This window comes from Sciurus vulgaris (genome assembly GCF_902686455.1).
Source record: "Sciurus vulgaris genome assembly, chromosome: 19".
NCBI lineage: Eukaryota > Metazoa > Chordata > Mammalia > Rodentia > Sciuridae > Sciurus > Sciurus vulgaris.
In genome coordinates, this window is record NC_136480.1 from 30,479,677 (window position 1) to 30,623,855 (window position 144,179).

At 36.6% G+C, this 144,179-nt stretch overlaps 5 pseudogenes across 5 annotated transcripts; 2 read left to right on the forward strand and 3 right to left on the reverse strand.

Moving 5' to 3' along the window:
- Window positions 1-18,116: 18,116 nt before the first annotated feature.
- Window positions 18,117-19,063, reverse strand: LOC306650223 (vomeronasal type-1 receptor 90-like; annotated as a pseudogene). The gene has a single exon. The product of its transcript is annotated as a vomeronasal type-1 receptor 90-like (transcript).
- Window positions 19,064-46,658: 27,595 nt separating this feature from the next.
- Window positions 46,659-48,445, reverse strand: LOC306650509 (WD repeat-containing protein 70-like; annotated as a pseudogene). Its single transcript has one exon. The product of its transcript is annotated as a WD repeat-containing protein 70-like (transcript).
- Window positions 48,446-50,217: 1,772 nt separating this feature from the next.
- LOC306650214 (transmembrane protein 230-like) lies at window positions 50,218-50,926 on the forward strand (annotated as a pseudogene). The gene has a single exon. The product of its transcript is annotated as a transmembrane protein 230-like (transcript).
- Window positions 50,927-57,234: 6,308 nt separating this feature from the next.
- Window positions 57,235-57,995, forward strand: LOC306650224 (vomeronasal type-1 receptor 90-like; annotated as a pseudogene). Its single transcript has one exon. The product of its transcript is annotated as a vomeronasal type-1 receptor 90-like (transcript).
- Window positions 57,996-65,664: 7,669 nt separating this feature from the next.
- LOC306650225 (vomeronasal type-1 receptor 90-like) lies at window positions 65,665-66,698 on the reverse strand (annotated as a pseudogene). The gene has a single exon. The product of its transcript is annotated as a vomeronasal type-1 receptor 90-like (transcript).
- Window positions 66,699-144,179: the final 77,481 nt, after the last annotated feature.

The following is a 144,179-nucleotide window of genomic DNA, read 5'->3' on the forward strand; positions in this document are numbered from 1 at the left end:
TAGAAGGGCCTGGAACAACATTTTTCACGCCGTGAACGAAAATGGATGCCAACCAAGAATTTTATACCCAGCAAAACTTACCTTCAAATTTGACGATGAAATAAAATCCTTCCATGATAAACAAAAGCTAAAAGAATTTACACAAAAAAGCCAGCATTACAGAACATTCTCAGCAAAATATTCCATGAGGAAGAGATGAAAAAGAAAGAAGCAAGTCAGCAAAGGGAGGAATTATCCTAAAGGAATTGTCAAATAAAGGAGGAACCGAGTTAGTGTCAAACAAATAAATGAATGAAATTTTAAAAATGAACCAAATGACCGGGAAACTAAATCATATCTCAATAATAACCCTGAATGTTAATGGCCTGAATTCATCAATCAAAAACATAGACTGGCAGATTGGATTAAAAAGAAAGATCCAACATTATGTTGCCTACAAGAGACTCACCTCATAGAAAAAGATACCCATAGACTAAAGGTGAAAGGATGGGGCAAATCATATCATGCACATGGACTCAGCAAAAAAGCTGGAGTATCCATCCTCATTTAAGATAATGTGGACTTCAAGCCAAAACTAGTCAAAAGGGATAAAGAAGATCATTTCATACTGCTTAAGGGAAGCATAAGTCAGCAAGATATAACAATCATAAACATCTATGCCCCAAACAGTGGCTCATCCTTTTATGTCAAGCAAATCCTTCTCAATTTCAGAAACCAAATAGACCATAACACAATAATACTAGGTGATTTTAACATGCCTCTCTCACCACTGGATAGATCTTCCAGACAAAAATTGAACAAAGAAACCATAGATCTCAATAACACAATCAATAATTTAGACTTATCGGAGATTTATAGAATACACCATCAAACCAAGAGTGAATACACTTTCTTCTCAGCAGCCCAAGGATCCTTTTCTAAAATAGACCATATATTATACCACAAAGCTAATGTTAGCAAATACAAGAAGATAGAGATACTACCATGTATTCTATCAGATCATAATGGATTGAAGTTATAAATAAATGAAAGTGTAAAAAACAGAAACTATTCCAATATCTGGAGAATAAACAATACGCTATTATATGATCAATGGATAACAGAAGATATTAGAAAGGAAATTAAAAAATTCTTAGAGGTAAATGAGAACAAAGAAACATCATATCAAAATTTCTGGGACACTATGAAAGGAGTACTTAGAGGGAAATTTATTTCATGGTGCGCATTTAATAAAGGAAATAAAACTCAACAAATAAACGAGCTAACACTACAGCTTAAAGCCCTAGAAAAGGAGAAACAGACCAGCACCAAAAGTAGTAGAAGACAGGAAATAGTTAAACTCAAGCTGAAATCAATGAAATTGAAACAAAAGAAAAAATACAAAATATTGACAAAATAAAGAGTTGGTTCTTCAAAAAAATAAACAAAATTGATAAAGCTTTAACCACATTAACAAAGAGAAGGCGAGAGAAAACCCCCATCACTAATATTCGGGATGAACAAGGAAATATCACAACAGACAGGATTGAAATAGAAAACATAATTAGAAGCTATTTTGAATATCTATACTCCAAAAAAATAGAAAATTTCGAAGACATCAACAGGTTTCTAGAGACATATGAATTGCCTAAACTGAACGAGGAGGACATACACAATTTAAATAGACCAATTTGAAGTACTGAAATAGAAGAAGTCATCAAAAGCCTATCAACAAAGAAAAGTCCGGGACCAGATGGATTCTCAGTCGAGATCTACAAAACCTTTAAGAAAGAGTTCATTCCAATATTTTTCAAAGTATTCCATAAAATAGAAGAGGAGGGAACCCTCCCAAACTCATTCTATGAAGCCAATATCACACTGATACCTAAACCACACTGAGATTCATCAAGGAAAGAAAATTTCAGACCAATATCCTTAATGAATATCAACGCAAAAATTCTCAACAAAATTTTAGCAAATCGCATACAAGAACATATTAAAAAGATAGTGCACCATGATCAAGTGGGTTTCATCCCAGGGATGCAAGGTTGGTTCAACATCAGGAAATCAATAAATGTAATTCACCATATCAATAGACTTAAAGTCAAGAATCACATGATTATTTCAATAGATGCAGAAAAAGAATTTGATAAAATACAGCACCTCTTCATGCTCAAAACACTAGAAAATATAGGGATAGTGGGAACATTCCTCAACATTGTAAAGGCCATCTACACTAAGCCCATGGCTAATATCATTCTAAATGGTGAAAAACTGAAAGCATTCCCCCTAAAAACTGGAACAGGACTGGGATGCCCTCTTTCAACCCTTCTATTCAAAATCCTTCTTGAGACTCTAGCCAGAGCAATTAGACAAACCAAAGAAATTAAAGGGATACGAATTGGAAAAGAAGAACTCAAACTATCCCTGTTCACTGATGACATGATATATTTAGAGGAACCTGGAAATTCCACCAGAAAACTCTTAGAACTCATAAGTGAATTCAGTAAAGTAGCAGGTTATAAGATCAATGCCCATAAATTCAATGCATTTTTATACATAAGTGATGAATCTTCAGAAACAGAAATTAGGAAAACTACCCCATTCACAATAGCCTGGAAAAAAATAAAATACTTGGGAATCAATTTCACAAAAGATGTGAAAGACCTCTACAATGAGAACTACAGAACACTAAAGAAAGAAATTAAAGAACACTTTAGAAGTTGGAAAGATCTTCCATGTTCTTGGATAGGAAGAATTAATATTGTCAAAATGGCCATACTACCAAAAGTGCTATATAGATTCAATGCAATTCCAATTAAAATCCCAATGATGTACCTTACAGAAATAGAGGAAGCAATTATGAAATTCATCTGGAAGAATAAGAAACCCAGAATTGCTAAAGAATTCCTTAGCTGGAGGAGTGAAACAGGGGATATTGCAATACCAGATCTTCAACTCTACTACAAAGCAATAGTAACAAAAACGGCATGGTATTGGTACCAAAATAGAAAGGTAGATCAATGGTACAGAATAGAGGACACAGACACAAACCCAAAAAATTCAATTTTCTCATACTAGACAAAGGGGCCAAAAATATGCAATGGAGAAAAGATAACCTCTTCAACAAATGGTGCTGGGAGAATTGGAAATCCATATGCAACAGAATGAAACTAAACCCATATCTCTCACCATGCACTAAACTAAACTCAAAATGGATTAAGGACCTCGGAATCAGACCAGAGACCCTGCAGATTATAGAAGAAAAAGTAGGTCCAGATCTTCAACATGTCGGCTTAGGACCAGACTTCCTTAATAGTACTCCCATAGCACAAGAAATAAAAGCAAGAATCAATTACTGGGATAGATTCAAACTAAAAAGCTTTCTCTCAGCAATGGAAACTATCAGCAATGCGAGGAGAGAGCCTACAGAGTGGGAGAATATCTTTGCCAATCATACTTCAGATAGAGCACTAATCTCCAGAATCTATAAAGAACTCAAAAAACTCTACTCCAAGAATTCAAATAATCCAGTCGACAAATGGTCTAAGGAAATGAATAGACACTTCACAGAAGAAGATCTACAAGCAATCAACAAACATATGGAAAACTGTTCAACATCTAGTAATAAGAGAAATGCAAATCAAAACCACCCTAAAATTCCATCTCACCCCAATTAGAATGGCGATTATCAAGAATACGAGCAACAACAGGTGTTGGCGAGGATGTGGGGAGAAAGGTACACTCATCCATTGCTGGTGGGGCTGCAAATTAGTGCAGCCACTCTGGAAAGCAGTGTGGAGATTCCTTAGAAAACTTGGAATGGACCCTGCATTTGATCCAGCTGTCCCACTCCTTGGCCTATACCCAAAGCACTTAAAATCAGCATACTACAGAGATGCAGCCACATCAATGTTCATAGCTGCTCAATTCACAATAGCCAGACTGTGGAACCAACCTAGATGCCCCTCAATTGATGAATGGTTAAGGAAACTGTGGTATATATATACAATGGAATATTACTCAGCCATAAAGAATGCTAAAATTATGGCATTTGTAGGCAAATGGATGAAATTGGAGAATATCATGCTAAGTGAGATAAGCCAATCTCAAAAAGCCCAAGGACGAATGATATCACTAATAAGTGGATGATGACACACAATGGGTGGAGGGAAGGGTTAGTGTTAGGGTTAGAGTTAGGGTTAGGGAGGGGGGCAAGTATGGAGGAAGGAAGCACTGTATAGAGGGAAAAGAGTGGTGGCAGGGGTGGGGGGAAGGGAAAAAATAACAGAATCAATCAAACAACATTACTCTATGTAAATTTATGATTACACAAATGGTATGCCTTTATGCCATGTACAAACAGAGAAACAATATGTATCCCATTTGTTTACAATAAAATAAAAAAAAATAGAAATAACAAGGATATTGGTCTGAAATTTTCTTTCCTCGATGTATCTCTGTCTGGTGTAGGTATCAGGGTGATATTGGCTTCATAGAATGAGTTTTGGAGGGTTCCCTCCTCTTCTATTCTATGGAATACTTTGAGAAGTATTGGAATGAGCTCTTCTTTGAAGGTTTTGTAGAACTCGGCTGAGAACTCATCTGGTCCTGGACTTTTCTTTGTTGGTTGGCTTTTGATGACCCCTTCTATTTCATTGCTTGAAATTGATTTATTTAAGTTGTGTATGTCCTCCTCATTCAGTTTAGGTAATTCATATGTCTCTAGAAACTTGTTGATGTCTTCGAGGATTTCTGTTTTGTTGGAGTATATATTTTCAAAATAGCTTCTAATTATGTTTTGTATTTCAATCGTGTCTGTTGTGATATTTCCTTGTTCATTCCGAATTTTAGTAATTTGAGTTTTCTCCCTCTTTCTCTTTGTTAGCGTGGCTAAGGGTTTATCAATTTTGTTTATTTTTTCAAAGAACCAACTATTTATTTTGTTAATTTTTCTGATTGTTTCTTTTGTTTCAATTTCATTGATTTTGGCTCTGATTTTAACTATTCCCTGTCTTCTACTACTTTTGGTGTTGGTCTGCTGTTCTTTTTCTAGGGCTTTGAGCTGTAATGTTAAGTCGTTTATTTGTTGATTTCTACTTCTTTTGTTGAATGCACCCCATGAAATATATCTTCCTCTAAGTACTGCTTTCATAGTGTCCCAGAGATTTTGATAGGATGTGTCTTTGTTCTCGTTTACTTCTAAAAATTTTTTTATTTCACTCCTGATGTCTACTGTTATCCATTCATCATATAATAGTGTATTATTTAATCTCCAGGTATTGGAGAAGTTTCTGTTTTTTTATTCTGTCATTTATTTCTAATTTCAATGCCTTATGATCTGATAGAGCACAAGGTAGTATCTCTATCTTCTTGTATTTGCTAGCAGTAGCTTTGTGGCATAAGACATGGTCTATTTTAGAGAAGGATCCTTGTGCTGCTGAGAAGAAAGTATATTTGTTCTTTGTTGGATGATATAGTCTATATAAGTTGGTTAAGTCTAAATTGTTGATTGTGATTTTGAGATCTATGGTTTCTTTATTCAATTTTTGTTTGGATGATCTATCCAGCGGTGAGAGAGGTGTGTTAAAATCACCTAGTATTATTGTGTTGTGGTCTATTTGATTTCTGGAATTGAGAAGGATTTGTTTGATGTACATGGATGAGCCAATGTTCGGGGCATAGATATTTATGATTGTTATGTCTTGTTGATTTATGCTTCCCTTAAGCAATATGTAATGTCCTTCTTTATCCCTTTTGAGTAGTTTAGGCTTGAAGACCACATTATCTGAAATGAGGATGGATACTCCAGCTTTTTTGCTGTGTTCGTGTGCATGGTATGTTATTTCCCATCCTTTCACCTTTAGTTTGTGGGTATCTCTTTCTATGAGATGAATCTCTTGCAGGCAGCAAATTGTTGGATTTTTCTTTTTAATCCATTCTGCCTCTCTATGTCTTTTGATTGGTGAGTTCAGGCCATTAACATTCAGGGTTATTATGGTGATATGACTTGTATTTCCAGTCATTTGACTCATTTTTGTTTTTTGTCATGATTTGGTTTCCCCTTTATTTGGCTATTCCTTTAGGCTAGTTCCTCCCATTGCTGATTTGCATCATTGATTTTCATCTCTTCCTCATGGAATATTTTGCTGAGAATGTTCTGTAATGCTTGCTTTCTTTTTGTGAATTCCCTTAGCTTTTATTTATCATGGAAGGATCTTATCTCATCATCAAATCTGAAAGTAAGTTTTGCTGGGTATAAAATTCTTGGTTGACTTCCATTTTCTTTCAGGGCTTGGTAAATGTTGTTCCAGGCCCTTCTAGCTTTTAGGGTCTGGATTGAAAAATCTGCTGATATTATTATTGGTTTCCCCCTGAATGTAATCTCATTGTTTTCTCTCGCGGCCTTAAAATTCTGTCTTTATTTTGAATGTTAGGTATTTTCATAATAATGTGCCTTAGTGTAGGTCTGTGTAATTTTGTATATATGGAGTCCTATAAGCCTCTTGTACTTGGTTTTCCATTTCATTCTTCAGATTTTGAAAATTTTCTGATATTATTTCATTGAATAGATTGTTCATTCCTTTGGTTTTTTTCTCTAAGCCTTCTTCAATCCCAATAATTCTTAAATTTGGCCTCTTCATGATATCCCATAATTCTTGTAGATTCTGTTCATGATTTCTTACCATCTTTTCTGTTTGGTCAACCTTGTTTTCAAGATTAAATATTTTGTCTTCAATATCTGAGGTTCTGTCTTCCAGGGGATCTATCCTATTGGTTATGCTTTCTATGGCATTTTTTTAATTTTTTTATTTTATTGTAAACAAATGGGATACATGTTGCCTCTGTGTTTGTACATGGCGCAAAGGCATACCATTTGTGTAATCATAAATCCACATACAATAATGTTGTTTGATTCATTCTGTTATTTTTTCCCCTTCCCCCCACCCCTCCCATCCCTCTTTACCCTCTATACAGTACTTTCTTCCTCCATACTTGCCCCCCTCCCTAACCCTAACTCTAACCCTAACACTAACCCATCCCTTCCCCCCATTATGTGTCATCCTCCACTTATTAGTGATATCATTCGTCCCTTGTCTTTTTGAGATTGGCTTATCTCACTTAGCATGATATTCTCCAATTTCATCCATTTGCCTGCAAATGCCATAATTTTGTCATTCTTTATGGCTGAGTAATATTCCATCGTGTATATATACCACAGTTTCTTTATCCACTCGTCAATTGAAGGGCATCTAGGTTGGTTCCATAGTCTGGCTATTGTGAATTGAGCAGCTATGAACATTGATGTGGCTGTATCTCTGTAGTATGCTGATTTTAGATCCTTTGGGTATAGGCCAAGGAGTGGGATAGCTGGGTCAAATGTAGGGTCCATTCCAAGTTTTCTAAGGAATCTCCACACTGCTTTCCAGAGTGACTGCACTAATTTGCAGCCCCACCAGCAATGTATGAGTGTACCTTTCTCCCCACATCCTCACCAACACCTGTTTTTCTATGGCATTTTTAACTTGGTTTATTGTTTCCTTCATTTCAAGGATTTGTGTTTGGTTTTTTTTTTTTCAGTATCTCTAACTCTTTATTGAAATGTTCTTTTGCTTCCCTTATTTGCTCTTTTAACTGTTGATTGGTGTGTTCATTTAATGCCTGCATTTGTTCTTTCATCTCCTCGTTTGCTTCCATGATTGTTTTAATTATGTACATTCTGAACTCTCTTTTGGACATTTCTTCTGCTGTGCTGTCATTGGGTTTTATTGATATAGTATCTAGGTTTTTTTTCGGACATTTTCTTCCCTTGTTTTCTCATTTTGGTCAGATGTCAGTGGGACTCTGTGATATTGTAGATTTCCTCTATTGGCTTATAGTGTCCCTGTAGACTTCCAGTGTATCACCTACCAGCCTTCAGTAGCCAAAAGTCTTGGATTAATTTGATAATGCAGTGCTTCCGAAGAACGCTGCCCCTAGCCCACTACTGGTTCCAGGGAGAGAGACCTGGAGATGTCTCTTGCTGCCCAGTCCTGGTCCCAGAGGCTGGTTGCAGGTCGGAGGTCTCCACTGTCTTGGGGACTTGTGGTTGGCTCTGTGTAGACAGGCTCTCACTGGGCGGTTTGCCCCGGGAAGCTAGCCTAGAGAGGCGCTTCCCACCGAGGGGCCTGGGCTGCTTGGGGAAGTCCCTGGAACCCTGTGCTGGTCATTGAAGCAACCTGTGGGCGGGCCGGAGCTGGCAGTGGGGCGTGCCGGAGTTGGCCGGGGCGGGCCTGAGTTGGCTGCGCTGCTTCTGTGCAGAAGGGCTCTCTCTTGTGGGCCTGCTCTGTGAGGCTGGAGGATCTGTCCCTGTGGGAGGAGCCCACTGCCAGACTGCACAGAGTTTCCTGGGGGAGACTCTATCTGCCCTGTCCTACTCTAATTAGCCACTCGAATCCAGGCCTGCCACCCAGCTGAGCTTCGCTGGGTGGGGGAGACTTACCCTGAGGTTCTTTTTTAGTCCGAGTCTCTCAATGCCTCCCCTTCTTGAATCCTGGGTTCTGGAGTGACTGGAGGTGCAGTTGCCCTCTAGTCCACCATCTTGGATCGCCCTGTGGAAAAAGCCTGCAGCTGGAGGGGGACAAGGCTGCCTGAAGAGGTCTCTGACTGCCCAGCCCTGGTCCCAGAAGCTGCTTGCATGTCGAAGGTCTCTGCTGGCTTGGGGACTTGTGGCTGGCTCTGCGTCCAGAGGCTCTCACTGGGCGGTCTGCCCTGGGAAGCTAGCCTAGAGAGGTGCTTCCTGCCAGAGGGGGCTGGGCTGCTTGGGGGAGTTCCTGGCGCCCTGTGCTGGTCTCTGAATCAACCTGTGGGCGGGCCAGACCTGGCAGCAGGGCGGGATGGAGCTGGCCATGCTGCTTCTGTGCAGAAGGGCTCTCACTTGGGGGCCTGCTCCGTGAGGCTGGAGGATCTGTCCCTGTGGGAGGAGCCCACTGCCAGACTGCACAGAGCTGCCTGGGGGAGACTCTATCTCTCTGTAGATCTTTAATTTTAACATCTGTAAGAGGGTGACAAGATCCCACTGGAGAAAACAGAACTGTGGCTTCCCCATGGAACATGTCACCTGTCTCTTACTTTTATTTTATTCTCTGATGAATAATAGCAACCTGGGGAGAGTCAAATCAAAACTTTTCTCAACTCACTGGATACACCTGTGTGAGGGATCTGAAGACTCCCAATCATGTAGATTACACTCAATATCACATTTTCTTAACTTAAATTCAAGTTAGTTCAAATCCATTCAGTATATTGCAATGCATCTACTCTGGGGTTAGAGTTATCTCACATGGGTTTCCAGTGGCTCTGAGGGTCCTCTCCCTAAAATGCAAGACTATCTTCCCTGTCCACTCTCACACTGACCATGTGGTTTGGAGTATTACTCCTTCTAGGATTTCCAAACTCACCTTGAGGTTTGCATTTCTGTTCAGGTTAAATAAAATATTAAATTATAAGAAGCCATAATTATAAGAGGTAAAAAATATTTTAAGACAATTGCTTTTTTTCTCCAGGAAGTTCTAGTGCCACTTAATGCACTATAAATGTACAGCCCCTGCTGTGTGATGACCAATGACTCCTGAGATTGAACAACACACCTCTTCTAAGAATCAGAAAACTTTTCACACTTTGAGTGAGGAATAACCATCCACAAGATGAAAAGAGAGAGCAACTAATATTCATGGTCCAGTGTGATGTAACCAGAGGGTTTTTGGAAGTAGAGGAGCATCAGGCTTCAAATTGGAAATGTCCATGAAAACAGTGATATTAGATGGTTTGAACAACATTCAACCATTTTTATATTTTATTAAATTGACTGATGTATCTGTTTATTGAAAGACTCTTTTCAAGAGGAAAGTTACACACTCAGGGAATTCATTTTTAAAGACTCAGGTTGGCTAAACATAGAACATTGAGTTTATTGTCTTAATAAAGAATGCCATACAAGTGCAGGTATCCATAGTGTGGAGATCACCAGGATATGACACATGTAATCCATTCTCCAGGTCTTGCCTCATGTTCCTTAAGCAGGAATGTGGCATGATTTTTTCTGGTTGCAAATCAGACATAAACATCAAAGATAAGGACACATTTTGTGGTAGCTCACAAACTATGACCAGCATAGTTAGTTTTTTTCACAGCATCCAAGAGCAAATCTGTCAGACAAGGCAGTCGGGTAAGTTTGGTTTCCCCTCAAGAAGCTACCTTTCCTGTCATCAAAATTACTCTTACTGGGGATTAGCTACTGCTGTCTTTCCTACCCTCACTGTGGGTTTATCTTTCACATTAACATAAAATAATATTGACAAAAATTAAAATGCAAAAATGCGAGTGAAAAGAAATACATGGAGAATAAAAGGTACAAATATGATTTGAAAAGCTTCTGGAGTTAACATGCAGAAAATTTCATTATCATGTTTTCTGGTCTAATAAAAGAAATGAATCATAGCACTAATTACATCATGCACATGAAAAGAGTTGTACTTAAAGAAGAGTTTTCTCTTGCTATGAGTAAAGAGAATAATTCATTCCAAATGCATTTTTCCATCCGAGGTTGAAAATGCTTTGTAAACTTTTAGAAAGTGAAAGTCATCTGCTTTAGGCATGACCAGTAACAAAACAGCGCATTTGGGGGCTCAGAAAACGAACAGACACTTCACAGAAGAAGATCTACAAGCAAAGAACAGATATATAAAATACTGTTCAACATCTTTAGTAATAAGAGAAATGCAAATCAAAACTACCCTAAGATTCCATCTCATCCCAATTAGAATGGTGATTATCAAGAATACAAGCAACAATAGGTGTTGGCAAAGATGTGGGGGAAAAGGTGTTATGGGGCGCAACTTAAGAACAGACCGATCACCACTGAGAAGTCCAAATTTGAGAGTCTTTATTAAGCTGGCCAGCTGTCTCACACAATGCCTAAAAAAATGGCTATTGGGTGAACAGCCCCAACCACAGGGTTGTAGGTGTTCTTATACCAAAAATCACATCAATCATAAGTGTTTGTTGCTATGATTCAAAATTACAAACTAACATCATGAGATCATTGACAGAGGGGAAGTGGGTCAAACTGACCCTTACCTAGGCACAAATGAAAAATGGTTGCTAACATCTACACAATTACTGTTTACATGGTACATTGGTTAAGAGCAACAGAGGTCAAAGGAGAGCAATATTTACTACATAGGAGTTGCCATTGTACATTATTAAACATGTCACACTAAGTAACTGATGATGGGTACAGAGGCAGGTGTTTCCGTGGGAGAAACTTATTTCCTACATAACATAGAGTCTCAGAGCAAAATGGAGTCTGTTTAGTCATTTCCCTTAGAGTCTGGCCTATAACATTCTCATGGAGCCAGATCTGTGAGCCCATCACATTCCCCACTGGTTTTTTGTACATAATCAAACCATTGATTCATTAGTATTGTATAGGTGATTGTAGTGGTCCTTATTGCTGTTATATTTATTTCCAGTAGGAGGGGAACTAAGACAAGGGCCACTCACTTAGATATTAGCCCCATATGTTGTTTTTTTTTTTTTTTTTACTATCCTTCCCCATCATAATAGTATACAGAATTTAATATACTATTACGGTATACTACATTTGGTAATCTCAAAAAGTTGAATGGTTAAACATGGAGTTATTCCTGACATAGTCCCAGCAAGAGAAAAAACACAATTACCATTTTTTCAGTCTTATCTTTAGATGGTGGTTGGGGTCTCTGAGAGCTGTCCATTTTCATGTTGTCTTGACTCAGATGTGATGAGTCCATGTTGTGAATAAGTTCCCTTTCATTTAAGCTTGGTGATAGTCCTTTCTGGAACAATTTGATGTAGACATAGTCTCCTGACTGAAATGGGTTTTGGAAATCAGTGGTCTCTTGGGGCTGGTTCTCTCATAAGTTGAACCTATTAGAGAGACTTAACAACAGGTTAAAACAGGAGCAAGTTCTTGGTAAGGGTGGAGGAAGGGCTCTGGAAGCATTAATATTTTAATCTCTCAGAGGTCATTTGTTTCCAAGTTTCTGGACACAAACTGGCCCTTATTTTTGTGATATAACCCAATTTACCTACCTACATTGACTGTTTTAAAATTTTTATTACCCCTCGAAATTTAGGGACTTTTTACCAGTGTAAGGAAAAAAGAGCAATGACCGCTCTCACTGCTTCGAGCTGAGAGGGGGTGATGTGGGGTGGGGCAAGTAGTAAAAAGTTCCTTTTTAGAAATTGGATATTTCTAGGGGTAAAAGTCTTGTTCTATGAAAGAAACAAAAAACCATGAGTACAAAATAAATAGCATCTGGAACATGTCAATGAATATCATGAAGCTGATAGAAATTGATAATCTCTTACCAGGAGGTGGAAGTGCTGAGACGTTGTTTACATAAAAGTCCTAACAAGGTTGTAGAGGATAAGGCCTTAATTATAAATCTTAACACTGTTGGAGTTATCAGGAATATTAATACAACATTTAGTTAAGTTACTCAATGTCATCTCATTTTTGTAAATTATCTCTTTACTGGTATGATCTTTTTGTTTAGTGGAGATCCCTTTAGTTTTGTTTCTCAGGGCTAGAGAATCATACCAGCACACATGGATTAAATCTACCTGTACTGGAGGTTAGGAGGATCTGTAGGCCTTAAACTGACTAAAAACATATAATTCTAACAGTTTCTCTTGATAGTTATCAGGCATTTTTGTCTAAGAATATTTTTTGTTACCTCCAGTTTTATTTATTTTGGGGGCTAACACAAGTGTACATCTTAAGTTACATGAAAATAACTATTGTTTTGTTTTTAAAATGTCCAGGAATGACTGTGTTTTGGTTTTAACTGTTTTGCTAGGTGTTTAAGGTCAAGCTTGTCAAATTGACCTTGTTTCTATCTGCTGTTAAGAGTCAGCTGAGTTTCCACAGGGGTCACTCTTGGGGAACTTGAGAGCAGCTTCTTAGCTCCTTTAGGGCCATTCACCTGGTAGGGTCTCCATGATGAGGTGGCTTTCTTTGGAAACATTAGGGATGGCTCCTTTTCCCAAGGATCCTCCTCTGTAGCAGGTGTACTGATTGGCTTTTCATCCTCTAGTGGTCTTATCAATCTCCCTGATCAGAAGCTTGTGTGGCCCACAGTTGCAAAGCTCCTTAGAGAAGTTCTCTTGTTCCCTGTGTTCAGGCTGACTCTGAGGGCAAGAACCAAATACTTATTCTCTTGACCCTTTTGTTTTAATCTTAATCTTTAAGTCTTGATCTTAAACATAGAGCAAGTCAGTTTCACCAGTCATACAGTAAGAGTATGGGGCTTTAACTTTAATGTCTATGACTTTACAGTCATTTACTAAATTTTAATATATTGGGGACTATATTATCTGTCCCATAGGTGATGGCTTATTATCTCAAATTAATTTAGATTGTTCTTGAAACAGTACCTCTGTAAAACATTAATCAGTCAACAGTCACAGAGTTTACAAGGAAAATACAAAATGGAATTAAGAACAGTAAAAACATATTTAGTTGTGTAATAGCTATCTTAAATTTTGGCTGAGCTATATATTATATTCCCTCTTTGAAATCACAGTGATTTTATAACAAAAAATCAATCTTTAGAGTATAGAAAGCAGAGCCTTATCTCAGGTAAGGTAGGGCTCTTCATAAATCTTAGGTACATATATTGTTTCCTAAGTTTATATAAATATTACTTAACATAGTATAATATTACACCTAAAATATGAATCAAAGAAAGCTGAGAGTGCTTTTAGCTTTCTTTTTGTGTAGTAAAGTGGCAAAAAGTTTTTCTGTTTCATGATATTAACTTTTGAAAATATCAGATTCTCATTTTCTTTTAGAAATACATTTACATTTTTATCCCAGTGCAGAAGGTAACATAAGGTTCAGGTCCAGTTACAGACTAAATGATATAAATAAATCCCCAATAAAATTTCTTATTTTAATAAGTTTAAATTTACCATTACAACTTTAGGTTGAAGAACACCAGCTTGATAAAATGTTCTTTTAAACATTTTAAAGACTTGTATACCTGGAAGATATGAACACATTTAATATATATATGAGTGTTAGAATTATAATTACTTTGATGCTTTTATATTAACCATGTTTAACTTTTAAAGAAAATTTAGATTTTGTAATGTAGTACAATACTTTAAAATAACAGTTGCTGTTTAACCAGAATTATACAAACCCTTAACTTTAAGACTAGTTGTTCTAGGGAATAAAACTTAACAGATACAATGTTAAGAGTAAATTAATGTTTTAAGAATTGTTGTTCATTTTAGTATATAGACTGAAATTTGGTTTATATCAATACATTAATATTTGACCTTAGGAAAAAACCTTGAATAGTTTTAACTGTTGTGTTACTTATATATACACATAAACCTTTTAAAATTTACCCTTAATTAACACTTTTTAATCCCTTAATTAGACACTCTTGTTGTTTACTTAGATGTATTACAGCCTTATTTTATCACATAAAGACTTTTTTAACTAGAAATATTTTATTAAAAATATTTTTATATCTAAAACCTTATAATGTTTTAATCTGTTGATCCCTTTTTAAAATTTATATTTTGAAACAACTTTTATAAATTTATGAATTCAGATAAATCACTTCATTTTAATCCAATGAAATACTTTGTTACTTATAGAACTCTATTTAAATACAGTTGAAATTTTGGACCCTGTATATAGAATAATACCTGTTAAGAATTTTACTAATCATGTTTTTAGTGACAACAAAAAGTTTATTTAAACCCTTCTTTTATTTAACAATTTATGAAAACACCAAAAATGTTTTAAGCATGTTACCCTGTGGAATTTAAGGAGTTAAGAGTACTTGATGTTATATTTAACAGTTAGCATATTAACTTTTTAAACCAATTAGATGTCTCTAACAAACACATCCATGATCAATCCGTATATGTAAATCTAAATAAGTTATTTTTTAAAAGCCAAGGTATCAGAGAATTGCATTGAGCCATATCAGTCACTTCTTTCCTGTTGAAGAAAAACCTAGAAACAATGGATATTAGATATTTTATAAAACTAACATTTTATTTATTTTTTTGACCACCTGGAAACAAAACTGTGTTAGTAACTTGAAAGCCATATTTTTGTTTACCCAATTTAAATACCTTTTAAATTATGTAAATAAAAAGCATTTGGATCCATTTTTTTAAATTTTAATTTATGATCTCATATGTCAATTTTGGTACCAAATATATGTAGACATGACAATAAATTGGTGTACATATACATAAAATAAACAGAAGATCAAAGGCCTTATAGGTAATTTTTAAAAACCCATTAGATTGAGAGTTAACCCTTGTAAACTGGCCTCTGAATGAAGCAGAGCATTAAGAAAACCTTACAGTTGGATAAAATAGGTCTGATAAAAAATTAACTTAGGTGCACCAGATCAAAATTATGAACTCAAAAAAATAGAACTTTCAAAGTCTTTAGCCTCCATACTGATGTGGTCCTTCTCATCAGAGATGCAAAGGAATTAAGAGAATATAGACAAAGGTTATGCCCTATCCCTTCCTGAAGGAGTTTCCCAAAGAGACAACAAGGGAGCTGCTCCCATTGATCTCCTTGGGAGAGCCCCCTCAGGTTGGGGTCTTGCTCTAAACTGGTTTTTCTGGTCTCCTGGATAGCAGCCAACAAAATTTTAGCCTGGCATTTTGATGGACCAACTGCAATAGTTGGAAGTTCCAATTGGCAGCAGTTTATATTTTAATGTAAGCTTTAGTGAACATGGTTAAAAATCATTTTAACCATTTTTTTTCCAAATTTGACATAAAACATTTGATCAGATTGTTCAGGCTGCCCAAAGACAATTTGGTGGTCCCCTGAGTGGGCCATCTGACCTCAAAATTTGGTCATTCTCTCTCACAGAATTTAGAGAGAGAAAAGACATTGTAGTGGGTTCTGTAGTCACTGACTCTCTTATGGAATTCCTGGAAATTAGTTAACATGCACTGGAGCAGAGTACATGACTGACATGAGGGAGACTGACCCATGCTTACACTTAAAGGCAAAAAAACAAAACAAAACAAAACAAAAAAAAACAGAAAAGGACAAACAAACACAGAACACATAAAACACCAAAGACACAGACAAGTGACCACTCCAGATTCCAGGCCAGAGGGACTGAGCAACGTCTTGCCAGTCCCTGACTTGGGAAGAAATGCTGCGTCCAGCCTTCCTCAGAGCCCACAGATGCAGGTCCATCAGAAACAGACTTACCAGTCCCCCAGGGGTGCAGAAACAGGTGACACCCTCAAAAAATTTAGCTCAGTCCTGGGGCGAGGCACCACATACCATGCAGCCTGGGGCTGAGGAACGTCTCTCAGAGGCCTTCCAATAGCAGCAAGGTTGTGGCCTCTCCCCTCCACAGGAGTTTCCAGGTCAGCGGTGAGTGGTGGTTGCCCACCAGGCAGTGAGAATCTCACTGGGGCCTCCAAATGTTATGGGGTGCAACTTAAGAACAGACTGATCACCACTGAGGAGTCCAAATTTGAGAGTCTTTATTAAGCTGTCCAGCTGACTGTCTCACACAATTCCCAAAAAAATGGCTAATGGGAGAACAGCCCTGACCACAGGGTTGTAGGGGTTTTATACCAAATATCACATCAAACATAAGTGTCTGTTGCTATGATTCAAAATTACAAACTAACATCATGAGATTGTTGACAGAGGGGGAAGTGGGTCAAACTGACCCTTATCTAGGCACAAACTAAAGAATGGTTGCTAACATCCACACAATTACTGTTTACAAAGTACATTGGTTAACAGCAATAGAGGTCAAAGGAGAGAAATTTTTACTACATAGGAGTTGCCATTGTACATTATTAAACATGTCACGCTAAGTAACTGTTGATGGGTACAGAGGTAGGGTGCTCCCATGGGAGAAACTTATTTCCTACATAACATGGAGTCTCAGAGCAAAATGGAGTCTGTTTAGTCATTTTCCTTAGATCTGGTCTATAACATTCTAATGGAGTCAGATCTGTCAGCCCATCACAAAGGTACACTCATACACTGCTGGTGGGGTTGCAAATTAGTGCAGCCACTCTGGAAAGCAGTGTGGAGATTCCTCAGAAATCTTGAAATGGACCCACCATTTGACCCAGCTATCCCACACCTTGGCTTATAATAAAAAGGACTTAAAATCAGCATACTACAGAGATACAGCCACATCAACGTTCATACCTGCTCAATTCACCATAGCCAGATAGTGGAACCAACGTAGATGCCCTTCAGTTGATGAATGGATAAATAAACTCTGATATATATATATATATATATATATAATTTTATATATATATATGATTTTATATATATGATATCATATATATATACACACACAATGGAATACTACTCAGCTATAAAGAATAATAAAATTATGGCATTTGCAGGCAAATGGATGAAATTGTAGAATATCATGCTAAGTGAGATAAGCCAATCTCAAAGAACCAAAGGACGAATGATCTCACTGATAAGCAGATGCTGACACATAATGAGGGATAGGAGGGGGGCAAAAATGGAGGAAGGAGGGACTGTATAGAGGGAAAAGATGGTGGGAGGGGTGGGGGTAAGGAAAAATAGCAGAATGAATCAAACATCATTACCCTAGTAAAAGTATGATTATACAAATGGTATGCCTTTACTTCACATACAAATAGAAACAGCATGTATCACATTTGTTTACAATACAAATAAATTTAAAAACAAAACAGCCCATTTGGAAGAAAGGATCATTTTGAGGGATGGGAAATAGGGATTGAGCCAAGAGGCACTTCAACACTGAGCCACATCCAAGCCATTTGTATACTTTATTTTGAGACAGGGTGTTGCTAAGTTGTTCACAGTCTCAGTTGCCAAGGCTGGCCTTCAATTTGTGATCCTCCCACCTCAACCTCAAGAGTCACTGGGATGACAAGTGTGTACATCTGTACCTGGTGTATTTTAGCATCTCCACAAAGAATAAATATTGAAGTTCAACCTCTATCATACATGTTTTTTTCAACTTCAACACATTTTTGGAAATTCCAAAATAAACAACGTGGGATGCAAAAAGGAGGGTTTACCCAGCACAGCACAAACATTTCCTCTCCTTTCCCAATGTGGATTGGAAGAACTTGATTATCTGGTTTTCAGTGCTGATCAGCATGAATGCACTGATGGTGGCATAGCCATTGCCCACCAGCATCTGAACCCCAGGCGAGCTGGATCATTCTTCTGAAGCTCTTCAGCAGATGTGGAGATACTGCAGTCCATGAAGTACATGATCACAAAGAAACCCATGAGCAGCAGGATGGTCCTGGTGGCCCTCAGCTCTGGGGATGCCCTTGGAGACAGGCTGGTGCTGTGAAGGTGCTGGCACTGCCTCTTATGCCTGCATAAGAGGGTCACCATGTACATACTTGAAAGGGCCATGAGCCCTATGAGGAAAATATCTCAGAGTATTCCCAACAGGGAAAAGAAGGTCTTGAAGTAGTGACCTGTGGGGGAAATAGAGCAGGATTCAGAGGCAAAGTAAAAACCTGAGGTTGCATTGTTGGGGACTTCTACGGAGACTAAAACACGAACATTAATGAACATGTTGAACACCCAGAGAATGAGAAAGCAACACAGACTCTGTTGTGAAGATGTCAGTTTGAACTTTTCCAGAAAGGAGCTTCTGGGGCTGAGGGTGATGGCCTGAAGAACACTCAGCAGGCAGGTGGTGCTAACAGACAGGCTCCTCATCAACCTGTACAAGTAGATAACTGCTTTACATGTGATGTCATTCCAAATGTCTTGAATCTCCAATATGTCCATATCCAGGAATGCCCTGGTTATTAACATCAGCAGATGAATGAGGGCCAGGTGAGCGATGGTCAGATCAGTGGGCTTGGGCCTGTGCTGGAGAAGGTATGCTAGGATGTGGAAGAGAAGCAGGAAGACGTTGGCTGTGATCCCCATGACAATTTGGGATAAAAAGGCATTTCTTACAGCAAAAAAAGTGTAAAGTATGCTGCTTTTTGTCATTTTTTTTTCTGGTGGGAAGAAGTATAAAATTAATGTCTAGGAGAAAAGGAAGATAAGCTCTCTACATCTCAATTATTACCAGCTTCAACATTCTCAACCAACAGGAGAGCCCACATCAAAATATATGGGTACCTTTTTAATGCACACTTTTCAAACTTTCTCAATATTCAAGTATAGCAACTTCTGTTTACCTCTGTTTAACTTCACATAAGTGGGGCACTATTAATTTTTCATAGTGTGTGCAGCAACCTGATATAAAGCTCAGTGTATCAAATTTGAAGTGAATTCAAGTGAGAGTGATTGAAGGAATGTCCAAATAGAACTCTCAAGGAAAGGGTGTCCATGAGGTGGCCTGGTGCTGTTCCATACTTTTTGACCTTTATTCTGCTTTTTTCATCACCAGTTTACAGACAAATATCAAAATGTTGACTCTGAAATCAGTTTTTGATATTAATAATTAATATATATCTTGATATTGGATATTGAGCCCAGGTTTCTTAACCACTTATACTATTTTACATTCACTTGATTATGCCAGGAAAACTATATTTAAGAGGGATGGACCATCACTTGTTAGCAGGATATTGTTAGAAAATTTCTCTACTGTTGACTTTTGGTATATGGACAAAGGGTGAAATGTAATCACATTTTATGTTTTTCTCTAACCACAGCTTTTACCCAAACACAATTACACACTGAGTCATTCCCTAGTCATTCCCTGTACTTTTTTATTGTGAGGAAGGGTCACACTAAGTTGCTTAGTGCCTCAGTAAGTTTTTGAGTTTTGTCTTGAACCCACAATCATCCTGCATCAGCTTCCCATGCCACTGAGATGACTGGCATGCACCTTGAAGCCAGCACAATTCATGGGGTCACACATTTTAGTGTTTTCATTTGGATAAAGAAATCCAACTTTGCCCTGAGAAGGGAGTTTATATAAGGGAGAAAGCTTTCATATTTTCTTTTAGTAAGGAAATGATAATGTGATGATGACATTCTCATGAAATATCTCCCTACAGAATAAATGTACAATCTTTATTTCAATTTTAATTATGCTGTATATCAATGAAGCAGGTAACATTTACAATGAGACTAGTAACATGTTTCCACATTTTATCATCTGTAAAACAGTGGGTAAGACTGTTCTTTAAACAGCTTTCTAGAAAATTATTATTATAACATAACTTACTAAGGGTGATGAACAATGACAAGAAGTCAAGAACTTGTGTTTCAAGCCTAGTTAAATAAATCCTTCGAAATACTTAAGGAAGTCTTGGTCTAAAATTGAAAATAATTAGTGACATTATAAAATTTTAAACTCATAAAGTTAGTAAGAAAAAAGGTTTTCTCTATTCATACCTTCAGAAAAAGATTTGCTGCCTTGTTGTGCTCAAGAAAAACAGAAGAAAAATACTAATATAATGGTCTAGAAGTCTCTGCATTATAAGTCACACATTGTTATAAGTAGGCAGGACACTACATGGTTTCTGGGTCTTCCATGTAGCTATGAATAAATTGGGACTATTCCTATGTGAATACTTTAAACAAGTTATAAGGTATATCCTGACATTTTGGTCCCCAAATCCTTCAAAACAATATGAACTCAACATGTAACATTTGAAGATTCCCCTTAAAAGTTACAGAAAATGAAATAATTATTACCCCTTCTATTATGTTATGAAATACAGACTTGTGTGAATTCAGTTTCAATCAGTTAAGATCATAAACTGTACAGTACTGAAAAATTAGAGAAATGCTCTGATTTAGCTATTTACTGAAGGCACAGGGCTTTGGTTTTGGCATTGCCAGGGAGATTGCGTCTCGCCTGCATCATCATGGGAGGGAGGGGCTGAACAAATTGTTGTATGTAATTTCAAGCACAGGAAAGGAATTGTGTTTTCCATGGAGCATTACCTGAAAATGAGTGGAAATATTTCATTTTTTTCTGTAGGAGAAATTTCCTAGTTAGACCTGGAAAACTATATCATTTTTTCCACATTGCTGATCAAAGAAAGTGGCAGAGTCCAATGCTCTCAGGAGCCCCCCACATGCACTAATTCCACTGGAGTACCAGGAGGCAGCAAGCAAGGAAGTATCTCACTGTTTCTACATGGTGCAGAACACACATGTGTGTTAGTGAGACCTACAGTGCACTCCCATACATTTTACATATAGTTGTATTAAAAAGAATGTAATGCTTCTAATTCTGACCTGATTTATCAGTTTTATTAGAAAACTTCCTGAAACATGATTATTTCAGAAAAGCAAGATAATAGGACTCCTCTTAACCTGTGCTCTCCCTGTGCCTCACCCCATTCACATCTGCCAGTACTACTCACTCTAGGAGACCAAGGTACAGCTCGCTAGGCCTGTCCATCATCAGGATGATCCAGGATTTCCTCCTCAATCTGAGATCTAGGGAGAGGATGCTGAAGTAGCGCCTGGCTCACCTAATGTGCCAAGTATCAAATCATGATTTTAACACTGGAGAAAATAACCCATCGTTACAAGGGAGGTTCTGAATATGGTGACATGAGTCACAGAAAAATAATATGGAAAGAAATTTCAGAAACAGTTCACATTCACAGAGGTCACAATGAGGAAACAAGGAAAGACTAAGTGGGCATATTCATGAATGAACAAGTGGAGAAAAATGTAAAAAGACATCTGCTTCTCTAAAATATCACCCCCATGATCCCTTAGAGCTGACACTATGAGGTTCCCACAAGGGAAAGATAACTCTGTGCAAACTCCCTCTCCTGCCCTCACTAAGGATATCTTCATTTAAACATTGTGCATGCTGCCATTGTCCAAATCATGGACAACCATAACATATGTGCTATCATCAGATGGGCCAGAAGCTAGTAAGCAATGCCAAAATCAGTGCACCCCATCCAGGGTGAGGACAGCAGTAGATCTGGAGGATGGCTCTCAGCAGAGCTGAATACCAACTTGTGCTACTGTGTCCTGGGTGTGAACAGTTACAGGCTGGAAGAGATACAGGGAGAAGGACACAACTGTTTTCTTGGGTGCAATATGGACACAACAAAGCATGTCATGTAAATACTAAGTTATAAGTTTTCATTCAGTGTTGTGCATTAGATACATGAAAGGGCATTTTGGATTACTGTTATACAGGTCCAGTTCACCATCCATTCTCTACTAATGTCCCTATTCTGCTTCACATATTGGAGAGAGGACACCTATGGCTTTTAGAAACCAGGTGTGATCACAACTCTTGCAACTTGGTTGTATCTCTTAAGCAGTTGTGGAACCTGGCCATTGATCCAGCTTGAAACCTCCCGGCCACCAACACACCATTGGTTTATATTTGTGAGATCAAAACTAAGACAAAATATATCTGCATGAGAAAATGCTACTTGATAGTTTGTAGGAATGTGAGTTTAAATGCTGTAAGTGAATGATTTGAACAAAAAATATTATTTCTTCCAATTAATCCAAAAGTATTTTGATGTATAATTATTTCTCATTATCTCAGACATAGAAGAAAATATGTAAATAGTGTTTAGAATTGACTAATGGAAATGAGAAGGAAAATGAAGAATCTGTAATAAAATTCAGGGGATAAAACTTATTTTTCCTTGCTGAATATGAATATGAATATGAATTTGTAATGCTAAAATACCAAATAACCAGACAATATAATACTACATACTTTGGGAACTGATATAGCAAAAGATTAAACTAACAGCAGTCCTAAAAATAGAGGGGAACCAAAAAATTATTTACTTTAAATCATCATTTCTTATGAGAAAAATTTAGAAATGTTCACAAGTCAACAAATTAAAATATTAAAATAAAAATTTACCTTTACATTCTAAGGAAAACAAGCCTTTGAAATTTGAGTATGTGTGCAGCAAGATAGAAAATTAGGGGTTTCCAAAGAATGTAGCATATATTTTGGCTTTTGATTATTCATCTAAATCACATAAGTCTACTCATCTACTGATTCTGCACTGAGGAATAGAAAGGCTCTTACCTTGCAGGTTGCATGGAGAATCATGGGACCTGAGCTGATTTTGCAGTTTTAAGGAAAGGAAGTCTTTAACTCACTTCTCTGTAGGCCTTTAATTTTAGCATCTATAAGAGGGTGACAAGATTCCACTGGAGAAAACAGAACATTGACTTCCCCAGTGAAATATGTCACATGTCTCTTACTTTTATTTTATTCTCTGATGGATACTAGCAACCTGGTGAGAATCAAACTCAAAACTTTTGTCTCAACTCACTGGATAGGCCTGTTTGAGGGATCTGAATGCTCCCAATTAGGTAGATTACACTCATTTTTTTCATTTCTTAACCTAAGTTTGAGTTAGTTTAAATTCATTCCATATATTGTAATTATTCTAGTCTGGGGTTTGTGTTACCCACTGGGAAATGGGTTCCCAGTGGTTCCAAAGGTCCTCTCCCTAAAATGCAAGACAATTGTTCCTGGTTCACTCTCACACTGACTATGTGTCTTGATGTATTACTTCTTCTAGGATATCAAAGCTCAGCTTTAGTTTTGCACTTCTGTTCAGGTTAAATAAGATATTAAATTATCCATTCTGGCCATAATTATAAGGAGTAATAATATTTTAATATAATTTCTTTTTATTCTCCAGGAACTTCTAGTGTCACTAAGTGCATTATACATGTATTTCATGACCACCATCTCCCTACATGGAACAATACATCTCTTGTAAGAATCAGGAAAAATTTTATTCTGTAATTGAGGAATGAGGATTCACAAAACAAAAACAGACAGAAATTCATATTAACATCCAGGGTAATGTGAACAGAGGGCTCTTGAAAGTAGAGGATCCTCAGTCCTCAAATTAGAAAGCCTATGATAGAAATTATATTAGACAATTTAAACAGCACTCAACTTTTTATTTATTATTAAATTGATAAGGAAATAAATAGAAACATGACTAAAGTATCTGTCTATTCAAAGATGCTTTTAAAGAGGAAAGATACACACTCAGGAAAATCATTTTTAAAGATGCAGGTAGGCTAAATGGAGAACATGGAGTTTGTTGGCTTAATACAGAATGTCATACAACTGCAGGTATCCATAGTGTGGTGGTCGTCAGGCGATGATATTCTTCACCAGGTCTTTCCTCATATTCCTTAACGAGGAATATGGCATAAATTTTCGTGGTTGCTAATCAGACAGATTGAGCACCAAACAGGAGGACACATCATGTGGTAGCTCATAATCAATGTCCAGCAAAAATCTGTCTTTTCACCACATCAAAGAGGCAAGTCTGTCAGACAAGGTAGCTGGGGAAGTTTGGTTTTTCCTCAAGCAGCTACCTGTTTTATCACCAGAATTATGTCAGCAAAATGCAGGTTTATGAGCTTTAAGGTATTTTTCCCAGAAGAAGCACTGAAATTGTGAGGCCGTAGGGTCTGTGAATGGAGCTCTGTGGCACAGTACTTGGCTAGCATGCATGAGGACCTGGGGGTGTTCCAAATGCTGCATTAAAAAGAAGAAATCAACACAAGACAGAGTTGGTTTTTGAAAAGGAAATTGAGATTGATTGATGAGCAAGATTTTAGAGCGGAGTGAGGCAGCATTTGTCCTAGCTCTGCTACCCAGAACTCAAGCAGTGGAAATATCAGAAATATAGTTTTTCCCTGAGACTGAGAGTGAAAACTCCTGAATCTGGAAGGGTGGTTTGCCCTAGCTAAATCAATAATTCTTCATCTCATGAAATGGATCTAAAAAGAAGTCTCAATGAGTTTATCAATCATCCATGGTGAACCAATCTTGGAGCCATCTTGGACCTCCATGTGGTGGAGCTAGTGGGAACTGGAAACCCAGTTCCATGAGTTCAGAGCAAGGTCCATGTAAACCTACATGAGCCTAGCAAAGACTTAGCTTGCAACTAACAAACCTGTGGAAAATCAGAAACCAAGAGCATTTGACCTAAGAGAAGACAGGTCAGAGAGGCTTGAGAGAACACAACTCTGCCTGTGGGTCCTGAGAATCAGAAGAATTAACAAAGCCAACAACAGCAGGTCAGGAAGTTGTAAGGTAAGTGTGAGTTCACTGGAAATCAACATGCCTGACCAACCAATCTCAGTGACATCCCAGCCAACACCATCTGGGAGGCTGAGGCAGGAGGATTGTGAGTTCAAAGGCAGCATCAGTAAATTAGCAAGCCCTAAGCAACATGGAAAGACCCTGTCTCTAAATTTATAAAAGGGCAGGAGAACACTGGGTCTGTGATATAGTGCTTGAGTGCCCCTGGGGTTCAATCCCCAGGGGAAAAGAAAGAAAAAACATTGGAGCATATCTGGAAAAAAATCTAGAAATTTGTGATCTCTCCTGGTTAAGCAGTTATTATTATTATTATTTAATAGCGTTCACTCACTCTCATTTACAAACTGGAAAAAGGATATTCGGAGATTTTTTTTTTTTTTTTTTTTTTGGCTACTCATGTGAAATTTCGCCTGCAGAGAAAGTATAATCTTCAGTCATTTTGAAGCAACAATAAACAGTGGACTCCATTTCTAAATATTGTTGCAAATTCATGACTTCTTCTCATCCCTTTTCCAAAACATTTAGGTTTGCATTATTGCATTCTATGAAGTAACACTGAAAATAATTTATTCAAATGCTCTGATATATAGGTGATGAAAACATGTTAGTGAAAGTTCTATAATGCTATTAACAACACTTGAAAGGTTTAAGTTTTAAAATGAATTAAGCACAATGAAAGCAATGTCCCTATTAAAACAAATGGCATGAGAACACAATTTTAGAAGTATCCTTTTAATTTTTATTTTATAATGTTGTACATAAAGGATAATATGCATGTAGATATGTATACATTAATTTTGTAAAGATTCCTCTAATTTTCTAACCTCAAATTAAAAGGGATATGAGAACAGATGTATGTCATTTTTATGTATAAAGTTATAGAGAATAACCAGATTGTGTGCCTGTGATCATGGGTGATGCATATAACATAAAACAAAGGTGGTTCATGTAAGATCTTTCTAGTGCCTTTCCTGTGCTTGTCATGGGTACCAAACCAAATATGCTGAATCAATGAAAGTATACATTTGTCATTCTGCCTGATCATCACATGTTGGAAAACATGAACATTTTTTGGTGATGTATATAATTTTCTTTTTACACAAATACAGTATGTTCTCACTCATGTGTGGAAACCAAAATCATTGACCACCAAAAAGTGCATCTTAGCAGAGGCTAGAAGGGTCAGTGGAAGGTTAAGTGAGAGGTGGGGTGAGGGGCAGCTGTCCTCAACTGCAGGGCTGTAGTAAGCAGTTCTCATGCTCTGTAGCTCAACATGGTCAGAACAATCTACACCAAGTAATTACATACAACCACATAAGTAGAGGAGAAGAGTTTTGAGACTCCTCACACTTCAAAATAATAAAATTGAGGAAATGAGAAAGTTACTTCCCATATTGTGATCATCAAACAAGGCAAACATATTTTGATTTATAATATTGTACCCCAAGTCTCAACTCAAATGTTATGTAAATCAAAGAGAAAACAGATGTCTTTGCAAGTATTCAGTTAGGAATCTTGTTTTTCCCTAAATTTAAATGCATTTTATACTATATCATTCAAATAATGAAATAGAAGAGGTCATCAAAAGCCTACCAACAAAGAAAAGTCCAGGACTAGATGCGTTCTCAGCCAAATTATACAAAACCTTTAATGAAGAGATCATTCCAAAATACTCCTCAAAGTATTCCATGTAATAGAAGAGGAGGGAACCCATCCGACCTCATTCAATGAAGCCAATATTACCCTGATACCTAAACCAGACAGAGAAATATCAAGGAAAGAAAATTTCAGACCAATATCCTTAATGAACATTGATGCAAAAATTCTTAACAAAATTTTAGCAAATCACATACAAAAATATATTAAAAAGATAGTGCACCACGATCAAGTGGGTTTTATACCAGGGATACAAGGTTGGTTCAACATCCAGAAATCAATAAATGTAATTCACCATATCAACAGACTTGAAGTCAAGAATCACATGATTATTTTGATAGATGCAAAAAAAGCATTTGATAAAATACAGCACCACTTCATACGCAAAACACTACAAAAAATAGGGATAGTGGGAACATTCCCTAACATTGTAAAGGCCATCTATGCTAAGCCCATGGACAAACTCATTCTAAGTGGTGAAAAACTGAAAGCATTCACCCTAAAATTTGGAAGAAGGCAGGGATGCTCTCTTTTGCCACTTCTATTCAACATTGTCCTTGAAATTCTAGTTAAAGCAATTAGACAGAACAAAGAAATTAAAGCAATATGAATAGGAAAATGAGAACTTAGACTATTTCTGTTTGCTGATGACATGATTATATATTTACAGAAACCAGAAAATTCCACTAGAAAACATTTAGAACTCATAAGTGAATTCAGTAAAGTAGCAGGATTTAAGATTAATGCTCATAAATCTAACACATTTCTATACATAAGTGATGAATCCTTGAAAGGGAAGTTAGAAAAACTTCCCCACACACAATACCCTCAAAAAAATAAAATACTTGGGAATCAATCCAACAAAAGATGTGAAATACCTCTACAATGAGAACAACAGAACACTAAAAAAAAATTTAAGACAACCTTAGAAGATGGAAAGATCTCCCATGTTCTTGTATAGGCAGAATTAATACTGTCAAAATGGCTATACTACCAAAAGTGCTATACAGATTTAATGCAATTTCAATTAAAATCCCAATGACGTACCTCATAGAAATAGCACAAGCAATCATGAAATTCATCTGGAAGAATAAGAAACCCAGAAGAGTTAAAGCAATCCTTAGTGGGAAGAGTGAATCAGGGGGTACTGCAATACCAGAACTTCAACTATAATACAAAGCAATACTAACAAAAATGGCATGGTATTGGCACCAAAATACACAGGTAGATCAGTAGTACCAATAGAGGACACAGACAAAAACCAAAATAAATACAGTTTTCTCATACTAGACAAAGGTGCCAAAAACATGCAATGGAGAAAAGATATCCTCTTCAACAAATGGTGCTGTGAATACTGGAAATCCATATGCAACAGAATGAAACTAAACCCTTATCTCTCACCCTGCATAAAATTCAACTCAAAATTGATCAAGTGCCTTGGAATTAGACCAGAGACCCTGCATCTTATACATGAAAAAGTAGGTCCAAATCTTCAACACGTTTGCTTAGGATCAGACTTCCTTAACAGGATTCCCATAGCAAAAGAAATAAAAGCAAGAATCCATAACTGAAATAGATTCAAACTAAAAAGTTTTCTCTCAGCAAAGGATACTATCAGCAATGTGAAGAGAGAGCCTACAGAGTGGGAGAAAAATTTTGCCACTCATACTTGAGATAGAGCACTATTTTCCAGAATATGTAAAGAACAAAAAAAAAAAAAAAAAAAAAAAAACTGTACACCAAGAATTCAAATAACTGATTCAACAAACAGGCCAAGAAAATTTACAGACGCTTCACAGAAGAAGATCTACAAACAATCAGAAGACATATGAAAAAATGTTCAACATCTCTAGTAATAAGAAATGCAAATCAAAACTACCCTAAAATTCCATCTCAGCTCAATTAGAATGGTGATTATCAAGAACACAGCAACAATAGGTGTTGGTGAGGATGTGGGGAAAAGGTACTCTCATACATTGCTGGTGGGGTTGCAAATTAGTGCAGCCACTCTGGAAAGCAGTGTGGAGACTCCTTAGAAAATTTGAAATGGCACCACCAGTTGACCCAGCTATGCCACTCCTTGAACTATACCCAAAGAAGTTAAAATCAGCATGCTGCAGTGACACAGCCACATCAATGTTCATAGCTGCTCAATTCACAATAGTCAGATTGTGGAACCAACCTAGATGCCCCTCAATTGATGAATGAATAAAGAAACTGTGATATATATATATATATATATGTATATATATATATATATACATATATATATATAATGGAATATTACTCAGCCATAAAGAATAATAAAATTATGGCATTTGCAGGCAAATGGATGAAATTGGAGAATATCTTGCTAAGTGAGATTAGCCAATCTCAAAAAAACAAAGGATGAATGATCTCTCTGATAAGTGGATGATGACACATAATGGGAGGTGAGGGGAGCATGAATGGATGAAGGAGGGACTGTAGAGAGGGAAAAGAGGGATGGGAGTGGTGGGGGAAGGACAAAATAACAGAATAAATCAAACACCATTACCCTATGTAAATGTATGATTACATAAATGGTATTCCTCTACTTCATGTACAGAGACAAAAGTTATACCCCATTTGTTTACAATAAAAAAGAAAGGAAGAAAGAAAGAAAAAAAAGAAAGAAAGAGAAAAGGAAAGAAAAAATTCAACTGTAGGATAATGAAGAAAAAAATTAAAGGGTACCTCAGAATATGGAAAGACCTCCTGTGTTCTTGAATAAGCAGAATTTATTTCAGTCAAAAAGCCATATGCACTTTCAATGAAACCTCTATCAAAATACTTATGACATTCTCCATAGAATTAGTAAAAATAGGAAAAAAAAGCAATGAAGTTTAACTACTCTTATAGCTTACACTCCTGTATAAGACAATGCAATAACTTTGGAGAAGAAATGTTGTGGGTGAGGCAGGACATCATGGAAGAAGCTTGTGTGGAGGAAACTAGCTCAGCACACACCCATCAAGAAGTGGACTGGAGAAACTCCTCACCATGACAAAAAAAAAAAAAAAAAAAAAAAAAAAAACCTCCAAAGTCAGGCCCTTAGTGACACCTTAGTCACACCCTACCTGACCAGGGTTACCACCCAGTTAATCCCTATGAGTGGCTTAATTCACTGAGTTAGGGCTTTTATAACCAAATTATTTCACCTCTAATCCTTCTTGTATTGTCTCACACACAGGCAGTAGGGGAACACCTCATATCTAAACTACATCAGTACTTTCTCTACAATGTGTCTAGCTGTCATGGGCTTGTGTTTTCTCTTAGGATTCATTGAGATTTTTACTTGATATGTCTCATTACATTTTGAAAAAGTTACTCAATGATTTTGTCTTAGTGTTTCCCTTTATTTCCTTTTCTTTTCCAAATTCTAATTTTACTTAAAGTTAGAATGCTTACTTACATACTTCAGATAACCTCTTGTACTAAATAAATTTAAATACATTTAAAAGCTGAGGATTGAACCTAGGTCTTCACCATGTTAAGCATGGACTTTCCCAATAACTACATCCCCAGCCCTAAGTCTTTATTTTAGCTATCTCTCAATAACTTTGGACAATTATTATTCAGTTTTTCAGGTTCATGATGCTCACTTCTGCAATTTCCAATATGGCCTGCCCCATCCATGGGAAATTTTACATTGTAAATACTATATTTATAGTTCTTGAGTATCCATTAGATATTAATTATCCAATTCTCTCAGAAATAACTAATCTTTTCTTCTCTTATATTATCATTAACTATGAAAAATTTGATTATCATCATTTTAGAGTATTACATTCTAATAGTGAACCATCACTGGGTCTACTTAAAATAATCATGTTTATTTTAGACTTATACATCATGGGATTTTTGTTTCTGTCCCAGACCTTATGAATGTTTATAAAATTTTGTATACTTAGGAATCAAATAGACATTTATTATTGTTCCTGTCAGAGGAAGTAGGAGCCTGTTTTAATCTCCACTCATGAAGATGCAGGATGACCACTCAAGGACCCAACAGAGTGGAACCCAGCTCAGACTCTGCCTTAGCTTCAAGTGTGTTCCCTCTGCCTGCCATCACCCCAACCACAGCCTCCAGCTCTGCCTCTGGTTTTGTATTTGGCTTCAAGTGCTCTTTCATGTGATTCACAGTTTGAGTCCCAAAATCTTCAGTATGGAAATTATGGTGTGAATGAATGGTAATGTCAGAAATCCAGGTGATCACTCTGAGAATGGAGTGGGGAAGAGGGTACCATTCAGGCATCATAGAGAGAGTAGCTTCAGTGTCACAGGAGAAAATAGAAATCTCTCACTCTGGAATCCGGTCATCAGAATATGTGGAATGGGTATGTGCTAGTTTGAACTTTGCATCAAAATGAGAATTTGGATTGTCTACACGATTGGGAAATACATTTCTGTCAAGGAAACTCATGGGACAATTTGAACACCACTCTCACCAGAACAGAATTATCAAGAACAGAATTCAATCAAGGGGCAAGTGAAATGTTCCATCAGGCAATCTACAGTTCTGTGCTCACCAGTGGGATCTCGTCACCTTACTAGAGACACTAAAATTACAGGCTGCAAAGAGATGACCTCACAGCACTGGGTCCTTAAAACTCTGAAGGTTATTCTCAGATACACCCAGTACCCCACATCCATTCAGATAATGGCATCTCTGTCTCAGATGCAGTGAGTAAGAACATGGGGAATGTAGGAGGAGGTTTGAAATGGCAAATTGGACCTCTTCTTTTTTTAATTTTTTTATGGTAAACAAATGGGATACATGTTGCTTCTATTTGTACATGGAGTAACAGCATAACGTTTGCATAATCATACATTTACATAGGGTAATGATGTTTGATTCGTTCTGCTATTTTTCCTTCCCACCACTCCTCCCGCCCCTCTTTTACCTCTATACAGTCCTTCCTTCCTCCATTCTTGCCCCCTCCCACTCCCCATTCTGTGTCATCATCCGCTTATCAGTGAGATCATTTGCCCTTTGGATTTTTGAGATTGGCTTATCTCACTTAGCATGATACTCTCCAATTTCATCCAATTGCCTGCAAATGCCATCATTTTATCATTCTTTATAGCTGAGTAATATTCCATTTTATATATATATCACAGTATCTTTATCCATTCATCAATTGAAGGACGTCTAGGTTGGTTCCACAATCTGGCTATTGTGATTTGAGCAGCTATGAGCATTGTTGTGGCTGTACCTCTGTACTATGCTGATTTTAAGTCCTTTGGGTAGAGGCTGAGGAGTGGGATAGCTGGGTCAAATGGTGGGTCCATTCCAAGTTTTCTAAGGAATGTCCACACTGCTTTCCAGAGTGGCTGCACTAATTTGCAGCCCCACCAGCAATGTATGAGTGTACCTTTTTCCCCACATCCTCTCCAACACCTGTTGTTGCTTGTATTCTTCATAATCACCATTCTAATTGGGGTGAGATGGAATCTTAGGGTAGTTTTGATTTGCATTTCTCTTATTACTAAAGATGGTGAACATTTTTTCATATATCTGTTGATTGCTTGTAGATCTTCTGTGAAGTGTCTGTTCATATCCTTAGCCCATTTGTTGATTGGGTTATTTGTATTCTTGGTGTAGAGTTTTTTGAGTTCTTTATATATTTTGGAAATTAGTGCTCTATCTGGAGTATGAGTGGCAAGGATTTTTCTCCCACTCTGTAGGCTCTCTCCTCCCATTAATGATAGTTTCCTTTGCTGAGAGAAAGCTATTTAGTTTGAATCTATCCCAGTTCAAATTGGACCTCTTAATGAGGTTTTTTTTAGCTTTATAAGAGACATTTATATCTAACCACTATATTTCACCAGGCAACTGTGAACCACAAAGTGCAATGAAGAAAATTTTCCTACAATATGTCATCCTTTAATTTTTGAGGTCTAAAATATTAGTCACTGTTTTCTATAAAATGTCCATTTTTTAAGGTTTCTATTTAATTTTAATCAAACTTTACACAGCTTACATATATGTATGATGTATATGCTATCTCTTTTATATGTAATTTACTTCTGTAAAAATGAGGGAAGTAATAAGTGTCCCATCAATTTTTTATTAAAAATGCTCAAATTTGCTTCAATCATCTTACTGAATACATAGAACTATTATTGTCTTTTTGCTTCTATAATATGAGGAATTAAAAATATACTTTAACATATTCAGAAGGCAATGAGAGTAATCTCATATCGCTACAAGCATCATTGTAGTTTCCCATAAAATCTTTCTTATCCTACATTTAATAACACAAAGTAGAAATTAATAATTTTATTCCACAGCATGTGCTCTGCCCATTAATAAATTGAGTGAGAATACAGTAGTCCTGATGTTGCCTTCACATGAAGTATTAAAAAGTAAAGTGAAACTGATAGTTTTTCTTTATTTTTTTACACCATTCAAGTCGCAAAGGATTTATTTTACTGACACAACAAATCTGAGAATCATACAATATAAAATTAAGTCAATTTGAAAACAAAAATTGAGAATTTCTGTTCATCAAAAGATAATACTTAGAGTGAAAAGTTAAGCCACCTAACTGGAAGAACATATTTGAAATATATACAGCCAACATAGAACCCATATTACATAAAGAATTCCTACAAAGTCATTTTAAAAAGTTAATCAAATTAATAGAATAGGAATAGACAGATAGGCAGTGTTATGGACAATGCTGATGCTCACAAAGATCATATCCATTAGACTACCTCAGAAAACTTAGGCAAGATCTACTGAAGCTGACAAAGCAATTTCACTCCTTGGAGTATACTCAACAGAAACATATACACATGATCACCAAAAAACATTTATAAGAATGTTTGTGACCTCGGTATTTGCAAAAGACAAAATAGGATGCAACCCAAATGCCCATCAACAGGAAAATGTGTAAATACATTGTGTTATGGTCACATAAAAGAATAACTTTCAACATCCAGTGCAGATAAATCATCAGCAGTCCACTTGAACAGCATAACAATAATATATAGAGCTCAGAAAGAGTATCATATATATAGAGAGAATTTATACTTGCATATAAATAAATGGAAATTAGCAGTACATAAAAATGAATACCTAAATCATAACATACTCAGGTAATTACAGATATGTTGAAAATTAAATGAAACCAGGCAAAATGTTAAAACATTGGAAAGAAAATATTAAAACTATCCTTGTAATTTCAGAGTAGGGATGGACTCTGGGGCCATTGACTGGCCGAACAACATGATTTACTCTCTGTTCTTTATTTCCCATAAATAGTTTCCTTTTCTGTACTCCAAATCCCCCTGGTAAACAAATTCCAGTATCTGGGTAAAAAAAGTTATGCCTATTAATCTTGTCTCTTTTCTTACTTCATTTTAATATTCACCTTCCCATTTTCCTAATAATAAATGTATCTGAAAGGCATTTTGGTAGGAAGAATATTTAGAGAGCTTGAACTTCATCCTGTCCTGGTCTCTATGCTCAGAGCTCGTTTTACAAGTACATCATTTCATGCACATGCATTTACAAAAAAAAAAAAAAAAAAAAAGTGAACCTATCTACTTTTCTTATTCCTTTTAAAGGAAATCGAACTTGACTTCTCATTATTGAGTTCATCAGGGAAACAGATTCTCCTGTAGGTATGTTTGGGTTTCCAAGTAATGAGAGTTTAGTGTCTGTGATGAAGCTCCTTTGGAAGTTCCTGATTCTTCATTGTTACAATAATATTTTTTCTTCTAATATTTCTGATGACAAACTTTAAAATGTTGTTAGAGTCTAGCATAAATTGTGAATGCTGAGTTGTTCTTAAATCCTCACAATTTACAGAAACGAAGTATTATTTTCAGCCTTATATTCCACAAATAGCTGCCATTCATTTGACCACATAGTCTCCAGGTTTCTCTCCATATTCCTGTAGCTCACATCTTTCACATGGGCTCTGTAAACATTCCCTCATGTGCAAGCTGTTTCTCCATTGTACTCTTCATAGTTTCCCAACTACAAATGTGCTACAAAATAGAGCTTGCTGCCCAATATTCTCTGAGTCCCAAACCCACATGAAAAAACCAGTCCCACAACACAGATCACATTTGTCCCTCATACCTTAGCATTCAGAAGGTAACAGGAGCAGTGGTGAGTTGAATTATATGGCAAAGACAAACCAAACCATCCTGTTCTGCTATCATTATTATTATTACTATTACTATTACTATCATTACTATTACCATTATTATTATATCAGGGATTGAACCCAGGGGTGCTTAACCACTGATATACATCCCCAGCCCTCTTTGTATTTTATTTAGCAATAGGCTATCACTAATTTGCTTAGGGACTTACTAGGTTGCTATGGCTATTCATGAATATGTGATCCTCCTACCTCAGCCTCCCAAGCTGCTGAAAATACAGCACACCCAATGTATGAGGAAGTCCTCCAGCAAACCCCAAGATAGTGAGTACCAGTCACCACCAATATTCAGCACCACTGAAGCCTCCTGCTATTCCCAAATGTCATGGTTGGCTGCCTAGATCCAGTATCTCTAAAAATACTAAACCCCACATGGTGCTCCAGCCATAGCCTAGGAGGGTGATGGGACACCCTCCTCAAAGACAGACCTGATGATTTGTTGCAACAGCCTCAGATTGGGGGCAAAAACCTGCAATTCCTGAGGTCAATCAGACCCAAACACAAAAATGATGTAGAAGGCAGGAAAAGGGCCCAAGTTAATAAAGGACAGGTACCTCCAGGTAACCTAATGCACAGATCAATGTGGGAAAAACTTCAGAAAAAAGTGCTTCTTCAGTGGTCAGGGAATCCCAGAGGTTATATGAGTGTGACTGAGACAGGAGTGCAAGAAACCTCCAAAAATGGGGGTTAAGCCTCCAAACAAAATACTCTGGTCTATAGAAAGAGGATGCCAGCATGGGAAAAGACAGCCAGATCCCCCAGAATTCTCCTGGGCCTTAAGTTTAAAGAGCAAAATGTAGTCCAGGACAAAAGTGAAAAAGAATCCAAAAGGATAAAATACTATTTTATTTGGACACATTGAGCACACAGGGAAATTTGGGTGTCCAAGGAATCTCCAGGAAAACACTAGGCCTAGGGACAGGGAAGAGAAATTGAAAGCACAAGTTCTTCCTATATCTGAGTCACACTGTGACAGAACTGTGTGTCAGCACTGTGACAGAGTCTATGTTAATTTCTAAAGGGGCAAATCTAATAGTTCTTTTGCCTCCAACCTCTAAAGATTCACTACCTGATAAAAATCTATAAAATTCTTACTTCCTTTTCTATGTGTATCTGTGCATCTGAATGTATTTTGTGTTGTGTCTACCTATGTACTTGTGTCTGTATTTTATATGGTACCAAAATGAGCATTTAGGGAAAGGAGCACTCAAAAATATTTTTAAAAAGCAAAGTAATCCAAATGACTTTCAGTTCATGTGACTTACATTGGCTCAATAGATATGAGTGAAGGTGTATTCAAACTTTGTAATCCACAGATATTTTAGGTATCTGGCCAATCAAGAGAGTTCAGATTTCTCTAAATACTTAACGTACAATGTCCTTTGTTCTGAAGGGTTTACCTTTAAAAGCAATAACTGACTTAAAGTGCTAATTATATTTGTCTGATACCTTTGTTTTCATGGGGAACCCTAGTTGAAATGGAGCAAGTTTTAACATAAATGGGACTAATCTACATAAATGTGTTTTTATAAGCTGCTGGTATATGGAAAAACAGTTTAAGATTGTGTCATTTCTGGTTCTTTACTGAATGCAAGGTTACTGAGTGTTAAAATTTTAGTAGGTGTGATCCTAAATGCAAAGAGCACAAAAGTATCAGTAGTGTCTTAAATACGTGAAACAAAGTATTTCATCATATTATAGAGCAGTAACCAGTTTAAATAGAGAAGTTTCATAAGATTGTTTTATAATATAAATTAAAGAAAATTTCAGAATGGAAAATTTAGATCTGACACTAGAAACATAATATAAAAAGTTATAGGTATGAAAGTATATTTATGTATGGAAAATAAGAAGGAATTGTAAAGTAATAGGATTATGATTAAGTCCAAGATGAAAGAGAGGACAAAGCTAAGGATGTCAACAAGTTGTAGAATGTCTAAAGAAGTTGTAAAATATATGTAAAAAGTAAATCTCAAAGTTCATGTAAATTGGCTTTAATCAGCAAAGTCAATGTTATTCAAGTGTTTTGGTTAAACTTTAAATAAAAATTGTCTGCATTTAGAAAAAAAAAAAAGTGTTCCTGAAAACATTCATCTACTCTTATCTATCAAGATAATTTCTTGCATTTTTTAGGTTTTATAACTTAGGGATACCAAGTCTTTAAGGGGTTAACTTCTGTTTCTATTCTAAAGTCTTTTAAATAATTGCTTTGTAGCTGGTTAAATAAATGACTCAGTATATATCTGAGAAGTGGTTGAGCCTTGTCTAAGATTTAATATAAAATTTTAAATATATTTTTAAACTTTAAAAATAGTTAATAAACTTAGTCGGGAATTCTGTGTAAATGTGACCCTATCCATTACTGGTTCTCTGTATATTAGATGTATTCATGTTCTTCAATTAAATAAGCATTTTTAGAACAACATTTTACAAAGTTGGTGTTTTCCAAATTAAAATTTTCTGTAGCAAAAATTCTTTCAGATTTATACTAAAATAATCAATTTGTTTGGTATTTATATCATTTAATATTTGGAAAATGGATAAAGATAATCTGTTATCAATGAGATAATGATTCTGTGTTAACTGTTTACATGTGAATGGGAATTTAAAGACATTTTTGGAAGGTAACAAAGAGAGTCTGATTTGTTATAGTTTAGAGCTCGCTTAGCCCTTCTGTTTAATTCACTTTTCTTGACTTATGTTACCTGATATTCTGATAGATTTAGGAAATAAAATATGAGAATTATGTAAAATGATATGTAGGACAGTGGCAAAGATCAGCATCAGAATAAAGCATTTTACCTTTAATTTGTCATGAGCTCCACCTCATCTGATCTTACACCAAGATATGATGTCTCCAAAGTAGACCAGAGTTAAGCACAATTAATATTATGTTCCAAATATACAGTTTTTGTTGTAAAGATAACTGTGATCTTGCTGGGTACAGTGCCACATGTCTATATTCTCAGTGGTTCAGGAGGCTGAGGAAGGAGGATGGAGAGTTCAAAGCCAGTCTCAGCAAAAGTGAGACCATAAGCAACTCAGTGAGACCCTGTCTCTAAGTAAAATACAAAATAGAGCTGGAGCTGAGGTTTAGTGTTCATGTGCCCCTGTGTTCAATCCCTGATAATAAATTAATAAATTAATTATAAAATTAAAAATTACTGTGATCTCAAAAACCAAAAAGGTCTATAGTACTTAATGAAGTAAAGGATTTGAATAAAACTTATTTTTTTAGTTCATAGCTATTACACAAAGTGAATGTGTCTTGCTCTCTTTAACTTCATTTTATATTTTCTTTGTAAACCCTTGTAATTCTTGCCTGTTTGATGTTTTGCAGAAACACTGGTTCTAATAGAACAATGTTTGAGACAATAAGCCACCACCAATGAGACAAATATAATATGAAACAGATTTCCAGCACTAATAATGACCCCAATTAAATTGAAGGGGTCAATATAAATGTATATACATTGAGGATAAAACCCAGTACTCCTACTTCAAGACTGGTGAAACTGATATGCTAGATGTTTAAAACCAAACCTGGAGATCAAATTTAAGGAAGTAAAAGGGTCAAGGACAAAGAAGCCAATATTTGGACCCTTGCTCTGTAGGGTCAGCCTGAACCCAGAGAACAATGGTACCACTCTAAAGTCCCTACAACTCTGGTGGGTCACCCATCTGTCCACAGGGATTGAAAATACACAAGAGAGCTGGGGAGAGAGCTCAGCTGGTAGAGTGCCTTGCAAGCACAAGGGCCTGAGTTCGATCCCCCCCCCCAAAAAAAAAAGAAAGAAAATACACAAGAAACCAGGACTCTGAGCAGAAGACATTCTGCAAAGGGGAAGGTCCCTGTACAGGAAAACAGTTTTCATACATCCAGAAGAAGACACATTTACTCAGCAAGACCCTGACACATCCTGTCAAATAGCATAACTGGTAGAGGAGAAACTACATAAGCCCAGAAGCTTCTCAGAAGATCCCAACAGTAAACTCTGACAAATCTCAGCTGACCCTAACAGTACATATAAAAATGATCAATTTTGATGAACTTGGTCTTAGACACATAGCAGCAGAGTATAATGAAAGCAAAAGCATACATGGATATTTAATGGATAAGACAATAGTTCTTTTATTGTTACTTGAATGGTACATTTGTGCCAGTCCATCTGAAAATAAGTGAAACTGGTAGATTAAAAAGGAAGGGATTATGTATGGGAGAACCTGATAAATATGACAAAAACTTCAATCAGAGTCACAAGTCTATTCTGAGACACTTCGAGAACTATACATTTTTCTGACCTCCTGCATAGGCAGACTTGATCTGTGTATGTTTTCTGATTGTTTTCTATCATGTTTATTTAAAAACTTCTGCTCTAAACCATCCTTTGGAGTTCACGATTCATCACCTTCAGTCTGACAGCATACTTTTAATCAAGACATATACAGATGACAATCTTCAACTGACATGGAAAGCACCACTCCTAATGCTGTTAATCACCAGGATGGCATCCAAATTGCTAAAAAGAAAAGAAATCTTACCACTGGGCAATTTTCACCTCAAAATCTTAATATATCTAGAATTCCTAGCAATAAGAAGGGTACAAAAACAAATATGACAACAAGAAAAAAAGGTATAAAAATAAAAAGGAAGGACTTCTTAAAAATTGAAAGTACTGTAGTCCATTTTCAGAATACAGTATTTTCATTGGAAATGAAAAGCATGTCATGTGAATTCAAATAAGGCATGTTGCAGGAATGTCCAAATAGAACTCTCGAGGAAACACTGTCAACAGGACAGTCATGGACAGCTCTATACTTTCAGTATTCTGTATTCTGCATTTTTCATCATCAAATTACAGACAAAATATCAGTAAATGTGGGTTCTGAAGTCAAACTATTTAAACTTATTTGTGTACTTATTTATTTTTGGTAGTGAGTAGTGAACCCAGGGGCACTTAATCATTAAGCCACTTCCCAAACATTTTCCATATTATATTTAGATGCAGGGTCTGACTGTTGTTTAGGGACTCACAAAGTTGCTGACACTGGCTTTGAAAATCATGATCCCTCTGCCTCAGCTTCCCAAGCTGATAGCTTTACACACATGTGCCACCATGCCCAGTTAGACTGCTTAAATATCACTTCATGGTATATTGTGTTGAATAAGTGACACCATTTGTAATCACACCTGTGTTGCCTCTATTTTCCAGAAGATCATGCTTTTGTGAAGCATTACCTTAAAACCAGGGGAAAATTACACTTTTCTGTAGGAGAAATATCTTCTTCCAGCTGAAAAACCTTCTCTCTTTTCCCATGGTGCTGATCAAAGAAAGTGGCAGAGTCCGTTGATCTCAGAAATCTCCCACATGCACTAATTCCCCTGGAGCATCAGGTGGCAGCAGGCAAGGAAGCAGCTGGGTGTCTCCACACTGCACACATCACATACACTTGTATTAGTGAGACCTACAGTGCTCTTTCATACATTTTACATATATTTGAATTATAAAGAATGTTATATTTCTACTTCTGTGTTAATTTATCAGCTTTACTAGAGAACTTCCTAAAATATGTGAACATTTCTTAAAAGCAAATTAAAAGAACTCCTTTTAGCCTATCTTCTGCCAGCTGTGACTACCCCACACACACCTGCCAGTACTACTCCACTTAGGAGAGCAGGACTCAGAAGAGAAGGCCTGTCCATCATCAGGATTATCCAGAAATCTCTCCTCAAACAGAGCTCTTTGGAGACATTATGCTGAAGCAGTACCTTGAAATCCAAATGTGTCAAGTGCCAAATCATGATTTCAACATTGGAGGAACAAAACTGTCCTTAGACTGGAGGTTTCAAATAAGATGAAATGAATCACACACTCATACACACACACATACACAAACAATATGCAAAAGAATTTCAGAAACAGGACACAGGGTACAGTAAGTATAAGTGGGCAGATTAGGTAGTAAAACATAAGGAAAGAGTAAATGTGAATGTAAATCTGCTTCTTTAAAATTTCATCTCCAGGACTCTTAGAGCAGACAGAGTGATAACCCCTCAAGGGAAAGGTAACACAGTGGAGATTACCTTTCCTGCCCTGACCAAAGAAGTCTTCACTTAAACACTTTGAACTCTGCTGTTGTCCAAATCATGAACAACCTGATATATATGCTATCATAAAATGTACCAGAATATAGTGAACAATGCTAAAACTGGTGCACCACAGTCAGTGGTGAGGACAGCAGTGGATAGGGAGAATGGCTCTCAGCAGAGCCCCACCAAACTTGGGCTACCATGGCTTGTGTGTGGAGAGACTCAGGCTTGAGGAAGAGAGAAGGACATATCTGTTTCCTCAGGTGCAACATGGACAGAGTCAAGCATGTCCTATAAACACAGATTTATGTCCTCATTTAGTGATGTGCAATAGATACGTGGAAGGGCATGTTTGTTTTATTGTTATCACACAGGATAAGTTCCCCATCAATTCTTCACTAATGTTCCCTTTATCCTTGCTATACCAGAGAAATTACACCACTGGAAATTTGGAAGCCTGAAAAGAGTGACCACTAATCTCCCCATTTGGTTGTATTTCTTAAACAATTGCAGCCCCTGGTCCCTGCTGCAGCTTGAAACCTCCTGGCTGCCAAAACACCATCAGCTTACTTTTGGATGATCAAAACTGAGACAAAATACATCTTCATAAGTAAGTGGTATTTGATATTTTGTAGAAATGTGAGGTTAAACTCTCTTCATAAGTAAATTTGTACAAAGAACATCATTTACTGCTTATTGATTTAAACTTATTTCAGTATATAGAATTAATTTTCATTATTTCCAATACAGAAGTAAATGCTTAAACAATATTTTGAATAAAATTATGGCATTTGCAGGTAAACAGATGGACTTGGAGAACATCATGCTAAGAGAAATAAGCCAATCCCCAAAAACCAAAGGCGGAGTGATTTCTCTGATAAGTGGATGATGATACATAATGGAGGAAGGCAAGAATGGAGGAAGAATGGATTGTGTAGCAGAAAATGAGTGGTAGGGAAAGGGGTGGGGGAAAGGAAAGATAATAGAATGAGACATATTACCCTATATACATACATGAATGCAATATGACATTTCTCATATTACCCTATGTACATATGTGATTGCACAAATGGTGTGACTCCACTTTGTGTACAAGCAGAGAAATAAAAGTACCCCATTTGTGTAGAATGAATCAAAATAATAAAAATGAACAATAAATAAAAACCAAACAATAATTTGAATTGGTTTATGGAAAGAAGAGAAGGAAAACCTAGTGAGTGTGCATAATAAAATTCTGGAATTAAAACTTAGCTCTTCCTTCATGAATATAAATATGAATTAGTAATTTTGAAATAGAAAGTCACAGGACAACATAATAATATGTACTTTGAAAACTGAAATGGCAGTAATTAAACTCACTTCAGTCTGACAAATAGATGGGAATCTAAAATGAATTACTGGAAATAATTATTTCTTCTAAAAAAAGAAAAACTAATTTTATTGAGTCAAATAAACAGAAAACTTTCCTTTGCATTCTAGTGAAAAAATCCTTTGAGCTGTTGACTATGGGTATAACTGGCTAAGTCATTTAGCGCTATGAAAAATAAGACACAATATAGCTATTTTGGTTATTCATCAAAATCACAGAAGCCTATTCACATATTGATGCTGCATCTGAGGAATTGAAAGGCACTTACCTAGGCTGATTATATGTGGAATTAGGGGACTGAGCTGATCCTGTAGTTTTAAGGAAAGGACAACTTTGATTCACCCCTTGATAGCCTTTAATTTTAGCATCTGTAAGAAGGTGACAAGATCCCACTGGGCAATGCAGAACAGTGGTTTCCCCAGTGGAACCTGTCACCTGTCTCTTACTTTTACTTTATTCTCTGCTGAATAGCAGCAACCTGAGGAGAGTCAAATTCAAAACTTTTCTCTCAATTCCCTGAACACATCTGCGTGAGGGATCTGAGGGCTCCCAAGCATACAGACTACACACATTCTTCTCATTTTGTGACTTAAGTTCAAATTAGTTCAAACCCATTTCAAATATTGTAATGCTTCTACTCTTGGGTGCTCGGTTCCTGGCACCTTTCATGGGTTTTAGATCTTCTCCCTAAAATGTGGGACCGTCTTCCTCAATCCCCTCTCATACTGGCCATATGGATTGGTACACTATTGGCCATGTTTTCAAGGATTTTCAAACTCAGATTCAGGTTTGGAGTATCATTTAACGTTAAGAAATATATTCAAATATCTCTTCTGACCATTAGGAGAAGAAGCAAAAACTATTTATTTATTTTGAAAACAATCCAGGAGCACTCAATCACTGAACAACATCCTCTTCCAGTTTTACATTTTATTTAGAATCAGGGTCTTGCTGAGTTGCTTAGGGCCTCATCCAGTTGCTGAGAATGATTCTGCACTCATGATTCTCCTGCCTCTGCCTCCTGAATCACTGTGATTACAAGTATGTGCCACTGCACCAAGCTAAAAGCAAAACACTTTGAGACAATTTCTTTTCATCCTCTAGGAATGTCTAGATGTCCTTAAATGTACTATAAACATACAACCCCTCCTATTTGATGACCCCACACTACTGAGATGAAACACACATCTACGAATCTGGAAAATTTTCATTCTGTGAATGAAAAATAGGAATCTTCATGGCAAAAAAAAAGAAAAAAAGAGAAATTAATCTTCATTTGCCAGTGTGATATAATCAAAAGACTCTGTGTAAGTAGAGGAAACTCAGGCTTCAATTCTGCACATCCTATGAAAACAGTGATATTGGAGAATATGAACAACACTCAACTTTCTATGTTTTATTAAACTGATTGGGAAGGAATCAGAAAAATGACACAAGTTTCAGTCTATTCAAAGAAACTTTTAAAGAACAAAATTACATACTCAGGAAAATACATTGTTATGAACTTACCTAGACTACATATAAACATTGAATTTAGTGACTTCATAAAGAATGACATGAACGTTTTATGTATCCATAGTGTGGGGCTCACCCAGGCCTGGCACATATAATCCTCTACCCAGGTTTTTCCCCATTTTTCTTAACCAGGAATTTGGCATAATTTGTTAATGGTGCAAATCAGACAGAATAAACAGCAAATGGGAGGACACATTGGGTGGTAGCTAACAATCACCAGGAGAATTCTATTCTTTCACATCATCAGAAAGGTATATCTCTTATGAACAGCAGCCATCTAGTTTGTCTTATCCTCAAGCAGCTATATGCTAACAAGGTTTAATGTCACCAAAATTATGCCATAATAGGTAGGCTTACAAGCTCAATGTATTTTTCTCAGAAGAAACACTGGAAGTGTGAAGCAGTAGGCACAGGGGATGGAGCTCTGTGTTACAGCATGAGGTCCTGGGGGTAATCCAAGACAAAATAAGAAGAGGTCATCACAAAAAAGATTTGGTTTATTTACAATAAATAACTTTGATACAAGCTTTTTCAAATAACAAAAGAAAGAGAAAGTAGACACAAATTAACAAGATCAGAAATGAAATGTGAGCTATTACTGCAGATATTTCTGAAATCCAAAGGATCATCAGAAACATTTCTGAAAATTTATACTCTAACAAACGGCAAATTCTAGAGGACATGGACTGATTTCTAGACACATAAAACCTTCCCTAACCGAACCAGAAATACATAAGCAGCCAAAACAGATCAATATTGAGAAATGAAATCTAAACAGTAATTAAAAGCATATCAGCAAGGAAAACTCCAGGACCAGAGGATTCTAAAGCGAGCTCTACAAGACCTCTAAAGAAGAAATAACACCAGTCTTCCCCAAATTGTTTAATAAATTTCAAAGAGAAAAAGAATCTCAAACACATTCTATAAATCCAGTATAACCCTGATAGCAAAATCAGACAAAGAAAGCTCTAGTGAGGAAAACTACAGATCAACATCCCTGAAAACAGAGATGAACAATCCTTTAAAAGTATTAAAGTGCTAGGGAGATAGCTCAGTCAGTAGAGTGCTTGCCTTGCAAGCACAAGGCCCTGGGCTCGACCCTTAGCACCACACACACACAAAAAAGTATTATTCAAAAATCTTATTCAAAAATATATTAAAAAGAGAATACATGATGATCAAGTAGGCTTGATCTCAGGGATGCAAGTCTATTTCAACATACAGAAATTAATAAATATAAATCACCACTTTATTAAAATTTCAGCACTTTCCTTTTGCATTAGGTTCATTTTTTTTTTCCTGATCCAATCCACTTCCTTCTAATTCATAATAGTTTCAAACTCATTTCTTATTTGTTTCTTTGGACTTTTTATTTTTTTTTTATTTTTTATTTTTTGCTACAAGGGAATGAACCCAGGGGTGCTTAACCACTAACTATTATCTCCAGCACTTTTTATTTTTTATTTAAAGTCAGGGTCCCACTAAGTTGCTGAGGGCCTTGGTAAGTTGTTGAGGTTGACCTCCATCTTGTGATTCTCCCACCTCAGACTCTCAAGTCACTAGGATTACAGGAATGCACCACAGCACCTGACTGGCATTCTTTTTAATGAACACATTCTTCTTCACAAAAATAAAAAAAGAATAGGATGGTGCATTTTAAACAGGAAATTAAAAGTTTAAAAATCTCAATGTTAAAAAATTTATTTGCACTGTACATAACTCTAGGGGATGAAAGTTTCTTTTTTTTAACACTAAATCAAGAAAGTTTAATATAATTAACTTGTTCATAAGTATCTAAGAATGGTCTTGAGACAATTTTTCAGAAATGTAAAAAGCTAATGACTCTGAAATTTCTCTTAGGTAGAGTGCATACTTACTTTTTTTTAAATATACTTTTTAGATGTTGATAGAACTTTATTCATTTATTTATATGTGGTGCCAAGAATTGAACCCAGTGCCTCACACATGCTAGGCAAGCACTCTACCACTGAGCCACAACCCCAGCCCACATACATGATTTATGAAGAAAAATAATAGGAATTAAAAATGATATGTAAAAGGTATACTCTACTATTTACAAGACACTATGCCCAACACATTAATCCCTTCAAGAACCTTCTAAGATAGATCTGATCTTATCCACCTAACAAGGAATTTAAGGATCAGACATCAGATAACCCATCCAGCTTTATTTGTCTAGTAGACTGTGGGGCTGAACTTCAAACCCAGATTCTTCAACTCCATATGCCAAGTTCTTTCCAATGGATTGTGTCACCTTAAAATAGTCTCTGGATAGGAAGGTTTTTTTTTTTTTTTTTTTTTTTAAGGGTAGTATTACAGTTCTGAATCCAATTCAATTTCTCAAATATATACCAAGAACCTATTTTGTGGGGACTACAAAACTTATATGGCTAAATAACATGTATCCCTGTTCAGAGCATTTTGTATGACATTCATGAAGAACTAAATACAATATACCAAAATTGTGACAGCATAAGTACTCATGAAAATTTTTATAAATGCTTGAAATGGTTGTAAATATACCTCAGAGAACATTCTTTTATCTCGTCTGATATTAAAACTTTGATTTTTTTTAGATGTGATAATAGCACTGTAATATATAATGTGAAATATATTTGATCTTTGTCCCCCTACTACAGAGCCCTTAAAACATTTGGAATTTTCTGAGTGATAGGAACTGTCTTTTGTTATTCATTAGGAGCCCCTTTTGATTACACCAGTTTATGCTGAGGTAAATTAGGGTAGGTCCCCTAGATAGCCTCAGGACAGAACTACTCGGAAAAAAGGGGGGTTGGCTAGAGATTAAGTTCTATTAAAATTTCTTGAAAACTGCAGTTGAACTTCAGGGTTACTGAATATGTGGAGGAGCTTAGGGATTGGTGTACCTTGCATCTACCCAAACCCCATAACTTGCCCACTACATCACTTCACCTGGCTGTTCATCTCTATCCTTTAGAATATCCTTTATAAACCAGTAAAATGTTAAGTGTTTCCCTGAGCTCTGTGTTGTCCTCACAGAGGACAGTTAGAGGAGGCAGGGGTCATGAGAACCCCAATTTATAGTCAGTGAATCAGAGACACAGGTCACAATCTGGGACCTGCAATTAATAGGTGAAGTGGTGGCAGTATTGTGGAGGTCTCCAGGTAAGTAGCTTCAGAAATGAATTGAGTTGCTGAAAGCCCAGTTGGTGTTCATATAAGAACTGCTTGATGTTTAAGGAAAAACTTCCACACATTTGGTTTTTAAGATGTGAAGTGAGAAAAGGAAAAACAGTTTGTTTTTTCCTATCTTTTAGAAAGTATTCTGGTTAAGTTTTTATAAGGATCCTTATTGCTTTATGATACATACTAAAATATTTACAGATAAGACAGTATGTCTAGGATTTGCCTCAAAGTAATCAGAGACAGGAAGTAAATGGAACAGCTCTTTTTTTTTTTTCTGTTTCTTTTTTTTCCTTTTTGGACTGGGAATTAAACCCAGGCGTGCTTTACCACTAAGCTACATTCCCAGACATTTTCTATTTTTATTTTGAGTCAGGATCTTGCTAAGTTGCTGAGGGTCTTGTTGAGTTTGGCATTGAATTTGTGATCCCTCTTTCTTAGTCTCCCAAACCACTAAGATTATAGGCCTGTGCCACCAAGCCTGGCTATGAATTGTCACAGCAGTTAAAATCTGAGTGATAGGTAAATAGTAGTTAAAAACTGTACATATGGATTTGAAATCGCACATAATGAAGGTTAAAAACAAAACCAAAATAGTCTATGTACATAGCTGCCTTTTTACCACACACACAGTTTTGTTCCAGAGACCAAAAATATTTTGTTTCAAGCTCACAGCTTAAATGTTAGATATTGCTACTAAACCACTTATCATTTTTAAACCAACAATGGCAAGTATGATAACAATATTCATTTAAATTAAATTTTTCCAGGAGTCCTGTCTGTCTGATTGATAGCCCCTTCTCTAGCATAAGAATGAGAGGAATCAGATCCAAAGAAAGCAGAGGAGTCAGTCTTCTCCAAAGACCCGGAGGTGGTACCCAGAACTGCCAACCATATGGTATCAAACCAGTCTGGAAATTAAGGCCTTCATTAAATGTCTGATACAACTCATTAAAGCTGGGATTCAACAGCAGCAGCCACATTCACTGTATGTCTCAATTTTCTATACTGTCTGGGTCAACAGTCAGTGGTGTATACAGCTCTGAGAGCCACCTCTGGCCCAGCCTTCCAAATACTGGTTCTGCCAGTGTTTTCCGACTTCTTTCCACAGCTGTTCTTCCAGTTTGCTCAAACATAGCTTCCAAGTCAAATGTGCGGGCTTTTTTTCTGAACCCTGTGAAGCCCATGGTAACCGCCAGCTCTGGGTCGGGTCCCGAAGCGTCTGAAGCCTGTCACTTCGCTGGGCCCCGAGCGCTCCATGGCCGGCACACCGGGAAACGTCCTGCAGCTGCAGCCCACACCGGTGCCGCACACAGCCTGCCTGAAAGTTTCTTTGATTGTGTTTTCACTTATCATATCTGCTCTTACAGTCTTCTGGGTTGCTCTTTGCCTGACAGCAAACTGCCTTTGTTTATCCTCATCTTGAATCTATGGTAATCTATGTTTGGGAGGGGTTTTATTGCTTTTAAGATATTTCTCTTTGTCAGTGTGTTTCAGTCACTTTTCAATTGCATAACAAAAATACCTAGTAAGAACAAGTTATGGTTTCAGAAGTCTCAGTCCATAGTGGGTCAACCTTGGAACTCTGGGCCTGAGGTAAAGTAGAACATCATGGTTGAATGGTATGGTAGAGGAAAGCAGCTCATGACAAAACAGTCAGGAAGCACAGAGAGAGAGAGAGAGAGACATGCCAGAAACAAAGCATAAACCTGGAAGGCAAACCTTAAGTGACCTACTTCCGCCAGTCATGACCTACCTGTCTCCAGTTACTTCCAAATTAATCCATGTCAGTGGATTAATCCATGGATTAAGTTACAATCCCATAATCTCATCAATTCATTCCTGAACATTCTTTCATTGTCGCACTTATGAGCTTCAGGGGAAAACATGTAACTAAACAATAAGAGCCCTCTTACTGCAATGAGTCTAGCTGTCATTTGTTTGTATTTTGTCTTAGGATTTGTTGAAAATTTTAGTTGATATATCTCATCAGGTTTGAAAATACATAGGCCATAATTGTCTGCTTATAATCTTCTCTCTTTTTCACTCTCCTTTACAGGGTTCTAATTTTACATAAGTTAGAATGCTTACTCATATATTTCAGATCACATCATGTTCTAAATCTTTTTTATATCCACTTTTACATGCTGGGTATTGAACCCAAGACCTCATCATGCTAAGAATTGGCTTTACCATCAAGCTCCATCTCCGGTCCTAAACCTTTGCTGTGGGCCTGTATATTACCCTGTTTTGCAGTTCTGATGCTTTCTTGGAGATTTGTGCTGTGTCTTAAGTGTGTGTGGAAAAGATTTTATCCCACTCTTTAGGCTCTCTTCACATTATTTTTTCATTTGCTGAGAAAAAGGCTTTTAGTTTGAATCCAACCCATTAATTGATTCTTGCTTTTATGTCCTGTGCTTGGGGGGGGGGGGTCTTGATAAAGAAGTCTGATCCTAAACCAGTGTGATGAAGATTCAGGCCCACTGTTTCTTCTATTTGGTGAAAGATCTCAGGTCTAAATCCTAAATTCTTGATTCAGTTGAGTTGAGTCTTGTACAGGATGAGAGGGGTTTAATTTCATTGTACTGCATATAAATGAGGAAAACCACTATGCTCACAATAGTCTCAAAAAACACTTGGTAATCAATCTAACAAAATTGGTGGCAGACCTCTGCAATAAAAATTACAGAACATTAAAAAAGAAATTCAGGAAGATCTTAGAAGATGGAAAGATCTCACTTGTTCTTGGATAGGCAGAATTAATATTACCAAAACGGCCATACTTCCAAAGGCACCATACAGATTTAATGCAATTCCAATTAAAAAATCTCAATGACATTCCTCATAGAAATAGAGAAGGCAATCATGAAATTCATCTGGAAGAACAAAAGACCCAGAATATCCAAAGCAATTCTGGGCAGGAAGAATGATGCAGGAGGTAGCAGAATACCAGCCCTTAAACTCTACTATAGAGGTGCTATGTGGCCTGGGACATGGCTGGTAGCCTAGGGCGAGTTTCCTGTTAGTCCCAGGTTTGGCGGGGTGCTCGGGTAAGACCTGTGTGGGGCAGAGCAGGAGCATTGCGCCCTCCTCGCTATGAGCCAGCGTTCCCACTGGAAGCAAGCCGGAGGCCTCAGTGTGAAGCTTTCGCTTGCTTTGCACAGTTGGCCTTTTTCCATAAACTGTTCTTGTTTGATTTTGGTGTAAATTCGGGTCGTTTCTTTTTCTGCGTGGCTATGTCCGGAGACTGGCAGGAAAATAAGTACTCTAGCTGTATCAGCGTGTTATGATGCCGTCTTGTACTATTCCGACTACTGGAATCCCCAGTAGTAAAGTATTCAAGGCTCTCCAGCACAGATGATGGCTACGTTGACCTTCAGTTTAAGAAAAGCCCTCCTAAAATCCCTTACAAGGCCATTACACTTGCCACTGTGCTGTTTTTGATTGGTGCCTTTCTCATTATCATAGGCTCCCTCCTGGTATCAGGCTACATCAGTAAAGGGGGGACAGACCAGCCTTTCCTGTCCTTATCATAGGCATTCTGGTGTTCCTGCCAGGATTTTAGCATCTACACATTGCCAATTATGCATCTAAAGGCTACCGGGGTTACTCCTATGATGACATTCCAGACTTTGATGACTAACACTCACTTCAGCCCTGAGACAAGTTACACTGGGACTGAACCCACCTTTAAGATATTGAACAGAAACTATGGCGAAGGGCTGAGGAATTACGCGGTTTGAAGATGTTTGATAAAACAATGGCCAGAGTTTATGGGTCCATCAAAAAATGTTCACTGAGCTTAATTAGCAAATTAGGAAATGCTCTGTTTTTCATCTGGCCCTGGCAAAACTCAACAAGTATTTCCACATGAATGTGTATCATGGAAGAACAGCATTACTAATTGTCTGGGAAAGCAGAAGGTTATTCTGTAGTGGAAAGTGTTACCATTCCCTTCCTTCTTAGAGTGAGCATTTCTTTCAAATAGTCTTCATTGTCAATTTGTTATTGTAGCAAATGGAAGAGTGTGGTAGTCTAATTTCTTAGACTAATTTATTTTTATTAAAATATCAAAATATCTTATCCCCTATCTTCACATTCTTTTGAAAGACCTATGTACAATCACATATTAATGTGGATCCATCTAAAATATTTTTTTACTGTTTTGTTACTGACAGGAACCAGGAATGTTTTAAGCCACAGAGTAAGTTTTCAAAGTATAAGCACAGTCTCTGATAACCAATCCTTGGCCACCTCTGATCTTATTTCCCAGTAGATTGACCTGCATATAATTTGGGTCATTCTATCCTTTGGAGATCAAGATGTTCTATATGTCATGCATTTGACTGGACTTTTGGCTGTTCCCTGATGAAAAATGAAGATAAAGATAAGTGGTTGCTGTTTAGAGTGTATAACTATTGCTAGTGCTTGGTACTATAGAGTCATTCTACTGAAGATCTCAAGACTTGGCCTGGATCTCTGAAGGACCACATCCTTAGGTTGATTTTGTTTCTTTGCTTGAAAAAATGACTTATATTCAAAAGAAATTATAATGTCAGAATTCAAAAAAAAAAAAAAAAACTACTATAGAGCAATAGTAACAAAATGGCATGGTATTGGCACCAAAACAGACATATAGATGAATGGTACAGAATAGAAGACACAGAGAAAAACCCACATAAGTGCATAAGTACAGATAAAGGTGCCAAAAACATATAATGGAGAAAAGATAGCTTCTTCAACAAGTGGTACAGTATCTTTATTCTCTGATCTCTCCAGACCTCATATCAGATAACATTGATTTCAAGCCAGAGCTCACCAGAAGGGACCAAGAAGGACATATCATAGTGCTTAAAGGAATTATACATTAACCACACATAACAATCATAAATATTTATGCCCTAAACTATAAAGCATCTATGTAAATCAAACAAATCCTTCTCAAATTCAAGAATGAAAATGACCACAATAAAAAAATACTGGGTGATTTTAACACAACTCTCTAGCCATTGGATAGACTCTCCAAACAAGAACTAAAGAAAGAAAGTATAGAACTGAATAATGCAATTAATAAATTTGAATTAATAGACATATATAGAGTGTTTTATCCATCAATGATTGAGCATACGTCCTTCTCAGGAACATACAGATCTTTCTCTAAAATAAACCATATCTTAGGCCGTGAAGTAAATTTCAGCAAATACAAATATATAGGGATAATACCACGCATTCTGTCAGATCATAGAGGAATGAAATTAGAAAACAACAATAAAATAAAAATAGAAGTTACTCTAAAGCCTGGAGACTAATATACTATTAAATGACCAATGAATATCAGAAGAAATCAGAGATGAATTAAAAAACTCTCAGAGACAAATGAGAATATAGATACAACATATGAAAATCTCCATGACACTATGAAGGCAGTTCTAAGGTGAAAGTTCATTGCACTGAGCTCCTTTAAAAAGAATAGAAAATCATCAAAGAAATAATCTAACATTGCATCTCAAAGGCTTGTAGTTCATGGGCTTCCATATTGTACCAGGTCTCATAAATTCTTATATAAATATGTAAAAATTGCTAAGGAAACCAATATTCTTTTTTATTGTTCCTTTCAAAGAAAATGTATGTCTTTAAATTCTCCATTAATGAGGATGAATGATGATCACTCGTGTTCCCCACATAGTGGTGTCTAGTTCAGATTCTGCCTGAGATTCAAGTGTGCTCTATCTGCCTGCTATTATCTCATCCAAGCCTCCAGATCTGCCTCTGTTTTTCCACTTTTTAGTGTTCACTTTCATGTGATATGGAACTTGAATCCAGAAATTTTCAGAATGGAATCATGGAGTACATGAGTAGTATCATCAGGAAACAAGGTGATTCACATGAGAATGGAGTGGGAAAGAGGACATTGTATTGGGAAGAACATCAGAGCCACAGGAGGTATGGGACACTCTCACCTCAGAATTCAGGCATCACAACATGTGGAATGGGTATGAGATCATTTGAACTTCAGATCAAATGAGAAGTTGTATAAATGATTGGCTCAAACTTTCTTTGTCAAGGGAACTTGGAGGAAATCTTGAGCTCCACTCTCCCCAGGAGGCTATTATCCCGAATAGAATCCAATCTAGTGTCAGATGAAATGTTCCATTGGGGACTCCACAGTCCTGTGCTCACCAGTGGGATTTGTCACCTTACTAGAGACACTAAAATTACAAGTTGTAGACAGATGAGCTCACAGTACCCTTTCCTTAAAACTTGCAGGTTATTCTCAGGCTCACCTAGTGTCCTCATCCAGCAGGTAAGAGTCTCAGTTCCACAGATGTAATGAGGGATTGTGTGGGGCTTCTAGGATGGAAGGGGGCAAACTGGGTCTTTTAGTTATGTTTTTCATGGCTTGAGAAGAGACATCCAGCTCTAACCACTCTACTCAGCCCAGACAACAGTGCTCTTTAAAAATGCCATTTGGGAAGTTTTCCAAAATTATGTCATCCACTAAATTAGAGACAGAAAATTAGTCAGTATTTTTCCCTGGGAAATGTCAATTATTTCATATTTCTGTTTAATTTTCATCAGACAACTATAGCAGTATTCAAGTTATGTATGCTTTCTATGCTCTCATCTTTCCCTGCACCTTTTTATTAAAAATAATCTGTTGCTTCCCATATCTTCTTGAAAAAACAGAACTGTTATTGATATTGAGGAATTTAAAATAATTTGACATACTCCAAAAGCTAATAAGGGTAACCTCATATTGCTGCAAGCATCTATTTTAGATTCTTATAAAATCTTTCTTGTCCTACTTATAACAAATTGAATTTCATGCTTCTAGTGCAATGTATGTGCACTTCCAACTACCAAATTTCAAGGGAGAAGGCAGTGATCCTGATGAAATCTTCACATAAAATATTATAAAGTTACTGAACCTGATGGTGGATACCTTTTCCTTATTCCAAAAGACCCTGAAATATAATTTGCAATAGCTCAGTGGGAAGAACATTTAACTCCATTAATCGTTTCAGTTTTCTTATTCATTTAAAATTTTTTCTTCACAATTCCATAATAATGAATGTTTCTGAAAAGCATTTTGTTAGGAAGAATACTTGGAGAAGTTGGACCTCACCTGTTCAGGTCTGTGTGCTCCAGTTATATTTTTTTAAGTACATCTTCTTATGCACATGCATTTACAGAAAAAAACACATAAAACTATCTCATTTTCTTCTTTCCAAAGCAATTTGGACTTGACTGCTGTCATTATCCAGTTGATCATGGAAACAGATACTGATGAAGGTATGTTTTGGTTTCCCATTAAGTAAAGTTTAGTGTCTGTGATGAAGGTGCTTTGGAGTTTCCTGTTGATGTTAGAAAAGTAATCTTTCTTCTCATGTTTCTGAATACAGGCTTTAAATTATTGTTAGTATCTTACTGGCAGTGTGAACGCTGAGCTGTCATTAGATTTCCAATTTAAAGAACAAATGGATTATTTTCAGGCAGATTTATCAGGAATACTTGTCATTTGTTTGCTGATACCTTCTCCAGGTTTTTCCTCCTCCATATTCCTAGCACTTGTATATTTCCCGAGGCTCTGCACAGAGAATGGTACTGGTTGGTGATGACTGTGACCTCTCAGATGTAGAGGCAGCTTATCCCTAGTGCTCTTCATAGTTTCCCAGCTAGAACTGTGCCACAAAATAAGAGCTTGCTGCCAGAACTCATTTGTCCATTTTACCTTAGCAGACAGAAGGCCATATAAGCAGTAGTGAGGTTTAACTATGGGCCATGAGAAAACAAAGTATGCTCCTTTGTTGTTGTTGTTGTTATCATTATTATTTTAGTACCCAGGAATTGAACCCAGAGGTGCTTATACACTGAACCCCATCTTTAACCTTTTTATGTTGTATTTAGAGACAGGTTCTTGCTACATTACTTAGAGTCTTGCTAAGTTGTGGAGGCTGGCCTTCAATTTGAGATCCTGCTGCCTCATCCTCCCAAATCAGTGGGAATTTCCTACTATCTATTTTTCACATCTATATGCTCCTGAACTACTTAAATCTTAAGACTTTGCTTTTCATATGATATTATGTTTCAATACATGAAAACACAAATCAAATCTTAATTATTACATATCTGAGTAAATACATACATTGCCCAGTAAAACATTCTGCCAGTAAGTTAATACAAAATTTTCTAGACTGTAGGGTGAGGGCACAGCTCAGTTGTACAGAACATACCTAGAATATGTCAGGTCCTGGGCTTGATCCTCAGCATTGCAAGGAAACAGAATCCAGTATCAAATTTATACACAGACATCTTGAGTCTGGAGAAATAACAGTACATTCTGAAAGGAGGGAAGAAACCCTGGCATCCTAGAAGATTCATATTTCAAGGTTAGGTTGACTATTTATCCTTTAATTAACACTTTAAAATGGAGTGAACCTGAAACTATTTTAATTATTCTGTTTACCAAAATGGTTTCACATATTTAACTAAAATATCCAAGTGTATTCCTGCTGTTATTTAATAAATGAAATTGGCTCACATAGGACAGATTCTGACCTGATTAAAAAATAATTAAAAATATAACTGTATTGGTGGATTCAAATAGTCCCACAGTTCCATCACTTTTCTCTGAACAGGAATTGTCAACAGATTCTAATATTCTGGTAATTGTTAACCTCTGTGAAATAGGGATAGAGTTGACCAGATAATAAGAGAACTCTATGAAGTTTATCAACTTATATCAATAAGAATCTGCACAATTTTGAAAATAGAACAATTCCATAGTGCCCATTCTTTAGGAAGACATTCATGTTTGGCACATATGCTTCATCCTGTTTAAACCACTGTGTCTCCAGCACATACATAATGAGACTCCTGACTATGTAGATGTGATGAATCCAGAGCTCATGTCATGGGCTTCTCAAGGTTGCAAGCTTATCCTTTACATGGAAGATCATATAGGTACATTCAAGCCATCTGACTTCAGAGACTGCAATTCCTTTTTATTTATTTATTTATTTTTATTGTAAACAAACGGGATACATGTTTTTCCTCTGTTTGTACATGGAGTAAAGGCATACCATTTGTGTAATCATAAATTTACATACGGTAATGTTTGATTCATTTTATTTTTCCCTTCCCCCAACCCCTCCCACCTCTCCCACCCCTCTTTTCCCTCTATACAGTCCTTTCTTCCTCCATTCTTGTCCCCCTCCCTAACACTAACCCTAACCCTAACACTAACCCCACCCACCCCCCATTATGTGTCATCATCTGCTTATCAGTGAGATCATTCGTCCTTTGGTTTTTTGAGATTGGCTTACAGAGATTGCAATGCTTAGCATTTTCTCTGTGAATAGATTAACAAAAGTACATGTGTTCATGAACAAAAGAGAATAAAGGTAACACAAAACTAATGTAAAGATGCATTGTCTAAAACATTGATTCTTTTTGGAGGATTTTATTTCCAATGAAATCCCAATGATTTTAATTTACCAAAAAATACACAGTCCTTACTATATTCCTGGAATGTAATCAATATAATGGTCAGCATGAAAACAAGAAATCACTCTTGCAGTAAGACCTCACCATGAGAAATGCAAGGTCATAATGGAAAAATTTCTATACAATATGGAATTTTTTATTTACAGTGGAAAGTTTTATACATTTTATCAAGGATAATCCAGCCATGATTGGGAAATGATGGGAAAAGTGTGAGAGAGGGATGGCTTCTAAAGGGTGCCAGGGAAACTTGAGTATTGGTGTGGGAAGTGGGGCATTGGGACAGGTCCACAAGTTAACCTCATGGACTACTATTGACTGAGTTGGGTGAAACTTAATATTTATGATAATGAATTTCCTTACTTTTCTTCTCAAATGTGTATTCCATGATTCTTTACTCCGAAAGATGGGAAAATACAAAAACTACATGACATTATTAATGTAAGAAATGCCTTTTACTCTGAAGTTGGAATTGGGATCTTGGCCAACACCATCCTTTTTCTGTTTTGTCTCATCAAGTTTCTCTTTGACAGAAGGCTCAAGAATACTGATGTGATCACTGGTCTCTTGGCTCTAACCCACCTGCTGATGCTGCTCACCATGGGGTTCATAGCTACAGACACTTTTACATCTCAGCAGAGACTTTGGGATGACATCACATGTAAATCACTGATCTACTTGTACAGGTTTTTGAGGGGCTTCTCCATGTGTGCCACCTGCCTGCTGAGTGTCTTCCAGGCCATCACCCTCAGCCCCAGAAGCTCTTGTTTGGCAAAGATCAAACATAAATCCCCACCTGAAAGCTTGAGTTCCTTTTGTTTTCCTGTGGCTTTTTTTATATGTCCTTTAGTGCTCACTTCTCAATATCTGTGGTTGAAAATTCCAATGTGACCTCATACAGCCTGATATTTCTCAGTGATTCCTGCACTATATTACCCATGAGTTACTTGCTCAGGCATGTATTTTCCATACTGGGTGTGTTTCAGGATGTCTTTCTTTTACGGTTCATGTTGCTCTCAAGTTCGTACATGGTGACCCTCTTGTGCAGGCACAGGAGGAAGTGCCAGCACCTCCACAGCACCAACCTGCCTCCAAAAGCCTCCCCAGAACAGAGGGCCACCAGGAACATCCTGCTGCTAATGGGATTCTTTGTGCTCATGTACTGTTTGGACTGCATTGTCTCCTCCTCTAGAACTCTGTGGAAAAATGACCCTGTTTGTGATTCTATCCAGATGATGGTGTGCAATGCCTATGCCACAATCAGTCCCTTGGTTTTCATCTGTACTGATAAACAAAGTGTTGACTTTTTGAAATGCTTGTGGGGGAGGAGAGTAAATGTTCAATCTTTGCAAGATGGATAAATTATCTGAATTCACCACTGCACAGCTTTGATGCAATTAATCATGGAGTGTTGAATATGCTCTTTCTGTTGAATGAGTAGATGAAGTGGGGTATTTTATATGAATACTTTGAAAACTATAAATGAGAAATACATCCAAGATTATTATCCAAACGGCTCCAAGATAAACTAAGAACTTTATAGTTCTGATTGATGATTCAAAAGGAGCCCTGAAAGGCAATTATCACTTACATTATGGGTATTAGCCCATATGTGAGAGATTGGAGCAATACCTAATAAATCAATAGTCTCAGTAACCTCTGTTATGCCTAATAGAATGTACACATCTCATAATACTTTGGTCAGGTGTACTTTTATGAATATAACAAAAAATTGGATACAGGGACACAAATTATCATTTGAAAACCATTGCTCATGGAAACAGTTTAATATCCACAAGCATATAAATGTGTGAACATGTAATCTGGATATACCACTCAGCAGTAAATAGGAAGTCTCATTGTGGAGGAGGAAACCAGATTCCTGAGGTGAATCAGACCCCAAATCAAAAGCAGATCTGCAGAACAAGGAAAGAGTCCAAGTGAGCAATGGTCCAGGTAACTCCATGCACAGATCAAGGTAGGAAAAATGTATTCTCCAGAATGAAGTACTTCCTTGGTCATCAGGACATCCTGGAGATTGTGAGTGTGACAGACATGAGTTCAAGAAATCTCCAAAAAGGGGGATTGAGCCTCTAAATAAAACAACAACAACAACAAAAAATTGATCTAGAGAAAGAGGATGCCAGCAGGGGAATAGAAACCCAAATTCCCACAGAAAGCCCTCTGGGATTTTGTTAAAATATTGGATATATAGTCTAGGATAAAAGGGAAACAGAAACCAAATAGAGAAAATACTGTTTGATTTGGAATCATTGAGCATGCAGGGAGTTTGGGGTATACAAATCATCTCCAGGAAAAGTTCAAAAACTATAGACAGGGAAGGAAAATGGAAATCATAGGCCCTCCCCATGTCTGAGTCAAACCATAAGAACCTGTGACTGGATCCATTTTATTTTCTAAAGTGTTAAATCTGATATTTTTATTTTGCCTTCTATCTGTAGGCATTTAATACCTGGTAGAAGCTACAAAACCTTTGTTTCCTGTCCATTCTTTGTATATCTGTGCATCTCTGTGTATTGTATGTTGTGTTTACATATGTAGTTGTGTCTATGTCATACATGCTACCAAAATTAGCATATAGATAAATGAGTGCTTAGAAATTTTAAAGCAGAGAACGGATCCAAATGCCTTTCAGTTCATGTGTCTTTAAGTGGTTAAATAAATATGAGTAAAGATGTCCTTTAGATTACTAACCCACAAGTTTTCTTGGCCACTCGTCAATCAAGAGATCATTGGATTCTATAAGATATTTAAAGTACAATGTTCTCTGCCTTTAAGGATTTTTCTTTGGCACGCATTACTGACGTAAATTTCAACTAGATTTATCTGATACCTGGTTTTTCATGGGTAACCTAGGTTAAAAATATGTAAATGAATTTTTCACATAAATGTGGTTTACCTTCATAAATGTGTTTTTATAAGTTGTTGGTAAATGGGAAAACAGTAAGATTGCTTTGTTTCTGGGCCTCCACTGAAAACAAGGTTACTAAGAATTAAAATCTAAAAGGTATAATCTTAATTGTGAAAAGTACAATAGTTCCAGTTGTGCTTTAAGTACTGTGAAACAAAGTATTACAACTTACTAAAAATGATAAATTTGTATAAATTCATATATTTTTAATGATTGTTTCTGAATGAAAATTTAAGAAAGGGTCTCACGCTGGAAAAGAAATGCAAGAAAGTACAGCTATGAAAATATACTTTAGTGTGGAAAAGTAGAAAGCATGGTAAAGTAATATTCTTACGCTGAATTCCAAGATGAAAAAGAGGACAAATAAGGACATTCTACAAAATGGCTTGTAGAAAATCTAAGAAAGTTACAAAAGGATTGTGGAAGGTAAATCTGAAAAAGCTCATGTATGGGATTAGTTAACTTAATAAGCAGAAAATTATGCAAGGTTCTCGTTCCTAACCTGTAATGTACTAATTCTCTGTTGAGAAAAAATGGCCCCTTAAAATAATGATCTGCATTTCACCATCAAGATAATTTCCTGTGTCTTCTAAACTTTTTACTATAAAATTTTAAATTTTATTCTAAACTTAGTGTTAAACTTCAAAGATAATAACTAAACTTAGTTAATAAGGATATCAGTGACCCTAACCATTACTGATATCTTTGTATATGAGACAAATTACACAAGCCTTTTAAGATGTAATGCTCAGGAGAATATTTTACCAAGTTGGTGTTCTTCAAGTTAAAATTATTTTTAATAATAATCTACTTCAGATTTAAAGAGAAAATAAACAATTTATTTTTGATTATTATTATAAGAGCTAATCAAATTGCTTTTTATTTATGTCATTTAATATTTTTTAACTGGATAAACATAGTCTGCTATCCTATATGTATATATTTTGATATATATATATTTGATAAATATAATTTTGCATTAACTCTTTAAACTGAATTGGGAATTTAAATGCATTTTTAGAATAATCAGAGTCTGATTTGTTGAAGTTTAGAGCTCTCCTTTTCTAAAATAAATATTTGTTACACTTTTATCATTTGTTCTATTTAGTTGTAAATGACAGCAGAATGCATTTTGATTCATTGGACATAAATGAAGTACAACTTTTCATTTCTATGGTCGTACACAATGTAGAATCACACCATTCCTGTAATCATACATATACATAGGGTCATGAGGTTTGTCTCATTTCACCATCTTTACTTCCCCCACTCTCCCCTCATTTCCCTCTATACAAATCAACTTTCCTCCATTCTTCCCTTAAAACCTCCCTCATTATGTGTCAGCATTTGCTTATCAGAGAAACCATTCAGCCTTTGACTTTTTGGGATTGACTGAATTCACTTAGCCTGAAATTCTCCAATTCCATCCATTTACCTGCAAGTACCATAAATTTATTTTTCATTATGGCTGAGTAATATACCATTTGGTATATTTACCACAGTCTCTTTATCCATTCATCTGTTGAAGGGCAACTAGTTTGTTTCTACAATATACTTATTGTGAATTGAACTGCTATAAACATTGATGTGTCTGCATCAATGTAGGATGCTGATTTTATGTCCTTTGGGTATAAACCAAGGTGTAGGCAGCTGAGACAAATGGTGGATTCATTCCAAGTTTTCTGAGGAATCTTCATACTGCTTTCCAAACTGGTTGTACCAGTCTGCAGCTTCACGAACAATGTATGAGGGTACTTTAACCTACATCCTCACCAACACTTATTATTACTTGTATTCTTGATAACTGCAATTCTGACTGCAGTAAAATGAAATCTTAGATGTGTTTTGATTTGCATTTTTCTGATTTCATAAAATGGTGTTTGTTAATTGATTATACTTCTTTGAAGTGTCTGTTTAGTCCCTTAGCCCATTTATTGATTATTTGTTTTCTTGGTGTTAAGCTTTTTGAGTTCTTTATATATCATGGAGATTACTGTGGATTTCTGTTAGTCTTTCTTTTTCATGTATGTTTCAAATGTAATGTTATATTATGTTAACTGATATTCAGATAGATTCAGGAAAAAAAAGGGAGAATATTGTAATGTGATATTTAATTAAAAGGCTTTAGAAATAAAGCTAAATTTGTCATGGCCTCACCTCACCTGAGTTAAGGCTCTGCCTCTCACCCTACTCCATGTTAGGATGGCTACAAAGAAGACCACAATTAAGCCCAATTTAATTTATGTTCAAAAGATAGATTTTTTTGTTCTAAAATTTACTGTGATCTCAAGATAAACAGGTGTATTGTACATAACTAATTGAAAGACTGGCATAAAAATGTATTTCTTGGTTCACAGCTGTTAGAAAAACTGAATATGGTTTTGCCTTTTTGCATTTTCTTTTGCATTTTCCTTGTAAAACTTTGTAAGTGCTTCCTGTTGGTATTTGGAAGAAGCACTGCTTCTAAAAGAACAACCTGAGTTAACTTGAGACAATAATGCATCACCTATAGGACACATAGATATAAAGCTGATTTCTAATACTATTAGTGACCCCAATTACATTGAAGGCATCACTGTAAAATTACAGTCATTGTAGTTATAAACAGTAATTTACTTCACCACTGATGAAACTGGCCTGCTGGTTATTTAAATCCTAAACGTGGAGACCACAGGTGAGGAAGTATAAGGGCAAAGGAAAAAGCAGCCAATAGTTGGACCTTGCCTTCTACAGTCACCCAGCAACCAGAGAACAATGGAATCCCCAATGTTCCTGCATCTCCATGAGTCACCCGACTCCCTGATCAGAGGGAACTGAAATTACCATTGGAAAGAGGAAGAAAAAGAGTGCACATTCTGAAAAGAGGAGAGCCATTGGAAAGGAAATGTCTCTCATGCTTCCCTGGGAAGCCACATGTGGTCAGCAAAACCCTAACCCATCCTGCCATATGGCACAACAGGTAGAGAAATATCTAAAGAAGCCAAGGACTTCTCCAAGGTTCCCAAGATTGATCCCTGACAAATCTCAGCTGATGCTAACAATGGAGAGGAAAAAGTTCAGTGGTGAGCAACTTGTTCTTAGACAACTAACAGGATGATACACCCAAAGCACAGTCATACACTGACATTTAAAAGATAAGTACTTATTTTGTTGTTACATGAGATGTACCTGTGTGTCAGTCCTTCCAGAAGTAAGTGAAAGTGGGAAGGCATAAACACAGGGTTTTTATAGAGGAGTGCCTGATAAATATCACAAAAATTTCTGTCTGAGTAACAAGTGTCTTTTGTGTCAATCTGAGACCTACAAATCTTCCTAATGCCATGCAAAGTCCACCTTCATCTCTTTTTACCTTGTTTGTAGTTATGATTATTATGAGCTGCTGCTCAGACTCCTTCTCTGGAGTTTGTGATTCATCACTTGCAGTCTGGTTATTTGGTTTAAATAAAGACCTATAAATAAGACAAGTTTCAAAGCTGGAAATGACCTTACCGAGTGCTTCTATTTCCTGGGATAAGTATCCAAACTGCTAAAAAGGGAGAAATATTTATTATAGGTAAATTCACAATCAAAATATTAATATATCTAAGATGCCTGACAATTCTAAAGGGTACATGAACAAAAGTGAAAATAACACCAAAAGTTAGCAAGGAAAAAAGTGGAATTTGGGTAAAATATGAAGTCTGGTAAACAGTTTATAGAATAGAGCATGTAGGCTTAATTGGCATGCTAGACTCAGTCATAGGCATTTTGAGTTTTCCAACCTGTATCCAATCATGGGCATTTTAAACATAGCTTTTGCCATTGTCCTAAACAATTTCAAAATTATTTGATCACATTGATCATTAGCTTGGTTTCCTCCTATCAGAGCAAGGGCAATGCTGTGGTGGGGCAAAAACACATGGATGATCTTGCCAAGAGTGCACAAGGATAGTGCTGCAGATCTCGTTGCCAGGTTTGTTCAGCAGCACAGCCTTCTGCAGAAGTCAGGTTTGCCTCTCTCCATTATTTCTGGGCATGTGTTTAATTCCCATGGTAGCCCAGTATTTCTAAAGGTATCAGGAAGACTGTTTTGTGGCTCTTTTTCTTTATTGATTTTAAGTTGTCCCTTTGGTAAAAGGCTGTCCATGTCACACAAGGTCCAGATGTAGACATTTACACTCACATCCCTCACACACACAGTGATAGTTTCTCGCACATCGTGATGAGGTCACAACTGTGGAGTTGAGGTGAGAAAGAACTGCTTGAGGGACAGGCAATGCTATATGCTCAGCACTGATTTGAATCTTCCATAATATTTGAGCTGATCACAGCACTGTGAAGCTGTGGTTCCAGTAACTCAGGCAGCTTAAGCAGTAGGCTCAATTGAGCTCAGGAGTTCAAGAACAGTTTCTGCAACAGAGTAAGATTCCATCTCAGAAAGAAAGAAAACCACATATTTGAATATTATCTGGTGCACAGTATTTATAACTGACATTGAGGGAGGCAAAAAAAGCACCAAATGCCTTCATTCATCCTCTGGCTAGGGTAGACATTCCAAGAATCAGAAGAATTAGGAGTCTCTGGTGTCTGTGGGATCAACATCCTTGAGAGTTTTTCACAGCACCCTCAGGAGTGCAGTTGGTATGTCCACATACTACTGCATAAGGAAGGGGATGGCTTTGGCTGTCCTCCAGAAGTTGACCAGTTCAGCCACTGAACAACTTTCACATTGACCTTGTAGACTTCAATCCAGCAGCCTGACTTCTTTAGTTATGGTCTTACAACTATAGATGAAAACACATATCCACTTGCTATGCAGCTATGTTTGTGAGCTGGAAGGATACAGAAATAGGGTTGGAATTTTATTCCTTGATTGTCTGCACAATTGCTGTGACTCTCACGTGCCACATTAGAATGAAAGTCCTTGTTGTAGCAGTAATACTGATCATTGGCAAAGTGCTGGAAGCCCAGGCCTTGCAGCCTGGCTGTCAGTGGTCAAATTCAGAATTTTCTCACATATTTTATCAGCAATTTATTCACTTAATTTATCTAGGACTTAGTTTTCTGCACTACAAAGAGGAGATCATAATACCACAATTCTCATAGCATTACTGTGGTCATTAAGAGTTAATATACACACATGCTCTGCATGCACACAGATAGTAACTGTTGTTCTTATTTTTTCATTGTGGATTTCTTTATAAATTTGAATGTCATCCTTGTCCAGGGGCCATAAGAGATGGCTCTGCACCCTGCCACTGTCAGTATACACACTGCCAAATGAACACTATTGTTAGCTCTCACCCACATCAACCATGAAACAGATTTTGTGTCTGTTCTACAACTGAGGCCAAAAGAGTGAGACCACTATATGGAGACCGCAAGACCAATAGAAGGTGAACCTGGATATGAATTAGATCCCTGTGTTTCCAAGACACCTGAGCTCTCTTCTGTACTGACTCCTGTTTAGCTGCTGCTATTTTTCCTACCCTCACCATTATTCGAATGAAAATAAAATAATATTGAAAGAAATTAATATATGAAAATTCATATGAAAGAAATACATTGAGAATACAAGGTAAAATTATAAGTGGAAAAGCTCCTGGAGTTAACATGGAAGAAATATCATTATCCTTACTGATACTGGCTGCTCTAATCAAACAAATGAACCATAACAGTAATCATATCAGGCACATAAAGAGAGCTGTATTTGTGCAAATTTTTCCTCTTGCTATGACAAAATACCTCTTCTGAAGTGCATTTTTCCAGGCAAGGGACACTTAAGGACACTGAAAGCTATCTGATTTAGTCATGCACCATAAAAAAACAGTCCATTAGCTATTTAGCTTTATTTTTTCTAGGGATTAAACCCAGAGAAACTTAACTACTGAGAACATTCCCAGCCCTTTTATATTGTATTTAGAGAGAGGATATTACTGAGTAGATTATGGGCTCACTAAGTTGCTGAGGCTGACCACACTTGTGATTCTGCCTCAGCCTCCAGAGGCACTGGGTTTACAGATGTGTCCCACTGTACTGGGCAAGACTTAGCAACTTTACAAAAATAATTGTTCAAATTACAACTCCTTCATGCTCACTTGGAAATTACAAAGGAGGGTTTACCCAGCACGCCATAAACATTCCCTCTCCTTCCCCAATGTGTATTGGAAGAACTTGATTATCCGCTTTTCAGTGCTGATTAGCATCAGAGCACTGACGGTGGCATAGCCATTGCCCACCAGCATCTTGACCACAACACGAGCTGGATCATTCTTCCACATAATTCTAGAGGAGGATGAGAAAATGCAGTCCATGAAGTACATGACCACAAAGAAACCCATGAGCAGCAGGATGGTCCTGGTGGCCTTCAGCTCTGGGATGCTTTTGGAGACAGGCTGGTGCTGTGAAGGTGCTGGCACTGCCTTTTATCCCTGCACAAGAGGGTCACCATGTACAAACTGAAGAGGGCCATGAGCCCTATAAAGAAAACATCCTGGAGGATTCCTATCAGGGAAAGGAGGGTGTTGAAGTAGTGACTTTTGGGGGAAACCCTGCAGGATTCAGAGAAAAACTTTAAAGCTGATGTGTCATTGCTGGGTCCTCCAATGAAGACTAAAACACAAACATTAATGAACATGTTGAACACCCAGAGAATGAGAAAGCAACACAGACTGTACTATGGAGATGTCTGTTTGAATTTTTCCAGAAAGGAGATTCTGGGGCTGAGGGTGATGGCCTGAAGGACGCTCAGCATGCAGGTGGTGCTAAGAGACAGGCTCCTCATCAACCTGTACAAGTAGATAACTGCTTTACATGTGATGTCATTCCAAATGTCCTGAATCCCAAAAATGTCTGTGTCCAGGAATGTCCTGATTAATAGCATCAGCATATGAATTAGGGCCAAGTGAGCGATGGTCAGATCAGTGGGTTTGGGCCTGTGCTGTAGAAGGAATGTGACTTTGTGGAACAGAAGCAGGAAGATATTGGCTGAAATCCCAATGACAATTTGGGAGGAAAAGACATTTCTCAGAGCAATAAAAATGTAACTTTTATTGCTTTTTGTCATTTTTTTCTGGTGAAAAGAAGTAGAGTCAATGTCTGAGGAAACATGAAGATAAGTTCTCTGCATCACAATTATTACAAGCTTCAACATTCCCGACCAACAAGAATTTCCACATCAAAATATGTGGGTACCCTTTAGTGCACCCCTTTCAAACTCTTTTAATACTGAAGCCCAACATTTTCTTTTTAGCACTATGCCTTGTTTATCAGAATAGAGCAACACTTAATTTGTATTTGTGTGTACACAAACCTGATAAAAACCTGAGCATGCTAGAATTTTAAGTGAATTCAAATGAGGGAGATTGCAGGAATGTCCAAATAGAACTCCCAAGGATAGTGTGTCATTGGGGCAGATCCTACAGGTTGACACATTCAGTGATCTCCCCTGGACTGTTCACCACCAGATTGCAGGCAAAACATTGATATATGTGGACTCAGATGTTAGATGCTTGCATTCATTTACTTACTTTTGATTGTGGGAATTGAACCCAGGTTTGCACAACCACGGAGCCTAATCTGCAACTTCTTTAAGAATTTTACTTAGAAACAGGGTCTCTTCAAGTTGTGTAGGGCCTTGCTAAGTTGCTGAGTCTGCCTTTGAACATGTGATATTCCTGCATCAGCTTCACAAGCTGCTGGGATTACAGGAGCCACTGCATTGCACACAACCTAAATAGTTTGTGGGGCATACTTTTTAGTGTTTTAAATAGGAAAGAGAAATGCACCCTGGCCCTGAGACAGGCATTTCTATAAGAAAGCAAGATTTCATATCTTAAGTTAGGAATGGTATTTCTACAGAGGAGACAGAAAAAAAAATATACTAAACAATTTGGTGATGACATCTTCATGTAATATTTGCCTATATCATGAAGGTATTAATTTTATTTCAATTAATTTGAGGTGTATACCTATGATGTATACAACATTTTAAATGAGCCTTGTAGCACGAATTTATCATCTGATAAACAAGTAGATAAGGCTGTCAGATATTTTCCTAGTTACCTAAAAAATTTTCAGTATAATCAGTTACTAATGGTGAACAAAATGACAAAGAGTGAAGTATTTCAAGCCTAGTAAAATAATTGCTTTGAAAAGTTTGGGGAAGTACCATGGTGTAAAGTGGAAAGTAAATAGTCACATTAAAAAATTAATTTCTTGCAAATTTCTTGAGTAATTTACTAAAAACAATTCTGTATATACACCTTCAGCAAAAACAGACTACTCCCTTGGTGTGCCCAAGAGAAATAGAAATAAATGCTAATATAATGGTCCAGTGGTCTCATTTTAGGAGCCACAGACTGTCATTTGTAGCACAGCACTACATGGTTTCTGTCTTCTATGTGGCTTTAAATAGAATATGCCCATTTCTATATGCCTATTTCAAGTAAGATATAAGATATACAGTGCTGTTTTGATAAAATTTCTTTAAGACAAAATAAACTAGAAATATAATATTTCACAATGTCCTTTAAAATGATATAAAATGAAATAACTGATTCCCTTCTACACTGTCACTTCTGTGAAATACAGGTTTTTCTTGAATTCAGTTGAAGTCAGTTTAAAAAATAAACCACAGAAGACCAAACCTCAGGAGGAAGTGTCACTCTGAATTATCTCTGGACTGTGGACTGAGGGCACAACATTGCTAAGGGGGTGGCAATCCTGTCTGCGTGATCATGGGAGGGAAGTTTTGAGCTGGAAGGTGCCACAGACTTGCAAACATGGGAAGGGTGTCATGAATTCAGGGGAGCATTATATAGAAACCAGTGGAATATTATATTTTGTTTTCCTATAGGAGAAATGTCCTAGTTACAGCTGAAAAACCTGATCTCATTTTGTCACTGTCCTGTTCAAAAACTGTGGCAGAGTCAGAAGTTCTCAGGAGTCTCACATATGCACTGTCTTCCCTGGAGACATCAGGAAAGGAAGCAACTGGGTGTCTGCAACTGAGCAGATCACACACATGCATATCAGCAAGACATAGAGTCCACTTCCATACATTTTACATGTAGTTTTATTATAAATAAAGTAATGTGTCTACTGCATTTCTAATTTATCAGTTTTATTATAAAACATCCTGAAAGTGTGGAAATTTCATAGATGTGAGTTAAAAGGAATTCTCTTACTCTGCCCTTTCCCAGCTCTGACTCACCCCATTCACAGCTGACTAACACAACTCAGTCCAGGAGAAGGCCTGTCCAACATCAGGATGATCCAGTTTGCCTTCCTCAAACAGAGCTCTTTGGAGAGGATGCTGAAATAGCACCTGAGGGCCCTAATGTGCCGAACCTCACTTATATCATGACAAGCTGTCCTCAGGCATGAGGCTCTGAGTATGATGACAAAAATCACATAAAAAATCATAATGTGAAAAAGAAGTTCAGAATTAGGTCACATTCAGGAAGGTCATAATGGGGAGGAAAAAGGAAAGTCTAAGTGGGCCGATTAGAGGATAAAACATAAGTGGAGAAAAAAGTGTGAATGGAAGTCTGTTTCTTTTAATAAAATCATCAACAGGCTGCCTTAGAGTGGACAGTGTCAGGTCCTTTCAAGAGCATAGTAACTAAGGGCAGACTCCCTTTCCTGCCCTGACCAAGGTAGCCTTCACTTAAACATTTTGCATCCTGCCATCATCCAAATCACAGACAACCCTGAAATATATGCTATCATCCAATGGGTCAGACACTAGTGAACAATATCAAAGTTCCTGCAATCACCAGTGGCAAGGAGAGTAGTAGACACTGAGGATGGCTCAGCAGACCCTGATACCACCTTGGGCTACTATGGCGTATGTTACTATGGCTAGTGTCTGGAGAGACACAACCTGGAGGGAGGGATCATGACATATCTTTTTTCAGGTGCAACATGGATACAGTCACATGTACGCTGTAAATACTGTGATTTCTGTGCTCATTTAGTGATGCATTAGATACATGAAAGGCATATTTAATTTCTTGTTATCATACCTGACAAATTCACCATCACTTCTCTATTAACTTTCTCTTTATTCATGACATATTTTAGAGATTACACCACTGGTCCTTTGGAAGCCAGGAAGGGGTGACTGTCATCACACAAGTGTCTCCTAAGCAACAGCAGCCCCTGGTCATTGCTCTAGCTTGAATCCTCCTGGAAGACAGAACTTACTCAAGGCTTGACACCATTGGTATATTTTGTGAGATCAAAACTGAGACAAAATACATCTATATAAGAAAATGCTGGTTGATATTTTATAGGACTGTTAGGTTAAGTTCTAAGACAATAATTTGAACAAACAATATAATTTACTTCTGAGAAATTGAAAAGGATTTTGGCATATATAATGATTTATCATTATCTGAGGCATGTAGAGAAATGCTTAAAGAATATTTTGATTTAATTTATGGAGACAAGAGTAGAAAAACCAAGTATGTTAATACAATTGTGGGATTGGAACTTGTTTCTTCCTTATTTAATATGAATATGGATTAAGAATGCTGAAGAAGAAAATAACTAGACTACAAAATATTATTTACAGAAATGATATAGCAAAAAATTAAACTCTTGGTAGTCTGAGAAATAGATGGGAACAGAAAATGATTTATTCAAAATAATATTTCTTATGAAAAAAATCTACACATTTTCATTACTCACCAAACTAAAGGGCTAAAAGTATAAAAAAGAAAATTTCCCTTTGCATTCTAAACAATCCTTGGAGCTATTGAGTATGTGAATAACTTGGATATATAATTTAGGTCTACCAAAGAACCTGATATAAAATTTGGCTCTTCTGATTCTTCATCACAATCACAGAAGCCTCCTCACACACTGATGCTGCATCTGAGGAATAGAAAGCTCTTACGTAGACAGGGTCATGGGGAGTCAGGGGACCAGACCTGATCCTGCATGGTTTTAAGAAATGGATGCCTTTAACTTACCTCTTTGTAGGCCTTTAATTTGAGCATCTGTAAGAGGGTGACAAGATCCCACTGGAGGATACAGAACTGTGGCTTCCCCTGTGGAACCTGTCTCTTACTTTTACTTTAGTCTCTGCTGGATAATAGCAACCTGGGGAGAGTCAAACTCAAAAATTTCCTCTCAACTCCCTGGACACATCTGTGTGAGGGATCTGAAGGCTCCCAATCACATAGACTACATGATACTCACATGTTCTTAACCTACGTTCAAATTAGTACAAAACCATTCCATATGCTGGAAAGCTTCTACTTTGAGGTGAGTGGTTCTTGACACCCCCCATGTGTTCCCAGTGGCTCTGAATGTCCTCTCTCAAAAATGGGAGACTACAGTCACTAGTCCACTCTCACACTGACCATGTTATTTAGATTATTATGTCTTCCAGGATTTCCAAGCTCAGCTTCAGTCTTGCACTTCAGTTTTAGGTTAAGAAATATATTAAAATATCCATTCTGACCATGAGCAAAGGAAGCAAAGGACATTTATCTTAATCTGATTTATTTTTATTCCCAGGAATTTCTTGTGTGCCTAAATGCATTGGAAATGTACAGCCCCTCCTATTTAATGACCATAGACTCCTGAAATTAAACACACATCTTGTCTAAGAAGCAGGAAATTTTTCATCATGGGAATGAGTAATAAATATTCTGGGGGGGCAGGGAGGGAGAGAGAGGGAGAGAGAGAGAGAGAAATCTTCATGGTCCATTGTGATGTGACTAGAGGGCTCTGTGGAAGTAGAGGAGCCTCAAGCTTCTAATCTGAACAGTCCATGAGAGCAGTGATATTGGAAAATTTGAACGACTCCTAAAATTTCTATATTTTATTAAATTTATTAGTAAGGAAACACAATCATGGGTAAAGAATCTGTTTTTTCAAAGAATCTTTTAAGAGAAAAGTTACAACTCAGGACAATTTATTTCATAGACCTGGATAGGCTAAGTACACAACATTGAGTTTATTGGCTTAATAAATAATGCCATACACAAAGCACATATCCATATTGTGGGGCTCACCAGGCCATGACACAAGGGATCTTCCACCGAGGTCTTTCCTCATGCTCCTTAACAGGAATGTGGCATAATTTGTGGTTGCTAATCAGACAGATTGTGCATCAAATGGGAAGAGATGTTGGGCAATAGCCCACAGTTACCAGCAAAGTTAAATCTTTTCCAGAGCAATGAATCTGTCAGAAAACATGAACAGATGAGTTTGATTTTTCCTCAAGCAACTATCTACTACCAAGGTTTTTAATGTCACCAACATGATGTCAGTAAAATGTAGGTTTTTGAGGTTCAGGATATTTTTCCAGAAGAAACACTGCAACTATGAAGTGTTAGGGCTGCGGACAGGGCTCAGTGGTACAGCACTTGTCTACCATGCATGAGGGCCTGGGGGTGTTCCATGTACTGCATAAAAAGAAGAAAAAATCAACAAAAGCAGTAGTTCGTTCTTAGAAAGATAAATAAGATTGGTGGGGGCAAGGTTGTGGATTAAAGCTAGGCAGAATTTCTCCTGGTTCAGCTACCCAGAACTCAAGCAGCAGGAATACTACTCCCTGAGGCCTAGAATAAAATATCCTGATGGGAAGGGCAACTTCTCCTAGCCAAATTAAGGAATCTTTGAATCATTAAACATATCTAAAAAGAAGTCACCCAGAGTTTATGTCATCCATTGTGAACCAATCTAGAAGCAATCTTGTAACTATATGCAGTGGAGCCAATGGGAACAGGAAAACCAGTTCCATGAGTTCAGAGCAAGGTTCAAAAAACTTATCTGAGCCTAGCAAAAATCTTAACAAAGCCGAAAAGACCTGTGGAAAATCAGAATATGAGAGCATTTTGCCCAGGAAAACAGAAATCAGAGAGAATAGGGAGAACCCAACTCTCCCTGACTCTGAATCCTGAGAGTCAGAGGGTAACATAGCCAGCTACAGCAGGTAAGACAGCAGGTAAGAAGTTGGAAGAGTAGGTGTGTGAGGCCACATGGATCTCAACATACCCAAGTGACCAGTCTCAGTGAACAGTTTCCATGCTGAATGGGCCAGTCCAGCACTATCTCAGTTCCTGGGGCCACTTGGGCCAGCTCCTCCTGGGACCTAGCACCAGCCCTGCTCCTAGAGCCCGCACAGCTCCCTGAGTCCTTGGAGTCCCCTAGGTGTGGCACCTGCCCACTTTCTGACACCCACCAGGTTCACAGTACTCACCTGTCCCTGGAATCTTCCTGTTCCATGACTCACTGGTTCCCTGGGTCCATGGCAAACACTGGATCCAGAACCATCAGTCCCGCACATACCTGAGCTACTCTGTCCCCCAGCTCCATTTTGCCAAATCTCTGGTCCCCCACCAGTGGGGGGCTAGTCCTGCAGCTTCACTGATGGCTCATAGCCCAGCTTACCAGGACACCACTTTGCTGCCTGGCTTGCTCAGCCCATCCTACAGCTTTTCTGCTGATCAGTAAGGCCCATCATCCAGGCCTGATCCTCCTCCACAGGTGAACAAGGCTCACAGGACATAATCACCCACTTCAACCCCCAGCCACAACCAAGTCTGCCTGGTCCCCAACTTCAAACCAGGCCTGCCTGACACTCAGCATGCCTAACTCACTGCCTTGCTACTTGTCCCACCAGCCTAGGAAAACTAAGCCTCCACCCTACAAGTTGCTACACCACCTGGCCCCACTAATTGCCACGGAGCTGCAGCCCTACTTGCCCAACATGCATTTGCTGGCAGGTCCACCTGCCCAGCCAGCAGCTAAGCCATCTTGTGCACAGTTGATTCCACCCACAACAATCTTCCAAGAAGGGAAATTGGAATGTTTTAAAACCCTATATTCAACTTTGTAAGCAAAACAACAGAAAGGTAGGATTCACAGGATACAACACATAATCCCACAGTTAGTTAATATGTGGAGAAGAGAGAAAGAAAAAAAAATTTGTCACAGAAAATGAACACATGCACACATGCTCACTATGTGTCCTCCATTGTAGAAAGGTCTCCTTAATTTCTTAATTTTTCATTAAGATTTTTCACTTTGTTTTGTTTTTCTATTGTTGTTTTGGTTTGCTATTTTCACTTTGACTTTTTGAATTTTGTTTTTCTATTATTTGAATATACACCTATTAATTCCAGGACTCCTATACATATACATATTAGTTTCTCTCTCCTCATTTCTTGTTGTTTGGAAAGTTATTATTTTCCCATGCTCTGTTTCTTGTTGGATAGGGATTTGTATTTACATGTTAGGATTTAGTTTTGTATACTCTTTGATGCTACTCTATCTCTCTTGCCTTCCTCTCATTTTTTTTTCTATTGCTGGCCACCAAATTCCATTCTCTCTTTCTTTATATTCTTACTTCCATTTTTCCACCAAATTCCTCATTAATATCATTCTACACTGCCAGTGCATCTGAAATTGTAAACAGTTATCTACCCTCCTCTCTCTTCCTCTTTCCCCTACTCAAGTCCATCCTTACGACCACATAACACAAATTGATGTATATACTTCTGCCCCTACCACCAATGCCACAGCAATAATTAATATGGCAGAAGTCATAGGCAACTCCTATTGTCTAATCTGTATCAGATATTTTATGATGATTTACTCTTTTTAACAATGGAAATTTCTAATCCTACCATTTCTGCATATTGTACCAATTAACAACATAGATGTCAAAAAAGAAAATATGTTCCTACTTTAGTGTTATATAGGTTTGCATAGATTGTTGCTATCATGGGGCTTCCCACGAGTATGTGAGGTATTAGTACCATAGATGGACTCTAAAAAATTGTAAGGTAGAAACTCTACAGCTTCAGATCCACCTAGATAGATGGGTAGACATAAAAGCCATGTGAAAAAGCAGGGGAACACACCATCCAAAACAATGCAGATTACCTCAACAACACAGTGCACTAATACTACAGTGGAGGAAATTGATGAGTAGAATTCAGAAAAGTCATGGTTAAACTCATTTACAAGGTAACAGATGACATAAAGAATGAGATCAGAGAGAAAATACAAGTAAAATATAACATGAATATGAAGCTTGAGATCCTGAAAAGGAATGAGTTGGAAATTCTGGAATTGCAAGAATTATTAAATCACACTAAAAATGCATTGGAAAGCATCACCAGTGGACTGGATCACTTAGAAGAAGGATTCAGGCAATGAAGGTAAAATAAATAATCTTGAAAATAAAGTTGACCTTGAAGAAAAGATATTAGGAGACCACAAACACAATCTCCAAGAAATAGGGGATACCTTGAAATATGAAACTTTATTTTCAAGAAAGAAGTCCTGGAGAAAAAAAAAAAAAAAAAAGGAATGCACAATATTGCCAATGAAATATTTGAAATTTACCCAAACCTTAAGAATAAATTGGAAAATCAGATACAGGAAACACACAGGATACTAAATATACAAAATTACAACAGACACTCACAAAGGCACATTATGAAAATGCCTAACATACAGAAAAAGAATAGAATTTTAAAAGCTGCCTGAGAAAAATGACAGGTTACATTTCAAAGAAAACCAATGCAGATCTCACCTCATTTTTCAAATCTGACACTCAAAGCTAGGAGTCTTGAAATTATATCTACTAAGCACTGAAAAAAAAGTGGATTTTAGTCAAGTATACTATACCCCACAAATTTCAGCTTCAGAATTGTTGATGAAATAGAAAACTTCCATGGTGAATAAAAATTAAGAGAATTTATAGCTAGGAAGCTTGCACTAGGAAATACACTCAATAAAATAATACATGAAGAATTAATTAAAAATTACAAAGAAAACCAACAAAGGCAGAAACTACACTACAAGAATAGTCAATCAAAGAAGAAACTAATTCAAATTAAAAACCAGAAATGACTGAAAAGTTGAGTAATAAAAATATCTCAATAATAATATTGAATATAAATGGCCTAAACTTATCAATCAAAAGAAATAAATTCATAGATTGGTTTAAAAAACAAGAACCAACCATATGCTATCACAAAGACTCACCTCACAGACAAAGACATTCTCAGACTGAAGAGAGAAAGGATGGGGAAAATATAATTTAGTCTAACTCACAATAAGATGGGAAGGTTTAGGGAAGTAGAGAAAAAGTTGGGAATAGACAAAAGAAAATGAAGGGAGGATGAAGAAATGGTAATAGGAAAGATAATAGAATGAATTGGCTATTTCTTTCCTATGTTCATATATGAATATATGAACAACATAATTCCCGATAATGTAAAACCAGATGAATGGGAAGTTTTAGTCCATGTGCGTACAATATGTCAAAATACATTCTACTGCCATATACAACTAAAAACAAACAAACACACACTCGCACACACACATTATCATTCATCTGGATGTGGTAAACAAGCAGGAGTTGCTGTTCCCCATGTTAGATAAAGTGGACTTCAAGAAAAGTTCATCAAGTAGGACAAAGAACATTTCACACTGTTTAGGGGAATTATGCATCAGGAAGACATAACACTTTAAAATATTTATGCTCCAAACTATGGAGCATCCATGTACATAAAGGAAACATTTCTCAATTTCAAGAATTAAATAGACCACAACACAAAAATATTGGGTGACATTAACAGAACTCTGTCATTACTGGATAGATCAGTAAACAAAAACTTTAAAAAGTAGGTATAGAACTAAAAATACAATTAGTGATTTAGGCTTAACAAATACATGTAAAATTTTTTATCCATTTATGACTGAATACGCTTTCTTCTCACAGCACATTTCTCTAAAATTAACTATATTTGGGCCAAACACCAACTTCTAGCAAATGCAACAGAATAGAGATAATATCATACATTCTATCACATGGTAATGGAATGAAATTAGAAATAAATGATAAAATAAAAAAAAATTAAAGCTACTCCAACACCTGGAGACTATATAATATACTAGTAAATGACCAAAGAATAGCTAAGGAAATCAGGAATGAAGTAAAATGTATTATAGTTGAGTGTGAATAGTGTCACAACATCAAAATCTGTAGGACATTATGAATACAGTTGTAGGAAGAAAGTTCATTTCCTGGACTCATCCACTAAAGTATAGAAAGTAATCAAGAAAATAACCTAATATTATAACACAAAGCTCTAAAGAAAGAAGAAAAAACACCAAAAGCAGGACAATTCAGGAAATAAAGTAACAGTCAAAATAAATCAAATTGAAACAGCAACAAAAGGAATTTAAGAAAAATAAAACAAAATGTTGGTCTTTGAATAAATTGTTAAACCTTTACCAAGCTAATGAAAAAAAGAGAGAAAACTCAAATTCCAGAAATTTGTGAAAAAAGGGTATATCACCAGTGACACTACTTAAATACAGATGATAATCAGAAATTATTTTGAAAATGTACACTCCAATACAATACAAAATAATGAAGACATTGACAAATTTCCTCAAGACAGTATGATCTATCTAAATTGAATCAGGAAAGAAAAAAAATTAAACAGATTAATTTCAAGCAATGAAGTTGAACATATCACCAAATTCATACAAAAAAGGCCAGACCAGAGGATTCTCAGCTGAGTCCTATCAGACCTTCAAAGAAGAACTCACACCAATGCTCCTTGAATTATCACATGTAATATTAAAGAAGGAAGACATTCCAAACTCATTCTACAAATTTAATATTCATCCTGATACCAATAACATTCAAAAACACATCAAGGAAATAAAACCTCAGACAAATATTCTTGGTGAACTTATATAAAAAATTCTTAATAAAATACTGGAGAATCACATTCAAAAACATATTAAAAACATAGCCCACCAAGATTAAGTGGTGTTAATCCCATGGATGCAAGGGTGGTTCAACATATGGAAATGAAATGTATTTCATACCTAGACTTAAAGGAAAGAGTCACATCATTATCTCAATAGATGCAGAAAAATTATTTGTCAAAATACAGCATCCACTCATATTCAAAATTCTAGAAAAAGTAGGGATAGCAGAAACATATTTCAATGCAGTAAAAGCTGTATGATAAACTGAAGGCAAACATCATTCTTAACAGAGAAAAATTCAAAGCATTTCTTATGAAAACTGGAACTAGACAGGAATGCCCTTTTTCATTACTTTTACTCAGCATAGTCCTAGAAATACTGGCCACACCAATTAGAAAAAAGAAAAAAAGCAAAGGGATATGAACAGGAAAAGAAGAGCTAAAACTGTTCATAGTTTCCAAAGACAAAATTGTATATTTTGAAGATCCAATAAACTTCACCCAAAATCTTCTAGAACTCATAAACAAATCCAATAAATTATCAGGATATAAAATTAACATGCATGAATTGATTGTGTTCCTATAGACCAATGGTGAATCAGCTAAACGAGAAATGAGAAAAATTATCCCATTTGCAAGAGTCTCAAAATGTAGAATATGTGGAAATCAATGTAACAGAAAAGGGGGAAGACCTCTACAACAAAGACTAAAGAAAATTAAAGAAAAACATTGAAGAAGACCTTACAAGAAGGAAAGATTTCTTATGTTCTTTGAAAGGCAAAGTTAATATTGTTAAAATGTCCATACTGTCAAAAGCAATATACAGATTTAATGCAATCACTATTAAAGTTCCAATGGAATTCTTCATGAAAATAGAAAAAGCAGTTGAAAAATAATTTGGAAAAATAAGAAGTCTAGAGTAGCCAAAGAAATTCTTAGCAAGAAAACTAAAGCAGGAGGCATCACAGTAACAGACCTTAAAGTACATTACAGAACTACAGTAATGAAAAATGAATAGTATTAGCATGAAAATAGACCCAAAGTCCAGTGGGACAGAGTAGTAGACAAAAAGACAAACCCACATAAAGGCAGTTATCTCAACCTAACAGCAAAAAAGCACCATAAATGTACATTGGGGAAAAGACAGTCTCTTCAACAAATGTTGCTGGCAAAACTGAATTCCTTATATAGTATAATGAAATTGAGCCCCTATCTCTCACCCTGCATAAAACTCAAATAAAAGCATTAGAATAAATACCCTGTGTCAACTAATGACACTGTAGACTCACCTCTTCATGGTGTTAGGAAAGAACCAAATTCCTCAACAAGACCCTTAACAAAACAAAATATATATATATATATACCTCAGTTTCTTTAATTTTCATCTATTGAAGGGAATATTATTCAGCCAAAAAGAAAAATAAATTGTTTGCATTTGCAGGTAAATGTGTGGAGTTGGAGAATATCATGCTTAGTGAAATAAGCCAATCCCAAAAAACCAAGGGCAGAGTGATTTCTCTGATAAGTGGATGATGATAAATAATGGTGGATGAGGGGAGGCCAGAACAGAAGAAGGATGGATTGTATAGAGAAAAATGAGGGGTGGGGTGGGGTGGAGGAAGGAAAAATAATAGAATGAGGCAAATTATTATCCCATGTACATGTATGATTATGCAAATGGTGTGAATTTACTTCCTGTGCAACCAGAGAAACAAAACTTGTACCCTACTTGTGTACAATGAATCAAAATTTTAAAAAATGTTAAAAATACTTTAAAACATCAAACAAAAACTCAAAGGAATAAATAAGAATCAATAAATGGCATGGCATAAAAGTAAAAAACTTCTTCACAGCAATTGAAACAGTCAAGCATGAAAGAAAAAGAAGCTATGGAATGAGAGAAAATCTTTAAACCTGCACCTCAGATAGAATATTAACCTCCAGGATATATAACGAACTCATATATTTACCACCAAAACCCCCAATCAATAAAAGGGAAAGTAACTGAACAGTCACTTCACAGAAGAAAAAATACTAATGGCCAAGAAACATAGGAAAAGATGATCAACATCTCTAGCATTTACAGAAATGCAAAGCAAAACTACACTGAGATACCATCTCTCTCATGTCAACATGACAATTATCAAGAATACAAGCAAGAATAAATGTTGACGATGATGTGGGGGGGTAAAATGTTCACTCATACACTGCTGGTGAGACTGCACATTGTGCAACCATGCTGGAAAGCAGTATAGAATTTCCTCAGAAGACTTGGAATGGAACCTCCATTTGAATAATTTATCCCACTTCTTGGTATATACTGAAAGGACTTAAAATCTGCATACTGAAGTGATGTAGTCACATAAATACTTGTTTATTTATTTTTTAAAATGTATATACATTTTTATATACATTTTAAAAAATTTATATATATTTTTTAGTTGTCAATGGAAATTTTATTATTTATATGTGGTGCTGAGTACTGACCCAGGACCACACAAGTGCTCTACCAAATATCCAGAACTCCACTCCCACATCAATATTTATATCAGCTTAATTCACAATAGGTAAACTATTCAACAAACCTAGGTGCCCTCAAACAGATGAAAAGATAAAGAAAATGTGGTATATATACACAATTGAATGAGATGCAGAAAAAAATTTTGACCTTTGCTGCTAAGTGGATGGAACTAGAGACTATCATGCTAAGTGAAATAAGCCAATCTCCAAAAACAAAGGCCAAATATTCCCTCTGATATGTGGATACTAATAAACAATAAAAGGGGAAAGGGAAGACTAGAAGTTCATTGGATTACACAAAAGGAAATGAAGGGAAGGGAAGGAAGAACAGAAATAGGAAAAATAATTCATTCTATTTTGTATATTCATATATGAATACATGACTATAGAAATTCCAGATCATGGTCAACCAGAAGAATGGGATTCTAATTAGTATAAATTGTATTTCAGACATATATATGTGTATATATATATATATATATATATATATCAGACATTTATATATATCAGATATTTATATATAGAGAGAGAGAGACTCTTCTGTCATCTATACCTAGAAACAACAATTCAAAGCAATAAGATTGATAAGCCCCTAGACAAGGTGATGAAAAGAAAGAGAATGAGGACCCAAATCAACGAAATCAGAGGTAAAAGAAATATTACTGAAAGAAATTAAGGAAAACCTTAGAAGATGGAAAGATCTCCCATGTTCTTGGAAAGGCAGAATTAATATTGTCAAAATGGCCATACTACCAAAAGTTCTATACAGATTAAGTGCAATTCTAATTAAAATCCCAATGAAGTACCTTTCAGAAATAGAGCAAGCAATTATGAAATTCATCTGGAAGAATAAGAAACCCAGAATAGCTAAAGCAATCTGTAGCAGGAAGAGTGAAGCAGGGGGTATCACAATACTAGACTTGCAAATATTCTACAAAGCAATAGTAACAAAAAAGCATGGTATTGGCATCAAAATAGACAGGTGGATCAATGGTACAGAATAGAGAACATGCACACAAACCCAAATAAATACAATTTTCACATAGTAGACAAAGGTGCCAAAAATATGCAATGGAGAAAAGATAGCCTCTTTGACAAATGGTGGTGGGGAAATTGGAAATCCATATGCAACAGAATGAAACTAAACCCCTATCTCTCATCCTGCACAAAAGTCAACTCAAAATAAATCAAGGACCATTGAATCAGACTAGGGACCCTGTATCTTATAGAAGAAAAAGTAGGTTCAATCTTCAACATGTTGGCTTAGGGTTAGACCTCCTTAACAGGACTCCCATAGCACAAGAAATAAAAGCATGAATCAATAACTGGGATAGATTCCAAATAAACAGCTTTCTCTCAGCAAAGGAAACTATCAGCAATGCAGAGAACCTACAGAGTGGGAGAAAATCTGTGCCACACATACTTCAGATAGAGCATTAATTTCCAGAATATATAAAGAACACAAAATACTCTACACCAAGAATACAAATAACCTACTCAACAAATGGGATAAGGAAGGAAACACATATTTCACAGAAGATCTACAAACAATCAACAAACATATGAAAATATGTTCAACATCCTAGTAAATAAGAAATGCAAATCAAAATTACCCTAAGATTCCATCTCACCCCAATTAGAATGGTGATTATCAAGAATACTAGCAACAATAGGTGTTGTTGAGGATGTGGGGAAAAAGGTACACTCATACATTGCTGGTGGGGCTGCAAATTTGAGCAGCTGTTCTAGAAAGCAGTGTGGAGATTCCTTAGAAAACTTGGAATGGAACAAATCCACCATTTGACCCAGCTGTCCCACTCCTTGGCCTATACCCAAAGGACTTAAAATCAGAATACTACAGAGACACAGCCACAACAATGTTCATAACTGCTCAATTCACAATAGCCAAATACTGGAACCAACCTAGATGCCCTTCAAAGGATAAATGGATAAAGAAACTGTGAGATATATATGCACACACACACTCACACACACACAATGGAATATTACTCAGCCATAAAATATAATAAAATTAAGGCATTTGCAGGCAAATGGATGAAATTGAAGAATATCATGCTAAGTGAGATAAGCCAATCTCAAAAAACTGAAGGAAGAATGATATCGCTGATAAATGGATGATGACTCATCATGGGGGGTGGGAGGGGGGTAAGAATGGAGGAAGGAGGGACTGCATAGAGTGATAAAAGGGGTTGGAGGGGTGCAGGGGAAAATAACAGAATGAATCAAACCTATTATCCTACGTAAATGAATGATTACAAAAACAGTATGCCTCTACTTCATGTACAGAGAAACAAGATGTATCCCATTTGTTTACAATAAAAATGAATACAAAAAATCTATTAAGGCAGAGGTGTTTGATATCCAGATGATCTTCAGAAAATATCAGGAAAATTTTTACTCCAAAAATCTGCAAGATCTAGAGGATATTGACTGATTTCTAAATGCATACAAATTGCCCACAAAGAACGAGGAAGATCTAGAAAGTCTAAACAAACCAATATCAAATAATTAAATGGAAATGGCAATTAAAGCTGTACTAATAAGGAAAAGCCCAGGACCAGATGGATTCTGAAGAAAGTTCTACCAGACCTCTAAAACAGAAATTATATCAGTCTTCTTCAAATTATTTCATAAATCTGATAGAGAAAGAAGGCTCCAAAACACATTCTGTGAATCCAGTATAATCATGATGCCAATACCAGACAAAGAACCATCTAGGAAGGAAAACTACAGATCAACAGCCCTGATGAACACGGATGTAAAAATCCTTAATAAGATATTAGAAAACCTTCAAAACATATGAAGAAGAGAATCCATGATGATCAAATAGGCTTGATCCCAGGGATCGAAGTCTAGTTCAACATACACAAATCAATAAATGAAAATCACCACCTAAATAGAATGAAGAACAAAAATTATATGATCCTCTCAATAGAGGCAGGAAAGATTTTTGATAAAACACAGCAGCATTGATGTGAAATGCACTGGAGAACCTAGGGATAGAAGTAATCTAATATTATAAAAGATTTTTATGACAAACCCATAACCAACATCATACTTCATGAAGAAAAATGAAAGCATTTCTTCTAAAATCAAGAACAAGATAAGGATGTCCATGAAACATGAGCCTTTAATATCTCCATTCACAGTGATTAGGGGTGATCATTCAGGTTCCCAGCCGAGTGGAGTCGGGCTCAGACTCTGCTTGAGTTTCAAGTATGTTCCTTTTGCCTGCTGTGACGTCAACCTCAACCTCCAGAACAGCCTCTGTCTTTCTATTTGACTTCAAGTGCACTTTCATGTGATGCACAGCTCGAATCCCAAAAATTTTAGCATGTAAACAATGGAGCACATAAGTAGTAATATCAGGAAACCAGGTGATCCATGTGAGAAAGGAGAGGGAGAGAGGACTTTCAGAGCCACAAGTGGCACTAGTAACTTCTCACCCCAGAATATAGGCATCACAACATGTGGGAACCCTGTGGGCTAATTTGAACTTTGAATTAAAATTAGAAAACTTAAGGTTGTCCACATGTTTGGGAAACATTTTTTATTTTTTAGGGAACTTAAAATATTGAGCTTCACTCTCCCCAGATATTTATTACCTAGAAGAGAAAGCCATCAAAGTGCAACTGAAAAGTTTCTTTAGGAACTCCACAGTTCTGTGTTCCCCAGTGAGGTCCAGTTACCTTACTAGAGACACTAAAGTTATGTGCTGCAGTGAGATGATCTCACAGCACCCTTTCCTTAAAACTATGCAGGTTATTTCTAGGTGCACCAAGTACCCCACATCCATTCAGGTAAGTGTTTCTCTGTTCCACAGATGTAGTGAATGAGGTCATGGTTCTTCTAGACAAAAGTGGGAGGGGGCAAAGTGGATCTCCTAGTGAGGTGTCTGGTAGGTGTAGAAAAGACACCCAGCTCTAACCATGAAGCACAACCAGACACCTGTGCTCTGTAAAATGCTATGAAGGAAATCTTCCTAGGAAATGCCATATGTTAATTTTGAGGCACAGAATATTAGTGTTTTCCATCACAAATGTCAGTTATTTCAGGTTCCTATTTAATTTCCATCAGACAGCTACAGCTGTACTCAAGTTCCATATGCTATCTATGCTATCTCTTGTTTTATATGCTACTTAGTCCTATACAAATAATCAGGAAAGTAATGTTTGTCTGCTTTCTAGTAAATATAATCAACTTTCCTTCCCTCATCTTTCTGAACAAATAGAAGTGTTATTGATATGTGGCTTCTAAATATTGAGAAATTACAAAATAATTTTACACAATCCAGGATGTAATGGGGGTAAGTCACATTAGCACACATATTTATTGTCCTTTCTCATGAAATCTTTCCTTTCCTACATTTAATCTCACAAATTAAAAATGAATGGTGTCATCCATAGTGTATGATCTGCCCATTACCAAATTTCAAGTAAGAAGGTCCTGTGTGACCTCAGAATAAAAAGAGAGTGAACCTGATTGTGGTTTCCTTTATCTTGTCCCCAAAGACCTGGGAATATAATTTTCAATAGCTGAGTAAGAAAAATATTTGTGTCCAGTAATCTTGTCTCTTTTCATTATTCATATAAAAAATTTCTTTCACATTTCCCTACTTCCAGGACTTCCACCTCCAGGATTTCCACCTCCAGGACTGGCACCTCCAAGACTGCCCCCTCCAGGATAACTACACACTAGCAACTCCAAGCAAGCATCATACCCCAGACAACACCACACAATACTGCTGAGAAAAAAAGGTGAGAATCTTTTAATTTTTTTTCTACAGAAAAAAATTGTTCAATTTTTCCATTGAGATTTTTTCTTTTTAGTTTTTCATTTTCTCTCATGTTTTTACCATTTTTGAAACCAATTATTTTTCATTGACAAGTTTATGGAGGACTATAATGTCTGGTTAGCATATTTCAGGTTTTTTGTATTCTTTTTATGTTTTTCTTTACATTTTTAATTTTTACATTTCATATATATATACATATATATATATAGTCTACATATATATTTCTCTCACTTATGTTTCCCTTGATTCTTTCTCCCCTTTCTCCTGCTAACAACCAATCTTTGTTATTTCCTCTTTTACAAGTCCTTTAATTTTTTATTTCTAATTTCACTCCTCCTTTGTCATAATTATCACACCATACACACAATCCATTCTCTCCTTGTCTGCCATTTGAAATTGTAAACCCTTTTGCAAACTTTCTGTTTTCATCATACACAATAAATCAACATATCATCTCTCTTTATTGAAATAAACCTGTAGATGTCATAGCAGGAGTTATTTGGTTTATGTCTGTGTATTGCATTCATTGGTTGCTTGAATTATTATTCTAACCCTTGATGGCAAGGTCCTAAAAATTTCCAGGACCACCATAAGTCTACAGGGTAGAAATTATAGTCATCCCAAACAAACCAAGATGCTCTAATAATAGAATCCGTTGACACTACAGTGGAAGAAATGTCAGAGAATGAGTTTAGAATGTACATAAAATACTCTGTAAGGTAAACAATGATGTAAAAAGTGATACAAGAGAGAAAATAAGGAAGCAAAAGCTGACTTCAATAAAGAGATTGAAACCCTGAAAAAATCAAGCAGAAATATTCAAAATGATGAAATCAACAAACCAATACAAAAATTAAAAGGAAAGTATGGACAAAAGATTACAACCTCTGTGGAAGACAGATTTCAGGCCAAAAAGACAAAATATATGATCTTAAAATTAAAGTTGACAATGAAGAAAATATGTTAAGAGGCATGAACAGAATTTCCAAGAAATATGGAAACTTAAAAGATCAGATTCAAGTTTTAATGGGATAAATGAAAGCATGGAGTTACAAATCAAAGCAATGCACAATTTTTCAATGAAATAAAATCAGAAAATTTTGCAAACTTGAAGAATGAAATGGAAAATCATATACAAGGGGCAAATATATAGGATCCCAAATATACAAAATGACACCACACCCACACCAAGGCACATTATTATGAAAATAATTAACATAAAAGAGATAGAATTTCAAAGACCTCCAAGAAAAAAAATGACAGGACACATTGAGAGGGAAATCAATCTGGATCTCAGCTGATTTTTCAACCAAGACCCTGAAAACTAGAATGTCTTGGAATAATATATATGGAACTCTGAAAGAAAATGACTGCCATCCAAAAATACTGTAAACAAAACAAAACAAAACCTCAGAATTGAAGATGAAATCAAAACCTTCCATGGTCGACAAAAGTTTAAAAAAACTCAAAACTGGAAAACCTGCATAAAAAAACTTCAATGAAATATTTTATGAAAAGATGTGAAGAATATAAGTGAAAACAATCAAAGGGTGGAACTACACTAAATGAATAGAAAAATTAAAGTAAAACTAATTCAAATTAACAACCAGAAATAAACCAAAATGATGGAAATACAAATAATATCTCAATAACTTTGCATTTAAATGGCCTAAATTCATGAAGCAAAAGATAAAGACTGGCAGACTGGATTAAACAACAAATCTACCAATATGCTGTCTTCAAGAGTTTTACGTCATAGGAAAAGAAAGACATCCACAGTTTATAGGTGAGAGAGTGAGAGAAACTTATCACTCACATGACTCTAGTAAGTAGTATTTTCTATCCTCATATCAGATAAAAACAACTTAAAGCCAAAGTTCATCAGACCCTTCTGATGAAAAAAGGACAGTTCATGCTGCTTACAGGAATTATACATCAACAAGATGTAACAATCAGAAATATTTATGTTATAAATCATGGAGCATCAATGTACATAAAATAAACACTTCTCAAATTCAAGAATAAAATTGACCACAACAGAATAATACTGGGTGACTATAACAGATCTCTTTAACCACTGGATTGTTACTCCAAACAAAAACTAAACAACAGACATTCAGCTGAGGACTGTTGTTCTGGCAACTACTGCTCATCACCTGGGCCCTCCACCCTATGGGAACTCAAGGGGTAACAATGTGCAACTCACCCCAGCTGAGAGAAGCTGTATAGTGTCTGCCACAGCTGTAACCTAGTAGAAAATTAAATATTACAATCAATAACAGACTTAACAGGCATATACAGAACATTTCATCAATTAATAATTGAATATACTTTCTTCTCAGCAGCACAAAGACCCTTCTCTAAAATAGACCATTTCTTGGGCCAAAAGTGACTCTAAGCAAATACAAGAATAATGGATGATACATTGCATTCTATCAGATCACAGTGGAATAAAATTAGAAATCAACAAAAAATATAGTAGATACTCTAATACCTGGAGAATAAATAATATGCTATTGAATGAACAATGAACATCAGAAGAAATCAGTGTTGAATTAACAAATACTTAGAGGTAAATGAAAATGTCTACATGACATCAAAATCTCTGGGATACTATGAAGGCAGTTCTAAGGGGAAAGTTTATTGCATTGAGCTATTTTATTAAAAGAATAGACAAATATCAAATAAATAACTTTACATTACATCTCAAAGGTTTGTTGGTCATAGGCTTTATTTCTATAACAGACCTCATAAATCTTTATATAAATCTGTATAAATAGCTTAGGAAACAAACATGTTTTTTGTTCCATTCAGAAGAAATATATGCCTTTAATTTCTCCATTCATGAGGATGAGGATGACCCCTAAGGTTTCCCATCAGAATGGAATCTAGCACAGACTCTGTCTGAGCTTCAAGTATGTTCCATCTGCCCAGTATTACCTCAACCCCAGAATCAGATTTGCCACTACTTTCCTATTTTGTTTTGTGTGCATTTTCATGTGATACACAGCTTGAATCCAGTTATTTTTCATATGGAAATCATAGAGCATATCAACAGTAATATCAGGGATTCAGGTGATCCATGTGAGAATGGAGTGGGCAAGAGGACACCCATCAGATACTGTAGAGAGAGAACTTTCAGAGTCACAGGAGGCACTAGTAATTTCTCATCCCTGAATTTAGGCATCATGACATATGTAATTGGTATGAGCTAATTTGAACTTTGCATCAAAGTAAGAGAAGTTTGGTTGTCTACATGATTAGCACATACTATTTTTGTCAAGGGAACCTAGAGAAAGTTTTGAGCTTCACTCACCCCACATGGTTATTATCCAGAACAGAATCCATTCAACAGGCCATTGAAATATTCCATTGGGGACTCCATAATTCTGTGTTCCCCAGTGGGATCTTGTAACCTTACTGGAGGCACTAAAATTACAGGCTGCACAGAGAGATGACCTCACAGCACCCTTTTCCTTAAAACTATGCAAGTTATTCTCAGGTACAACAAGTGTCTCTCATTTGTCCAGGTAAGTGCCTCTCGGTTCCACAAATGTAGTGAATGAGGACAGGGGCCTTATGAGTGGGTTGGAAGGGGGCAAATTGGGACTCTTAGTGAGATTTTTGTTAGCATTAGAAGAGACATACAGCTGTAACCATTACGCTCAACCTGACAATTGTGTTTTGTAAGATGCAAAGAAGGAAGTCTTCCTAGGATATGCCATCCTTTCATTTTGAGACCTAGAAAATTGGCCAGTGTTTTCTATAGGAAATGTTCATTATTTCAGATTTCTATTTAATTTTCTTCAGACATCTATAGCAGTACTCAAGTTACACATGCTATTCATGCTCTCTCATGTTCTATATGTTCCTTAGTTTTATACAAATAATCAGGGAAGTTATAAGTTTACCTGCATTATTTTTATTAAATATGTACAGCTATGCTTCCCATCTTCCTGAATTTTATAAAACTACTGTTGATATTTGACTTGTAAATTTTGAGGAATTAACAGTAATTTTACATACTCCAGAATATAACAAGTATAACCACACATTACCACAAGCATCTATTGAAGTTGCTCATGAAATCTGTCTTGTCTTAATCTCACAAATTAAAAATGAATGGTTGCATCCATACTGTGTTATCTGCCCATTAGCAAATTTCAAGCAGCAGGGCAGTGATCCCATGACATCCTTAGGTGAAAAGACAAGTGAACATTATGATGGTTTCCTTTTCCTTACCCTTAAAGGCTTAGGAATATAATTTAAAATATCTGGGTAGGAAGATTATTTGTGCTCATTAATCTTGTCCCTTTTTATTATTCATCTATAGATTCTCTTTTCCATTTCCCTAATAATGAATGTGTCTGAAAGGCATTTTGTTAGATTATCTAGAGGAGAAAAAACTCATGCTCTTCAGGTGTGTATGCTTTTGTTAATTTTTTTAAGTACATATTTTCATGAAAACACATTTGTGGAAGATTTTGAACCTATCTTTTTTTCTTCTTCGTTAAGCAAACTATACTTGACTCATGTCATTATTGAGTTCATTGAGGTAATGGATTCTCCTGCAGTTATCTTTGAGTTTTCCAGTAATGGTAGCTTAGTGTCTATGATGAAGCTCATTGCAGTTTATTCTTTTTAAAAGTAATTTTTAAATGTACTATTTCTTAAGAAAGATTTTGAAATATTGTGAGGGTCTAGCTGAAAGTATGTTCACTGAGCTGTAATTAAATCCTTCCAATTTTCAGAAACCATGAATTATCATCATCCAGATTTTTCAGAATACCTGTCATTCTTTCACACAGATATTCTTCAGGTTTTTCTCCTCCATATTCCTGGGAATGTGTATTTCATAGAACTTCTGCACACAGCATGGCACATGAGTTGTGATAGCTGTGCTCTCCCTGATGTGCAAGGTGTTTCTCCCTAGTGCTTGCTCTTCATAGTGTTCTGGCTAGAATTGTGCCACAAAGTAGAACTTTCTGCCCAATTTACACCTGTACCAAAACCAAATGAATCAGGACCAGTCCCACCTCCCAGATTTCACTTCTCCAGGTTTACCTCAGCATACAGAAGGTGATGGGAGCAGTGGTGAGGTTGAAGTATGTGGCAAAGAGAAAACAAATCATGCTCCTTTGCTACTGTTGCTATCCTCCTCCCCTCCTCCTCCTCCTCCTCCTGCTTCTTCTTCTTCCTATGATTCTTATTTTGGTTCCAGCGAATGAATCCAGGAGTGCTTAACCACTGAACAACATCCTCAGCCCTTTTTATTTATATAGAGAGACATAGTATCACTAAGTAGCTTAGGCTGGTCTCAAAATTGTGATTCCCTTTCCTCAGCTCTCAAGCTGCTGGAATTACAGGCATGCACCACCTTGCCTGGCTGATGTTAATTTCCCTCTGATTTATGTCCCTCTCTGTGGAAATTGCAGGGTTTCTGAGGATAGTTTGCTTTCTCTAGCTTATACAATGTGATTGTTTTTGCTTGAAACAGTACGATTTCCAAGCACCATCACAGCACTAAGAGCCAGAGTTGTCTGTTTTTGGTACCAGGGATTAAATCCAGGGGTGATTAAACACGGTGTCATAGCCCTAGTACTTTTAATTTGTTATGCTGGGACACAGCTTCACTAAGTTGCTTTGACACATGCTCAGTTGCTGAGGCTGGCCTCAGATATGTGATCCACCTGCCTCCATCTCCCTAGTGGTATTTGCTACCATACCTGGCCCATATTTCTCTACCTTTACTATTGAAATTTGTGAAAAATTATTTTAAAATATTGGTAATGTCTCTATTCTGAAACACAAGCTATACTTACAAGTCTTTTAATTTACAAAGAACTTTGTATAATTTTTAAACTGCTTTCAGAACTGTGACTTCTATTCATTTGCTCAAATATTCTCCAGGATTATGATTACATACATGAGTGCATTTATTTCAGAGAATCCCTGTGGACAGCACTGGTAGCATGCTGCTGAGGACTTCACCTCCCCTGATATGCTGGCTATTTCTTCCTAGTGCTCTTCACAGTTTGCCCACTAGACTTGGGCCACAAGAGAGAGCATGCTGCCCAATTTATCCACAGTCCCCAAACCACCTGTGTGAAGCAGGACCTGTCTCACCTCCCAGATCCCTTTATTAACATATAAATCTATTTATAGAAGGAGATGATAGTGATGATAATGACGGTGAACTTGAGCTAGAGTAAAATTGAGTTAAATGATAATGACAACCCAAAGTCTGCTCTCTCATTGTATGTGAGACTTGACATGGATTTCTAAGTGCTGGGTGGGAATCATGTTATTTACACACAATCACCAACTTAAAAGATAGGCAAGATGATTTCAGAATTCAAAAGAACAAAGAGATAAGTGTCCCTTCCCTCCTTCATGCTGGAATATGCACACCTAAGTGTCCAATCTCACATGCAGTGTGCAGACAGATTTTCCCATTTATTTTCATGCTCCAATTCCCTCCTGGCCACCAAATCAGGGAAACCATTCTGAACATTCCTTGCTAATTTGGGCTCCCATTTGATAAGGTCATGATAAACAGGATTGTCCAAACTTTTGAAAACTTCCAAATGATAAAATATCTAATATCATTTTGCCTGCTTCTCGCCTGTCCCTCGCCTGCCTTACCCCTATCCATCACCCAACGCTCGAGGTTCACCTCCCGATTGTCCATCAGCTGCCAGCAGTTTGACCGCAGACCACCAGTGGAGAACCAGCTGCCTGCTGCTGCCTGGAAGTTCACTGTTACAGTACCTGCAGGTTTGATTACACGTGGCTGCCGCCATTTTGAGACAGCAGCCAGGCCCTGTAGGACCCCAGGATGGACAGATTGAGCCCTGTCTCCAGGATCCCTCAGCCCAACTGATCACTCCCTGCCTCTGGGGCCCTCACATCAACTGACTGCTCCCTGCTGCCAGGACCCCCAGAACAACTGACTGTGCCCTATCACCGGGAACCCAGACCAACTGACTGCACCTGGCCTCCAGGATCCCACAACCACACCAAACACCAAACACACCCAACCTCCAGGACCACTGCCGGACCAACTGCATCCTGTCTCCAGGACTTCCAGCTGATCACGTCCACCCCTGAGCTGCAGCTCTCCATTTGCCAACACATTTGGAAGCCAGAGCAGCCATCTTGGAAAATTCTGGAAGCTGTAGCTCCGATCTTTGTGTGGGGAAAATCCCATCCTGAGACGCCTGCTGGAGGCTTGAAGCTCATTGTCAGGTGCCTCTCATATATTAGGCTACTGAACACTGGGAGGTTTCATTAGTATATGACTATGATACAGTGGATTTTCTTTTTTCTCCTTTTTTTAAAAAAATAAGTTTTTATTTCTTTTCGTGTCTTGCTTTCTATTCCTTCTGTTTACTTGTTCCGTCAGAGTCACTTTCTCCCTAATTTACATGATGTTATTGTCCCCATAGGGGCTATTTGGTCTAGGATTGCATAGTGTCTGATTTTGTTACTGCTAATATTGATCTCCCCTTGAAGAAAGGGTTTTGGACACCTATAGGGCCACTATAAGCCTATAGGGGGAAATATGCAATACCCCAGATCTGCAGCACTAGAGGGGAAGATACATGATCAACATGAAAAAACAAGGGAAGAAAATGATCCAAACAAATCTAGATTCTAAAGTAATAGAATCCACTGACAGTATGTTAGAAGAAATGTCAGAAAAGGACTTATGATTATATATGATTAAGATGATTTGAGAAGCAAAGGATGAGATAAGAGATCAAATGCAAGTAATGAATGATAATACCAATAAGATGAAAGACCACCTGCAGGAAGCAAAAAATCATTTCAACAAAGAGATAGAGATTCTCAAAAAAAGCCAAATGGAAATCTTTGAAATGAAGGAAACAATAAAACAAATAAAAAACTGAATGGAAAGCATCACCAACAGACTAGACCACTTGGAAGATAGAACATCAGACAATGAAGACAAAATATTTAATCTTGAAAATAAAGTCACCCAAACAGAGAAGATGGTAAGAAATCATGAACAGAATCTCCAAGAACTATGGGACATCATGAAAAGACCAAATTTAAGAATTATTGGGATTGAGGAAGGCACAGAGATACAAACCAAAGGAATGAACAACCTATTCAATGAAATAATATCAGAAAATTTCCCAAACCTGAAGAGTGAAATGGAAAATCAAATACAAGAGGCTTACAGAACACCAAATGCACAGAATCACAACAAATCCACACCAAGGCACATTATAATGAAAATGCATAACATTCAAAATAAAGATAGGATTTTGAAGGCCACGAGAGAAAAGCATAATATTACATATAGGGGGAGACCAATACGGATAGCAGCAGACTTCTCAACCCAGACTCTGAAAGGGCCTGGACCAACATATTTCAAGCTCTGAAAGAACATGGTTGCCAACCAAGAATCTTATACCCAGCAAAACTAAACTTCAGATTTGAAGATGAAATAAAATCCTTCCATGATAAACAAAAGTTAAAAGAATTTACAAATAGAAAGCCTGCACTACACAATGTTGTCAACAAAATATTCCATGAGGAGGAAATGAAAAACAACAATGTAGGTCAGCAAAGGGAGGAACTATCTTAGAGAAAAACCACTCAAAGGAGAAAGCAAGCTGACTTAAAAACCAAAGATAAGCCAAATGACTGGGAATACAAATCATTTCTCAATAATAACCCTGAATGTTAATGGCCTAAACTCCTCAATCAAAAGACATAGACTGGGAGAATGAAGTAAAAAAAAAAAAAAAAAAAAAAAAAACCAACAATATGCTGCCTGCAAGAGACTCATCTCATAGAAAAAGACATTCGCAGACTAAAGATGAAAGGATGGGAAAAAAACCTACCATGCACATGGACCCAGTAAAAAAGCAGGGGTTTCCATCTTTATATCAGATAAAGTGGACTTCAAGCCAACGTTAGTCAAAAGGGATAAAGAAGGAAATTTCATACTGCTTAAGGGAACCATAAATCAGGAAGACATAACGATAGTAAATCTTTATGCCCCAAACAATGGTACATCCCTGTACATCAAACAAATCCTTCTCAATGTCAAGAATCACATAGACCACAACACAATAATTCTAGATGACTTTAACGCACTGCTGCCACCACTAGATAGATCTTCCAAACAAAATCCAACCAAAGAAACCATAGAACTCAATAACACAATCAATAACCTAGACTTAATAGACATATATAGAATATTCCATCCATCAATGAGCAGATACACTTTCTTCTTAGCAGCACATGGAACCTTCTCAAAAATAGATCATATGTTATGCCACAAAGCAGCCCTTAGGAAATGCAAAAAAATAGAGATACTGCCTTATGTTCTATCAGATCATAATGGACTGAGAGTAGAAATCAATGACAAAGTAATAAAAGGAAATTACTCCAACACTTGGAGACTAAATAACATGCTATTGAATGAAACATGGATAACAAAAAACATCAGGGAGGAGATTAAAAAATTCTTAGAGGTCAATGAGAATGATGATACAACATATCAAAATCTCTGGGACACTATGAAAGCGGTATTAAGAGGAAAATTCATTGCATGGAGCGCATTCCAGAAAAGAATGAAAAGCCAACAATTAAATGACCTAACATTACAGCTCAAAGCCCTAGAAAAAGAAGAACAGAATAACAGCAAAAGTAGTAGAAGACAGGAAATAATTAAAATCAGAGTTGAAATCAATGAAATTGAAACAAAAGAAACTATTCAAAAAATTGACATAACAAGAAGTTGGTTCTTTGAGAAAGTAAACAAAATAGATAAACCCTTAGCCACACTAACAAAGAGAAGGAGAGAGAAGACTCAAATTACTAAAATAAACGATGCAAAAGGAAATATCATGACAGACACCACTGAGATACAGAACATAATGAGAAGCTACTTTGAAAATCTGTATTCCAACAAAATAGAAAGTATCGAAGACATTGACAAATTTCTACAGACATATGCTCCTCCCAAACTGAACCAGGAGGACATACACGATTTAAACAGATCAATATCAAGCAATGAAATAGAAGAAGCCATTAAAAATCTACCATCCAAGAAAAGCCCAGGACCAGATGAATTCTCAGCCGAGTTCTACAAGACCTTCAAAGAAGAACTCATTACAATACTTCTCAAAGTATTCCAGGAAATAGAAAAGGAGGGTACCCTACCGAACTCATTCTATGAAGCTAATATCACCCTCATACCCAAACAAGGAAAAGACACATTAGGAAAGAAAATTTTAGACCAATATCCTTGAAGAATATAGATGCTAAGATCCTTAACAAAATATTGGTAAACCGTATACAAAAACATATTAAGAAAATTGTGCACCACGATCAAGTGGGGTTCATTCCTGGAATTCAAGGATGGTTTAACATCCGTAAATCAATAAACGTAATCCATCATGTCAATAGACTTAAGGATAAGAATCATATGGTTATTTCAATTGATGCAGAAAAAGCATTTGACAATATACAACACCCCTTCATGCTAAAAACACGAGAAAAAATAGGGATAGTAGAAACATACCTGAATATTGTAAAGGCTATTTATGCTAAGCCCATGACCAACATCATTCTTAATGGAGAAAATCTGAAACCATTCCCTTTAAAAATGGGAACAAGACAGGGATGTCTCTTTCACCACTTCTCTTCAAAATTTTCCTCGAAACTCTAGCCAGAGCAATTAGGCAGACCAATGAAATTAAAGGGATATGAATAGGAAAAGAGGAACTTAAGCTGTCACTATTTGTGGATGACATTATTCTATTTTTAGAGGATCCAAAAACCTCCTCCAGAAAACCTCTAGACCTCATCAATCAATTGAGCAAAATAGCAGGCTATAAAATCAACACACAAATCTACAGCATTTTTATACGCAAGTGATGAAACAGCTGAAAGGGAAATGAGGAAAACAACTCCATTTGCAATAGCCTCAAAAAAATAATATTCTTGGGTATCAATCTGAACAAAGAGGTAAAAGATCTCTACAATGAAAACTACAAAACACTGAAGAAAGAAATTGAGGAAGACCTTAGAAGATGGAAAGATCTCCCATGTTCTTGGATAGGCAGAAATAATATTGTCAAAATGGCCATACTACAAAAAGTGCTATACAGATTCAATGCAATTCCAATTAAAATCCCAAAGATGTACCTCACAGAAATAGAGCAGGCCATTATGAAATTTATCTGGAAGAATAAGAAACTCAGAATAGCGAAAGCAATCCTTAGCAGGAAGAATGCAACAGGGGGTATCGCAATACCAGAACTTCAACTATACTACAAAGCAATAGTAACAAAAACAGCATGGTATTGGCACCAAAATAGACAGGTAGATCAACGGTACAGACTAGAGGACATGGACACAAACCCAAACAAATACAATTTTCTAATACTAGACAAAGGTGCCAAAAATATGCAATCAAGAAAGGATAGCCTCTTCAACAAATGGTGCTGGGAAAACTGGAAATCCATATGCAACAGAATGAAACTAAACCTCTATCTCTCATCCTCCACAAAACACAACTCACAATGGATCAAGGACATTGAAATCAGACCAGAGACCCTGCATCGTATAGAAGAAAAAGTAGGTCCAAATCTTCACCTTGTTGGCTTAGGATCAGACGTCCTTAACAAGACTCCCATAGCACAAGAAATAAAAGCAAGAATCAATAACTGGGATAGATTCAAACTAAATCGCTTTCTCTCAGCAAAAGAATCTATCAGCAATGCAAGGAGAGAGCTTACAGAGTGGGAGAATATGTTTGCCTCTCATACTTCAGATAGAGCACTGATTTCCAGAATATAAAAAGAACTCAAAAAAACTCTACACTAAGAATATAAATAACCCAATCAACAAATGGGCTAAGGAAATGAACAGAATCTTCACAGAAGATGTCCAAGCAATCAACAGATATATGTAACAATGTTCACCATCTTTAGTAATAAGAGAAATGCAAATCAGAACTACACTAAGATTCCATCTCACCCCAATTAGAATGGGGATTATCAAGAACACAAGCAACAATATATGTTGGAGGGGATGTGGGGAAAAAGGCACACTCATACATTCCTGGTGGAGTTGCAAATTAGTGCAGCCACTCTGGAAAGCAGTATGGAGATTCCTTAGAAAACTTGGAATGGACCTACCATTTGACCCAGCTATCCCACTCCTCGGCCTATACCAAAAGGAGTTAAAATCAGCATACTATAGAGATACAGCCACATCAATGTTCATAGCGGCTCATTTCACAATAGTCAGACTATGGAACCAACCTAGATGCCCTTCAATTGATGAATGGATAAAGAAACTGTGGTATATATATACAATGGAATATTACTCAGGTATAAAGAATAATAAAATGATGGCATTTGCAGGCAAATGGATGAAATTGGAGAATATCATGTTAAGTGAGATAAGCCAATCTCAAAAATCCAAAAGAGGAATGATCTCACTGATAAGTGGATGATGACACTTAATGGGGGGTGGGAGTGTGACAAGAATGGAGGAAGGAGGGACTTTATAGAGAGAAAAGAGAGGTGGGAGGGGTGGGGGGAAGGAAAAAATAATGGAATGAATCAAACATCATTACTCTATGTAAATTTATGAATATGCAAATGGTATGCTGTTACCCCATGTACAATCAGAAACAATATGTATACCATTTGTTTACAAAAAAAATTAATTAAAAAAATCTAATATAAATAGACCTTGTTCCATATAGCAAAGGATACTTAGCTGGGTTTTACTTACTCTGAGGAGTCCCCAGCACACACTATCAATTCTATCAGATTTCTCCTTCAAATTTTCTAATCCATGCATGTTTAATTTTCCTAATCTTACCACTTAGTCTTTCCTTTCTTGTACTTCCTCTTCTCAAATCTGACCTATTCAAGAGAAGTATTTTCATCTGATTGAAAGTCTTATATACACAATGCCAAATTTCTCTGAAGACTGCCATTTTTATATTCTGGGTGTGAAATATATATGTATGTGTTGCATTGTACAAATAGGCTGTTTAAATGATATCTCAGGATACTCACTCCTAAAAGTGACATTCAGCGAGGGTATCCTACAGTATTTGGCTGATGGCATACAGCTTCTGTTCTGTTCCATCTCCTGGACTATGTTGTGCTAGACAGGGGAGAGCCTAATTAGACATAGTTAAAAGTGGACATTTTGGAGAAGTTCCAGTTTTTAAGATGGGAGTATACTCACTAGAATATTTTCTACTAAAATGACAAACTCAGAATTATTTACATACATTTCTTTAAAAAGCATACTTATTGTATATTGTTGAGTTAAATTCAAGCAGTATGTTTGATACTGATGAATGTGATCCAGAAGTTAGAGTGTGAGGACTAGAGAAATACACACTGTGGTGTACCTGGCTCTACTTGGAGGAATCAAAGTTGCTGCTTTTGATGAAATGAAATTATTCTAATTTCCTTGATGTGCACTTAAAATTGTTTTTACCTATATATTTTGTAAAATTTCAACTCCAGGAAAAAATACTTTCCAGTGATTTTTTAAATCTCCACTGGAGCTATGACTTCCTGAATATTAATGCAAATTTATGGCATCTGTACATTCCTGATAGTTCTAAAACTTTTAGTTTGACAAGACTACAGATTCTAAAACAATTCTGTAATTAATACCATAAAGATCTCTGATTTACAGGTTATTGAAATATACTTGTTGAAGAGCTCTGTAATGCCAACTATTTCTACAGCTGAGTTTTTTATTATTTATTTATTTGTTGAATTATTTGCTTTATTTATGTTTTTATTTTAATTTTTATTGGTGCATTATAATGATACAGAACTGTGGAATTCATTGTTATGTATTCATGCATGCACACAATACAAATCAATGAAAGCTCAAGTTTTAAAAATGATTTACACTGAATGAATGTAAAATTGTACTTCACAGAAATCATGAGACTGAAGGTAGTTTGTTTTAAAAGGTAGTTATTAAATGATAATTTGTGTCTATTTAATATTGTTGGACTCAGCAGCCCAGCAGGCTGAGGCAAGTTCGAGGCCAGTGACAGCAACATAGTGTGGTTCCAGTGAGCTTAGCAGATGGTGTTTAGAAATAAAAAATAAAAAGAACAAGGAATGTGACTGAGTGATTAAGGGCTACTGGCTTCAATTCCTGGCATCAAAAATAAAACAAAATTTTATTCTTTGTAATATTTCACAATGGAATGCTTATCTTAGATGAAGAAACAAACAAAAACAGACTTACACTGTTATCAGTACATATTGGACTCATTTTAACATTGTTTTGACATTGTTAACATTTGTTTATGATGTTAACATGTTAACATAAAGCTCAAAGATGAGTGTAAATTTGGTATTTTACTATGTGTTTCCTGGGATTATTGTGGGACTAACTCAAAAGTGTTGGATGAGTGAATGGAGAAACTATTTAAACTACAATAATTTTCTTCTTGATCATCTTTTTTTCTTTCTGATTTCTCTTTACTAAGACTGGGAATAGGAAAACAAGGCCATATTTTATACAAGAACTTTATAAATCAATGGGAATATCACAGTAAATTTCAATTAACCAGGAATTTATTACTATTTATAAACAATGTCCATCTATCATATTACAGCTATCTTTTTCTAATAATGCTATAGAATATTATTTCAGAAAAGTCAAATTTCAAAAGTTTTACCTAAATACCTGTCTCAGGTCTGAATTCTTAAATAGTGCAGCATTTGTGAGTGATTAACATTTTTGCTTTCCCTTAGAATTTTACATTACAGAACCTCTTCCATAAAATAAATTATGCTTATATGCTTGATTTTCACATGAAAATTCCTTTTTACTATGTGATGGCCAAGATTTTAGAATACCATGTAGTTTACATGGATGACATTTAAATAAATGTGCCACACTCTCCAAGAAATATTGTCCCAGCAGATCACTGACCATATTTTCCAGCATAAAATTCAGTTTGTCCTCTTGAGTCTGGAGGGATGTCACATTTGATTTATAATGCAGATGACATCTCAGAGACCATGTTTCATTGGGTTGGATACTTGTCCTTTAATTAAAACCTTAACATGGAACAACAAGGTCTACTTTAATTGAACTTCTAGTTACTATTCTGAATGTAATGAATTTAAAAGAGAAAAAAGTGATCTATGCTCTTGGTATTATTTCTGGAATATTCTAACAGAGGCTTCTTATTCTTGTTTGAGGATTAAAACAGTTTGATATGTATAGGTACATCAGAGCATTCAATGAGCAGCAGTAAATATATTCATTTCTTTCTGAATGTAAATGCTCAACTATGTTGAAAATTTCTCAATTTTTTTTTTTTTTTTTTTTTTGGTATCAGAGATTGAATCCACAGGTGCTTACCCAGTGAGCCACATCACCAGCCCTACTTAATATTTTATTTCTAGTCAGGGTCTTGCCAAACTATATAGAACCTAGCTAAGTTCCTGAGACTCTCTTTGAACTTTCGATCATCCTGCTTCAGCCTCCTGGGCTGCAGGGATTACAGTCATGTACCATCACACCCTGCAGTACTTTCAAATTTCTATCTTCTCTTTTCAGGCAATAACAGAGAAGATCTGTTATTAAAAAGGCTGAATTTATTCTCCCAAATCACATGCATGAAGAAGTATATGATATGAAAAATAGAAGCCACCATTTTTAGAGTTCATTATGTGCCACAAACATTTCCAAAGTTGGTATGCATAATTTATTTTCTTCACACAAAATATCTCCAGGATATACATACCATGATTATTTATGTTGATAACTGGGGTGATTAGCCCTCAGCAACAAAGAGTGCTTGAACCTACACTATTGGAAATGACAACTCATAGACATATTCAATCATTCAGCTTCACACTTCACACCAACTTTTTCTTATTTATATATTATAAATATTTGCTCGGACACTGAATAAGAAAGAATTAACATGGTGTCAACATGAAAAAACTCTGTGCATGTCTCATCTGTGGTCACTATTTGTGTTGGAGGGACTCATTTCTAGGTTCTTGCAATCAACCCTGCTCACATTCACCCAAAAGTATGGAGCTACTATTATGTACCTGAAAAAAAGAAGCACAGGAAAATCAAGTGATACTCTGCCTTGCCCCAGAAAATCTCAGGCATGAGGTAATAGGAAGGAATAATATTCTAAAATACATGGCAATGCTTTACTGTTTTTCATTTTAATTTGTTACCAGGTATTGAACCCAGGAGCTCTCAACACAGAGTCACATCACCATCCATTTTATTATCCAGATTGACAAAGGGTGTCTTTAAGTTGCTTAGGACCAAACCAAATTGCTGAGACTGGTCTACCACTTACAATTCTCCCGTGTCAGACAACCAATCCACTGAGATTAACAGAGTGTGCCACCTTCTTGACTGACAATTCCTAATGTACAAGAAATTGGAAGTACCACTATGTATGCCATTATGGAGGCCCCAGTGGCACATATAAGTCAGCCAAGACTGGGAGGTTTTGGGACAAGGGAGAGCATGGGGATGAGTTCTGGCTGGTGTGAGGAGGAACTCATATTTTGTTTGTTTTTTGGATTTAGTGCTGAGGCATGCTTGGTGGTAAAGTGCACCAGCACCAAGTTACCTCTAGGACTTTTAACTGCGTATGTTGAGACAGGCTCCTACTGAGATGCCCACACTGGCTTCAACCTTGTGATATTTCTGCCACAACCTCTCAAGTCACGGGGATTTCAGGTGTCAAGGTGCCCAGCACCATAATTGAGATTTCACATAGAGTTAAGATACATTTGGATGAATCCTTTTTATTTTTCCCGATGACAGGAAACAGACATTTTCTAATTTGTCTCCTAAGGTGTTCCCAATAGTATTTTCCCTCATAACATGTGCAAAAACTACAACCTGTACAGTGACACTCACATAAGAAACACTGTATATTCTGAAATTGGCATTGGGATTGTGGCCAACATCATTCTTATTTTCTTCCATATCTCCTTGTGCTTCACAAGACACAGACCTAAGCCCACTGACCTGCCCATTGGTCTCTTGGCACTAATTCACCTGGTAATGCTGCTCATCATTGGGTTCATGGCTGTTGACATTTTTACACCTCAAGGGGGAAGATGGGGTGACCTCATATGTAAATTACTTATCTACCTGTACAGGTTGTTTAGGTTTTCTCCATCTGTACCACCTGCCTACTGAGCGTCCTCCAGGCCATCACCGTCAGCCCAAGAAACTCATGTTTGGCAAAGTTCAAACATAAATCCACACATGGAAACCTGTTTCTCCATCTTTTCCTGTGTGTCATCAATTCATTCTTTGGTAGCCACCTCTTAATCTCCATTATTGCTACCCACAATTTGACCTCAGACAACTTAATCTATATCACAGAATCCTGCACTCTTTGGCCCATGAGCTTCTTTCTGGGACACATGTTTGCCACCATGTTGACCTTCAGAGAAGCCACACTTATAGGAATAATGGCCGTCTCAAATGGATACATGGTGGCTCTCTTGTGCAGGCATAAGAAGCTGTCCCAGCACCTTCACAGCACCAGACTCTCTCCAATATCATCCCCAGAACTGAGGGCCACACAGACAATCCTGCTGCTCTTGAGTTGCTTTGTGGTCATGTCCATTATGGACGGCATTATCAACTATGAGAGAATTACACTGAATGATAATCCAATATTCTACTGTATCCAGATTCTGTGGCTCATAGCTATGCGTCATTTAGTCCTTTGGTGTTCATTGCCACTGAAAAATGTATAATTAGTGTTTTCAGATACGTGTGGGGGAATACATGAAATATTTGATTAGCCATTGAGAGAGAATTTTTTTTTTTAATTTAGAAAATTGCTTTCTTTGGAATGGTTTATCAAGTTGTATAACTACAATACAAAGTTGTACTTCTTCTGTTAAACCCATCTACTTGTATATGTGTGGATGGCATGTCCATAAAAGAAAATTAAACCACAGGCCTCTTTGAGACATTACCAGGGGTTGATTTCTCTTCCTGGGTTCTAAAGTGGGTCTTATGAGTTGTATGGCAATTTTCTTGATTAGGTATTCTGAAACTATTTTTAGATACAATATTACCAATGGTTTTCCATAATTGCATTTTCTTAGTTATCTATAATTTTCCAAACTAGATATGTAAACATTTACTACATAACATATCACATGATCCAACACACACACATACACTTGCATACTACATTCAGGGTGTTCAAATGTCATTTCTGTACCATTGCTCATATAATCAAGTTTTAAATATTCAAAGGTAGAAACAACTCAGTGCAAACAACCAGAAAAATATAAAGAGAATGCATGGCTTCAGAAGACTCTGTAATATTATTAACTCTTCCAATGAAGAAAATTCTTGCCATGGTGTCACATAGCTGAGCCCTAGAGTTATTCTACTCAGTGAAGGAAGTCAGTCACAAAAGAACAAATACTGTATAAATGTGCTTAAATAAGGTAGAAGTTGGAATAGGCAAATTGACAGACATAGAAAAAGAATGGGATTCTAGAGACCCAAAAAAGTGGGCAGTGGGAGACTTTCATTTATTACATGCAGAATTTCTATTCAGTAAGAAGAAAAGTACATAAAATTGATGGTGTTAAAAGTTGTGCAAAATGGGAATAGATTCAATGCCACTTAATAGTGCACTGAATAAATGGTCACAATGTTTATGTTATATATATTTTATCACAATAAAATGATTTTAAATGATCTTAACCGAGTTGTGGACAATATTCTTTCCAAAATTAACACTAAGTGATAAGACTGTAAACATGCCACACTGTTATTTGGTGAATGTTAAGACATTAGAGCTGATTTGTCCCAACGATTTGAAGATTGGTTTGAAAATTTCAAATCTTATTCTAAATCTCAACCAATAATTATGTTCCTCAAATGAATTCTGTTAAGTACATCTTTGTGCTACTGAGACTTTGAAACACTTTAAATATGGCAGTAGATCATTCTAATGTTATGGTTTCTTCAATGAAATGTAGATGAGGTCAAAACATCAAATTTAAACACTAAGTTGGACATGGAAATTCTCCTAATCATGACATCAGTGTTCTTATAATTATACACTTGTAATACATTCCATTTAAATTAGAAGAATCAGTCAAATATAAATTACTCTCAAATAAAATGCCTATAGGAAAAAAAATGTAAGAGGTGATGGAAGCAAAGTATACAAATATAAAAATTAAAAAAGAAATGAAAAGGAACAGAAGAGAAAAGGGACCAAAGAATTTCAGTACTGAAAACAATGAACTAAATGTCCATCTAAGTCTTTATCAATAGCTATTATGTATAAATGAAGCTACCCATAAATTGTCACAGGGTAGATAAATAAACACACCTAATAAAATACCAGTATGAACTCTGTAAAATATGAATGTTCTAGGTGGAGGGACATACACAGGATGACAGTACAGGGAAATGTTGCATGTTGCAGAGGAAAAGCAGGATAGCATGAGCACCTGAAAATGATAGCTTTGACTTTAGGTCACAAATGGTCAGAGATGAAGGTCATCACATACTGACAAGGACATCAACCCATCAAGAAGGTGTCACAGTTACAAATGTCTGATATAATTTCAATGTTCAAAATCAATAAATTGTTAACAGAATTCAAGATGAATGAATAGCAATATAATAACAGAAAACAATTTTATACTTCACATCAATGAGCAGCTCTAAACAGTAGTAGGGCAAAAGGACCTGAGAAATAAACATTCCACCAACAAGAGATTACACTATTCTGATGTGCTTAGGGCAGTGCTCAGAAGAGGACACATACCAGGTCACAAACAAGACTCCTAAATCTTAAAAACACTGAGATCATATCAAGTACATGTAAAAGCATAATAGAATGAAAAGGAAATCAATGAAAGACATTAAACTGTAAATAATAAAAGTGTGGAAATTAAACACTTTTAAACAATCATGCAAAAAAAATCAACAGTGAAATCAGATAATTTCTTGAGAAAAACAGGAATCAATGTAGAACATATTAGATTTTTGGGGATGCATCAAGAGGAGTATCAAGTGTTGTAGAACAACACATTTCCATATTAAAAAAAACAAGATTAAATATTTTGTCTTCAGTGTCTGAGGTTCTGTCATCCACATGTTCTAGCTGATTGGTTACGCTTTCTATTTAGTTTTTAATTTGTTTGTTTCCTTCATTTCAAGCATTTCTCTTTCATTTTTATTTCAGAATCTCTGTCTCTTTATTGAAATAATCCTTTGCTTCCTGCATTTGCTCTTTTTTAAGATAATTTATTTATTTTGATTCATTGCCAACTTTTAACTGTTGATTGGTGCAATCATTCAATTCCTTTATTTACTCTCTTATCTCATTGTTTGCTTCTGTGATCATTTTAATTATGTACATTCTGAACTCCCTTTCTGACATTTCTTCTGCAATGATGTCATTGCATTTTATTGATGTAGCATCTAGGTTGGTTTGGCACACCTTATCTCCTTGTTTTCTCATATTGTTCATGTATCTTCCCCAGAGTGCAAATCTGAGGTATTGCAGTTTTCCCCCTATACACTTATCATGTTCCTGCAGGTTTCCAATAACTCTCCTTGAAATGAGAGATCAATATTAGCAGCATACCATGAAAACAATATGCATCCTTAACTCAATTATTTTCTTTTAAGGTATTGACCATATTGTCTCGATAAGCATATTATTTGTTTGATTATTATCTACAGCTTAGCCAATAAGGTTTACAATAAGGACCATGATTTCTAACATTGGACAAGGAGGATTGGGTAGAGTGTAGGATATAATGTTATTGAGATCGAAAGTGTGTCTAGAGAGGTACCATGTCATAGGAGTAGTGCAAACAGAATTAAAAGAAACTGGTTGCTAGCATGTGAAAAGGGATAAAAGGTCTCCAAGGAGACAGAGAGATAAGAGGAAAATAGGAAAAGAAAAACATTAATAAAAGAAAAAATGTAGGAATAATAGGTATAATAGGAATAATCATAATATTACTACTAATAAAAAATCTACAATAAAATTATACAATACTGTTTAAACCTCCTAGTCTTCAGTAGCCTGAGGTCTTGGAGGAACTTGATAATGCAGTTACCTAAGAAAGGTGCTTCCCCTCTAGGGATGGTGGCCTCTAGGTGGGGTATAAATCCTGCTTGTGAACAGAGGCACCTCCATATGTTGACAGATGGTCAACAGTAGCACAGGCACTAGACTGTGAGCTTATTCCTGGATGGTCTGGGCCTGGGACTCTGGACCTGCCTCCCCAAAGCACAATTTATTTCTTTAGTGCTCTCTATTTCTCATTGTAGAAGCCTTTCACTTTTGTTAGATTTATTCCCAAGTATTGTATTTTATTTTTTTATTTTTGAGGCCACTGTGAATGGGGTAGATTTTCTAATTTCTCTTTCAGAGGATTCATCACTTGTGAATAAAAATGCCATAGATTAATGAGCATTGATTTTATATCTTGCTACATTACTGAATTCATTTATGAGTTCTAGAAGTTTTCATGTGGAATTTTTCAGCTCCTCTAACTATAGAATCATGTCATCAAGAGACAGGGATATGTTGGGTTCTTCTTTTATTATTCATATCCCTTCAATTCTTTGATCTGTCTAATTGATCTGTCTAGAGTTTCAAGGATGATGTTGAATAGAACAGGTGAAAGAAGGCATCCCTCTAATTTCCATTTAAGGGGAATGTTTTCAGTTTTTCTCCATTCAGAATGATGTTGGCCATGGGCTTAGCATAAATGGCCTTTACAATGTTGATGAATGTTCCTACTATCCCTATTTTTCTAGTGTTTTGAGCCTGAAGGGTGATGTATTTTCCCAAATGCTTTTTCTGCATCTATTGAAATAATCATGTGATTCTTAATTTTAAGTTTGTTGATGTGGTGAATGACATTTATTGATTTCCAGATGTTGAACCAAACTTGCATAAAACCCACTTAATCATGAAAATATTTCATATTTTTGAAATATATTTTTGTATGTGATTTGTTAAAATTTTGTAAAGAATTTTTGCATCTATGTTCATTAGGGATATTGGCCTGAAATTTTATTTACTTGATATGTCTTTGGTTTTGGTATCAGGGTTATATTACCTTCACAGAATGAGTTTGGAAGGTTTGGAAGGTTCCCTCCTCTTTAATTTCATGGAATACTTTGAAGAGTATTGGAATGGCTCTTCTTTGAAGGTTTTGTAGAACTCGACTGAGAACACTTCTTGTCCTGGACTATTCTTTGTTGGTAGGCTTTTGATGACATCTTCTATTTCATTGCTTCTAATTCATGTATTTAAATTGTGTATGTCCTCATTATTCAGTTTGGGTGGATCATGTTCAGAGACATCTAGAAATCTGTTGGTGAGTTCTAGATTTTCTATTTTGTAAAAGTGTAGATTTTCAAAAGGCCTTCTAATTATGTTTTGTATTTCAATAGTGTCTGTCATGATATTTCCATTTTCATTCTGAATTTTAGTAATTTGAGTTTTCTCTTCCCTTCTCTGTTAGTTTGGCTAAGGGCTATTAGTTTTGTTTTATTTTTCAAAGAACCAAACTTTTTATTTTGTCAATTTTTTAATTGTGTTTTTGTTTCAATTTCATTGATTTCAGCTCTGGTTTTAACTATTTCCTGTCTTCTACCACTTTTGGTGTTGATCTGTTCTTTTTCTAGAGCTTTGAGCAGTAATGTTTGGTTGTTTGTTTTTTGACTTTACCTTCTTTTATTGAATGTCCTCCATACAATGAATTTTCCTCTTAGAACTGCTTTCATAATGTCCCAGATAGTTTGATAATGCAGTGACCTAAGAAGTGTGCTGCCCCTCTAGGGATGGTGTCCTCCAGGTGGAGTATAATCCCTGCTACTGGGGAGAGGCATGTCCACATGTTGACAGATGGTCCACTGTAGCATGGACACTTGCCAATGGGATGAGGCCAGGCTGGGCTGGGCCTGGTTCTCTGGGCTGGGACTCCTGGGTGTAGAAGTCTCTGGTTCTCTGGGCTTGCCTCTCTGGAGCTTTTACATTCTCTTACTAAAGAGTGGAAAGGAACTCAGTGATAGAGCATGTGTGTAGCATGTGCAAGGCTCAGGGTTCCTTGATTCTTAATGCAATGATTCCAGGGCATAGGTCAAAAGTACAGAGAGGTAAAAATCTGATGGTCCAGAATATGCTCCTCTCAACTAGTGCATAATTTTGGAAAAATACTTTCTCCTGTGCTGATGACACTTTTAACCTCCAAAGAATGATGGCAGTGCATCATAACAATATTTTACCTAAAATTTGTCACGATCCCCACCTCACATGAGGTAAATCTCTACTTTTACATGACACCAAGTTACAATGTCTCCAAAGTAGACCAGAATTAAGCACAATTAATATTATGCTCAATAGATATAAATTTTGCTGAAAAGATTACTATGATCTAAAAAAAAAACAGGGATATAATTCATGACTAAATGCAGGGTTTAGATAAAACTTATATTTTTTGGTTCATAGCTATTATCCCAAACTGAATATGGTTTTCCTCTATTAAATTTCATTTTATATTTTCCTTGTAACACTTTGTAACTTTTTCCTGTTGCTTTTCAGAAGCACCACTTCTAATAGAACCACCACTTCAAATAGAACTGCTTGAGATAAGCTGACATAATAAGCCATCACCTGTAGTATGAATAGAATATAAAAGCAAATTTCAGTACTAATAATGACCCCATTTAAATTGAAGGATTCACAGTAAAATTATATTCATTGAAGTTAAAACCTGTATTCCTACTTCAAGTCTGGTGAAACTGACCTGCTAGATATTTAAAATGAAAACCTGGAGACCAAAGTTAAGGAAGTAAAATGGTCAGGGGAAAAGAAGTCGATAAGGCCAAAAAAGGTCAATCAGGATCAAGGGAAGAGTGGAAACACTCTAAGAACCCTACAACTTCAGAGAGTCACCTGACTTCCCCATCACAGGTATTAAAAGGACCTCAGAAAACAGGAATCCAAACAGAGTACATTCTACAAAGAGGAGGTTCACTGGACAGAGAAGTGTTTCTGAAACATCCCAAAGAAGCCACATTTATTCAGCAAGATCCTGACTGATCCTGGGAAATGGCACAACTGACAGAGGAAAATCTGAAAGAGTCAAGAGATTTCTCACAAATTCTCAAGAGTGATCTCTGAAAAATGTCAGCTGACTCTAACAGTGGACAGGAAAAAGATCAAATTTGACCAACTCAGTCTTACACATCGGGCAGGAGACTATCATCAAAACACAGCCATACATGGACATTTAAAGAAGACAATAGTCCTTTTATTGTTACTTGAGATGTTCAATTGTGCCAGTCCTTCCAAATGTAAGTGAAACTGGAAGGTTATGAAGGAAAGGTTTGATATGGGAGTACCTGATAGATACCACAACTCAGAGTCACAAGTCTGATCTGAGTCAATTTGAGATGTACACACATTTCTGACCTCATTCATAAGTAGACTTGACCTCTGTATGTTTTCTGATTTGTTTGGTGATATGTTTATTATAAAGTTCTGCTCAGAACCCTCACCTGGAGTTCCAAATTCATCACTTCCAGCCTGGCAACTTAGATTTAGTGCTGACATGTAAAGAAGACAAACTTCAACTGAGGTGGAAAAGATGCTACAAGTGCCCCTAATCACCAAGATTGCTAAAATGAAGGATCTCTTAACTATGGGTCATTTCTACTTCAAAATATTAATAAATCTAGGCTGACTGGCATTAAAAAGGCCAAAGAACAAAAATGAAAATAAGACCAAAGGTATCAAAAGTCAAAGCAAGGACTTGTGAAAAGTAGAAAGGCTGGTAGTCCATTTTCAGAATACAATATTCAGCCTTAATTGGGATGTGAAATCCAATCCTGGGCATTTAGAACTTTTCCACCTGTATCCACTCATGGACATCTAAAAGGTAGCTCTTCCCTTGGTCCTTCCCAATTTCAAAATTAGTCAATCATAAATTGGAATGTCAAGCTACTCCTATGAGAGCAAAGTCAGGGCTGTACTGGGATAAAAACAGGTGGACTGTCTGCCCAAGAGTTCAAAGGATGGCATGAGAATTTGTCTCCACGTTATGTTCAGCAGCACACTGTCCTGTAGAAACCATGTGTGCTTTGCCCATCAACTTGTGGCCATGTGTTTGATACCTTCTGACACCCCAGCATTCCTAACATGATCTGGGAAAGAGTATGAAATTTTAAAACTCTTTTTTTTATTTTTACAGACTGCAGTTTCATTCATTGTACACAAATTGAGTACGACTTTTCATTTATATGGTTGTACACAATGTAGATTCACACCATTCATGAAATCATACATATACATAGGGTAATACTGTCTGTTTTATTCTACTGTCTTTCTGTCCTCCACCCTCTTCCACCCCATTTTTCTCTACACCATCCAAAGTTCCGTATTGTTTTCTTCTCCCCACCAACACCCCTTGTTAAATATTGTCATGTACTTTTCAGAGGAAACATTTGGCCTTTGGTTTTTGTGACTTGGTCTATTTCACTTAGCATGATATTTTCCAATTTCATCCATTTACCAGCAAATTCCCTAATTTTATTTTTGTTTATGACTGAGTGATATTTCATTGTGTATATATATTACAGCTTCTTTATCCATTTATCAATTGAAGGGCATCTAGGTTGGTTTCACAATCTAGCTATTGTGAATTCAGCTGCTACAAAGATTGATATGGCTGCATCACTCATAGTATGCTGATTTTGAGTCATTTGGGTATAAACTGAGGAGTGGGATAACTGGGTCAAATGGTGGGTCCATTCCAAGTTTTCTCAGGAATCTCCATACTGCTTTCCTGAGTGGCTGCACCAATTTACAACTCCATCAGCAATGTATGAGTGTGCCTTTCCCCCCATATCTATGCCAACATTTATAATTGCTTGTATTCTTGATAATAGCCATTCTCATTGGAGTTAGATGAAATCTTAGGGTGGTTTTAATTTGCATTTCTCAAATTACTAGGGATGAGGAGCACTTTTTCATATATTTGATGATCACCTGTATATCTTCTGTGAAGTGTCTGCCCATTTCCTTAGCCCATTTATTGATTGGGTTTTTGTATTTTGGGTGTAAAGTTTCTTAAGTTCTTTATAAACTTTGGAGATGAGTGCTCTGTCTGAAGTGTCTGTGGAAAAGATTTTTCTCCCACACTGTTGGCTCTCTTTTCACATTATTGATTATTTCCTGTGACGAGAAAAAGCTTTTTGGTTTGAATCTATCCCATTTATTGATTCTTGCTTTTATTTTTTGTGCTATGGGTGCCTTGTTAAGAAAATCTGGTCCTAAGCCAACATAATGGAGATTCAGGCCTACTTTTTCTTCCATTTGGTAAAGGGTTTTGGGCCTAATTCCTAGATCCTGATCCATTTTCAGTTGAGTTTTGTATAGGGTGAGAGATAAGGGTTTAATTTCTTTTTACTGCATATGGATTTTCAGTTTTCCCAGCACCATTTGTTGAAGAGTCATCTTTTCTTTTTAGTTTTCACTATGGTAAAAGATTATCTAGGCCACAGAAGGTCCAGTTGTCAATAATTACACTCTCCTTCCTCACGGAGAGTGACTAGTTCTCCACATTCTGATACTGTAACAGCCTGTGGAGTTGAGGAGTGATTGAACTGCTGGAGGAATAGGCAATATTGTAGACTCAGGACTTCTTTGAAGCTGCTCTAATATTTAAGCTGGGAACAGAATTTTGCACCTATGGTTCCAGCTACTCAAAAGGCTGAAGCAGGAGGATCACTTGAGCTCAGGAGTTCAAGACCAGTCACTGTAACAATGGTATCTCAAAGACCAAAAGCAATATTTGAATATATGCTGGTACATAGTATTTTTAACTTACAATGAAGGAGGCAAAAGGGGGCATCTTATGTCTAACATTGTTCATTTGGTTACAGAAGAGTTGGAGAAATAGCAGCTTCATTGGTCTTGGGGATCAGTGACATTGGAAGCCACCCACAGTATCCCTAGAAATGCAGCTGGAATCTTCACATCCTACACCAGAAGGAAGATAATAACTTGGGTTGACCACCACGGGTTGCCCATTTCTGCTGCCACTGAAAGGCTTTCACATTCACCTTCTGGGGTTCATTCAATACAGCAGCCTGACTACTTTAGTTAGGGCTACATTGCATTGGGCAAAACAGCCACCTGCCATTCAGCTGCATTGTTGAGCTGGAAGGATGCAGGAGTGGGATTGGCATTGTAGTCCCTGGTTGTCTGTAGCATTTTTTGTGACTCCTGCATGCCAGTTCAAAATGATAGTCATTGTTCTAGCAGCATTACTTATCATTATCTATGTGCTGGAAGCTCAGGACATATAGCCTGACATTCAAGGTTCAAATTCTGACTTTCTCCTTAAATTTCCTCTGGAATTCACTTGTTTAACTTATCTAGGTCTTTGTTTCCTCCACTGAAAAGTGGGGATAATAACACTACTATCTTCACAGCATTACTGTGGTAATAAAGAGTTAATATATACATATAATCTGTATACATACAGATAGTAGCAGTTACTCTTATTTTTACATTGGGGCATGGTTTGCAAATTTGCATAGCACCTTTGTGCAGGGGCCATGCTATTCTCCTCTGCACCCTGCAATGTCAGGATATATGCTGCCAAAATGAACACCATTGTTAGTTCTCATCTGCCTCATAACCCCCAAACATATACTGTCTGCATTTTACATTTCAGGTTGAAAGATCTAGGCCACATGTTCAAGGCCACTAGACCAATAGGAGGAGAACTGGGATGTGGTTTAGATCATCTGTTTCAAAGACATCTGGCTCTCTCCCATATTCTGACTCCTGATTACTAGCTGCTGTTTTGTATACCTTCACTATGGGCTTGTCAATCAGATTAAAATAAAATTATGCTGACAAATATTAAAATGCAAAAATGTAGTTGAAAAGAAATACATGGAGATTATAAGGTACAGTTATGATTAGAAAAGCTCCTGGAGTTAACATGGAAGGAATTTCATTATCCTTATTGACAGTTCTCCTGTAAAAATATAAATGCATCATAACACTAATTATTTCAGGCACATAAAGAGAGCTGTACTTAAACAAGTGTTTTCTTTTGCTATTACTAAACAGAAAATTTCTTTCAAAATGCATTTTTCCAGCATTGTAAACTGTTGGAAATTGAAAGATGATCTGCTTTAGTCATGACCAGTAACAAAACAACCCATCTTTGATCAAAAAATCTTCTTTTCGGTGGTGGGAAATAGGAATTGAGTCCAGAGGCACTTACACAATGAACTACATCTCAGCCATTTTTATACTTTATTGTGAGACACGGTCTTGCTAAGTTGTTTACAGCCTCAGGTGCTGAGGCTGCCCTTCAATTTGTAAACTTCCCACATCAACCTCATGAGCCACTGAGATGACAGGTGTGTACAGCTCTACCCAGTTAGATTTAGCATTTTCACAAAGAACAAATATTGAAGTTAAATCTCCATCAACCTCACTTATAATTTTTTTTTCCAACAGAAGCAAATTTTTATAAACTCAGACATATACAATGTAGGATAACAAAATGAGGGATCACCCAGCACTGCAGAAACATTTCCTCTCCTTTCTCAATGTGGATTGGAAGAAATTGATTATCCATTTTTCAGTGCTGATTAGCATTAAAGCACTGAAGGTGGCATAGACATTGCCCACCAGCATCTGGACCCCAAGCCGAGCTGGATCATTCTTCTGCATCTCTGCAGGAGAGGTGGAGATACTGCAGTCCATGAAGTACATGACCACAAAGAAACCCATGCAGGATGGTCCTGGTGGCCATCAGTTCTGGGAATGCTTTTGGAGACAGGCTGGTGCTGGGAAGGTGCTAGCACTGCCTCTTAGGTCTGCACAAGAGGGTCACCATGTACAACTTGAAATGGCCATGAGACCTACAAGGAAAATATTCTGGAGTATTCAGGCTAAATGGGTCTTGAAGTAGTGACCTGTGAGGGAAATAGTGCAGGATTCAGAGGCAAAGCAAAACCTGATGTTGTATTAGTGGGGACTCCCATGGAGACTAAAATACGAACATTAATGTACATGGTGAACACCCAGGGAATGAGAAAGCAATACAGACTTTGTTGTGGAGATGTCCATTTTTAAATTTGCCAGAATGGAGGTTTTGGGGCTAAGGGTGATGGCCTAAAGGACACTCAGCAGGCAGGTGGTGCTAACAGACAGGCTTCTCATCAACCTTACAAGCAGAAAACTGCTTTGCATGTGATCTCATTTCAAGTGTCCTGAATCCCAAAAATGTCCATATCCAGAAATGCCCTGATTATTAGCATCAGCAGATGAATGAGGTCCAGGTGAGCGATGGTCAGATCTGTGGTCTTGGGCCTGTGCTGGGGAAGGAATGTGGGAATGTGGAAGAGAAGCAGGAAGATGTTGGCTGTGATCCCAATGACAATTTGAGAAGAAAAAGGCATTTACTACAGAAATAAAATGTAAAAAAGAAAAATGAAAGCATTTCACCTAAAATCAGAAACAAGATAAGCATGTCCCTCTCATAATTTTTATTCAATATAATTCTTGAAACTCTAGCCAGGGCAATCAGGTGTGAGAAGGAAATCAGGGGGACAACAATTGGAAAAGCAGTCACATAATCACTGTTTGCTGATCACATTGACCTTCATCTAGAAGCCTCCCAATACTTCCACCAGAAGTCTTCTGTAGCTGATTAATGAATTTAGCAAAGTAGCAGGATACAACATCAAGACTCAAAAATCAACAAATTTTCTATTCTACAACAGTGATTTGACTGAGAAAGAAATCTGAGAAATGACCCACTTAACAATATCCTCAAAATATACTTGGTATTGATCCAAAGATGGAGTTGAAAGATTTTTACTATGAAAACTATAGAATGCTGAAGAAAAAAAAAATTAAAGAGAACCTCAGAAGATGGAAAGACCTCCCATGTTCTTGGATAAGCAGATTTAATACAGTCAAGAAGCCATATACACATTCAATGCAATCTCTACCAAAACACTTCTGACATTCTCCATAGAACTATTAAAAAAAGGAACACAAAGTATTTAAGAAATTTAACTACTTTTATAGATTACACTCATGTATGAGACAATGCCAATAGCTTTAGAGCAGAAATGCCTGAAGTGAGGCAGGAGATCATGGCAGAAGAGTGTGGAGGAGGAAAGTGGCTCAGCAAATGCCCACGATTAAGCGGATGAGAGAACTCCTCACCAGGAATAATAAAGTCTCCAAAGGAGGCCCTTAGTGACCCACCTCTTCCATTCACACCTTACCTACCAACAGTAATCCCCCAGTTAATCCTTATCAGTGGATTAATATGCTGACTGGATTAAGGCTCTCATAACCCTATTATTTCACCCCTAATACTTCTTCTCTTGTCTCACACATGAGCTTTTGTGGAATTCCTCTTATGTAAACTGTGTCAGCACTTTCACTGCGATGTGTTTGGCTGTCAATTTTTGTGTTTTCTATTAGGATTTATTGAAATTTTTATTTTATATGTGTCATTAGGTTTCAATATGGTTAGGCAATAATTTTCTGTTAATGTTTCTCTCTTTTTCTTTTTCTTTTCCAAGTTCTAATTATACATAAGTTAGAATGCTTACTCACATACTTCAGATGACCTCTTGTTCTAAATAAATATGTATACATTTTTACTCCTGGAGATTGAACCCAGGTCCTCACCATGCTAAGCATGGTCTTGTATACCAGGCTACATCCCTGGTCATATACCTTATTTTACCCGTCTCTCCAATAACTTTGGATAATTATTAACCAGTTTTTACTTCTGTGAAACTCACTTCTGCCGTTTTGAATCATGCTCACTCCATCCATATGAAATTTTACATCATAAACAGTATATTTAAAGGTCTTGAGTTTTCATTTGATTTTAAGCTTTTATTTCTCTCAGAAAAAAACTAATATTTTCTTCTATTATGCCAGTATTAATTACTAATATATTGATTACTATTGTTTTAGAGTATTACATTTTAATAGTGGACCATACCTGAGTCTACTTAAAATAATTATGTTTATTTTAGGCTTATAGGTCATGGGTTTTCATTTTGTCTCAGGTCTTATGAATGTTCATAAAATTTTGTATAAATTAGATAGGAAACAAATGAACGTTGGAGCCTTTTTAATTTTCCATTCATGATAATGAGGAAAACTTTTCAGGGTCCCAGCAGAGTGGAGTCCAGCTCAGACTCTGTCTCAGCTTCAAGTGTGTTCCCTCTGCCTGCTATACCTTAACTGCAGCTTCCAGCTCTGCCTCTGTTTTTCAATTTTGTTTCAAGTACACTTTCATGTGATGCACAGCTTGAATCCTGAAATCTTCAATATGAAAATCATAGTCTACATGAACCATAATGTCAGAAATTCAGGTGATCAACATTAGCAAGGACTGGGGAAGAGGGCATCCTTCAAACATTACAGAGCCACAGGGAACACTAGGAATCTCTCACCCCAGGATCAAGGCATCACAATATGTGGAATGGATATGGGCTAATTGGAACTTTGAATCAAAATGATAAATTGGGTTGTCTACATGATTGGAACACACATGCTTCTGTCAAGGGAAATCATAGGAAACTTTGAGCACTTCTGTCCCCCGATGGCCATTATCAAGGACAGAATTCATTCAAGCGGCAAGTGAAATATTCCACTGGGGACTCAATAGTCCTGTGCTCCCCACTGGGATCTTGTCACCTTACTAGAGACACTAAAATTACAGGCTGTAGAGAGATGAGCTCACAGCACTCTTTCCTTAAAACTCTGAAAGTTATTCTTAGGTGCACCAAGTTCCCCTCATCCATCCAGGTAAGTGCCTCCCTCTTTGACCCAGATGGAATGAGTGCAGACATGGGGCACAGAGGAGGAGGTTTGAAAGGGGACAGTTTGGATGTCTCCATGAGGTTTTTGGTAGCTTTAGAAGAGACATTCATCTCTAACCACTATACTAGAGCAGGAAACTGTGCTGTGTAAAATGCAATGAAGGAAACCTTCCTAGGATATGTCAACCTTTAAATTCAAAGCATAAAATTTTAGTCATTGTTTCCCATAGGAGATACAAATTATTTCAGGTTTCTATTTAATTTTAATCAGCAACTTATAACACAGCTTACATTACATATGCTATCTATGCTACCTCCTGTTTGTACATGATTTACTTCTATAAAAATGAAAGAGGTGATAAATTTCTCCATTAACCTTTTATTAAAAATACTCAAACTTGATTCTCTCATCTTCCTGAACACATAGAACTATTACTTATTTGTGTCTTCTAAAGTATGATTTTGGGAGAAATCCTGGTTTTTGGCTGGCAGCTGTGAACATCTCAAGTGTGTAAGAAAAACTTGCAGGGGGAGCTTCAGCTACCTAGGAAAGTAAAAAACTGCCCCAAATTTACTCAGTGTTACCAAGGGAAACCTTATAGGAACCTGGTGGTGGATCCCCTGTGGCACATTGTGATTTGGCAAGAAACCTATAAAATGTATAGCTGTTCCCACAATAAATGAGTTTGCAGCTGCTCACCACAAGCCTGCTTCCCCCCAACTCCTGGAGTCTGGGTCTTGATTCTGCACACTTATCCCACCTATGAGCTAGCCCAGCACAAGAGAAGCTACAGTATGAGGTATTAAAATATAATTTATCATATTGAGGAGGCAATGTGAATAACCTCAAATTGCCACAAGTATGTATTGTAGTTTCTCATAAAGTCTTTGTACTATATTTAATAACAAATTAGAAATTAATAGTTTCAGTCCATAGCATGTGCTCTGTCCATTATCAAATTCCAAGTGAGAGGACAGTGGTCCTGATGTTACCTTCACATGAAATACTAAAAAGACAAGTGAAATTGATGATAGTTTTCTGTTGAACAAAATATAATACCTGGGTAGAAATAATATTTGTGTCCATCAATCTTGTCCCTTTCCTTATTTATATAAAAATACTCCTTCCCATTTCCCTGAAAATGAATGTGTCTGTGAAAGGCATTTTGTTAGGAAGAATACTTAGAGGTGATTCACCTTATCCTCTCCTGGTCTGCATGCTGAGGTCTCATTTTTTTCATGCACAAGCATTTACAAGAGAAAAAAAGAACCTATCTCCTTTTCTTCTTCCTAAAGCAAATTGTACATAACTTGTCATTAGGGTGTTCATTAGGGAAACAGATTCTCATGTAGGTATGTTTGGGTTTCCCAGTAATGACTGCTTAGTGTCTATGATAAAGCTCCTTTGCAGTTTCCTGTTACCTTATAATTAGAAGACTAATATTTCTTCTAATATTTCTGAAGACAAACTTTGAAACATTATTAGTGTCTAGGTTGAATTGTGAATTCAGGTATCCTTGTGGCACAAAATTGGGGAGGTCCCTTAAGCAGCCTCCTGAGGGCCTGGAGTTTTTATTTTGTCCCTGAGCCTCTGGACAGATGTGAATGGGAGGAGTCAAGACTGGCAGTGAATATGTTAGACAATTTCTTTTCCCTTGTTTTCATGAAGGGATCCTATTCATCAGAGTGCTTTCTAATATAAGTGAGATACTAACACAGACATGGCTATATATTCTTCTTTAAAATATTTACATATTGCATGATATTTAAGTGAATAAGGCATAGATATTTGATATGTGTGATTTACTTACACTTTAGTATGTGATCTAAAATTTGAACACAGGCCAATTATAGTGGAACAGACCTATAATCTCAGGGACTCAGGAGGCTGAGGCAGGAGGATTTCAAGTTCAAATCAGCCTTATTAAATTAGCAAGGCCCTAAGCACCATATAAAGAACTTGTCTCTAGATTAATAAAGGAGCAGGGAGGAATGGGTATGTATCATAGTGGTTATATGACCCTGGGTTCAATCCCTGATACAAAAGGTAAAAAGAAAACAAAAAAGAAAAAAAAAATTGAACACAGAACTCCAGAAATATGCAGTCTCTCTTGGTTTGACAGCTATTTTCTGTAGACATTAGTATTCACTAACTCTCCTCTATATTCCAGAAAAAGGAGATTCATATCTCTTGCTACTCATGTGGAATTTCACCTTCAAAATAATTATATATTCAAGTCCCCTTATACCAACCATAAACAGAGGTCCTAATTTCTAAGTATTGTTGCAAATTCATGGTTTCTTCTCATCCCTGCTTTTCCAAAACTTTTAGGTTTGCATGACTGAATTCTTTGAAGTAACACTAAAAATAATTTCATCTACTGCTTTGATTTATAGTTGATTAAAATGTGTTACTGAAGTTTCACAATGCTCTCTTACAAAGCTTCAATAGTTCAAGTTGTTTTTTTTTTTTTTTTTTTTTTTTTTTCGGTGCTGGGGATCGAACCTGGGGCTTTGTGCTTGCAAGGCAAGCACTCTACCAACTGAGCTATCTCCCCAGCCCAATAGTTCAAGTTTTGAAACAAATTAAACACAATGAAAGCAGTCTCTATGTCACAAAAATGGCATAAGAGAACAGAATTTTAGATGTATTTTTAAAATTTTTATTTTATAATGCTGTACATAAAGGATAATAGATAAGTGTATATATATATATATATATGTAAAAATTTATTTTTAAAGCTTCATCAATCTATATTTTACCTCAAATGAAAAAAGTATATGAGGACAGAAGTATGTCATTTTTTTTTTTGTTTTTTTTTTTTTTTTAATTGTAAACAAATGGGATACATGTTGTTTCTCTGTTTGTACATGGCGTAAAGGCATACCATTTGTGTAATCATAAATTTACATAGAGCAATGTTGTTTGATTCATTCTGTTATTTTTTTCCCTTCCCCCCACCCCTCCCACCCCTCTTTACCCTCTATACAGTAGTTCCTTCCTCCATACTTGCCCCCCTCCCTAACCCTAACTCTAACCCTTCCCTCCCTCCCATTATGTGTCAACCTCCACTTATTAGCGATATCATTCGTCCTTTGGCTTTTTGAGATTGGCTTATCTCACTTAGCATGATATTCTCCAATTTCATCCATTTGCCTGCAAATGTCATAATTTTATCATTCTTTATGGCTGAGTAATATTCCATAGTATATATATACCACATTTTCTTTATCCACTCATCAATTGAAGGGCATCTAGGTTGGTTCCACAGTCTGGCTATTGTGAATTGAGCAGCTATGAACATTGATGTGGCTGTATTTCTGTAGTATGCAGATTTTAAGTCCTTTGGGTATAGGCCAAGGAGTGGGATAGCTGGGTCAAATGGTGGTTCCATTCCAAGATTTCTAAGGAATCTCCACACTGCTTTCCATAGTGGCTGCACTAATTTGCAGTCCCACCAGCAGTGTATGAGTGTACCTTTCTCCCCACATCCTCGCCAACACCTGTTGTTGCTCGTATTCTTGATAATCGCCATTCTAATTGGGGTGAGATGGAATCTTAGGGTGGTTTTGATTTGCATTTCTCATATTACTAGAGATGTTGAACATTTTTCCATATGTTTGTTGATTGCTTGTAGATCTTCTTCTGTGAAGTGTCTATTCATTTCCTTAGCCCATTTGTTGACTGGACCGTTTGAATTCTTGGAGTAGAGTTTTTTGAGTTCTTTATAGATTCTGGAGATTAGTGCTCTATCTGAAGTATGATTGGCAAAGATATTCTCCCACTCTGTAGGCTCTTTCTTCGCATTGCTGATAGTTTCCTTTGCTGAGAGAAAGCTTTTTAGTTTGAATCTATCCCAGTGGTTGATTCTAGCTTTTATTTCTTGTGCTATGGGAGTCCTGTTAAGGAAGTCTGGTCCTAGACCAACAAGGTGAAGATTTGGACCTACTTTTTCTTCTATAATCTGCAGGGTCTCTGGTCTGATTCCGAGGTCCTTAATCCATTTTGAGTTTAGTTTCGTGCATGGTGAGAGATATGGGTTTAGTTTCATTCTGTTGCATATGGATTTCCAATTCTCCCAGCACCATTTGTTGAAGAGGCTATCTTTTCTCCATTGCATATTTTTGGCCCCTTTGTCTAGTATGAGAAAATTGTATTTATTTGGGTTTGTGTCCGTGTCCTCTATTCTGTACCATTGATCTACCTTTCTATTTTGGTACCAATACCATGCCGTTTTTGTTACTATTGCTTTGTAGTAGAGTTGAAGATCTGGTATTGCAATACCCCCTGTTTCACTCTTCCTGCTAAGGATTGCTTTAGCTATTCTGGGTTTCTTATTCTTCCAGATGAATTTCATAATTGCCTGCTCTATTTCTGTAAGGTACGTCATTGGGATTTTAATTGGAATTGCATTGAATTTGTATAGCACTTTAGGTAGTATGGCCATTTTGACAATATTAATTCTTCCTATCCAAGAACATGGAAGATCTTTCCATCTTCTAAGGTGTTCTTTAATTTCTTTCTTTAGTGTTGTATAGTTCTCATTGTAGAGGTCTTTCACCTCTTTTGTGAGATTGATTCCCAAGTATTTTATTTTTTTCGAGGCTATTGTGAATGGGGTAGTTTTCCTAATTTCTCTTTCTGAAGATTCATCACTTATGTATAAAAATGCGTTGGATTTATGGGCATTGATCTTGTAACCTGCTACTTTACTGAAATCACTTATGAGTTCTAAGAGTTTTCTGGTGGAATTTCCAGGTTCCTCTAAATATATAATCATGTCATCAGCGAACAGGGATAGTTTGAGTTCTTCTTTTCCAATTCGTATCCCTTTAATTTCTTTGGTTTGTCTAATTGCTCTGGCCAGAGTCTCAAGAACGATGTTGAATAGAAGTGGTGAAAGAGGGCATCCCTGCCTTGTTCCAGTTTTTAGGGGGAATGCTTTCAGTTTTTCACCATTTAGAATGATATTAGCCATGGGCTTAGCATAAATGGCCTTTACAATGTTAAGGAATGTTCCCACTATCCCTATTTTTTCTACTGTTTTGAGCATGAAGGGGTGCTGTATTTTATCAAATGCTTTTTCTGCATCTATTGAAATAATCATGTGATTCTTGACTTTAAGTCTATTAATATGGTGAATTACATTTATTGATTTCCTGATGTTGAACCAACCTTGCATCCCTGGGATGAAACCCACTTGATCATGGTGCACTATCTTTTTAATATGTTTTTGTATGCGATTTGCTAAAATTTTGTTGAGAATTTTTGCGTCGATGTTCATTAAGGATATTGGTCTGAAATTTTCTTTCCTTGATGAGTCTCTGTCTGGTTTAGGTATCAGTGTGATATTGGCTTCATAGAATGAGTTTGGGAGGGTTCCCTCCTCTTCTATTTTATGGAATACTTTGAGAAGTATTGGAATGAGCTCTTCCTTAAAGGTTTTGTAGAACTCGGCTGAGAACCCATCTGGTCTGGGACTTTTCTTTGTTGGTAGGCTTTTGATGACTTCTTCTATTTCAGTACTTGAAATTGGTCTATTTAAATTGTTTATGTCCTCCTCATTCAGTTTAGGCAATTCATATGTCTCTAGAAACCTGTTGATGTCTTCGAAATTTTCTATTTTGTTGGAGTATAGATTTTCAAAATAGCTTCTAATTATGTTTTGTATTTCCAACCTGTCTGTTGTGATATTTCCTTGTTCATTCCGAATTTTAGTGATTTGGGTTTTCTCTCGTCTTCTCTTTGTTAGTATGGCTAAAGGTTTATCAATTTTGTTTATTTTTTCGAAGAACCAACTATTTATTTTGTCAATTTTTTGTATTGTTTCTTTTGTTTCAATTTCATTGATTTCAGCTCTGAGTTTAACTATTTCCTGTCTTCTACTACTTTTGGTGCTGTTCTGTTCTTCTTTTTCTAAGGCTTTGAGCTGTAGTGTTAGGTTGTTTATTTGCTGAGTTTTACTTCTTTTATTAAATGCGCTCCATGAAATAAATTTCCCTCTAAGTACTGCTTTCATAGTGTCCCAGAGATTTTGATATGATGTTTCTTTGTTCTCATTTACCTCTAAGAATTTTTTAATTTCCTTCCTAATATCTTCTGTTATCCATTCATCATATAATAGCATATTGTTTAATCTCCAGATGTTGGAATAGTTTCTGTGTTTTACTCTTTCATTTATTTCTAACTTCAATCCATTATGATCTGATAGAATACATGCTAGTGTCTCTATCTTCTTGTATTTGCTAACATTAGCTTTGTGGCATAATATATGGTCTATTTTAGAGAAGGATCCATGTGCTGCTGAGAAGAAAGTGTATTCACTCTTGGTTGGATGGAATATTCTATAAATGTCCGTTAAGTCTAAATTATTGATTGTGTTGTTGAGATCTATGGTTTCTTTGCTCAATTTTTGTCTGGAAGTTCTGTCCAGTGGTGAGAGCGGCGTGTTAAAATCACCTAGTATTATTGTGTTGTGGTCTATTTGGTTTCTGAAATTGAGAAGGATTTGTTTGACATACATAGATGAGCCACTGTTTGGGGCATAGTTGTTTATGATTGTTATATCTTGCTGATTTATGCTTCCCTTAAGCAGTATGAAATGACCTTCTTTATCCCTTCTGACTAACTTTGGCTTGAAGTCCACATTATCGGAAATGAGGATGGATACTCCAGCTTTTTTGCTGAGTCCATGTGCATGGTATGTTTTTCCCCATCCTTTCACCTTTAATCTATGGGTATCTTTTTCTATGAGGTGAGTCTCTTGCAGGCAACATATTGTTGGATCTTTCTTTTTAATCCAATCTGCCAGTCTATGTCTTTTGATTGATGAATTCAGGCCATTAACATTCAGGGTTATTATAGAGAAATGATTTGGTTTCCCGGTCATTTGGTTCATTTTTAAAATTTTGTTTATTTATTTGTTTGACACAACTTGTTTCCTCCTTTATTTGACAATTCCTTTAGGATAATTCCTCCCTTTGCTGATTTGCTTCTTTGTTTTTCATCTCTTCCTCATGGAATATTTTGTTGAGAATGTTCTGTAATGCTGGCTTTCTTTTTGTAAATTCTTTTAGCTTTTGTTTATCATGGAAGGATTTTATTTCATCGTCAAATTTGAAGGTAAGTTTTGCTGGGTATAAGATTCTTGGTTGGCATCCATTTTCTTTCAGTGCTTGAAAAATGTTGTTCCAGGACCTTCTAGCTTTTAGGGTCTGGATTGAAAAATCTGCTGATATGCGTATTGGTTTCCCCCTGAATGTAATTTGGTTCTTTTCTCTCACAGCCTTTAAAATTCTGTCTTTATTTTGTATGTTAGGTATTTTCATTATAATGTGCCTTGGTGTGGGTCTGTTGTAACTTTGTGTATTTGGAGTCCTGTAAGCCTCTTGAACTTGATTTTCCATTTCATTCTTCAGATTTGGGAAATTTTCTGATATTATTTCATTGAATAGGTTGTTCATTCCTTTGGCTTGTTTCTCTAGGCCTTCCTCAATCCCAATAATTCTTAAATTTGGCCTTTTCATGATATCCCATAGTTCTTGTAGATTCTGTTCATGATTTCTTACCATCTTCTCTGTTTGTTCAGCTTTGTTTTCAAGGTTAAATATTTTGTCTTCAATGTCTGAGGTTCTGTCTTCCAGGTGTTCTATCCTATTGGATATGCTTTCTATGGAGTTCTTAATTTGGTTTATTGTTTCCTTCATGTCAAGGATTTCTGTTTGGTTTTTTTTCAATATCTCTAACTCTTTATTGAAATGATCTTTTGCTTCCTGTATTTGCTCTTTTAACTGTCGATTGGTGCGATCAATGAATGCTTGCATTTGCTCTTTCATCTCATCATTCAATGCTTGCATTTGCTCTTTCATCTCCTCGTTTGCTTCTCTGATCATTTTAATTATGTACATTCTGAACTCTTTTTCTGTCATTTCTTCTGCCATGCTGTCATTGGGTTTTATTGATGTAACATCTAGATTTGTTTGCAGCATTTTCTTTCCTTGTTTTCTCATGTTGTTCAGATATCAGTGGACCGCTGAGATGTTGCAGATTTCCTCTGTTGATTTACAATGACCCTGAAGATTTCTATATATATCCCCTCTTAGCCTTCAGTAGGCTGAAGTCTTGGAGGAGGTTGATAATGCGGTGCTCCACAAGGAAGCTGCCTCTCTAAGAGTGGTGGCCTCCAGGTGGGGTATATTCCCTGCTAGTGGGCAGAGGTGCCTCCACTTTTTGACCAATGGTCATCCAAAGGGGACCTAGGCTGTGGGCTGAGGCAAGGCCTGTTTGGGCCTAAGTCTCTGGTTTTACCGTCCTTGTGGGAAACCTCACCCAGCAGGGAAGACTCACCCGGTGGGGAGGTCTCGCTGGTCAGTTTCCTCCTAGAGGTTCCCCTCAATTTACAGCTACTGCCTGGGCTGGGCTGCCTTCCTCTGCAAAGTTTCCAGGGGCCCGGCCCTACCTCCTGGGCCTGGGAGCCTCACCCTTCGCAGATGAATCTCCTTAGGCTGCCCCTCCTCAGAGAATTTGCCCATAGGCCTGGAACCTTCGCTCCGCCCTAAGCCTGTCTCTGTGCGGCTCTTCCACCCAGAAGCCTCCTAGATCCTGGGACCCTGTTCTGCACCTAATCGCCTGGCTGCGTGGCCCCTCCTCTGAGCAGCCACCTGTGGCCCCGAACAATCGCTCTGAGTCCCAGAGACCCGCCACAGGCCTCTTCCTCCAGACAGCCGCCCAGTATGCCGGTGCGGTCACTAGGAGTCCAAGAAACTCACTTCGTGCCTCCTCCTCCCACCAACCACCCGTAGCCCGGGGCAATCAATCACTCTGAGTCGAAGTGACCCTGCCCGTTCCTCCTCCTTCTCCAGCTAACCCCCCGGGTGTTCAGGAGCAGTCCCTCTGAGTGGCTCTGAATCCATGTGACCCGCTGCACAGGTCCTCTGGGCAACCGCCCGGAGCTCTGGTGTGGTCCCTCAAGACCAAGCGTCCCACCACGCTTCTCCTCCAGGCAGCCCCCCTGTGTTCAGGAGTTGTCACTTTAAGACCAAACAACTCACCACTCGCCTTCTCCTCTGAGCAGCCGCCTGGAGCGCTAATGCAGTCACTGCGAGTCCAAAGGACCCGCCGCGCTCCTTCTCCTCCTTCTCCTACTCCTCCGGGCAGGCCCCGAATCCAAGCGGCCGCTCCTCTTCCTCCTTGTCCTCAGGGCAGGCCCCGGTGTTCAGAAGCGTCGTTCTGATTCCAAACAGCTCGTCGCGCGCGGCTTCTCCTCTGGCAACCGCCTGCAGCTCTGGCGCAGTCTCTCCGAATCCAAGTGGCCACGCTCCTCTCCTCCTCCTCAGGGCAGGCCCCGGGGTCCTGAGTCCACACAGTTCTCCCCGCCACTCCTCCCCCGGGCAGCCGCCGGAGCCCCAGTGGCTGCTCCGAGTCCCAGCGCTGTGCCAAGCGGCCTCCTCTATGGCGCTCCAGCGGGGGGAGGGGCGTCTCGCCGGCAGTTCTACTTCACAAAGTTTCCTGCGTTCCGGGACCCCCGTCCCATCCGGGATGCCCCCCCAGGGGGTGAGAGTCACCCGGCTACTTTGAGTTGGTCCCAAGCGTCTCAATATCTCCTCTCTTGAATCCCGAGCTCTGGAGCAACACGTAATGCAGCCACTCTCTAGGCCGCCATCTTGAAAACTCAGTATGTCATTTTTATATATAAAGATGTGAGAGAATAACTGGGCTGTGTACCTGTGATCATTTGTGATGCATAAAACAGAAAATGAAGGTGCTTCATATAAAACCTTTCATGTGTCTTTCTGTGGGTTGGCATGGGAACCAACCCAAATATGCTGAATGAGTTAAAGGATAAATATGTCATTTGGCATGGTCATCACATTGGAGAAAATATAAACTTTTTTGTAATGACATTTAGAATTGTCTTTTTACACAAATACTCCCTGTTCTCACTCATGTATAGAAGCTAAAATCATTGACCACATGCACCTTAGCAGAAGATGGGAAGGGGCAGTGGAAGGAGCAGTGAAGGGTGGGTTGAGGGGCACCTATGCACAGCTGCAGGGCTGCAGTAAGCAGTTCTCATGCTCTATAGCTCAATATGATCACTAGAGTCCACACCAAATAACCTTATAAGTAGAGGAAAAGAGTTTTGAGACTCACCACACTATAAAATGATGGAATTTAAGGACACTAAAATGTTAATTACCCTAATGTGATTATAAAACAATATAAACATGTATTGATTTATAATATTTTACTCCAAGTCTTAGTCCAAATATTGTCAATCAAAGATTACAGTAAAAAAAGTTGTATTTCAATCTTTTAACCAAACATCTACTTAAGCTCTGAGTTCATACTTGGTACACTATTTTGACAAGTCTTTAACATGTCAGCTTTCCTTAGCAATATTTTTGTACCATGGATGGAACCAAGGGGTGATATTATCATTGATCTATATCCCCAGACCTTTTTCATTTATTGTATTTAGGCAGCTTCTGACTACATTACTTAGGGTCTCTGATACATTGCTGAAGGTGTCCTTAAATTTCCAATCCTTTCAAATCTCACCCTCCAGAGTTGCTGGGATTTTCTTAGTATCTTACATTCTATATCTATTTGCTCATGAACTATTTTATCTTACTCCTTTGTTTTCAGATAACACTATGTTTCAGTATGTGAAAACACAAATTACATCTTAATTATTACACATTTGAGAGCAGGCATTAAAGTAAATACATATGTTGTCCAGGAAAATATTCTGCCAGTAAGTCACTACAACATTTTCTAGAATAAAAGTTTTAGCTCTGTAGTAGAAATCTTAGCTAGCATGTATGAACCTCAACTTGATGCCCAGCATTACAAAATGTTTTTCTATTATCAATTTGATATGTGGACCTCTTGAGTATGGAAAATGTCATTCCTTTCTTGAAGGAAGGAGGAAAATCTGCACTCCAAGAAGCCTGAATTTCAAGGTTAGGTAGAATATTTAGTCCTTATATGATACCTTAAAATGGAGTAAACCTGGATCAATTTTAAGTCTGATTCTATTTTCCACAATGATTTCACATATTTAATTAAAAAAATTCAAAATATGCCCCTGCTAGTATTATATAACTGGACTTGGCTCACATAGACCACATTATGACCTGATAAGAAAAATATTTAAAATCTGTAGCTGTAAAAGGGGATTCAAATTTTCCAAAAATTCCATCAGTGTTCTCTGAACAGAGATTTCTAACAAATGCTAATATTCTGGTAATTTTTAGCCCCTCTCAGTTGGTGATAGAGGTGATCAGATATTAAGAGAACAGAATGAAGTCTGCCAAATTACATGAATAAGAATCTGCACTATTTTAGTGAGTAGAACAATTCTGGAGAGATCATTCTCTGTAGGAAGGTGTCCCTGTTTGGTATGTATGCTTCATTCTTTCATACACTATATCCCTTCTATGTACATAATGAGACTGTTTTCACCTTATAGAATAATTGAGCCTAGAGCTCAGGCTCATAGAATTCTCAAGGTCACAACTGAATTAAATGAAGAATCATATAGGTACATTTAATCCATCTGACTTCAGAGTTTGTAATTCTTAGCATTTTCTCTATTAACATATTAACACAATTACATGTGTTTGTAAATGAACCAGAATAAACTTAACACAAACTCATTGTCAATATGGATTGTCTAAACCATTGAGACAGTTTGCTTTGGGGGGTTTTCTTTTCAAATGCAACCCCTATACTTTTAATTTACCAAAAATTATACTGTTCTTACTATATTCCTTGCATGTTATCAAGACGATGGACAGAAAGAAAATAAGAATTCACCCTTTGAGAAAGACATCACCATTAACAATTTAAAGTCATAACATGGAAATAGTTTCTATAATAAAGGAAAATTTTTATTGCACAGGAAAGTGTTTTGTGTTTGGAGACACAGATAGTAAGTAATTATTCACAAATGATGGGAAAAGAGAGAGGGAGGGAAGACTTCCAGAGAGTGCCAGGGAATCATGAGTATTGAGGGAGAAATGGGGCATTTGAGTAGGTCCCCTATTTTCCTATGGCCACAGTGTTGGCTGAGATGGATACAAATTGATATTTATGATAATGAATTTTTCTTGCTTTTCTTCTAAGACACATATCCATGATTCCTTACACCAAAAGATGAGAAAAAACAAGAAACTGAATTGTATTATACCCATAAGAAACACCTTTTACTCTGAACTTGGAATTGGGATCTTGGCCAACACCATTCTTTTTCTGTTCCATCTCATCAAGTTCCTCTTTGACAACAGAATCAAGAACACTGACTTGATCATTGGTCTCTTGGCCCTAATCCATCTACTGATGCTGCTCGCCATGGGGTTCATAGCTATAGACATTTTTACATCTCAGCAGGGTCTTTGGGATGACATCTCATGTAAATCAGTTTTCTACTTGTACAGGTTGATGAGGGGCCTCTCCATTTCAACCACCTGCCTGCTGAGCATCCTCCAGGCCATCACTCTCAGTCCAAGAAACTCCTGTTTGGCAAAGTTCAAACCTAAATCCCCACATTGCACCCTGAGATTGCTTCTTTTCCTGTGGATCTTCTATATGTCATTTAGTGCTCACTTCTCCATCTCCACAGTTGACAAGCCCAATGTGACCTCACATGGACTTATATTTCTCAGTGATTCCTGCACTGTCTTACCCATGGGCTACTTCCTTAGCCATTTATTTTCCACACTGGGTATATTTTGAGATGTCTTTCTTATAGAACTTATGACACTTTTGAGTGGATATATGGTGATTCTCTTGTGCAGGCTTAAAAGGCAGTGCCAGTACCTTCACAGCATCAGCCTGTGTCCAAAGCCTCCCCAGAACAGAGGGCCATCAGGACCATCCTGCTGCTGATGACTTTATTCATGCTCATGTACTGTTTGGACTGCATTCTCTTCTCCTTCAGAACTCTGCAGAACAATGGTGCTGTTTTTCATTCTATCTCGATGATGGTGACCAATGGCTATGCCACAATCAGTCCTTTCATTTTTATTTATACAGCAAAGAAATGTAGTAACTTTTTGAAAAACTTTTGGGAAAGGACAGTAAAAGTGTTATCATTGTATGATGGATAAATTCTCTTAAGGAGTGACAGTTCAGCTTTGCAACTTTTAATCATGGTGTTATGTATATGCTATTTTGTATATTGTATAATTGCTCCTGTATGAATTGATAATATGGAGTTTTAAAAATGATTACTTTGAAATTTGTGAATGAGAAGTACAATCCTGGTAAATATTCATATGCCTCTGAGATATTTCTGATTTTTGTGTGAAGGGGACCCCTGAGAGTTGAGTCTCACATTCATTGTCAAATTAGTCCATATATTTGTAGACATAAGAGAGATCAGAGCAGCTATTAATAAGTCAATATTCTCAGTATCCTCCATTATGCCTAATAGATTGTAAACATCTATTATTATGAATTGCCATCTCATCTGTCAATTGTACTTTTATCAATATAACAAAAACTGAATATAGAGACTCAACATATTTAAGCACCACTGTTTATCATGGTGCCATTATTTATAATAGGCAATGTTGGAAGCATTTTTATATCTGCAAGCACATAAATGTATAGACAACATGTGTTTGGGATACACCACGGAATACCACTCAACATTAAAAAGAAAGGATATTCTGATGCATATGTAACCACAGATCAATCTGGAAGAAATTATGTCCAGTGAAATGTCAGTCACAGAATTCTCAACATTGTATAAATCTACGCATGGTAACTGGAACTTAGGGTAGCACAATTTGTACAGAGAAAATATAAATTGGTATTTGCCAGAAGTTGAGGAATCACTGTAGGGGAAAACAGTTATTTGATGGATGCAGAGATAATTTAGGCAGAAGAAAAAGTGGTGGAGATGGGGGAGATTATACATGATACAAATGGGAATGTACTTAATGCTGTTGACCTGTACTCTTAAACAAGGATTAATGGTAAGTCTTATCTTGTGTACATAATCATAATAAAATATTTCAATGAACTTAGAGCCAGTTGTGGGAGAAAAATATCTCTGAAAATACAAAGAAAATTGAAAAAATTCTGAAAATGCGAAAATATAATTTTTCCAATCATTGGAAAACATTTTAGCAAATTGTGCCAAGTAAACAAGATGCAGGGCCACACTCCTGTAATCCTAGGACCTGTAATCCTGTAGGATGATCACAAGTCCAAAGTCAGCCTCAGCAGCTTAGTGAGAACCTAAGCAAATTAGCAAGACTTTGTCTCTAAATAAAGTATAAAAAGTGCTGGGGATGTGGCTCAGTGGTTAAGCACCCCTGCATTCAATACCTGCAACCCAATAAAATAAAAGTAATCCTGCATGCTAACTACCTTAATGAAGTTTTTAAAATTAGGTCAAAACACTAAATTAAAGCAGTACCTGGAAAATTAAGAGTCTTGATAACACTTCAAGTCATGAAAATTACAGATTCATTGTAATGGTTAATATGAATTGTCAACCTGATTGGATTAAGACATGCCAATGAGTAATAGTACTCTCGGTCTGTCCATGAGGGCATGTCTAGGAATGATTGAAATGGGTGATAGTGAACTCAAGTGGAACCCCTCCCTAAGTGTGGGCAGCACTGCCCAATAGGATGGAATAATAGTGGGAGGTAAAAGGAGCAGATGCAGATACAAGCTCATTTCTTCTTGATCAGGTTCTTGATCACTGTGTCAATTGTCTGAGGATATCAAACTCTCACTTCTTCACTCTTCCAAATTGGACTCTGCCAGTGATTCTCCAGGTAATTTCTAGAAGCCTTGGGATTGGACTAGGGTAGCACTGTTGATCTTTCTTGTTTTGGGGCTTCTGCATCTTGGACTGCACTGCTGCTGGTTCTTCCAGTTCTCCAGCTGCAGGTGACCATTTTGGACTATTCAGCTTCTGGTCTTCTAAGCCAATCTAATAAACTCCCTTTCATAATCATACTTCCTGTTGATTCTGTTCCTCTAGACAGCCTGACTTATACACTCACAAAAGTCTTTAAATTAGAAAAAGGAACAAATCAAAAATAATGCCAACTTCTTTCCTTTTTAACCTGGAGTACTAGGTTTATTTGAGACTGTTTACTTGTTTGTTTAGATATTCATGAAAGTAGAGTGTATTTTGACATATTATATATATATGCATATGTATATATGCATGTAACTTATTCTAATTATAATCCCATTCTTGTGGTTGGACACAATGTGGTTTGACTGGTTGTGCATTTATATATGAACACAGAAAAGATATGTCTGATTCTTTCTACTGTGTTTCCTATTTCCTCTCCCCTTCCTTCCTCCTTTTTTTAATCTGATGAACTTCTATTCTTCCCTGCCCATCCCCTTAGTGTTTGTTAGCATTCACATTTCAGAGAGAACATTTGGCCTTTGGTTTCTTGGGATTGACTCATTTCACTTAGCATGATATTCTCCAGTTCCATTCATTTACTAGTGAATGCCATAATTTCATTCTTCTTTATGGCTGAGTAACATTACATTGTGTATATATACCACATATTTAATCCATTCATCTGTTGAATGGCACCTAGGTTGATTCCATAGTTCAGCTAATGTGAATTGAGTGAATATAAACATTGATATGGCTGCATCACTGTAGTATGCCAATTTTAATCCTTTAGGTCTATACTGAAGAGTGGAATGGCTGGATCACCTGGTGTTTCCATTTTGTTTTCTGAGGAATCTCCATATTTCTTTCAGAGTAGCTGAACCAACATCAAGCTCCACTAACAATGTATTTGTGAACCTTTTTCTCCACATCTTTGCCAACATTTATTGTTACTTGTGTTCTTGATAATGGCCATTCTGATTGGAGTAAGATGAAATTTCAATTTAGATTTCGTTTGCCTTTCTGTAATTGCTAGAGATGTTGAACATCTTTTCACTTATTTGTTGACCACTTGTATTTTTTCTTCTGTGAAGTGCCTGTACACTTCCTCTGCCCATTTATTGATTGGGTTATTTGTTCTTTCAGTGTTCAGTGTTTGAGATTGTTTTATATCCTTGAAATTAATGGTTTATTGCAGATGTAGGTTTCAAAAAAGTTCTCCATTTCTGTTCCTTTCTCTTCATGTTATTGGTTTTTTCCTTTCTTGTGAAGAAACTTTTTAGTTTGATACCATCCCATCTAATGATTCTTGATTTACCTCTTGCAATGTAGGAGTCTTGTAGAATAAGTCACATCTTAAGATGTTATGATAGTGAGCTGGGCCTTCATTTTCTCCCAGCAGGCTTGGGAAAATAATTTAAATTTTGAAATAGGTAACAGTGTTCATATGTGAATATATCAAGAGAAAAATTTAGAAACATGTGACAAAACCAAACTCCTTTTAAGCAACCATCTACTGATATCATAGTTCCTAGTATGGCTCTGGTAATTTTCTATTTACAATGATGATCTGTGTAAATAATATGAAGTCAAGTAAGTAGTAGGAATAGGTAGTTTATGTAAAGATTATCTCCTGTATACCTTCTAGATGTTGTAATAATCAGAATACACATAGCAACATGTCAATTATGTACTCTGTCTAAATATTTGACATGAAAGAATACTACGTATCATGAGTAGAGCAAAATGAGAAATGGAGGGATAAAGAAGGAAACACAAATATAATATCCAGCTGAGATAACAGAATGAAAAATACAAAGACACACTTGACAAAATATGATGTCCAGGTTAGAAGGGAACCTGAAACAATGTGCATCATTTTTAATGATATCATGTCATTAGGAAAACAATTTTAAACCACAATAAGATACCACTTAACAGACACTTGATTGTTGCCTTTCTGATGATTTGGTGGTCATGTTAATTAACATTTAATGTTATTAAGGCATACAAAACAGAACAGCATCAAATGCTGGTAAGTATGCAGAGGACAGCAATCCTCATTGATTTATGGGATGCCAAATGACACAGGCTTTTGTGAATACAGCATTTAAATTTCTTACCCACAAGAGTGAGTCACCTACAAGATTGAGATATCAAACCTAAATGTTTTGCCCAAATTGTGTTTGCAAGTGTTTATAGCATCTTCCTGATCAGTGTAAATTGAAAAAAATATAAGTTGGAAAGAATAAAACTGTACTTCAGAAAATAAATGGACAAGCAAACACCATGCTTCCATACAACAAATTTTCAGGGTAGTCACTGATGAGCTTAACAAAAGAAATAAAACAGAAATTCAATTTACCATATGAAAGAAGCTAAGATGTCAAGGTTAGTTGTTACATTTTATTTTTTGGCATCCTGATCAGGAAACAATGTGGAGTAGAAAATAGGTCAGTGATAGAACAGTTTTGGTAAGTAGGAAGAAAAGGAAGTCAGCTAACATGCCCCTACAGAAACACTGATTTAACAATTTATGAACCAAACACTTATACGATAATACAGAATCCACTTAAGAAATTTCACCACTCCAGAAAAACAAACACCAAGAATAATATTACTGAATGGGGCCAAAAGGGCAATTTTACTCTATTCAGTTTAGCACCATTCCACAAGGCAAGATAGCACATCTCTGACAGACATCAAGTCAGAACCCACTTTCTCCTGTGTAGAGAACAAGACAGTGGAGTGTGAGGGGTAGTTTCTTTCTCAACTCACACTGATCACAAAGGGTTCTTGGATGAACTGGACAACAGAGGACAGTTAACAAAGGATGGGGTCCAGTTAAGAAGGTGAAATAAAGAATGTGATACAAACTTCATAGAATGAGGTTGGAAGGTTCTCTTTACCTTCATGGAATAATTTGAGGAGGATTGGTGTTAGTTATTTTTGAAGGTCTGGTAGGACTCAGTTGAGAATCTGCCTTCTCCTGGGATTTTGTTTCTTGGTAATCTTTTCATGGCATCTTCTTGTGAATTGCTTGAAACTGATGTGTCTAAATTTTCTATGTCCTCTTGATTCCATTTGGGCCAGTCCAATGTCTCTAGAAATCTGTCAGTGTCTTCAAGATTTTCTATTTTATTACAGTAAAAATTATCAAAATAGTTTCTGATTATCATCTGTATTTTTGTAGTGTCACTTGTGATACTTCCTTTTTCATCATCAATTTTAGTAATTTTCCTATTCCTCTTCATTAGCTGGGATAAGGGTTCATCAATTTTGTGTTTTTTTTTTTTTTCACAGAACCAACTTTACTGACTTTTATTTTTTATTTTTTATTTTTGTTTCACTTCATTGATTTGGGCTCTGATTTTAATGCTTTCCTGTCTTTTCATGATTTTGCTGTTGATTTATTCTATTTCAAGGTCTTTGAGATGTTATCTTAGGTAATGGATTTGGTGACTTCCTATTCTTTTACCTGATGAAATCAGTGCTATAAACTTTCTTCTTAGAACCACCTTCATAGTGTCTCAGCAATTTTGAACTGTCACTATTCTCATTTACCTCTAAGTATTTTATAATTTCATTTCTGATTTATTCTGCTATCCATTGGTCACTCAGTAGCATATTAGTTAGTCTCAAAGAGTTAGAGTAGTCTCTAATTTTATTTTATTTGTGACTTCTAATTTTATTCTATTATCATCTGAAAGAAGGCAAGGTACTATCTCTATATTTTTTGTATTTTCTACGAATTGCTGTTTGACCTAAGATCTGTGTATTTTAGAAAGGGATCCATGTGTTCCTGAGAAGAAAGTGTATTCAGTCATTGATGGATGTATTATTCTATATGTATCTTTCAAGTCTAAATTATTAATGGCTACCACATCTATTTCCTGTCACTCTGATATTTGACACAGCTCTGTTGGAGTAGAAGATCCGACATTTGACATGGTTCTGTTGATCATCCTCCCTCTTGGGGGCCATAGATGTGGCATATCTCCATGTGTAGCTGCTTTTTAATATTGATAATCAATATATCATTAGAAACTTATTAGAAAAGCATTGGGAAGGTTTTACTGTGTTGGGTCACAAAATATTGCAAAATAAAAATTTAGCAGTAATACCAAGATAAAATATATGAACATAAACTACTGTAGATGTGCTAAAGTTTAAAGGAGTCTGTGATTTCTTTAGTAAAATAATAGATGGATAAAGAGATATTTCTCTGAGCTTGGATGTGGTGTTTAGACTTTGTTGCTTTCCTAGTTTCAATAGTTGATTCTAGAGATACTTTACATAATAAAAACATTTAGACTAGTCATAAATATAACTTGTGCTTTTCCTATACTTAGTCTAATTCTTTGAGAATCAGAATAAGATTGTATTCTGCCATTATATGAAATTAGAAGGGATTAAATACTAATTAACTGTTGATTTCTTTGCCCTTTAATAATAGTAAAAGTTTCTCACTGTTAAACACTGGAGTTCATGGTAGGGGTGGTTTCTCAGAAAATCTAGTAACATGTTTGTTCTGAAGTTTAAAGGCTGGCAGATCATGGTGTCCTCAGTTTAGCTGGGAGACAAGTTTGTTTCAGTTTAACTGGGAGACAAGGTTGTTTTAATCTAGCTGGGAAATAAAATTGTTTTGATCTGACTGTCATACAGACAGAATGTGTATTTTGAGAAGAAGCATAGATTGTACTTTTGAAGGTTTTTCTTTTAAACTAATCAAAAATGATATAATCATTACTTAAGGAAAATATCTATAAAAAGGCAAGCAGAAAATAAAGATTCAGATTCAGCCTCAGAACACTTGGTGTCTCTGTGTGCTGTTTCTCCACCACACTGACACCTCCTATCCACCTAGGACCCCTAATCCTTGCTGGGGCTGGACCCCAACAAATGGCATTTTTTAGTTCTATAGTTTAGTTTTTGTTTGCAGAATCTAATTATGTGGAATGTGTTGTGTTAAACTCAACAGTATTATTTTCTTATGGTCTATTTTATCCTTGAATTTGAGAAAGGAATTTTCTTTTTTGATGCTCCATTATTTGGGGCATAACGATTTGTGATTGTTACAATCCATTGATATATATAATTGCCTTAAGCAGTATGAAATCTCCTACTTTGTCCCTTCTGATTAACTTTACCTTATGTAATATGAGTATACAAATCACTGTGAGTTTAGGAGATCTATGTGAATAACACATTATTTCCCAAAATTTTACCTTTATTCTGTTTATGTTTTTGTATATTATTTGGTCTTTTGAAGATAGCATATTGTTGGGTCATGGTTTTTAATCCAATATGCCAGTCTATGACTTTTGGTTGACAAGGTTAGACCTTTTACATTCAATGTTGGAATTGAGAAATTCCAACAATTTGATTTATTTCTGTCAATTTGATTTATTTCTGTCAATTTGATTTATTTCTGGTTTTCAATTTGAATTAGTTTCTCCTTTGATTGACTGTTATTTCTAGTGTGGTTTCCCCCTTGACCTTTTTTTATTCTATTTTTTTCATTTCTTCTTCAAGAAATAATTTTTTCTTCAAGAAATATTTTTCTATCTGTCAATTCTTTTAACTTCTGTTTGTCATGGAAGGTTTATATTTCATCCTCAATTCTAAAAGTTAATTTTTCTGGGTATTATATTCTTGTCTGGCATCCATTTATTTCAGAGCTTAGTAGATATTATTGCAAGATCTCCTATCTTTGATGGTCTGGATTGAGAAATCAGCTGAGATCCTGATATGTTTCCCTCTAAATGTTACCTGTATTTTGTCTCTGGCAGTCTTTATAAGTCCATTCTTATTCTGTATGTTAGACATTTTCATAATAATGTGCACTTGTGTGGGTCTGTTCTACTTTTGTATATTTGGAGTCCTGTAAGTATGCTGTGTTTTATTTTTCATTTCATTCTTAAGGTCTGAGAAATGTTCTGATATTATTTAATTGAAAAGACTATGCATACCTTTAGTTTGTATCTTCAAGCCTTCATGTGTCTCAATAAATCTTTTATTTGGTCTTTTCATGATAGCCCATATTTCTTGGAAGTTCTTTCCATGTCTTTATAACATATTTTCTCCATGGTCAAATTTTTTTTCAAATTGATACATATTGTCTTCGTTGCCTAACTCTGTCTTTCAGATGGTATAACCTGGTATTGCCTGTTGGTGATGCTTTCTTGAATTTTTAATTTGGCTTACTGATTCCTCCCTTTAGAGGAATTTTTCAAATTTTTAAAAAATCTGTTTCTCATTATGGAAGTGATCTTTCACTTCCTGTGTTTCCTCTCTGATTTCATTCCTTACATTTTCCTGTAGCTCACAGATTATTTTAACCATGTATATTCTAAATTCATTCTCTGACTTTTTTCCACTGTATCATTCATGAATTCTGTTATTGAAGTATCTTGGTTTGAGATGATTTTTCCCTTGCTTTTTAATGATTTTTTTTTTGTCTAGTCATCTTATTTATTGTGGACATTATAGTCATTATATTACCAAAAGTAGAAAACTTAAAAAGTGAAGTACAATAAAGAGGAATTCAAACATGATGGCCTGGAGTATGCTCAGCAGGCAGGTGGTAGAAATTGAGAAGCCCATCATCAACCCATACAAGTAGACAACTGACTTACCTGTGATGTAATCCCAAAGCCACTGCTAAGACAGAAACATGTTGGTACCTATGAATCCCATGATGAACATAATAAGTAAGTGGATTAGAGCCAAGAGTCAAATAATCAAGTCAATATTCTTGAGCCTGTTGTCAAAGAGGACCTTGATGTGGAACAGAAAAAAAAAAGGTGTTCACCAACATCCCAATTCCAACACCAGAATAAAATGTGTTTCTTAATATGGTGCAGCTTGTTTTTCTCATATATTAGGGTAATGAATCATGGAATACATGTTTTAGGAGAAAAGTAAAAAAGTAGTCATTAAAATTAATATTTAATTTCAATCTTCTCAGTCAAAACTGTGGTTGTGAGGAAAAATTGTGAACCTGTCCCAGTGACCCATTTTCCCCTCTAATACTCATGTTCTCTGGTGCCTTGTGGAAGCCATCCCTCTCTTTTTTTCCATTGTTGTCAAATCAGAACTGATTATCTTTGTCTCCAAGTACAAAACTTTTTCCTGTGCATTAAAAATTACCATGTTATAGAAAATATTTCCATGTTATGACCTTGAGATTTTCAGGGTGTTGTCTTACTCCAAGGTTTATTTCTTATTTTCTTTCTGTCATCATTTTTATTTTGTGCCTGGAATATAGTGAAACCTGCATAATTTTTGGTAAATTAAAAGCATTGGGGTTGCTTTCAAAAAGAAAACCCTCCAAAAAAAGTAGTCTCAAGGACTTAGACAATCCATATTTACATCATTTTTGTGTTATATTTGTTCTGGCTTATTTATGAACACATGTAATTTTTAAATATATTAACAGAGAAAATGCTAAGAATTACAACACCTGAAATCAGATGGTTTGAATGTACCCACTTGATCTTCCATTTTATTTGAGTATGATGTTGAGAAGTCCATGAGCCTAGCTCCAGGCTCATCACATATATAAGATGAACAGTGTCATCATGTATGTACTGGAGGCAGAGTGCATGGAAGAGGATGAAGCAGGCAGGCCTCACATGGAAGAATTCCTGCTTAAAATGATCTCTCTAGGGTTGTTTTATTCTTTAAAGTCATGCAGAACTTCATGCATGTAAGTTGGTAGACTTCATTCTGTTTTCTTGATATCTGATCATCTCTATCAATAAATGTGAGAGGGCTAAAAAAATACCAGAATATTAGCTTATGTTGGAAATCTCAGTTTGGAGAGCACTAGTGTAATTTTAAGAAGATTTGAATTGTATTTATAGTTACATATTTTAAATGTTTTTATTTTCAGGTCAGAATTTGGCCATTATCAGTCATGTCCAGTTACAAATATTAGCAGGAACGCATTTTAACTTTTGTCTAGTTAAACATATGGAATCATTGCAATACACAAAATCATACTTAAATTTGATCCAGATTCACTCCATTTTAAGGTATTCATTAACAGATAAGTACCCAACCTAACATTGCAATGCAAATCTCCTTGGAGTCTAGGTTTTCCTCCCTCCTTCAAGAAAATAATGATATTTCTCCAGACTCAAGAGGTCCACATATAAAATTGATATTAGAATATTTTTTGCAATGCTGGGGATCAAGACTCCACAAATGCTAAGTTCTCTTCTGCTGGGCTTAACCCCCAGCCCTCTACTACTGCATTTAAACCCATAAAATTTTATAGTGACCTACTGGCAGAATTTTTTCCTGGACAACACATGTATTTACTTTAATCCCAGCTTCACAAATGTGTAATAATTAAAATTTAATTCATGTTCTCACATACTGAAACAAAATGTTATCTGAAAAGCAAATGCATAAAATAAAGTAGTTCAGAGTAAATAGATATAAAAGATATGAAAATCCCAGAAACTCAGGAGGCTGAGAAAGAAGGATTGAAAATTTAAGAGCAGCCTCAGCAATGTAGCAAAGACCCTAAGTAATGTAGTCAGAACCTGTCTGAAAATAATAAATAAAAAAGAGCTGGGGATGTAGATCAATGGTAATTGCACCCCTGTGTTCAATCTTGGTACAAAAAAAATTGTTGAGGAAATCTGACATATTAAAGATGTGTGGAGACAAAAATGTCATAGAGAGAACCCGGGACTAGAGTAGGTATAACAAGAGAAAGTCTTCCAGCAGTCTGGAGCTTTCTCTCAAAAGAAGCTGGTGTCTGGATGTAGAAGAGAGCATCCAGGAAATTAGAATGTGAGACCAGAGTCTGGGGGTAGGGGGGTGACAGATGGGATTCCACTTGCTTAATTGGTGATAGAAGAGCCCCATCTGAGTCACAGCACCAATGAAAGCACCCAGAAAATCCACCCCAGATGTGCGAACTCACACAAGAGATTTTATTACGTGGGTTGGCAGAGTCTCTACCCACCGGGTGAGAGAGAGAGAGAGAGAGAGAGAGAGAGAGAGAGAGAGAGAGAGAGAGAGAGAGAGAGAGAGAGAGGAGAGATAGACAGGGGGGAGAGACCTAGTTCAGTCCTGGGTTCTATGACATTTTTGTCTCTACAAAAGCCCTGGCACTGCATCCCCAGGATGTTTCTGCCTATTGCCATTGCCAACCTCCTCACCCACCACAGATTCATCTCTGGGCAGACTTCCCTCTACTGGCAGAATGAGTCTCTTCACCCCTAACCAGCAGGAAGAAGCTACAGAATAAAGACCATTGGGCCAAAAAAAGAGGAATATTAGCATCAGATCTTCTATTTTGCTGTCACCATTATCCTGCCTCCCCCACACCACCTTACAACCAGATTGTTAGCCCACAAACTTCCTAGGTAGTCACTGGTCTGTTGTTATTAGCTTGCAAAACTCTACTACTTAAGAATATCTCTACTACCATTCATTCTCTCTCTCTCTTTCTCTCTCTCTCTCTCTCTCTCTCTCTCATCCTGTGGGCAGACACACTGCCTGTCCACTTAATAAAATATCTTGCATGAAAAAATAGATTTGTGAACAAAGGGTACGATTTTGGGAGCACAATAGTATAAATCAATACATGTTCACATTGATGATCACATTAGGGTACTTAACATTTTTGTTTCCTCAAATTTCATCATTTTGAAGTATGTGTAGTCTAAGAATACTTTCTCTCTAGTTTTTGGTTGTAATTACTTGATGTAGACTAGTGACCACATTGAGTTGTAGAATATGAGAATTGCTTACCCCAGCACTGCAGTTGTGTAAAGGTGACAAACACAACTCCTCTAACTGCTCTTTCCATGACCCCTTTTCAACCTAAACTGCACTTCTATGTTGTCAACAATTTTAGCTTCTATACATATGTGAGACCATGCAGTATTTGTGCAAAAAGAAAATTCTATACATCATTAGAAAAAAAAAAAAGTTTGTTTTCCCACATGTGATGATCAGGCAAAATGACAGTTTCATCCTTTCACTTATTTAGCATATCTGGGTTTGTTCCCATGATGAACCCAAGAAAGGAACTAGAAAGATTTTACATGAGGGCACCTTGGTTTCATGTTTTATGCATCACCCATGATCACAGGCACACAGCCCTGTTATTCTCTGACTTCTTTATACATAAAAGTGCCATACATCTGTTCTCATATACCTGTTTCCATTGAGGTAAAATATATACCGATGAAAGTTTATAAGTAATTTATATATATGCATGCCTATTATCCCTTATGTACATTATAAAATAAACATTAAATGGATACTTCTAAAATTCTCTTCTCTTATGCCATGTTTGTGAAATGGAGACTTTGCTTTCATTGTGTTTAGTTCATTTTAAAACTTGAACCAGTCAAACATTGTAAAAGAGCATTGTAAACTTTTCAATAACATGTTTTAATCACCTATAAGTCAAAGCATTACATGAAATTTAATCAGTGTTACTTCAATGAATGCAGGCATGCAAACCTAAATATTTTAGAAAAGTAAAAATGAGAAGAAGCCATGATTTGAAACAATATTTAGAAATTAAGGTCTCTGTTTATTGTTGCTTTAAGATGACTAGAACATCTTATTGTTCTGAAGGTAAAATTCCACATGAGAAGCAAGAAAAAAGAATATTATTTCTCCAGATTGTAGAGGAGAGTGAGTGAACACTACTAAGTACAATAGAAAAAATAATAACAACTGTGTAGAACCAGGAGAAATCACATATTTCCGGAAATTTCCAGCTGTGTTTAATTATGTTTTCTTTTCTCCTCTTCTTCCTCTTCCTCTTCTTTCTTCTTTCTTCTTTTCTTCTTCTGTATCATGAATTGAACCCAGGTATACTTAACCACTATGACACAGTCCCATTCTACCTCTGCCATTTTATTAATTAAGAGGGTCTTTGTAAGTTGCTTAGGGACTCGCTAATTTAGTGAGGACAAACTTGAACTCATGATCCTCCTGTCTAAGCCTCCTGAGCCACTGGGATTACAGGCCCGTGCCACTGACTTGGCCTGTGTCCAAATTTTAGATCACATAGGAATGTATACATAAATTGTACACATCAAATACATATGCCTTATTTACTTAAATATTATACAATATGTAAATATTTTAAAGAATAGATAGCCATGTCTGTGTATCTCATTTATATTAGAAAGCATTCTGGTGAGTGGAACCCCTTAATAAAAACAAGCTAAAAGAAATTATCCATCACATCCACTCACAGCCTTGCTCCTCCCACTCACATCTGCCTAGCACAGAAGAATCTAGAGGCTCACGGATAAGATAAATACTCCCAGTCCTCAGGAGACTGACCAAGGGACCTCCTTGACTATGGTCTTTGTGCTGCAAGGATAACACACTGTTCCAATAAAAACAATCAGATTTAATACACTACAGCATAAAACCATCCTCAAAAACACTGGACCTTCCATGGAGGCTGACATGAATCACAGGGAAAGTAATATGGTCTGGACATTGTGGCGCATGACTCTAATTTCAGCAGTTTGGTTGACTGCAGCAGGAGGATTACATATTCATGGACAGCCTCAGCAACTTAGTGAGGCCCTAGTCACTCAGTGAAACCGTACTTCTAAATAAAAGAGGTCTGTGACTGTACCTCAGTGGTTAAGCAGCCCTTGATTCAATCTCTGGTACCAAAATAATAACAGTACTAATGATAATAATTGCAGAACTTTATACTTTGATTTGCTTTTGCCATACAGTTCAACTCACCACAGCTCTCATGACCTTCTGTAGGCTAGGCATTATGGACAAATAAGATCTTGGAAATGGAACTGGTCATGCTTCATGTGGTTTTGGGACTGACTGTTAACTGGGAAGTAGCTGGTGGCACAGTTCTACCTGAAAAACTATGAAGAGAACTAGGGAGAAAGAGCTTGACATATCTTGCAGGCACCTTGTGAAAGGTATGAGCTACAGACATATGGAGAAGAAATACCTAGAGAATATCTGGCCAAATGGATGGCAACCATTTCTGGAAAAGAAGTATTGCAAGAACCTTTCAAAGTTGTCTTCAGAAATATTAGAAGAAACTTTGTTTTTCTCACAATGAAGAATCAGGAAACTCCAAAGAAACTTTGTCACAGACACTAAGCTGTCATTACTGGGAAACCAAAACATACCTGCAGGAGAATCTGTTTCCCTGATGAACTCAATAATGACAAAGCCAAGTCCAATTTGCTTGAGGAAGAAGAAGAGAAGATAGGTTCACATTTTCTGTGATATCCTGATAAAATGAAATGTGAATATGCAGAACAGGACAGAATGAGATTCAACTACTCTAAATACTTTTTTCTTAAAACTGCCTTTAAACACATTCATTATTAAGGAAATGGGAAGGAGAATTTTAAAACTGTGATGGGCTGATGGATTTGCCTCCATGGAAATGTTATATATGCCAGGCTATATGGGCAATGATTAAAGAGAGTTCATTTTACCTTGAGTCTCCATGTTATGTAGGAAATAGTTCGCCAATGAAAACACCTTGCCTCTGTACCCATCAACAGCTGCTTATCACAACATGTTTGGCAACACAAAATGTTAATTTTTGTATAATGAAAAATTGTTCCCTTTTAGATTCCTATTTTCCTAAATAATGTACCATATCAACAGTGATGTCAACAGTGATTTTCTAGATGTTAGTAAACCAATCTTTAATTTGTACCTAAGTAAGG